General features: G+C 44.8%; 10 protein-coding genes across 10 annotated transcripts; 6 read left to right on the forward strand and 4 right to left on the reverse strand.

Annotated features, from left to right (window-relative positions):
* Window positions 1-7,917: 7,917 nt before the first annotated feature.
* lama4 (laminin, alpha 4) lies at window positions 7,918-25,477 on the forward strand. The gene is made up of 40 exons (XM_068753545.1): window positions 7,918-8,022; window positions 11,933-12,034; window positions 12,112-12,239; window positions 12,333-12,413; window positions 12,899-13,113; window positions 13,247-13,347; window positions 13,612-13,792; window positions 14,219-14,302; window positions 14,376-14,527; window positions 14,674-14,784; window positions 14,956-15,067; window positions 15,153-15,317; window positions 15,499-15,692; window positions 16,261-16,377; window positions 16,798-16,946; window positions 17,458-17,599; window positions 17,698-17,791; window positions 17,874-17,990; window positions 18,180-18,365; window positions 18,517-18,656; window positions 18,772-18,936; window positions 19,219-19,364; window positions 19,477-19,639; window positions 19,727-19,860; window positions 20,147-20,318; window positions 20,479-20,610; window positions 20,704-20,846; window positions 21,203-21,332; window positions 21,497-21,634; window positions 21,739-21,872; window positions 22,388-22,552; window positions 22,707-22,848; window positions 23,041-23,234; window positions 23,310-23,499; window positions 23,596-23,751; window positions 23,900-24,059; window positions 24,410-24,537; window positions 24,624-24,717; window positions 24,800-24,919; window positions 25,012-25,477. Exons 1-40 carry the CDS (start codon window positions 7,918-7,920, stop codon window positions 25,155-25,157), a joined length of 5,628 nt encoding a protein of 1,875 aa, XP_068609646.1. The 3' UTR covers window positions 25,158-25,477.
* Window positions 25,478-25,912: 435 nt separating this feature from the next.
* Window positions 25,913-27,657, reverse strand: dnal1 (dynein, axonemal, light chain 1). Its single transcript, XM_068753791.1, has 6 exons — window positions 27,608-27,657; window positions 27,393-27,448; window positions 27,211-27,266; window positions 26,997-27,123; window positions 26,576-26,716; window positions 25,913-26,459 (listed from the first exon to the last, which is right to left on the reverse strand). The coding sequence occupies exons 1-6, from the start codon at window positions 27,640-27,642 to the stop codon at window positions 26,410-26,412; spliced, it is 465 nt and encodes a 154-aa protein (XP_068609892.1). The 5' UTR covers window positions 27,643-27,657; the 3' UTR covers window positions 25,913-26,409.
* Window positions 27,658-28,697: 1,040 nt separating this feature from the next.
* On the forward strand, window positions 28,698-33,384 carry tube1 (tubulin, epsilon 1). The gene is made up of 13 exons (XM_068753639.1): window positions 28,698-28,722; window positions 28,905-28,978; window positions 29,239-29,291; window positions 29,389-29,446; window positions 29,572-29,687; window positions 30,129-30,250; window positions 30,493-30,680; window positions 30,762-30,934; window positions 31,205-31,345; window positions 31,843-31,983; window positions 32,500-32,674; window positions 32,881-33,041; window positions 33,304-33,384. Exons 1-12 carry the CDS (start codon window positions 28,698-28,700, stop codon window positions 33,037-33,039), a joined length of 1,425 nt encoding a protein of 474 aa, XP_068609740.1. The 3' UTR covers window positions 33,040-33,041; window positions 33,304-33,384.
* ccn6 (cellular communication network factor 6) lies at window positions 33,327-35,998 on the reverse strand. The gene is made up of 5 exons (XM_068753640.1): window positions 35,951-35,998; window positions 34,807-35,083; window positions 34,360-34,587; window positions 33,707-33,900; window positions 33,327-33,608 (listed from the first exon to the last, which is right to left on the reverse strand). Exons 1-5 carry the CDS (start codon window positions 35,996-35,998, stop codon window positions 33,327-33,329), a joined length of 1,029 nt encoding a protein of 342 aa, XP_068609741.1.
* Window positions 35,999-37,520: 1,522 nt separating this feature from the next.
* On the forward strand, window positions 37,521-60,984 carry igf2r (insulin-like growth factor 2 receptor). Its single transcript, XM_068753440.1, has 51 exons — window positions 37,521-37,651; window positions 38,814-38,953; window positions 41,178-41,296; window positions 42,463-42,561; window positions 42,684-42,816; window positions 42,902-43,013; window positions 43,223-43,331; window positions 43,412-43,571; window positions 43,800-43,989; window positions 44,164-44,267; window positions 44,537-44,701; window positions 44,906-45,049; window positions 45,186-45,341; window positions 45,435-45,572; window positions 45,848-45,998; window positions 46,088-46,256; window positions 46,355-46,470; window positions 46,577-46,736; window positions 46,842-47,018; window positions 47,107-47,202; window positions 47,320-47,421; window positions 47,611-47,773; window positions 47,849-48,028; window positions 48,116-48,262; window positions 48,487-48,665; window positions 48,799-48,886; window positions 48,993-49,196; window positions 49,326-49,456; window positions 49,874-49,977; window positions 50,223-50,356; window positions 50,484-50,680; window positions 51,099-51,225; window positions 51,352-51,483; window positions 52,119-52,278; window positions 52,536-52,644; window positions 53,246-53,327; window positions 53,431-53,564; window positions 53,854-53,997; window positions 54,127-54,285; window positions 54,482-54,692; window positions 54,888-55,040; window positions 55,536-55,770; window positions 55,932-56,068; window positions 56,214-56,331; window positions 56,875-57,021; window positions 57,163-57,347; window positions 57,829-58,015; window positions 58,139-58,270; window positions 58,355-58,424; window positions 58,896-59,180; window positions 59,263-60,984. The coding sequence occupies exons 1-51, from the start codon at window positions 37,521-37,523 to the stop codon at window positions 59,419-59,421; spliced, it is 7,464 nt and encodes a 2,487-aa protein (XP_068609541.1). The 3' UTR covers window positions 59,422-60,984.
* A 1,358-nt stretch (window positions 60,985-62,342) lies between these two features.
* Window positions 62,343-65,430, forward strand: LOC137909113 (solute carrier family 22 member 2-like). Its single transcript, XM_068753537.1, has 11 exons — window positions 62,343-62,747; window positions 62,866-62,969; window positions 63,040-63,194; window positions 63,302-63,470; window positions 63,559-63,673; window positions 63,855-63,955; window positions 64,038-64,252; window positions 64,343-64,451; window positions 64,664-64,776; window positions 64,868-64,967; window positions 65,129-65,430. Exons 1-11 carry the CDS (start codon window positions 62,343-62,345, stop codon window positions 65,220-65,222), a joined length of 1,680 nt encoding a protein of 559 aa, XP_068609638.1. The 3' UTR covers window positions 65,223-65,430.
* A 1,730-nt stretch (window positions 65,431-67,160) lies between these two features.
* Window positions 67,161-72,336, forward strand: LOC137909621 (solute carrier family 22 member 2-like). Its single transcript, XM_068754085.1, has 12 exons — window positions 67,161-67,514; window positions 68,954-69,001; window positions 69,711-69,814; window positions 70,056-70,210; window positions 70,302-70,470; window positions 70,544-70,658; window positions 70,761-70,861; window positions 70,944-71,158; window positions 71,317-71,425; window positions 71,512-71,624; window positions 71,813-71,912; window positions 72,243-72,336. Exons 1-12 carry the CDS (start codon window positions 67,161-67,163, stop codon window positions 72,334-72,336), a joined length of 1,677 nt encoding a protein of 558 aa, XP_068610186.1.
* Window positions 72,337-74,668: 2,332 nt separating this feature from the next.
* LOC137909051 (solute carrier family 22 member 2-like) lies at window positions 74,669-78,227 on the forward strand. Its single transcript, XM_068753460.1, has 12 exons — window positions 74,669-75,022; window positions 75,565-75,612; window positions 75,747-75,850; window positions 76,039-76,193; window positions 76,315-76,483; window positions 76,568-76,682; window positions 76,753-76,853; window positions 76,936-77,150; window positions 77,307-77,415; window positions 77,509-77,621; window positions 77,774-77,873; window positions 78,172-78,227. The coding sequence occupies exons 1-12, from the start codon at window positions 74,669-74,671 to the stop codon at window positions 78,209-78,211; spliced, it is 1,623 nt and encodes a 540-aa protein (XP_068609561.1). The 3' UTR covers window positions 78,212-78,227.
* A 611-nt stretch (window positions 78,228-78,838) lies between these two features.
* Window positions 78,839-84,659, reverse strand: plg (plasminogen). The gene is made up of 19 exons (XM_068753459.1): window positions 84,611-84,659; window positions 84,339-84,474; window positions 84,139-84,245; window positions 83,726-83,840; window positions 83,501-83,640; window positions 83,224-83,344; window positions 83,000-83,118; window positions 82,690-82,852; window positions 82,322-82,446; window positions 82,041-82,200; window positions 81,696-81,883; window positions 81,007-81,155; window positions 80,829-80,922; window positions 80,492-80,606; window positions 80,277-80,351; window positions 80,055-80,195; window positions 79,433-79,539; window positions 79,142-79,287; window positions 78,839-79,000 (listed from the first exon to the last, which is right to left on the reverse strand). Exons 1-19 carry the CDS (start codon window positions 84,657-84,659, stop codon window positions 78,839-78,841), a joined length of 2,412 nt encoding a protein of 803 aa, XP_068609560.1.
* Window positions 84,660-86,866: 2,207 nt separating this feature from the next.
* On the reverse strand, window positions 86,867-91,056 carry unc93a (unc-93 homolog A). The gene is made up of 8 exons (XM_068753972.1): window positions 90,967-91,056; window positions 89,673-89,854; window positions 89,311-89,540; window positions 89,087-89,212; window positions 88,673-88,884; window positions 87,951-88,086; window positions 87,668-87,799; window positions 86,867-87,156 (listed from the first exon to the last, which is right to left on the reverse strand). The coding sequence occupies exons 1-8, from the start codon at window positions 91,054-91,056 to the stop codon at window positions 86,867-86,869; spliced, it is 1,398 nt and encodes a 465-aa protein (XP_068610073.1).
* Window positions 91,057-104,471: the final 13,415 nt, after the last annotated feature.

Consider the following 104,471-nt stretch of genomic DNA (forward strand, 5'->3'; position numbering starts at 1 on the left):
AAACAGCTGTGTGGTGCTGATTATGCTCTGGAGGATGGAAAACAGCTGGCTGTACTGTACCGAATTCTTTGGGGGGGGGGGGGGGGGGGGGGATCATTGTTGGGAATATTCCTAAGGAGTTGTATCGTGTAGAATCAGCCGCCGGCAAATCTTGAGCGTGAATTCTGAGCACTGTTCAAGGTCACATGAAGTTGGGCTCTTTGGTTTAAATTAAAAATGTTCTTTGAATATATGATGGCTAAAAAAAGAAACATTTCATCATTCATATGTCAACCCAGAGCTGACTGTATTATGCTTGACCCTGCACTGACAAATGGATTTCAACACGAATAGGAGTTAAAGGGCCGTGGATTTTCCATCTGGACTGGAGTGAATGGAAAACTGTGTCACATCTCTGGTGAAATATAGAGCAGAAGGCCTATAATTTATACGGAGAGGCACCGAGGCAAGTCCACCCAAAACGCAGCAGATTCAGGGCAACTTGACCTCGTTTCAAATTGTGTTCCATAAATTGTTCACGTTCACCTTCCCCGCGGAGAGGCGCATTCAGGTAAAACAAACTTCTCTATGCAAATTTGTGGCAAAACAGACGGGCGTTCAACTTGCCTTTTCATCGCCTCTAAATCACGCCTGCAATCATTTGTTTAGAAGAGTGTGGAAGCCTTTCAGGCAAAGTAAATACATGCCCGTTATAATGATTTAGTGGCCTAACAAGCTGCACAAGGGGCAGCTCAGGTCTGGCTGCAGATTGGTCTGTTCCTCTGGGTTCTCCGGCTTCCATCGCCAAACACAAGCAATGAAAAGGCTGTGGCAAAAAAAAAAAGTCACGAGTGCAGAAGTAGATGGATGAGAGTTCAACAAATCATTTGTCACTCTTGGAAAAATAAGCTGGATGGAGAGAAGAAGCTGGAAATGTTCCAGACCCCTTCAGACAAACACAGGCGATGACGTTCACGCTTTCTGAAGGCCTTTCACTGACTAGATAGATCGATAGATAGATAGATAGAAATCGCAGGGTTTGTGTGTTTATTTGCCCTATTTTAAAATGATTAAACATTTTATTGCAGTCACATTATTGTTCCTGATTCAGTGCCTAATAAAGGAGTTGCACGCCCTCTGCAATGCTCTTTATGCATTTTTGCATGTATTTCACTCCCGGTTCATATTGCGGCGTTCCTGGTTTTTCCTCTCTGGGTGGGGTGGGACACATTCTGTATCTTATTTCAGCAAACACTCAATGACCATTTGGCGTGGGAGGCGGGACTCACTGACCCCAGGTGTGAATTTATGTGTTTGAATGTCTGCCTTCTACAAGTTTGAAGAATGCTTTGCGTGTTGGGGAGTGAGCGCACCACAGCTAATGCTATTCATTGTCCGTGTGTGTGTGTGTGTGTGTGTGTGTGTGTGTGAAGGGCCACAGAGAGCTGGGGAGTACATTTGCAGCAGATGATCGACGAGGCTGATTTGCACCAATGACCCCTGCTGTAACAGGGGAGGGGGGGGTCGCTCCAGGGGAGAGATTAAATCTCCTCTCATATCCCCAAAGCAGGAAGCACATATGTACACACAGCCATCAATTTACTGCGGACGTGACTAGAGAGCGACTCTATACGATTCGCTGACGTCAGTTCTTTTGTTTTTTCATTCCCGGTTTTTCAGCACATTTGGATGAATGCGGTTGATGCTAAACATCTGAATACTTCTTTATTGCAGTCAGTATTTCACAGCAACTCACTCTTATGTCAACGTTGACCTTCTCCCCCTTTTTTCATGTAACGTGTTAGAATACAGATTAGACAGGGGGTGCCGCTGAAGGATGTACCCGTCATGACGTGTCAGAGCTAAGGCGTCAGGCGGAGCTCAGTGCTGCAGAAAATGTTTGTCTGGTTACCGCTGGGAGTTCCTGAGTGGTTTTCATTTACGTTTAATGTTGGCATTTCCTGCGAGTCCTCAAGACCGTAAATTACAGCCCCAATGGGTGATGATAGCCCCGCCCACCCAGACCCCACATCAGCATCTATCTGCATTCAGTGAAAAAACCTGTCCATTTATTTCAATACTGCCAGCTCAGGTAGGAAGGAGTAATAAACTTAACCTGAAGAAGCATTTATAAATCTAGATGATCAGCCCCGACTTCCGGCAGGCGAGATGAGATGTCGAAGCATGCATGGGCCAAAACTGAAACTGGTTTTCCACTTCCTTCGATTTGAGACCGGCTTTTTAGGGTCATTATGGAGAGACAGACTTTTACAAGACCCCGAAGTTTACAATAAAATACATTATCCAGGATCCCAGAAATAAAATAAACTTCAACCCTAAACCTAAATACACTTGATCGCTGGATGTCGAAAATTACTTGGATCCATATTTGAATTATGAGGTCGGTATTACGGGAATGTCATTGCGTGATTTATTGTCAATAATTGTCGGTGTCATCCATGAAGTTTTTCTTCATCAACACTTATTTTTATGTAAAGCAGGGGCATGAGAGTTAGAGCACCTTCAGCCCATACGACGCCCCAAGAGGAAATAAAGCGCTCCTCTATTGACTGACTCGGGCCCGTAATTACTCAATAAGTGATCCGTGCCAGATCTTCAGATTTACGATCTGTCTGCTGTGCCACAGTTTCATTTCAGGGGAGCTGCATGGCAGGGATCCCACCCTGCAGCAACTGGGAGACAAAAGATGAAGAGGCGGCCTCCTTCCTCTTGCCAGGAGGTCCTGGGAGTCGGCCTGGTTCCTCAGCCTTATAGTGAGAGCGACACTGCCCTCTAGAGTGTCTGTTGCTGTCACTGCAGCTTCAAGAGGGCAAAGAGCCTGGAGTCTGCTGCCTGGGAATGGGGGGGGGGGGGAAGGGGCAAGATATGCTGATGATGACAAAATCAGATCGTTTAGCTCCACTAGGACTGTGTTTGTGCATCAGCATCTTTGTGTGTGTGTGTGTGTGTGTGTGTGCGTGCGTGCGTGTGCGCAACAACAAGGTAGTCAGTTTGATTGGGATTTCAAGCATTGCTGAAATGCTCATTAGAAGAGTTTCGTCAGGCTCTGAGGTTAATTGCTATAATTAAGGATGATGGCACAACCATACACTCATAAAGCTGATTTGTTTCTCCGGCCTTGAGGTGGTCGTTTCCTCTGTTCTCTGCCGTTTGGGATCAATGGTCGGATCGACTGACCTTCAAGTCGAGGGCTAATTGCTCACATGTTAATCAATCATTAACTCTGACTGTCTGCAGTGCATCAATGCGTGCAGCAAAGAGGATTTTATTTTGAGGATTCTTGAGTATTCCAGCTCCTTCTGATGGATTCCAGTGTTTTTCCCATGCTGGATGAGATACACAATCCCTCCAGCGAATTCTGAAATTACCCCAGCGTCTCCAACCAGCTGTGAAGGCAGAGCCAGATGTTTAAACCACCTCAACTGACTCCTTTCAACAGGAAGGACCAGCAACTCTTCACCTCGCTGCCTCTGGAGAGGAATCGGTGTTTAATATCTTTAAACACCCTAGAAATCATTCCAGCTTGTGTTTGGTGAATTGTGCGAGTCTGTCAGACAAGGCTCTTATTTCCCATCACCCCAGTGCCCTACCGTTCATCTGTCTGCAGCACCGTCTGGCATTACGGACCACATGTTCAAGGAATTTCATAAATCGTATCGCTGATTTAGAATGAGATTCTCACATTCTGCTCACCTTTTGATTCGCAGCACAAAGAGGGGGAAGGTCAAGGAACGTCTGGGGGCAAGCGGCGACTCTTTCTTCTGTTGCCACAAAGGTGAGAGAGATGCTTCTGAAGGAGGAATGGGGACTATTGAGGGATTTGGATTTCAGCTCAGCCTGTATGTGGTGATTGGTTTGAACGTGAATGAATTCTCTCTCCTGTGGAAGAAACCATCTAATCCTCCAAACAGTGCGACATTGCCGGGTAAGCTGATACGCCTGAACAAATATTTGTCTGTTTCAATTGATGTCTGTGTCCCGCTGTCTCTTTTCTGGACCCAGGCGCAGACCCGAGGCAGAGCACATTGATTTATTGAAGACAAACACACACACTCAACCCCCCCCCCAAAGAATAAATCAAATGTCAGGTTCAAACACAGGACAAAACCAAAATGGCATCAATGTGCTATAGGTCTTGACAACAACAGAAGACAAACGTGGAATATGGATCACAAATGAAGAGTATATTTATGGACACAGAACGATCAGAACTGAGAACACGAACTAAAACAACGACAGGAGGATGAGACAAATACAGGAAGTGGAAAAGAAAACACAGCATGTAGAAGACAATGTTCGAAATTAAGCCGGAAGCGGCGGCAGGAAACAGAAATGTGACCTTGTCGGCCTTTCTCCATCCGCTCCGTCCTTCATTCATCCGTCCTTTGCTCCACTATTAACATAAATAAATGCATAAATCAGTTCATTTAAACTCTACATTCATCATGCTACTTTCATATTACCATCTAACTTTGACTCTCCATCTCCGTCTCGGGACACAACATCAGTGTCTGATGACAGTGTTGCTGAGGAGGGGGATTCCTGTTCCTCCCAGCTTCGCACCACGGTTCTGTTCAGCATCCACGCTGTTATCTATCATGTAACTCTCCACGCTGAAGACGCTCATGCTGATGACAGGTTCTGGTTCTCCACATTTTGGGAAGAGAGCAGATGATGACCTCAACCGGCCTTCGGCTAAATGGACAGGAAGACAAGTGGCGTCAACATATACATGTGTGATTTGTAGCTCTGTAATCTGTCGGCTAGATTACGTTTTATGTGTGGAGCTTTTCCCACCGACTCAGACCTCCGGCTGTACATTTTTAAAATCGCTTTCCCTCACGCCCCCCCAACAACCCCCTCCTCCTTACTCCATCTGTTTCTGATCAACGCCGCCTGCCAAGGCCGAGATACGCTTCTCCACAAAGAGGCAGAAGCTCATACACCAAGAGAAGCTGTGCAGGAGTCTCTTGTAAACACACACAGGCAGTCGAACGTGTTCTTAACATGAGGACACCACAGGTCAGAAAAATAATAGGGACACACTTTTTTTTACCTGATGAAAGAAGAGACTTTAAATATTTCATTTGGTAGGTTCGGTGTGTGCATAGCCATAATAAAGAATATGCTGTGGGGCTTGGAAAATCAGGAAAAGCGTGTGAAAACTGGGACTGGCACCCAATGAGTTAAATTTACTGGACCAGCGGTGTCGTGTAAATGATAGGGACGTTGTTAATAAGTCTCATATTTCTAATAATGTCGGATGTTTATTAACATTTTAAAGGCCCTGCTTTTCTCTGACCCTGGAGCTGGTAACAGTTGTTGGACCGTCGACCCTGTGATGTCATAGAGGTCGCAGTGTTCTCTGGCATGTGTGATGAGTGTAAGGAGACACCGGGCTGGACGCTGACCTCCCCGGGCCTCCCCGGACACGCTTCCATGCTTTGCTCCTTCTGCTGTGGTCCGGAGGTGAAACTGAGATATATAGTCTGATTTAAGCGCAATGTGTGTTCAAATAAGCTTCATTGTGTTTGTATAAATGACTTTATTACCCAATTGTTGAGATCAGAGAAGATATTTTGAAATGAATAAACAAACTCTAGAGGGGTACAGGGGTTGCTGTTTTCGTAGCCCCTTTCAAAACGGGGAAGAGGAAATGTGTTTTTTTCCAGGGGCTAAAAATGATTTGCCCCCCTGGCAAAGGTTTTCACCCTGATAGTACCCCGCTAGGGTTCATTAGCAGCACGAGCCTCTTGAAGTCCAGTTACGAAACAGAAAATGTCTCAATCTGTGATAAAAATCCATTGAATGGTGCCCAACTTTCTATTGGCAGGATTGCGCAATGATGAATGGATGCCCTTTCATTACATGGGTGCCTTTATTGAATTGGCTCGCAAAAAAAGACCACCCAGGAGAGTAGAGCGCTGCTGTGATACCTCCTCCTTCACTGAATAGGACCCTGGCCTGTGAGTCTTCTCTGGTGTTTATACTGAGAATAGCAATGTGCACTCGGCCAAACATGGAGACGGAGGAGTCCTCTCTGTCTCGGTGACGTGGTGAAGTAAACAGATTGTGGTTTCAACAAAGACTAACATCGGTCCTTCCAGGGGTAGAGCTGTCCCTGTGCTATTCCTGTTGTGTAAATGCGTCGTTTTAAAGGCTGAAATAGGACTCCAAAGTGGAGAATACATAGTTGCTACCAAGACAGCAATTACCACAGTCTTTTAATGAGCCAGTTGCATCACATCACACAAGACAATAAGAGAGCGGTGCGTTTACTGGCTAAAAGCAGGGTGAATTAGTTTAAGATTTAAACACCTGTTCCCATCCCAGATAACTGAAATGAGCAATTTGAGTCGCAAACGGTCAAAAATCCACTCCAACATATGCTCAACTCTTCTGACAAAGTTTCCCTAAAGTCCTTCAGCTAATTTACATGTAATAGTTGGAGAGATTGAGGGGAGAAAATGTGCATTATTTCATCCACCCATCCATTTCCTTCCACATACCTGGGGTCGGATCACAGTGGAAAACGTAACCTCTTGCCTGCAACGTTTGCCGGATGACATCAGTGATTTCTTCAGTCGATTCTGGGTCCCCACCCCAGGGCCAGTTTCCGGTTGAAAGAGCTTGGAAAATCTCCAAAGGGAAGCACCTAGGAGGTCATAGGTCAGGGATGGAGCTTAAATCGACTGGTGAACGGCAGCTCAGATCTCTGCTGCTGATGTGGACGTGTTGAAAATGGCCAAAATCTAACAATGTTATTGGTGGTAAAAAAAAAAAAAAAGAAAACGAGGGAAATAGCAAAGTACTGACAATCTATTACACCTTTAACTCTGGATCTGTTTGGAATCATAAATATAGAGCTGTCTTTATTGTTGCTTTTGTGTGGAAGACAACTCCGCCATACATAACTGGAATGTGACGCCGTGTTTATTAGTAACCTCCATACGGCCCAGTTGGCCGCCACACAGCATGGCTTCCTGCTCACAGCAGCGTCTTTGTGGAGGAGTCACAACTGTCTTTGGGCCTGTGTGTGTCACGTCTGCATGGAGGCATTAGTTTCAGGGCCTGTGTGTCATGTCTGCTTGGAGGCATTAGTCTCAGCTTACGTAAAACAACTTTGACACGGCTTTCATAGCTTCTAGGATTTCAGACCTACGAGAGGCAGCCGCTGTTTAAACCTCGACGGTATGTCCTTTCCTCACACAATGCCACTCAATTTAGCAGCTTTTGATGATCTGACCTTGGAAAACAAACAGCGAGCTCATGTCCGCGGCTGTAACGTGGAGTTTTGGGCCGGGATATCGGAGCAGCTGTTTCTTCTCTGCATGCAGAGTGAGCGCTGACGCTTGAGACCCATTGCCCAACCTGGACGAAAAGAGAAGGAATGGGAAGAGGGAGTAGCAAAGGGAGGGGGGTCCTGCCTGTTCGGACCAAGGTGAAAGGGTGTCGCAGTCCTGAAAATGGAGACGAGGCGCTGACTTTGCCAGTCGGAGGGAGATGTGCCATTTGGATTGGTGCGCTGTCTGCTCTGAGCCTGCCTTCGACTCCGGAGACAGAAGCGCTCTGTTGCTCATTTGCCTCTCTGTCTGTCGTTCTTTCTCTCTTTCTCCTGCCTTCCCATCTGTATGTGATTTAGGCACAGGCTCAGGGGAATACGCGAGTCCGCTAGGGCAGAGGGATCAGTTTAGGGAGGGAGAGAGAGAGAGGGAGAGAAAGGGAGGAAGTACAACACGAGTTTGTTTTACAGGACTCAGCCCAGGCCGGGACTAGGCACGGTGCCGCATCTGGAGGTCGGAGCATTGGAAAAGTGACGCCAACGGGCGCAGCAGAACAAGAGGAGCCGCTGAGAGACGTTTCTTCGGCCAGGAGACACTGACGGAAGATTAGTGCTCCACCGGGCAAACACAAAATATGGCTGCTGAAGCTCTACCTTGCCTCTGCCTCTCCATCCTCTCAGGGATTGTCTTTCTGGCCTCTGCCGCTAGGCTCGGGGAACAGCAACAGTCGCTGCTGGAAGTAAGACAGATTTGGTTTTTATCTGACTGGCTGATAATTTGCATGCCGTTAACACTGCAGGATCTGGTTTTTGACATTTTCTGATGCTGGCGATCATGAAAACTGTAAAGGATGAGACAAGTTTGGCTTTGGGAGGGAGTTGTTGTGGTTGCACCTCATAGGACGAGTGTCTGTCTGTCTTCACAGTGGTCCTGCTTTGTGTTAAGAGATGTGTGTGTGTGTGTGTGTGTCTGTGTATGTGTGTGTGTCATCAGAGGAACCCCAAGGCTACAGTTGACGTAGGCTCTGAGATACTGTGTCCCGCACTGTCATGCCCCTCCCTGACAGTTCCCTAATGTAAACCAGCTGCTAAATGTTGAGCAACAACCCAGAGAGAGAGAGAGAGAGAGAGAGAGGTTTATCTTCTGAGGCCTTGTCTAAACTAAATCAGGCATCGCCACAAAATCTTGGTCTAATGTGAGTCATGCTTCTCGTCAGTGACGTTCAGTCCATTCCACTAAGAAAGAAACAATGTGGTACTGCTGGATAATGCTGAAATGGACTACATGCTGACTAATCACATAACCCATTGATCAGAGTCCAGCTCATTGTTGTTTGATGCCTCAAACAACAATGAGCGGCCGTGAAATATAGTCTCCCAACTTTTTGTGGATAAGACGGAGAGCCTGCCTGGAAGACCAGCTGCTCCCACTGGAGGAGCTGCAAACTGGGCGTGAATCCACATAACTCCCACACACACCCTGCACTCCTCAGCGCAGTGCTGAATGAATGGCAACTTAAACAAAGACTGAACATGATTTCAATAACGACGAGTCAAGCGTCTCATGGTTCATAGAATTATAACGTCATGCATTGTAGTGTTTTTTTAAAGGAACGCTGGTATCTGCATTATTAAAGTGTACTTACAGAGGTTTTTTTCTAATCAAACAGAGTCTTTCTTATTTTATTTTTAACCATTGTAGATATCATGACAATCTGATGTAATGCAATGAAAAACAATACAATTAGCATAAAAAAATAAGACGGGTGGAAACCAGGACTTTCACCGCTTACTTTTAGTGGCTAAACTCTAACAAAAGTATGAAAGATGTCTGCATCTGACACAAAAGGCTATCTTGCACAATGGATGAGACGGGGTGTGAGAAAGCATCAACATGTGACCAGCTGGGATAAGAATGTGGTGCAACTCCCTCACACCTCTCACCAAACTTAATCTACCATAACCACATTCTTTCCTTAAATGCTGTAAAGACGTAGCTAAACCACTTTCTGTGTACTACGGATCCTTTTACAGAAATGTTCCATTACTTCATGACTGCATTAAAGCATTGCTTTGGATGCTTTGGGGGGGGGGGGGGGGGGGGGGTTGATTTGCACCATAAAACTGAACCAGAGAGCCGCGATTTTCAGCAATTAAGATAAAGTTTGGTCTGAAGAAACAAACTTTGGGAAAAAGGAACGTAGGTCTAGGAAAACGTGGAAGCAATTTAAACATCGCTCTCTTATGCTTATGTTTATTTATTTTGAACATGGTTATTGCGGAAGAGGCAGCCCGAGCCCTCCAGCCAGACTGGTCTGCACAGTTAGAAGTTACAGAACGGATTCTCATGACCCGGGATCTGCAGCATCCTAAGGATGTTTGGAGGAGGAGAGCGTGACTAAATCCAGTGTCTGAACTGCCCTTCAAGGGCAACACGAGTCCAGCTGCCAGCAAGGCGGAAATTAGATTCACCCTTCAAGCATCTACATTTAATCCACTTCATTCTCCCACTCTGGAAAAATGTTGTCTGACAGATATAGTAGACAAAAAAAAAATGGGAGACCATTCTAAGGAGACCCAACTCGCTGTCAAAGATTCTTCCCAGCGCCAAACACAATGGAGAGAGAGAGAGTGCATGGTCAGAGCTTCGGCGCTGCATGGCCAGGGAGAGTGTTGACTTTGGACGGCACTCATCTGTGAAGCCAAATCCTGTTTTAGAGCTGCTTGTATCGCAGAGATAGAGCTTTATTGTCTATCCTGTAAGGATCTCAGTCAACCAGGCAGGAAATACACTGAGAGGAGCCAGAAAGTCAGAGCAGAGCTGTATTAAGAAAATGTCAATAAACACAATAAATAAAACAGACGCTATGTGGCAAGTTGAATGTCCTCTTTGTTCCTCACTGTAGTGCCCGTAGTGGGAGGCCTTGCAGACATAGTTCACATTTCAACGAGCGCTGACAGTTGACAGAAGTCTCCCAACGTCGATTGTTTTAATTTCCATAACGATTAATCATTGATTTGAGTGACCGAACCACCGCTTGTGAAATTCCCCTTCAAGCCTCTTATTTAGTAAAAAGGGTCAATCCAAACCTTGTGCTGCTCACATTTCTGATCATTTCTGTCAAATTAAACGTGTTGGTCGGCGTTTATTCAACCTTCGAACACAATCGTGACTTCATAGATTACAGATAAAATGGATTCTTAGGATTAAACCAATTGAGCAATCGCATGGAATCCATCCAAGCTTGGCCCAGAAACAGTCTTTGGATACATTCCTCTTATTTCAGCGTCCACAAAACTACATAAGGACTTCCTGTTGCTCCCCTCTGCAACTCTCAACGCCCCTACCCTAAAGTCCCTGCATATACACACTGCAGCTGTTTGACCCATCTGACTGTCGCACAGCTTATAAACTGGAAACATTTCAAAACTGTTCTAAGTGGTTCCACTTAGAACAGAGGGGGGGGGGGGGGGGGGGGGGCTCAGGATTCCAGTGGTCTTCCCATAAACATGTTTACTAGCCCTAAAGGCTCAGACTACCGCTCAGGGCCGTACAGCCTTCATCCTGTGACCACAGAAGAGTCGGGGATGCGATCCACACAACAGAATCACGTCTTTTGTGTCACATCCCATCTGTGAATAAATCAAAGGAGAATGTGAAGCACACTGCACGTATAAGCCCACAGTTGTGCGTCTGTGGAATGTTCCATCTTCTGTGCGCAGCATCAGCGTCCAGTCGACTGGAGCGGAACAAGGAGGTCAAACTCCAGAGTTCTTACAGACTGCTGCACACAAAGTGCTATTGTACGCCTCGCTGAATGGTGCTGCTTCAGATGTTCAAAGACGTTCAAGGGGCGTCGGAGGGGGGGGGCAAGCCTCTGAACGCTGACATCACACCGTCCTGAGAAACCCTGGGGAGCCAGCGTCAGGCAGGGCGCAGGTTCTGAAATGGCATCCTGTTCTAACAAAAGGAACTTTTACTCACATTTTAACCCGTTTATTTATTCCATCATTTGTGTGAATGATCCGTATTATCAGAATATAATCAGTGCAAAAAGGCAGCTGTCGGGATTGGGTGTGGTACGTTTCAGCAAACAGACAACTGGCCAAAACGTAGCCTCCAACACAAAAGCCAGGGGGGGGCAGGCAGAGCCGAAAAAAGTGCAAACAGTGTCCAAAATCTAAAGACATATTTCAAGTTCATAAAAACCAAAAAATCCAGCCTGTCCAAAGACAAACAATCCAGAAATTCCAAAGGGGGAAAGGCAAAAATCCAAATACAGACAAAAGTCAAATGTTGTGCCGACTTACATGAACATAGAGGAAATATGAGACAGCCGGAATGCATGGTGATAATAAAAAAGCCCTGAAAATAATAAACACTGCTAATGGAGTGAGGAAACAGAGAAAAGGAAATTTAAAGCACATAAATGGTGGAAAACTAATTTTATCAAATAAAACAGGAAATCTGTTCTCTCTCTCTCTCTGCATATTGTCATTAGTTTCATATTTCCAGATCTGAGATCGCTAATATCGGCAAGTAAAGAGCAATTTAAAGTGTAGTCTTTAAGCTTCTTCCGTGTTGGTGGAGGTATTCTCTCTTTTGAGTTCGAGTTTAAGTCTGGATTTACGTTTCTGTCCCCTCTGCAGGTGTGTGCGAAGGGATATTTCCTGAGCGAGCAAAGCATATGCTTGCCATGTAACTGCAAAGGCCACGCTGACTACTGTGATGACATCACTGGCATCTGTGAAGTAAGTTGTCCTACGTTGATTGACAGTCCTCGAAGTGTCCCAGTCATGCCAATCGGCTGAATCCCTCTCCCTCTCAGAACTGCAGGGACCACAGCGCGGGGGATTTCTGTGAAATGTGTGACGATGGCTTCATGCCGGCCACCAGCCTGGACGGACGCCACATCTGCCGACCCTGCGCCTGCCCCCTCGCCGTCCCCTCCAATAAGTAAGCCGGTCCCTTCTTGCTTCTACAGCCTGAAGACTGTAGCCCGGCCAGTGGGCGATGTCTGAAATGCATGTCCTGATTGTGTCCGGACAGTTTTGCTGTATACTGTGACAGAGGAGGGGCTGCTCTGCGCTGCAAGTGTCAGAAGGGTTACGCTGGACATCAGTGTGAGAGGTCAGTGCTACAACTGCTTTTAAAGGTGAAGGGAAAACATTCCAGACCACCTGCTGCTCGGAGAGAATTGCTGCCATTTTTACATTTTTGTGTGTAAATTTCATGATTGAAGCTGTCGTATCCGAGAAGTGCCGACTTCCCTGTTTTTGAAAGTAGATGAGTGAATCAGGAGATGCATTGGACATGATGCCATGGTAGCATCACTATGGCAACCAGCTACACTAGACTGGTGCTGTCATTTTGCCTTGCACTGCAAAAGAATCTACGCTCAATTTCTAAGAATTACCATCAGTAAAAGTTTTTTTTTTTTTACTTCCATGATCTTCCTTCATTCCAGAACTGAAACATATTCTTCTCTTTTGAAGCAATTTGGAAAAGGTTTCATGAAGTTATTGGTTTAAACTCTCTGAAACCTGGCCCCCACTGAAACTCTCAGCATTCAAACGATTCCCGATTGCAATGAGCGGTGCTGTTGCCTCCTCCAGGTGTGCTCCAGGTTACTATGGCAACCCAATGGAGATCGGCAATTCCTGCAGGAGATGCGATTGTAACGGCAACTCAGACCCTAACCTGATCTTCAGCGAGTGCCACAACGTGACGGGCCACTGCCAGCACTGCTGGGGAGAAACCGCTGGCACCAACTGTGAGAGGTGTGCCCCGGGTTACTATGGCGATGCCATCTCTGCCAAGAACTGCCAAGGTGAAAAACCTAGACGCGGTCACAAATCAGGAACGAGGGTTAACTGTGTGCCTGTCCAAAATTAACCCCTTTCCGTGCTGCCTGTGACATCGGGCCTCTTCTCACCGTTGCATGTGTCCCATGTCTGTCGCAGCGTGCGAGTGTAATAAATGCGGCACCTCATCGTGCGACGATAGAACGGGAGTGTGTCACTGCAAGCCAGGTGTCACCGGACGAGTCTGTGACCAGTGTGAGGTGAGAAGAACCGCGTGACCGAGCTCTGATTCCGGGGGGGCGATTCTGTTGATCTATATAAATATGAGGGAGGACATGAGAGCGGCTGGTGTTGGGGAGGACGATGAAGTGGAGGAGGTTGATTTGCTGTGGCGTCCCCTCACGGGGCAAGCCAAAAGAGAAAGAAGAAGAAGTAAAAGAGAGCAATATTTAGTTAAAGGATTCCTATAGGATGAACAATCGGGTCCTTGGGCTCTGACGCCGCTCTTCCTCCATGTAATACAGGAAGGCTTCTTCGGTTTCTCCAGCTGCCAGGGCTGTCGGAGGTGCGAATGCGGGCCAGCTTCCATCCGCCCCACCTGCCATCCTCTCACCCACAGCTGTCCATGCCGCCCGGGGGCCGGAGGTCGTTACTGCGAGCGTTGCCTCCCAGGCCACTGGGACTACAGCGCCTCCGGCTGCCAGAGTAAGCCATCTATCCGTAAATGTTGCATGTCCTCCCCCCCTCTTCCGGTCTCAGCCCCCAGACCATCCGTTGAATCGTTCACCACTTTCCCATGCACTGGGCTGCTTATATTCCCACACCCACTACCACAGACGAGCACATGATGTCAGGGCCTCATTTGCAGAGAGCTGTGACCTTGTGGCTGGATGACGTCACCATGCAGCCCAAATCTATCCACACACAGCTGCCAAAACCATAAGTCCCACGCCAGAGAGGCCGCAAGACAGATGTGCCGGCCTGCAGCCAAAAGCACCGTCTGCGGGGCTCAATTTATATTCGGATAACTGCCCTGACCTTTTCCCAAAAAAAACAAACCATTACATTGAAGTGCAGAACTTTGCAGGATCTTAACTGTGACATGGATTCCATCTGTTGCTTTCTTTACAGAGTGCGACTGTGCGAGCGGCCACTGCGACATGCACACAGGAGAATGCCTTCCAGAGGCTGCAGCGGTCAACCTGTGCAACATCAGTGAGTGGCGCAGACGTCCCGGGGGGGGGCTGCAGGGAACACGTTAAACCGTGCTGCTGGCCTGTGCTTTTAGGTTGCGACGAGTGCATCTGGCATCTGATCGGAGACCTGCGGCTGTCCAATAAGAGTCTAGACCAGCTGAAAGTCTGGGTGTTAAACATCTCCACGGGCGCTGCTGCCAACGACAGACTAAAGTACTACAACTACACAGCTCACCGGCTGCAGGTACGCACACGTTAAGCGAGGATTCCCTGACTGTCTATTACAATATATTCAGGCTTAAAGGCCAGAATATGTCACAAATGTGTAGTTTTTAACTCTATCTCATTATAATATGAGGTAATCAATGAGTTGATTTGCTTTTCGTCCAGGCTCAGTTTCTCGGCTGGAGAAACAAGTCTTCTGTGACGAAGGCCCAGACCGGACGGCTGGAGGAGGCCACGGCAGCCGTAGCATTGGACTTGAAACACCTGGGAGAAGCAGTCAGTAACTCATTTAAGTTTAAAACACATGCATCCTTCATTTAATAGCATGATCATCACATTAAATAAATCAAAATGTCCAGGGACCAGCCAAGAATATTCCTTAAAGATTCCAACATAAAAAAATATATATATATATTCTATTTTTTTATTTTTATTTTTTCACACCAGGAGAGTTTGGTGAAGACCGTCGGGAACAGGCTGGATAATGACACGCAGGAGACTTTCAATCTGGCTGAGCAGCTCAGCGCTGACCTGGGCGACCTCAACACTCGCATCGAAGGTAACGAACAGCGCCTGCAGGTCCGGGTGACCCGTGCGTTTTTTGGTGCTTGGCTTTACGTGTGTTATGTTTTTGCGTCCAACAGAGATGATCCACGACTGGGAGCTGTACAGCATTCATCAGGAAGTGGATCCAGAGGTGGTCAAAGAAAACAGAGAGGCGGCCCAAAGAATGCTGACCTGGATGAGGAGTCTGGATCTGTCTCCACGGGAACCCGCGGCCACCGATGAGTACGCCGACGCCCATGACTGTGAGGAGATACACAAACAAAAACAAGTCAGATAGGAAGCTGGGTGATCCAGGAGGCAGTGATCGGTGAACTGTGATGATGATGATGATGATGATTTCTGGACAACGATGTGACCCATTCAAAGGTTACTCTTGTGATGATGTTGCGATGCAATGAATTGTGTGTCCAACTGTGTCTCCAGTGCTGAGGCGCACCCGTCAGCTGGAGAAGAAGCTGATGATCGCAGACAGCCGCCTCCCGCCGGTGAAGGAGGTCCTGTCCCGCTTCTCCGCCAAGCTGTCTGCTGCTCAGGGTTCACTCCAGGAGGCAGCCAGCTCCGTCCAGGAAGCCAACGACAGGAACGGAGCCAACGTTCTCAGATTCCAGCGAAACCAGGTGATTTCCCACGACCCCCCCCACACACACACACACACACACACACACACACACACACACGGCACCTCCAGCCTCCTGCTGAGCATTTCATCTCTCTCATCTCTCCTCCGGCTCTTCTTCCCGTGGCCGTCTGAGTGGAATCATTAGCGATCGGCCTCGTTGAGAAAAAAGCCGACCTCCCTGCGGCGAGGGAGTGTTGCTTTGGTTCATATGCTCCGCTCCTCCTCTTGCTTTCAAACGCTGTTGATTTTTGCTCCATCACACCCAGCCTTGGCCTTCAGAGACCCCAGAGTCTGTCGTGGGGAGAGATCGTTAGAAAGCTGCGGGGCTTGTCTCGAAAAAGGCCAATCTGTGGGAACGTCAATAGGCGCGGAGCAGTGTGACAGTACGAGGTCATTCCCATGATAAAATCCGGATCTAATCCCCAGAAGCGCTGACTAGAAATATGATTATTTTATGGCAATATGTCAAAAAAGAAAATGTCATTCAGAATCCAAACCTGCCTCAAAATTCATCGGCGCTGCACCGTTTGCTGTCCTTTTTCATGCTGGCTCCCTTGTGTCTCCAGGTGAAGCAGCAAAGACTGGCCGAGGACCACGATGCCGTCAATGAGACGCTGGACATCGCCAGAGACTTCATCTCTGAGGCAGAGTGGACTATGGTTGACGTGTATGCTTTGGTGCAGGTGAGGACTGGGGGGGGGGGGGGGGGGGTATATCTAATGATGCTCAAGCTTTCCTTATGGCTGACTGGGTGAGAGGGAATGCATCATAATCTAATAGACTGCGCTATCTCGGTGCCTCCATTGACTTTATTCGTGACGTGGATTCCTGTATCAGGTTTTAAAGCAAACCAATTTGATTTGGAAGCAATTGGTGGATTGCAAAAGATTGAATAGATTGTGTTCTCCTGGTTTTAGTTTTTTTTTTTTGCTCAATAGATTTCTGGTTTAGGGAGCCGCGATATCCGAAAGTGGCAGTGTTAGCTTCGTATTTTCTGTTCGACTTTTGGACTTGTGAGAATGGGATGTAAATGAGAAAGCAGAAGGAGCGTCCTCGTCAAAAACAAATTGAAATGCTTACATAGCTGCGCTTGTTTTCCACAGAACGTGACCGAGTATCACGCATCGGTCGACGGCGCCAGCCAGAGGCTGCTGGAGAAGACGGAGCGTCTGTCGTTGGCTGACACAGCTCTGGTGCAGAAAGCTGCCCGGCATGCTGAAGAGATGGAGAGGGAGGCCGATGAACTGGAGCAGTGAGATAGCCCTCCGTTTTTCGTCCTAGCAGTTACCTCCACCGAGGAAGTCGTTTATGTGTTGGTGGGATTGTGTAACCGAATTATGCAAAAAACCGCTGAAGAGATATCTGACATTTAGTGTGAGGCTGCGTCTTTGACCAGAGGAGAAGCCAAAATACACACACACACACACACACACACACCTACCTCCATTAAGTCTGATGTGATACAATAAATATCAAACTTTGATGGATTAAAGGTCTTTGGAAGCTTGTAAAGTAGTTTTTATGTACCGGTAATCCTTTCAACAAACAAACTGACACAGACGTGGAGGTAAAATGTCTTAAATGATCTCTGAGCGCTACTGTTGATAACTTGGTCATGAGGAAATTCTGGTTTACACATTCCTATCTCACCTTCTCTTCCTGCTGCTTAGCGCCTAGAACATTTTGATGCCTCCAGGTTTAATTCAGCGTGGCATTGATGCCACTTTATGTGTATTATCTCAACATCAGAACATCTCTTCCAGGGACCTGAGAGACAGCGATGCCAATGGCTTCGTGCAGAGAGCCATCAGTGCCGCCAACGTCTACAATAACATAGTGAAATACATCGATGACGCCAACATCACCTCGCTCACCACCCTCAACTCATCCCAGAGGGCCGAAGACGTAAGATGCATGGCTTGAAAATAAAGCCCAGTATGCATGCAGCTGCTGGACCTCCGTCCTCAACGTTCACTCGGTTTGCTATGCGCTCTGTGTCCCAGGCCGTCTATGGGATTAACGTTCAGCTCGAGCACCTGGTGATGAAGAGCGAAGGGGTTTTCAAGGAGTCTGTTTCATTGCATTCAGAGCAAATCGGTATGGACTGTCACGGGATGAGAGGCGGCGGTTTTACATTGTTCGTGCGTACCAGATCTTCCCTTTCCTGTCTCTGTCGCAGAGGTGGAAACGGAGGTGGCCGACAAGCTGAAATACATCGAGGAGACCAGAGAGACGCAGGAGACAAACACCCGGAAGCTCGCGGCCATGGTGGAGAGCCTCGGCAGCATTCATACCGGTCAGACTGTACCCGGTTGCAAACACGCCCAGGCATATTACGTTTTAATCTGTCCATGTTTTGAAGATATTGCAATTCAAATTCCAACACTCCCGTATTAACTGAAGTACCAACTGCGTTGATGCATCCACATTTTCAAATATTATTCCATATCAAATCTTCTAATCTAAATCGCATCTCTGCTTCCAGACAGGACGCCACAGCGACTGGAGTTCACCCTGCAGGTGGCTGAGGGGACCCTGAACCGCTCAGAAGAGGTCCTGCAGACCATCGCCCCCATCAGCAGCAAGGTGGAGGAGTGGGCCAAGAGCATGAGGAGCAACGAGTTCTCTACAGCGGCTTATGAACAGGCCGTCCTGTCTGCCGGCGATGCAGGTATCTGCTGCTGCTGCAAAGATCTGGCCGGCGCATATCTTAAATTTCACCTTTTTTTTTTTTACCACCATATAATTCAGCATTCTCATTCTCCCCAAGCTTCCTTATGCATAACGGTTTTCATTTCCTCTCACTATAATGCGATTCAAAGTGGACAACCTGAACGTGCTCGTTCCTGAGCTGCTGGATAAGCTGAAGGTGGTCGAGGAGAAGAAGCCAGTCAACAATGTCACCACCAACATCATGAGGATCAGAGAGCTCATCGCACAGGCCAGGAGCGTGGCCAAGAAAGTCAGTTCAGCACTCCCACACCTGTCCCCGATTGGTTTTAGTCAAGGGAACGAAAGCAGTTCCACGTGTTGATCGTCACATGTCTCAAGTCAGTTTGGTGTGCGTTCCGCAACAGGTGCAAGTGTCTATGAAATTCAACGGCCAGTCCTCGGTGGAGGTTCATCCCCACACGAACCTGGAAGAGCTGAAGACCGTGACCTCCATCAGCTTGTTCATGAGAGTGGACCCGGACAAGGATCCCATCGAGGACCGATTAATCCTGTATCTGGGAGACAGAAACGTGAGGCAACTAAAAGGCTTGCTTTGCTAATTGGGCAATAATTTTCTTCGAACCAACGGCCTACCGGGAAGAAGTCTAAGTCGGGAACAGCTGGGGAGCCATTTACGTCATTTACATAAATACCATTACGGCTTCCCCGTCGGGGCTCAGAAACTGCCCCAGTTTGAGGGCTCTCTGTGCTCCGTAACGACGCATCGCCTTGGTGACGCGACTGTTACTGTAATCTATGCAGAAGCTTTCATCAGTATACACGGAGGTCTGTCTGTCTGCTGTTCTGCACAGGGTAGGAAAGACTACATGGGTCTGGCCATCAAGAATGACAACCTGGTGTTCGTGTACAATCTCGGCGGGGAGGATGTTGAGATCGCATTAGGGTCCAAGCCCGTCAGCCAATGGCCTGCGGTCTTCAACTTCATCAAGGTGGAGAGGTACCAGCTTTAAATACTTATGATGAGTGCGTGTTTACTCACACGGCCGGTCATATTTAGTTGAATATGTGCAAAGACGTATCAAATGAAAATATATTCTCGCGGCTTTTAGGTTGGGCAGACATGGAAAGGTCTTCCTAACCATTCCCAGTCAGAGCTCCACGGATGAGCAGAAGTTCATCCAAAAGGGCACGGTTCCAGGCACCGACTCGCTGTTCGACGTCGATCCCAAAGACATGGTGTTCTTCGTGGGGGGCGTCCCACCAGATGTCAAAGTAACGCTCTTACAAATATCCTCTCGTTATGAAACGTTTATGTTTTATAGCATTTGATTACGTGTGTGTTTCTGTTTCATCCACCAGCTTCCACCTCCTCTGAGTCTGGCTCCTTTTGTGGGCTGCATCGAGTTGAGTTCGCTGAACAACGATGTCATCAGTCTATACAACTTTAAAAAGACTCACAAAATGGACGTCATTGCATCTATACCGTGTCCCAGGTACATATTTACATGGCTGCATTAAACCATTGCAAAGATTTACTCTTTGGCCCCCTACAACCCCCCCCCCCCCAGGCAGCTCCATTGGCTCAAATCTGACACACATAAGTGAGCTAATGATGCAATACACTGCAAATTGTACTGAGAATTACATCCCAGAACAGATCAAATATTCATATTATATATATATATATATATATATATACGCTTGAATAATCAGAATTATTTGATTTTTATATGAAAATGATTTCAAAGTGTATCAAATGGCATCTTGTTCCACCCTCAGGTACAAGTTGGCCTTCTCCCAGAGCCGCATTGCCAGCTACCTGTTTGATGGAACCGGCTACGCTCTCATCAATAACATAGAGAGGAGAGGGAAATTCGGTGTCGTCACAAGATTCGACATCGCCGTGCGAACTGTCGCAAACAATGGAGTTGTTTTCCTCATGGTTAACGGGGTAAGTTCAAAGACTGTCATCACTGAAATACAACGCGACAAACATGTCGGCGTGGCCGATGGATTGGCTTAATTATCAGCAAATTGCCTGTATACATTGTTCCGTTCAGCTTGCATGCCCAAACTCAATCCCTAATAGAATTTTGCCCCCTTCTTTTCAGGGTAAATACTTCCTTCTCGAGTTGAAGGGTGGCTTCCTGCGCCTAACGTACGACTTTGGCTTTCGCGCTGGGCCTCAAGTGTTAGAAAGCAACATTCCGAAGCTGCAAATAAATGACGCCCGATACCACGAGGTAGAGATCCACTTCTCGTTCAGGTTTTTAAGACAGATTCGACTTTGGAACGTGTATTTCTGTAACTGTGTTTGGCTGCTTTTTTTTGCACAGGTGTCAGTGATCTACCATCAATCAAAGAAAGTCATTCTACTGGTGGACAAGAGCCATATTAAATCTTTGGAGAATCCAAAAACAACTCTACCTTTCTCAGATATTTATATAGGCGGGGCTCCCTCAAGCGTTCTCAAATCCCGGTGAGTGAAATACTCAGACTCGCAAAAACTCTTCTGTTAAAGCAAGTTATAAAACCCTCAAGGCTGAGCTGGACATTCCCGTTTGGAGTGACAGCTGAGAGTTAATTTAGTATGACCACCTCTTCATGTTGGACCAAGGTCCGGCTTGTACGCTCCATAACTTGGCACAGGGAAAGTTTCACACCTGCGTTTTTGGTTCAACATCTCTATTTGCATGTTTTTTTCCAATTCAAAGTTACTTAAATTCAAATCAGGCAGGGGAGCTGCATTCAATACACACACACACACACACACACACACATACACCATTGTAAAGATCAATGTCTTACAGAGAAAGTATCTCTCTGTTCTCCCAGGCCTGAGCTGGCTGCCTCCGTGGGCCTGAAGGGATGCATCAAAGGTTTCCAATTCCAGAAAAAAGACTTCAACCTACTGGAGGAGCCTGGAACCATTGGCATCAGCAGTGGATGCCCTGAGGAGTCCTTTGTAAGAAACCCCACCATCGTATTCTAGACACCAGACGGCCGGTGATAATAGTTATGCACGAATCGTACAACTCAGTTTAACAGTTTAACATTCTAGAGAAAGAAATGTGTTGTGGTTCGACAGCGCTGTCAGACTGATGGAAGGGAGGTGTGTTCTTCTGACAGATGTCCCGTAAGGCCTACTTCACTGGAGCGAGCTACCTGGGATCCACAGCCAAGATCGCCCCCTTCGTCAGCTTTGAAGGAGGGCTTAACTTTCGAACGGTTCAGCCCAGCGGACTCCTGTTCTACCTCGCTGACGGGGTAAGCGCTCATCTGACATCACATTTTATCAAGTGGTGTCAATTGAGATTAAAACAGCCTGGGATAAAATGGCAATAACGATGAACGTATTTCTCTGGCCTCAGTCCGATGAGTTCAGCATCTCTCTGGAGAATGGAGCCGTGGTGTTGAACTGCAGAGGCACACGAGTGAAATCGCACAAGAAGCATTACAGCGATGGGAGGACACACTTCTTAGTGGCCTCGGTCAACAGTCAAAAGTAAGTGCCTGACTCCCCGGGTGTAGCGTCCTGCTAACAGCAGTGGGGGTGCACATGGAGGTTGTCGGCTTTTAGTTTGGTTTCCTCGCACTGGGCTGCACAGATGCATTCTAGATGCATAAAAAGAGCAGAAGTCCTCTTAAAAACGTGAATGAATCAAGATGTATCTAGATGGTTTGATTTCTTAACCAGAATAAGCCTCCATAGAGCTTTTCACAATTCTCTCAGCCAAGGCACAAAGCATTGCAAGGATCCCTGTTAGCCTCCGGCCGTCGGAGCCTCCCCCCAGAGTAGTTTAATTACTGACAGCAAGGTCGACCTGTCAGCCAATCAGCCCCTTGTGGTGCGAAACGGCATGAGTTGTGCCTGTAAGCATCGCATCTGCTGCTGATGTAAATGTGGAATCCCTCATTTGGCAGAACTTCCACCTTTAAAATGACGTTAAAGAGATCAATGACGTGATGTCGACTTTATATCAAGGCTGAATGATTGACTGGTCAAAGTGGTGTCCTCAGCTATTCACTGTTGGTGGACGACAAAGACAAGCAGGAGAAGAAGCGTCCACTCTCGGCGACGAGATCCCCGTCGGGCTCAGGGGTGAAGACCTTCTACTACGGGGGCTCTCCAAGCAGCAGCTTCAAGAACTTAACGGGCTGCATCAGCTACGCCTACATCAACAGGTACATGACGACGGAAGCGCTACTTCCTTCAGTAATCGGACTTTCTCCGATTGCCCTGAAGCAACTGAGTAGTTGAGGTCAGGCAGCTTGTTTCTATGGAGACATCCTGGTGTGCTAAGATCATCTGCGTCTCTCTCTCTCTGTGTTTCTATAGACAGGACCAGGACATTGAACCTGAGGACTTCCAGCGGTACACTGAGAAGGTCCAGACCTCCCTGCAGGACTGCCCAGTCCAGCGTCCCCCTGCTGCTCTACTGTCAAGACAGAGGGAACCCACCTCTAGAGCCAGGCAGAAGGTAAAAAGAAACCAGCGGCCATAATAAAATGGTAAAAAACTTACGTTTGACTTTTTATAAATTGACATAAATTGAGACATAAATTATTATTGCCTAAAACAATATTTAAATGTAAAAAAAAACAGAAACATTTTTTGCTGGTGTTACTTCAGTTGCCCTGATTTGGGCCATCCTGAACAAACGCTCTTATAGGTCAGCAGAAACAAACCCAACACTCCTCTGGACCTGATGGAACTAAGAAGTGATGAACAGGACCCACCAGAGGTGACAATCAGGCCTTGTTACCTCTCATCAAGTCCCAGAGCAGCTCGCCAAGCCTTTCACTACGGCGGCATCGCCAACAGCAGGCAGCACTACACAGACCTCCCAGACTCCCTCTCTGAGAGGTACGTCAAAAGTAACCGGGGCGATCAAAACCATTCCAAGCATGTTCTTTATGTATATCCCCACGCATCTCCCAGGTCCCACTTCTCCCTATCCCTGAAGACCAACTCATCCTTCGGCCTCATCCTTTATGCGTCTGACATCCAAGAGTACAACTTCATGGCTCTCTTCTTAGCCCACGGGAAACTGGTGTACACCTTCAACGTAGCAGACCAAAGGATCAAAATCAGGAGCGAGAAGAAATACAACGATGGGGCATGGCACAATGTAAGTTCTCATCCTCGGTACGCATGCGTGGATCCGTGTTCCGTTTTGCATCAACAGTTTCTGCAGAGCTTGACCTCCTGCTTTCTCCCCCTGAAGGTTATTTTTATCCGTGACGGCAGCATGGGACGTTTAATAATTGATGGGCTCACAGTGTTGGAGGACAGAGTTCAAGGGAGCAACTTTTCGTGGCACGTCGGCAGTCCCATCTACGTGGGAGGAGTTCCTCCAGGGAAGGCCCAGAGCAATGTTCAGGTAAAGGTTAAGGGTCATATGGAAGATATTTAACACTCTAGTACTATATTGATTCTGATTCTAGATCAGCTAAAAATAAAAACAGTTCAACTAAAAATACAAATTCAGATAAACACAATATCCCGTGCTTTCCGTTTCCATTCTTCAGACGAGCTCTGCATCCAGCTTCACCGGCTGCTTGAAGGGCCTCCAGCTGGATGGGCAGTGGCTGGCCTCCGTCGCAGAGACCTTTGGGGTCACGCCATGCTTCGAGGGACTCTCTGAGGCGGGAACGTACTTCTCACAAGAGGGAGGATACGTGGCGTTGGGTACACTTCTGAAAAAGACGCATGCTTGTTTGTCCTCATATTTGCCAGGATCTAAAAGGCTTTACAAACTGAACATCTGTTTCCTGACATGGATAATTAGATTTCCTTCTGGAAAATTCCCAGTCCCCCCCCCATATGCATGAGAGAGTTGGTTGGGTGTTGCAACATGATACCCTCAGTGCAGCTGTGGTGAAACTTTGTCCGTGCTGACGGGTGGGACAAAGATGAGGTCAGGTGATTTGAGAAATGAGCTGCAGCTGTTTGCGAAAATAATTTCGCACATGTGATAAAGAGATGAGGTCCAGAGAGGGTGAGGTAGCCGGATCTCACCTGCTTCTCTCTTTCCTCAGATGAGTCCTTTGACCTGGGCCTGAAGTTTGAGCTGGTGATGGAGGTGCGCCCCCGTGTGGCATCTGGGCTGCTACTGCATGTTCGTGCCACAGAGGGCTTTTTCACTGTGTATATTCAGCAAGAAGAGGCCAGTCTCTACAAAACCATGTCACATTCAGGTCAGGTTACGCTCAGCAGAAACCAGCAATGAAGAGTGTGTGTGTGTGTTTCTAGGTGGTGGTTCTTGTGAACGACGGAGCTCACGAGTTCTTTACGAAGGTGTCGCCGAGTCGGGGTCTGTGTGCCGGCAACTGGCACAGCATCACTGGTGAGACTTTATATTCTATGTGCATGTGAATGGATCTGCATATTTCACTATATAACAACCTGCTCCACCTGCGTGATCTCAGTGATCCGGGACGATAATGTCGTCCAGCTGGATGTGGACTCTGAGGTCAACCATGTGGCGGGACCTTTGAACCCCGGCTCCACGGACTCCAGGAAGCCCGTGTTCGTCGGCGGAGCGCCAGGTGAGGCAGGAATGCCTTTAAGCATTTCTCCGCTAATTCAACGTGACGTTTTCCGCTTCATCGTCTCCCGCTGCATCTCCTCTTCCTCTCAGATCTGCTCCTCCCAGACAGCCTCTCCACCAGGAAGGCCTACGTGGGCTGTATGAGAAACGTGGCCATCAATAAGAGGCAGGTGAGCTTCAGCAAAGCTGCCCTGGTCAGCGGAGCGGTCAGCGTGGGATCCTGTCCAGCAGTGTAACACCTGTGCACCCCCCCATTACAGTGACCAAACCCAGTACAGGCCCGCTTGTCTGTTCAATGTAACCATGAAGAGAAGTATCGCCACTGTTCTTTTGCTGTCACGTCTGTCCTCATGTCTTTTACGGTCATTTGCTTCTTTTTTTTTACGTGTGAACTTCTCACACCAAGAATACGACCAAATCCAGAATTACAGAACCTTCCTGAGGAACCTGCAGTGTGTCCAGTCAGACATCACTATCCGGTCTATCCTCATGTTCCAAACCTTTTTCTACTGATTTGATTCTAATGAATAATAAAAAATATTTTACATCCATGCAAGCTTGGCACTTGCTTTTTTTTCTTTCCTTTTTTTTTTTAAAGTACGTATTGTGATGTTGTCAAATAAACACTGATTCACTTTTATTTTTCATGGTTTGCGTATAAAGATACCAAGAACAATTGATGGTGCTTTTCTAGTTTTAAAAAGTAGCAATGCTATGCAAGGAAAATAGTCCTAAAAAAAGCATGATCAATAATATTTTCCTTAAAATAAAAGTACCGTAGTCATTCTGCAGAAAAAAGTCCAAAAGTTGTATTTACAAACGATAAATGCTTAAATAACACACAGGTTTTATTGAAATATTACCAAGATTTCCATTATATTTCAAGGGACAAGGTTCAGCTGGCATTATGTATTTATTTCAAATATTAAAAATCATTTAAAAGACACAAACGCCTCAAACTTTTACACAGAAATATGCTTATAATAACAAACTCAAAACAATTCAAACATTCTGTGTATCTGTTGTTGTGCTTTTTAGGATGAGCTCCTGAAAATCTCTTCCTTCAAGGACCTTGAGCACCTTGACTAACATTTACACTCCACCCCACCATCCATGAGAAAATTATAAAACAAATGATCAACTCGGCATCGACCATGACTGAGCATCAAATGCATCACTCCATTCCTTTACTGAAGAGTGCATATCTTCATAGATGTGTGCTATGGAGAAGATAACCAACCTTCAGAGTCACATTAAACTGATTTGTAAAAAAATCTAAATATCAAAAGTCAACAGTACTTATCAAGGATCATTTATGTGTTACATTTGGTGAGGGCAGACTGTGCAGACAAAATGACTATCCTTTGGAATCACCTTAGAAATGAAGTTTCCATTCTCATGACTGTGCCCACCTCATCATTTCACAGTCGGGGATAAAAGAAAAAGAAAAAGACTATTTAGGAAGTTATAGGTTTCCAGATGTGCTCCTCAGCTCTCTCCATCTCCTTCATCCTCTTCCTGTTTAATGAGAGGAGTTCCTGCAAACAGGAAAACAGATCTTCAGCACAATGTGGAAAAAATGGAAAAAAAAAAAAGATTTTTACAAATTATTAAGAAGTTGAATGGCACTCCATTGCATTTATTTATGTCTTACCATCTAGTTTCTTTAGATTAGGTAGTCTTTTAGAGGCTTCGTCCATCCAATTTCCCTCAGCTGAGTGCTTCTCCTCCAGAGGATTTCCAACAAATACCATGTCTACAAGGCACGACAGGTCAGCTAGCCTCACAAACTCTCCTTCACAACACAGAAACGACATCATATTACAAGACAATCAATGCTGCATAGTGAACGTCAAACTTTAAAACAATTCAGCAAACCCAGAAATAAAAGGCGAATTCAAAACTCTGCCAATACATTTATATTTCTGATGGCTAATAAATGCAAATCTGTCAAAAGGTTTCCTGAAACAGAACTGTTTGTCTCTCAAATGAAGATTTTGCAGCCTAATTATTTTGCAGCCTAATTAGCTCCATAAGCCTTGTATCTGTTGACTGCATTTGTAAAGGAAGCTTACCCCATTCTTTGACCAGGTTGTTAGACATGTAGAGAACTCTGAGTTTCTTCATGTACTGGATCCCCTTCAGCTTTTCTATCAAGTTATAGGAAATCCACAACTCCTCCAACGTGTCCCCGACTGCCTCCTGTAGACACACACAAGTTTGATCATCACAACCAGCAAATCTATAGTAAAGCATTTGGAAAAACCAGACTAGGTTATTCTAACTTACCAGCCCACTGAGGGCCTTTATGTTGTTTCTTCCTAAGGACAATATCCTCAAGTTCTCTGGAAGGAAAATGTCACTACATTGAAACACCTCATTCATATCCTTGAGCAGAGTGTGTGTGCCTGCGTGTGTGTGTGTGTGTGTGTGTGTGTGTGCATGGCTATAATAATGTCATCATCACTCACTCAGGCCATTCAGATTTGTTATTTTCTCAATGCAGTTTGTGGATAGAGACAGCTTCCTGTGAAGAAGAAAAAGGTGAAGATATTTTACTTATATAGCATTTTTATATATATATAACAGTCATTAACTATATGGACTAATTCTTTCATTCATGCTGCTGGTTTTAGAGTGTGTGCTAATCTGTTCAGAAACGCTTTAGTGTCACTGCAGGACTCACTCGCAGCTGGTGAGCGTGGAGAGAGAAGCATCCATCTTCTCTACAGGAGGAATCTGACCGTAAAGTTTAATGGCTTTAGCCTCACTCACTTTTTCCCCTGATTTCTCCTCCTGTGCACGCACACACACAGGGAAATTAGAATATGCCATTAAAACAAAGCCACAAATACAGAAATACACAATCAACCTCCAGCCATGGTTTCAACATATGAACACATTAGACAATTCCATCACTCACTCACCCATTTCGTCAGTGCTTCTTTCACTGTTGATGCTTTAGCCTGAAGACAAAGCAGCATCATTGATTATGTCATCAAGAACAAAACGGTAGCGTACAGAAGCTAACAACAATGTAATAGTCGCAACACATCGTTTTACTAGGCTTCAAGTTGTGCTCTGGTTTTGGCTAACTCCATCCAAGATAAGGAAACATTTATTTAGCTAGCTTATGTTAGCCAGCTATGAAACGCTGTGTAAAACGATTAGACATTTAAGGATAGCTAACAAGCTAATCATATAGTCAGTGTTAGCTCATACGTCCTCAAGATTGCATGGCAAGTCATCCAGAGCGAAGTCACTGAAGGTTAGCGTGGAATATTACGCTTAAAATGGTATGAATTGGTAAAATACCAAATATCACTCACCATTCTGCATACGGCTCGTGTCTACTCTGGTTGCTATGGCACTGAAAGGCAGCATACAGATTGCGCATGCGCACTATAGTATCTGCGTCTGACCTCATTTGAGCAAAAACCGATTAATGGAGTTTGAATTAAATTACGAGATGTATGTATATTCATTGCTTCCTGCACTGAACAAAGCACACTATCAATTTTCACATCATCTACGCATATGTAGGAGGACAGTAGTTACATCCAGTCCTCTGAACGGAGAATGTAAGGGTTGGCTATTTTTTATCACGTCATCAACACTCGACCAAACACAATGGCGGCGCGAGTTTGATATATTTTCGAAAGTCATTTTGAAAACATATTACTAATTAATTATCCAAAAAAACAATTTTTAATTCATCATTATGGACAAGCGTGAAATCAAATGATGTCTTTAGTCGTTGTATTTTTGATAACGCCATGACACAGTCAGTCGTTGTACAAGGTGAGTGCAGCTATCTGAATGCAACATTAGTGATACCAGCTAACTGCTAGAGCTAACTGTCATTGGTGTCGTGGTGGAAAGGGTGGAGGTTCCTTTCAAGTTGTTTACGGCTAGTTTAACGGGAATTTAATGGCTGTCACATTTACATTGCCTTTGTTTAGATTAATTGTTGTTTTCTTCAGTTGGGCAGTGTGGCAACCAGATCGGCTGCAGATTTTGGGATCTTGCACTCCGAGAACATTCCCATGTTAACAAAGTAAGCGCTTATACACAAATACCGAACTCAAATGCAGTGGATTTACATCCAATGTGGGTTTTCTGCTTTATTCACCAGCTGCACCCTTTAGGCAAATAGTTTTTTTATGTAATTAATTTGAAAAACAATTGCTATGACTTAACTTTCCAAAACAGGATTTACAGCCTCTTCTTGTTGTGCCATTACTACTAAGGGCAGATTTGTGTCAGCTATGCTCGAGAGGGCAACTCTTAATACCCTGTGTTTTCTGGCTTGCTCAGAAAGGACTGTATGACGAGGCTCTCGGTAGCTTTTTCCGAAATGTAGACTCAAGGTAATCGCATGTTCCTTCCTCCACTGTTTGCTGCGTGGTCTGGGACATCTTGCCTCCATGCCGATGGAGTCTGTCTGTGTTTGCTGTGCTTTTTCAGGAAACGTGATGGAGGAGCCTGCAGCGTTGGCGGGAGGATCCAATATCTAAAGGCGAGGGTAAGCTTTGCCCTGGGGGTTACCAGCTTAATTTACAGTCAGGGTCAAGGCCGTGTCTTTTTTTTTTTTTTTTTTTAGATGAATAGGTTGACATCGTCTTCAAAGTGAAATATTTGAATCCACAGGCGGTGCTGGTGGACATGGAGGAGGGTGTGGTCAATGAGATCCTGCAGGGACCATTGAGAGAAGTGTTTGACAGCACTCAGCTCCTCACAGGCGTGTCAGGTTCAGGCAACAACTGGTGAGAGACAGACAGGATCACATGACCCGGAAGCGACTGTGGAAAAACCCACAAAACATATGGAACTTTTTTTTCACAATCATTCAAATGTGCTGTTACATAACGGAGTTTGTAGCACTGCAGAGTTGAGAGTTTGACTAGAACGATTGGGATTGCGAGATTAATTTTCTGAATTGTTTAATATTTTTTTCCTGTCGTATCTCTGTCACACATCAAGCAGCCTTTTATATATTCAGTGCTGTCCACCAGCTTAGTTGTAAGATTTAACGTGCAGCATTAATATTTGCTTTTGTAACAGTAAGAAGACAATTTGCGATTGTCTCGTCTACAAGAACATTAATGGATGGATGGACTAAACCAGATGTGCTGTGCTGTTCATCGTCCTCTATGAGGCCCCTCTAAAAATCACAAAAATGTTTTTCTATGGTTTTTGCCGGGCAGGGCAGCCGGACACATGACGTATGGCTCAGTCTACAGGGAGCAGATAGTGGATAAGCTGAGGAAGGCAGCGGAACACTGTGACTGTCTGCAGTGCTTCTTTCTAATTCACTCTATGGGAGGCGGTAAGACACTGACCCTGACCCACAATAGGTTCCTCCACCTAATCACAGATCCAGCAACTCTGACAAGCCTTTATTTGGTCATCAGCAATATGCCAGTGCTCATGATCAGAGGCGTAATTTATGTAGCTCATCAAATCAAGTTCCTACACGTTTCTATGCTGATTACAGAATTCAGGTTTATGTGAAACTAAAGGAAGACGGGTCGCAGTAAAAGGTTAACGCACACTGATCTTGAATTTGAGGAACGGGTTCCGGTTTGGGGACCAGGGTGCTGAGCCTGCTGGAAGAGGAGTTCCCCGATGTGTGTCGCATCGTCACAGCCATCTATCCTTCTGCAGAGGATGATGTCATCACGTCTCCGTACAACAGCGTCCTGGCCATGCGGGAGCTCACGGAGCATGCCGACTGTGTCCTCCCGGTGGAAAACCAGGTTTGCTTGTTTTTTTTATACGTGTCGTTGCTTCTTTTGCAGTGTGAATCCTTTTCTAACCCTCAGTTCTTCCTCTTCTAGTCGTTGGTCGACATTGTGGACAAAATTAAACGTATGTCTCATGTTGGCAAGCCAGGAGCGGCGATCAAGAGAAACTCCGCAATTATCTCTGGGCAAGGTGGCCTCAGCGGGGCAGAGAGGCCATTCGATGCCATGAATAACATCGTGGCTAACCTGCTGCTCAATATTACCAGGTATAGTATTCCTGCTTCCTGGAAGGTCTCACCATCTTACTTTACGTCTAGATATGATCCTTGTTGGGGTTTTTTTTTTTATATGCAAGACTTATTCCAAGTAGTTTGGGGCATTGAATGATCAGGATCTGATAATGTTATCTCATAAACTTCTTCTGTGTAATAAATTATTTTCACACCAGTTTGGACACGGCCAACATCAGACTGGGGAAATTGGGTAAAGCGATTTAAAAACAGCGCTAAATGTAATCCGAGTTCTCTGTTTTGCAGCTCGTCTCGTTTCGAGGGCTCGCTCAACATGGATCTGAATGAGATTGCCATGAACTTGGTCCCCTTCCCTCGCTTACACTACCTGGTGCCCAGCCTCACTCCTCTCTACACACTGGCAGACGTCGACGTCCCCACCAGAAGGTCTGCAGCCTGGCAGGCACTGCTGCTATTTCTACCTCACAGCTGTTTGTTTCTACTTTTTAAATTACAAATCATGACAAGAGTTTCCTCTTAGATCAGGAAGGGGTTTAGCGTTGTTGTTGTTGTTGTTGTCTTGATGTGAGTATAGAAACAGCTGCTGTTTTTGGTGTGATCAGGGCTAGCGTTCAAACAAGAGGCGCCACAAAGCCAGCTTTCATTTGGTCAGATTTAGGTTTGAGGCTTGTGACAGGAAAAGCACCAATTTGATCCACCTCCTCCCCAACAACTAGCATGAAAGTGGCCTTTTGTGAGCCAAATAGCCCTCATCCCAACAGAGGAGCTGCTGATTGGTCAGAAAGTATGGCGGCTGCACTGTGAATATATATGTTGCTTAAAAAAAAAACATTTCCCAAGATTAGGCAGGGATAAATAAAGAATGAATTTATGGAGAAAACGGAGCCTATTTAAAATGATTTGTGATCATTTTGTCTCTCTAGACTGGATCAGATGTTCAGCGACGCCTTCAGTAAAGACCACCAGCTGATCCGAGCCGACCCAAAGCACAGCCTCTACCTGGCCTGTGCCCTCATGGTCAGGGGGAACGTACACGTGTCTGACCTGCGCAGGAACATCGAGAGGTCTGTCTCATCGTGCCCCAAAGCCAGCCAATCAGTATGCCCGCCCCGATAAAGGCGACATGATGGCCCTCACTCTCCCGAATAGTACAGCCATTCAGCGCCAAAAGCAAGGATTCATGACTGGTTCATTCAGGCATTGCTACAACTCCTCCCCCCCTCCCTGTAGACCTTGTTTTATATGGCAGCTTGTCAAGAAAAATAGAAGCTGCTGTGAGAGCAGGTTTGTGCCCACGGTGTAAAGGAGGAGGAAAACAACGTTTTTGTATTCATTAGAATGATGTCAACATTTCCTTTATCATTCAGCATTTGGAAAAAGTTGCTTTGAGATTCCGGATTATCTAGAACCACACAACAGAATGTTTTTGTTATCCATTTCCAAAGTTTTGGTGAAATCTGTCCATTTGTTTTTGTGGGAAATAAATGTCAACATAAACGCATTGATATGGGGAATTATGGCATTTTCCTCTGGGATTAATAAAGTATTCTGATTCTGACGCACTGTCCTCCCTGCTCTAGACTGAAGCCCTCGCTGCCCTTCGTCTCCTGGAACCAGGAGGGTTGGAAAACCGGAATGTGTTCGGTCCCTCCTGTGGGTCACTCCCACTCTCTGTTGGCGTTGGCCAACAGCACCTGTGTGAAGCCCACGTTCATGGAGCTGAGAGACCGTTTCACCAAGCTCTACCGGAAGAAGGTGCACATGAAGCCATTTCCATCATTCTGGAAGTTTTAGCAAAAAACCCCATCAAAGTTGCTTTTTTTTTTTCTCCCTTTGTTACCTGCAAAGCCTTGTGGGGTTAGAAACATCTTGGTATTTGTGTAGTAGCTGCAGCAATCCCAATCACAAAGTCTAAAGTTTTTTTATTATCATTAATTATTATTAACAATCTTTTTTGGAAGGCTCACTTGCACCACTACCTGCATGTGGACGGGATGGAGCAGAGCGTCTTCTCGGAGGCCATCGGCTCCCTCGGCTCTCTGATTGAAGAGTACCATCGTCTGGACGCCACCAAGTCCCGACTCATGCCTGACGCAGCCAGACTCAGCATAGCCAGATGAAGGTTCATTCATCTTTCTGCTTGCATTGCAGCCGTTAGTCCAAAAAAAAACATCTTTATAAGTTGTACAGCAATAACTTTATTTATTATTCTCCCTGTGTGGAAGAGTGTGATGAGAATGTAACACTTGACCTGATTTGCCATTTGGGGGCTCCCTGATCGTAGTACGAGTCCCTGTTTACGCTTCTTATTGCACATGCATGTCCTGAAGACTGGCTTTGTGAGAACGTATTAATCGAAGCATGCCCCCCTTTTTTTTTTACAGTCTCCTGTCTCTGGATGCATCCGTCAGAGGAGCCGCAGGTCGGAGAACATGTCGCCTGGATCGTTGCACTTCCTCTGGCACACGCAGGACGTTATCCACTGCAGCTTCCACTGTGTTTTGGAGCCTCCTTTACACGTGAAGCTGACTTTGATCATGTGCGACCTGTTGGGGACGCAACAGCGCTTGTCTGTGCAGACGCCGCAGTACGTGGGCTTAAACGTCTTGGTACTGGTGCAGCCCGAGAGCTTCAGCTTCTCCGCCTTCTTCGCTTGGAATTTGGGACGGCAGGTCTTCCCCTTTGGCACCTAGGAGGAGTCGGCAGGTTTTAAGAGCGTCCGTCGTTTAAAATGTTGCAAAATCAAATGAATGTTATTGGGCGAATAAATATTGACGCCTCCGTCACCGTAACGCTCTTCATCACGCTCTTCTCACACGGTCGCAGCAGACACAGGCGCCGGTCCTTCCTCATCTCGCATTTGCTGTTGTCGTTGTTGACCCGCAGGGAGATGCCCAGGCCGCAGGTTTTGGAACAGGGGCTCCAGGGAGTCGTCTGGATCAGGCAGTTCCTCTTCCAGGCTAAAGGAGGATCCCTGTAAGCTTTCAGTATTACAGTTAAAGAGCACTGTGTCAACACCCGAGACGAGACGAGCCAGTCTGTGTGCCTTTATGCTAACGCGCAGAGCAAATTAGACATCTAGAATATGAATTGATGAGAAATATGTCACAATTTATGGATTCTTTCCAAAGAGATTTAGAAATCCTTTTCTTCTACTGAGCTTCGTGGAAATCGGTTCTAACCGACCCAACAAGTGGCCGAAAACTAAACTTGGAGGCGAGTAAATTGCACAGAAAATATTATTTCATGCCAACAAAAACAATCTGCATCTACTTTTACTAAAAAGTGAAGTGATAAATGGTTCCAGTTAACAGGAGGAGTCCGTCTAAGACCTGGAACCATCTGCCTGTCTTGGTTCCCTCCTCCCCACTTCACCCACAGGGATGAAAAGCCACACTTATCATACACTTCCCCCCCCCGTCTTCCCCTCGAAAACACACCTGACATGTAGGTCGTGTCCTGCTGGTGCTTCTTTGCACTGAGAAGTCCAGCTGGCGTGTTGCCCGCCAACGGGGCGGAGCCCAAGAGTCCAGCAGGCTTCTGGACGAAAGCCGGGGTGCAGCCGATGGCTCCGGCAATGCACGTGCATTTATAGAGCGGGCTGGGCTGGAAGGCCTCTCCGTTCTCATAGTGGGCTCCATTCAGGTCGCAGCCCACCGCCATCATGTCTGAAAGGAGGAGGGGGAAACCAGCTCACAGCTCCCCCCCCCACATTTAGCCTTTCTGGCTGCATCTAAAAAAAGTTACACCCTCTTGGAATAAGCTTTTTAAATCTGCAGACTCGCCATGTTCCTGCAGTAGCCCCGAGGAGTCAAAACCAATCGTGGATATTGTACACATTTAGAACAGGGTATGATTACGAGTGGCCCGACCCCGTCGTGACTCACATGCACACAACCCGACCTCGTATCTGGGCTGGTCGGCTGAGAAGTCGCAGTACATGCCCTTGTGCGGGTCGCAGACGTCCCTCTCGTTGCACGCCTGTCCGATCTGCCTGGCGCAGCTCTTGCAGCAGCCGCACCCGTCCAGGACCGAGCTCACCCCCGGGGCGCAGTAAGGCCTCTGCCGACACTTGCAGGGCCACTGGCAGAACGGGCGCCTCTCAGAGGCGGCCCGGCCGCCGCGAGGAGCCAGCTGTCCATTGTTCTGCTCCCGGCTGAAGCACTGCGAGGAAGAGGAGAGAGAGTTCCGTTTGGGGCGTCCTCACCGCTTCGTCTGTGCTGAGCTATATGAAACGTGCTCAAAGTGGATACCCAGAGCAAAAGTGGAAGAAAGATGCGCTTGGATGTTTAAATTAGGCCCAATTTCATTAGTCTGCTGCTACTTTACAGATTCCTGAAAGTTTGTAGACAAAACTAGAACTAAAAGTAAAATGTGGATTATCAATTACATGCGTGTGTGTGTATATATATAATGTAGCAACAGCTGCATGTCTTATGTAATATTTTATGTTCGCATTTTTTTGTCTTAATAAATTCATAAAAAAACATAAATGAAAATGTAATGTTTACAAATCTTTTCATTTTAGCCAACGGTTTTAGATAATTATGTCTGCTGTAAAGCTCAGAATAACATCTGACATCCAGCAGCTTGGAGATAATGTGGTATTTCAATCATTTCATGGTGTGGAAAAAAAGATTAACAAGAGCTTTAAAGGCAAAAGCTTCAGTCTGAGTTCTCCTTTTGCTTGGTTTTATTGCTTAAGGAGAAACTAACCTTCACCCGACAAGATATCACTGCCATAGTCCAAACAGAATGCAGCAATTATATTTCAGGAGCATAATAAGTCAAAGGCAAATCCTGAAAACAATTTCTTAAAAAAAAAAAATCCTAACCTAACAATGAAATTCTGCTTTTTTCCCCACAAATTTATTTTCGATTGGAAGTCAAATTGTAGTATTTTCCTAATGTATCTGTCTGCTAGTGGAACCTCTACAGCTGTTCGATGGGTATGTTCCTCGTCCACGTGTGGGAAGTGTTGATCTTCCCTTTGAGAGAATCCAAATGAACGATGAATATTTCTGCTCTTACCTGATGAGCAAGGACGAGCACGAAGGAGCTGCAGAGAAGCGGCAGCATCTCTTAAGTCGGACAAAATTTTGTGTGAGCTCCAGGAGGGCTCGGGAGGCTGAGGGAGCTGGAAGGTGGGCTTTAGGGAGGAGGACCGGAAGGGTGGAGGGGGGGGGGGGGGGGGCAGGGAGCTAACCTGTCAGACAGAGAAGGGCACAAAGCGGCCCTGTGTGCCCTCTCCAAACATGCCTTTCCCTGCCTTGCAGAGGAGAAATATTTGGCTTCATAACTGCTGTGCCGCTCCAAGACCTTCAAGTATTTACCCGTGTGTTTATTCAGCAGTCAGGTCTGCATAGCTGGCTCGCATTTATCGGGTGAATGTGTACCCACTTGTGACAGGCTGCTAACATGGAAGTCAGGAAGTACACGCTGATATAAATATTCTAGTCCACCCTTTGATGTCAAAAGAGCTGAAGTTGTGAAAATCAATGTGAATGCATTGATTGTGTGCTGCTTGCTAACGATGGGATCTGCGCTTGATGTGGACTTGACGTGTATTTTGAGTTCACATTCCAATTTGATTTACACTGAGAAAAGAGGCCCCGCCAACCTTCATCCACATTAAAGCAACACCCTTCTGAGAAGTCACGTGGGCCAAGCCAGTTTTCTCTTTCTCTACCTTGCTTCATCTTGTCTTTTTTTATGTGTATGAGATTATTTAGTTGATGCATTCATAAAAAGTATCGAGAGATTTTCCAGAACCGAAATTTGGAACTCTTCTTTCTGTTGTGAGAACTGATTGATTTTTATTGGTGTGATAAAGATGTGTTGGGACACTGTATGTTCTGTACAAAAGGTGTATTTTATTATCAAATAAGATTTATGATAAGTTCATTCTGTCTATCCGTAAGGCGAAGAAATGTAGAACATAAGACAAGTTTATTAACTTATTGAACTACAGGAAGAGGCCGTCGGTCTACTTCCTCTTATGGGAGAGGACTACTGGAGAAAACAACCAGTAAAGGGAATAGAGCAGCACTGGAGATAGATAAAAGGTATTAAAGTTCTAATACTGATTTACCTCAGATATATATTTTAGATTCCTCCTTTACTCGGGCTTGTACCTGATTACACCAAGTGGTCGTTAAGCACCCTGACAATAATTTATGAGGACGGACAAAAGAAGGTGTCAAAACTGGGGAAATAACCTCAGTGCGCATAGCGACCACTAGAGGACGCTACAGATCACACTCTGTTCCACAAATTACTTTTTTTTGCCCCCAGCAGTAACTTCACGACTTTGAACAAATTCCAAAAACTATCGATTATTAGATGGTAAAGGTCCAGGACATACGGTGGATAATGAATCAGCCAGGATAACAGAATATCCTTAATGTTTTCACAAGGCGTGCTGCGTTCGCCCGGACCTTGAACGCAGCATCTGTGCTCGTCATCAACGTCACGTGACGTCCTGTCATGTGACGTGGCTCGGTCACTTCCTACTGATGTGGTTCGGCACGGACAGACTGCTGTATCATGTCGTCTTAGTTGACCGCCCCCGTACAATACGTAAATATTTATAGCGGTCAATATGCTTTTTTGTTATCAACCTAATCGCTGTGCGTCTCTTAAGCGGCTTCTTTTGTTAGAGCTGTGTTTGGGATGTTTGTTGCTTCGGTCCGGAGCGGAAGATAGCAGTCTGTGGTACCAGGACCTCTGCAGGTAAACACACACCCGGTGCAACTAAAAACAGAACAATTAACGTTTATGTGTACAGAAATACATGTATACAGACGTGTATTTGTATTTGATTATTTGTTTGCTTAACATGTTAAGACATTCCCCCCCGCTAATGCATGACCCTTGCCCTCTCCACTCGAGTCTGGTCTTTGTTCCAATAAGAATATTAACTTTATCAGCGTTACCATTACAGTCACCCAAATACTAGTAAATATTAGTCACACATATTTGCATATCAGTGAAAATAGTCGTTTTATTTGTAAAACATGCTTTCTCCTAAGTTTTAACCAGCTAGCTAGCTAGCTAGCTAACTTACTTAAGAGATCGAGTTGACGGCTAACGCTAGGTATGATTTTTGGCTAGCTAGCCTAGCTAACTGCTAACCTTACATTAAAACTATCTTGTGATGTCAACCTTAGCGCCAGCGCTAAAATGTCATTGTCCAATGGCTATGTTTCTGAAAAAAAGACAAACCGGGGCGACATTCTTCCCAGGGAGCAGCCCCGCAAGAGGGAACAGTGCGAGCGGCGACCTGTTGTTGTGCTAGCCGCGCTAACTGGAAGCGGCCGTTCAAATATTGACACAAGCACGAAGGAAGACGCGATAACTTAAAGTCAGTCTGCCTGTGAGATCAAACACGCACTGACATTCTTACAAAAAAATAAATTAGTCACAAAGAAGCTTTGCTTTAATTCTTTACGCATTTGATAATGTCATCCCTGTCAAATGGGAGGGGGTCCATTGAGAGACAAGATTTGGGCTATTATCAGAGTTTTTTTGCTTAAATTGAACCCAATAAATTGTAAATGGAAAAACAAAACCATACTTGAACATAGTATGAATTATGAAATTGTTGTCATGGTGTTAAGCAGGACTAATCAAAATCCCATGAAGGGCAAAAAAACCAAACACAGGGTGCCAGTTAGCGCCCTGATTATTTTACTGATTGTGTAATTTAAAAAATAGTCATTAAATCTTTCTAAGGCCAAAGAAGATACACAGGAATCATGCGTCAATAATTAAATTATATTATTTTGTAATATCTATGCAAGCGAACTGCGTCTGTACTGGAAATGCTTTTGCGAACGCTCTGCCTTAGCATTTCTCCTTAATGCTTTTTTTAATGTATTCCTTGCCACTCTAGTTATGATTGGGAGGCCATTGACCAGGATCAGGAAGTGAGCTACACGCTAAGGCTCTGCGTGTCCTCGCCGCCGACCAGCTGTGGCGTCGATACCGCCGTCTGCGCCAGGAACCTCACCAGCAACACAAACCAGTCCGTCGGTGAGTAAAGTGCTTTCTGCTTCTCTTGCCAGGCAGGTGTGGTGTGTTCATGGACCGATTGTGGTGTGTTCAAAGGCAGATTTAAATGACAATAGTATGAAGCCAAATCCGCTTTTAAAAAAAAAAACAGTTGTTTTTTTATCCCCTTGTTATATTGATATACAAGATGCATAAGCATTGTTCTGATTTGGTTTGTGTTTCTGAACAGTGAGATGGATGTAGGGAAGCTAACGTGTGGCTGCTGCTCTTTGGATCATGTGTCTTATCACAGCCACACAGTAGCACATTTCATGGCCCTTTCGCTGCGGTGCTGTAGATTATAGTCTGGAGTTTTGAGTCTTAACAGTAAATTGCATGTTACATGACTCTGACAACCATGTTTCTCTTTGCTGCTTTTTCCCCAGAAAGGATCAAATTTATATTTAATTGATATTTAAGATATTATAATAAAATCTGCCAATACAATAAGCAGGACGTCAGGATTGGCTGTGTTACATTGTCGTCAATAATAATCAGAGTATTTTTTTATGGCTTTAGGGTACATTTTAGAGATGTTGCTTTAACCAATTCACTAAATTAAATCGATAAGTCATAAGACATTTAATGTCTCGTGAATAAGTTTCCTAATATTTATTTAGTGAACCCAGCAGTAAGATAGGCCTCACCCTCATTTGTTGACTTCAGAATTTAACGGATGCTTAGTCAATATTTCCAAATCTCTCCATCACATGCTGTGTGTGGATTAGCCACTCGATATAACAACACAAACCCGGCTGTTCTGATGGCTTTGTGTTGTTATAGTGGGTCTAAAGGTAGCGCTTGTACTGATTAGAGACCCTGAGTGTCTGGATGTGATTGGATCAGTCTTTGTTTCTGCAGAACAGCACAGAGACGCAATGCTGGTACGATTGTCCTCGAAATCATCTGGGGTCACTTCTCATTCATGTTTTTGATTTGAACACATAGCCGTTCTGAAGCTTAACGAACCTCTCACTTGCCCTGCAGTCCAAGGTCAAGAACCTCTCCTTGTAAAAAAAAAAAATAGTTGTCTGATTTCTGAGGAGGATTTTGCAACTGAGAGATCAAATACGGAACAGAGATCAGAGGGTAAACAAGAATAGGTTTGGTCACATGATATGCAGTTTAGATGACAAAGGCTGACTCATCACAGGACCTCACAGCTCATAAATGGCATCAAGCAAAAATAGACACAAATCTCATACTGTGGTCTCTCTCTCTCTCTCTCTCTCTCTCTCTCTCTCTCACACACACTTTGACACTCAGTTTCTTCTGTGCTGTTGAATATTTTTCTCTATCAATTTATGGATTAATCACCTAATCATTTCGGCTGTATAGAAATAAAGCGCTCGAATCGTCCTCTGTGCCTTTTTCTTTTCAACAATTTGAATTATGTTCTGTTGGACACGTGAACCTCAGTGCTAAGATAATTTATTTGACGCAGACTAATGCGTCCGCTTTGCGCTTTATCTGATCAAAATGTCCCAGAAAGTGTTTGTGAATTGACTTGAAGCAGAGCAGCGGGTCGTCGTTCAGACATTGTTCCTATTAGTAGGTCAGGGTGTTGTTCAGTTACATTCCTTTATTGTTGCTTTGTGATTCCAGCGCTGCGATAGGCCCAAACACACACACACACAGACACACACGTGTCACAAACAAGTTCTTTCTCTACACAGAGATCAGAAAATGTATTAAAACCCAAGTGAAGGGCTGAACTCCTGCTGGGGACGTCCAGGAGGAAGGAAACGGTTTAAGCGATTCAGATTTGGGTTTTAATGCGGTTACACATTTACAGACACACACAGTGTGTCATGTGGCTGAACCACTGTGTGCTTATTTAACCGGCCCACTTTTCAATGTTCCTCTCCCACTACTATCCGCTTCCGTTCACATGGCTTAGGGAAGGCTGTGCCGGGTCATCCTGGCACTGAGGTTCATCTTGTTTACAGAGCAGCAGGTCAAGACATTTTTCTGTCGGCCTGTCTGCTGTAGTAACAGAAGTCCAGTCTGAGAACGGCTGTTTGTGCGTGTGATTCTTTTTCCTTTTATAATACTATAAATGCACGCATAGATTCTTTGTTTGACCGTTAATACTTTACTGGGCGAGCCGACATAAAAAAGAAAAGGTGTTTTGTAGTCGGGGTTTTGTGTGGTGAAGCGAAACGCCTTGAACGACACGGTAATGGCCTGTAATTTCCCCTTACAGGTGACCTGTCTCTGCAGAGGCTGTCAGACAAGGTGCTGGATTTTAACAACACACAGAAATGTCCAGGAAGCAGCAACAATATTCAGAGCAGCATCAGCTTCCAGTGTGGGAAAACCATGGTAGGACTGGAACACACACAAATGACTGTGTTAAAGAGCTATTTGTGCTTTTCCGGGGGTTGTGTGTCGTCTCATAAACCAGGAGCGGTGGTGGCCTAAAGGTCAGAGTGCGAGCAGTTCCCTGAGCGCTGTGACTACCCCAACCCGATCATTAGTTTGATTGAAAGTAAATGACATTTGGTATTCAAAGCGTTTGATCGTTGTGTCTGGTTTGTCTGTTCTTGCCACCGGTGTGTCGTTCGTCTGTGACAAACCTGACTTAAAAGGTTAATATTTTAGGTTTTAACACAACAAACAATGACAAAAAGTTGATTTGGTCTGGATTAGTTGCTTCTGTGTCCAGAGAAAGGAAGTGCGACTGAGAAGAAGTGATGTGGGACAGTCAGCGGAGTAATCGGTGTGTCCGCTGTGACGGGTCGGACTTTAATGTGTGCAACTTCCCGTCACACCGGTTTCTTAATTCAACAGGAGGCGATCTGCGATCTGTGTGACAAAAAAAACAAAACGTGGCTACTAAAAGAAGTCTGCTTGAGTTGAACAAGTACAGAAAATGAAAAAGATACTTTTTTCTTTTTTTTTTCATGAATTAATGTTTACATTTGTACATCCCCGCGACCCGATAACGGAATAAGCGGTTAGACAATGTAAAAAATGAAATTTATACATCCCTGTGAGGAGAAAAACAAACAAACAGGTTTTTGATTGAGTGAAAATCTGCGTTTAGTTTTTTTTGCATTCGTGTCTTAACGTCTGTCTGTTGGTGCTTCACTGCATTTGTTGGAACATTCTAGTCGCCAACCATTGAGCAGCTTTTTAAATCGCTTCGATGCGTGCGAGCCTGGAAGATATTTCCGTGAACTTTTTCATTCTGTCACGCAACTCTCCGAATCAATGAACACGGGTAAGGATTGAGCCTTGTGACTGACGGAACGAGATAGCTTCTGGTTTGAGTCAGTGTGTAAAGCAGGAAATGGAAAAAAAAAAAAACACACGCCGCCGTCTCAACACTTCTGGACAGATTCTGGAGCGAGCGCCGAACCGTCGGACCCTCCTGCAGCAGCAGACCGTCCTTGCTTCCGCTCTTAATGCGGGACAGATACATTCAGTATGCTACATTTATTTCCATCGCCTGTATCAACACGAGTTTTCCTGTCTTTGTCCATCAGGGGACGCCAGAGTTCGTTGCTGTGTCTCAGTGTGTGCATTACTTCGAGTGGAGGACCTACGCCGCCTGCGAGAGCGATAAATTCAAGCCACGTAAAGAGGTTTGTGGTGGAACATATGACCCAAAAAGAAGGGGGGGGGGGGGGGTGTTAAGGTTTCACTTTAATCTATGAACGCAGTAAAGAGAACACGGGGGCTGACTGAGCGTGAACTGTGTGTCCAGGTGCCTTGCTACGTCTTCGACTCGGACGGTAAGAAGCACGACCTCAGCCCTCTGATCAAAGTGGGCGACGGTTATCTGGTGGACGACGGCGACGACGCCGTCGACTTCTACATCAACATCTGCCGGACTCTCAGTGAGTGCCAGAGGGGGGGGGGTGGGGGGGGGGGAATCCCTGATCTAGCTTACACTGAACGTCATCATTCCTCATCTTCTCTCAGGCATTCCAGGCAAATCCTGTCCTGAAGACTCCGCTGCCTGTCTCGTCACCAGTCAGGGCTCGTACAGCATGGGCTCGCCCGCCAAAGGCCTGGAGCTGCTGGCCAATGACAGGTATCTGAAATTCTATTTACATCAGATGTACTTATGAAGTTTAAAATGTCCCTACGGGGACGAATAAATATCTATCTACAAACTTGAATAGTTTTCAACTGTTCCAACCTTATGCAGAATATTCTGTTACTCTTGACTGGACAGAATAGTTCGTTTTAATGTCATGTGAGAAATCGAACCAGTAACTCGTGTCCTGGTTTTTTCTCTAGACTCAGCTTGCGGTATGAAGTCAGCCCCGATTCGACGCCTCCAGACCTCTGCAATGGACACAATCCTGCAGTCACCATCACCTTAATTTGTCCGTCAAGCAGACGTTTAGTAAGTTTGACGTATTTTATTGATATAAATATAAAATCGAGAGAAGCTTTTCTGGAGCGGTGCATTTTTTTCTTTCACAGGGAAGCCCCCCCAAGATGACAGCGGGAGCAAACTGTCGTTACGAGCTGAGCTGGGTGACGGAATACGCGTGCCACAGAGACTACCTGGAGAGCCGCACCTGCAAGGTGACCAGCGAACAGCATGACCTGTCCATTGACCTGACGCCCCTCACCTTGAGCTGTAAGTACTTCCTGGTTATATACAACAATCAAAATCCCCCTAAAAGTGTGCTTATAAAGTTAAGGCTCTCTATTGTATTATCCATGGTAAAGTATTAGACGACCGCGGCTCAGAGAGGTCTGTGCTTCTGATGACAATACCAGTCGATAAATCTGTCAGCTTAAACCTTGGGATTTGTGTGTGTGTGTGTGTGTGTGCGTGTGTGTGTGTGTGTGTGTGTGTGTTTAGCTACAGATACTCCGTACTACGCACATTCTGGGCCCAGTGATGGGGATGAGAGCTACAGCTACTACCTGAACGTGTGCGGACAGGTCCCCACCAACGAATGCGGAGAAGACCCCTTTGTATCATCCTGCCAGGTGAAGAAGTCCGGGGACGTGAAGAAAGTGGCCGGGAAATATCACAACCAGACCTTACGGTAAAGGGAGCTTACAAAATGACGAGCTGAATGTGGACGAAATGAAAGCAAACGTTAACCACAAGTCCATCGCTGAAGGTGCCACGGGAGACGCTTGCAGAATTCACTTCCCCAGAATTCACTTCCCCTTCCCCCCCCCACCCCCACCCTTGTGTTTATTTGCCCCCTGTGTAGTTATTCAGATGGAGATCTGATGCTGATCTACCCTGATGGGGACAAATGCTCCAGCGGCTTCCAGAGGATGACCATCATCAAGTTTGCCTGCAACAGCACCGCAAGTAAGACGGGAGACGTTTCAGTTGTCCTTGGCCTTTGTTTACCGTCTGACGCTGGCGCCACCTAGCGGTAGAATGGAAATATTGTTGTTCCTAGGTTGTCTTCACGTAAGCAATGTGTAAAGCAAAAAAAAAAAGGGTTTGCATGACAAATAATATCTCCGCTAAAGCAGAATTAATCACACGGACGTGAGTTACTTCACCGCTCTCTCTTATGTTTGTCATTACAAAGTAATTCATCTTTAATTTATGGCTGGCCTTATTTTCTGCAGCCAACGGTGGGCGGGGTTCTCCCGTTTTTGCCGGGGAGACGGACTGTACTTATTATTTTAACTGGGACACGGCCTTCGCCTGCGTCAAGGAGAAGGAGGATCTTCTGTGTCGAGTCAGAGATGAAAACAAGCACTATGACCTTTCACCCCTCACAAGATACGCTGGTGAGTTTGTCTTTAATGTCATAACTTTTATTTCATAGCTTTGAGGTTTCTTGTAATTACAAGATGGGATGGGATTTAAATACAGGAACAGTGGCAGTAATGTTAAAATAGCCCCTCTGGCCTTGGTAATTCAATAAAGCACCTTTTCCCGCTGATTGATTCAGAATAGTTTTTCCTGAAATGCCTCGCCTGGCTTTGCTTCAGGGTCAGATTTCAGCGGGAACTGGGAGGCGGTGGATGCTCAGTCTCCGAAGTCGGACTCTCGCTTCTATCTGAATGTCTGTCACAAAGTCATCCCATCGGGAGGTGCTGCCGGTTGTCCATCGAATGCCTCCATCTGCGCCGTGGGTAAGAATAAAACTGTTCGTCATCAAGCCGTCATCCTAGTGATTGCGGTGTGTGGGGTCTATAGTCAGCTGTTAGAACACATGAAAGGTGGATGTCTTTTACAATGAGATGTATCTGTTGTGTCTCTGTGCTTCAGATAAGGATAACAAATCCATCAGTCTGGGGAGCTTCCGCTCATCTCCCCAGAAAACAAAAATGGGAAACGACATCAGACTGACTTACACGGATGGAGGTTTTTGCCCCAAAAAAAAGACTGGGTTCCAAACTATCCTGACCCTTAAGTGCAAACCAGGTCAGTAAATCTATTTCTCTTTGGTGTTTTATTGCTTTTGTCTCCCACTCTTTGTTTTAGTTTTAGTTACACTTTTCCTGTTGTTGTCTGCAGGAGATCTGGAAAGCGCTCCTATCCTTCGTAGAATTTCAAAAGACGGATGCGTCTTTGAGTTGGAGTGGTACACCGCTGCCGCCTGCGTCCTCTCAAAGACGCAAGGGGACGACTGCAAGGTGGAGGACGCTCAGGCCGGTACGAGACAGACGCCGTTTGACCGACAGGGTTTCAGACGGATCGCTGTTTTATTTGGGAATGTCGATTACGCAATGAGGAAGAGTGTTGAATAAGAGAACGTTTAACCTGCATGCTTAGCCCTGTTTAATTTTTGACAACCTTAATAGTGCACAACCACATTTTGGTGTTAATCTTTGCGTTGCACTGCAATGCAGTGGTGGCTTGCTGATGTATGTCCCTCTGCATTCAACCAATCAGAGCAAAGATCGACCAGTCCTCTGTCCTCTTCACAGACCTGTTTTTCGACTTGTTGCCGCTATCCAAACCTGACGGTGGCTTCTACAAGCTGACCAGCGGCGTCTATGAGTACTTCATCAACGTCTGTGCTCCCGTCAAAGCTTCCACGTGTCCGGAGATGGCTGGAGCGTGTCAGGTCGAAAAAATGTAGGAACGAGCAGAAGGGCATATAGTTCTAAACTGCAAAGTGAAATGGGGAATTATTGCATTATAACTGTACGACGTGAATATTTAAGGGCTTGGAGTCTCGGAAAAGCAAACTCCCATCTGTCGTACTATGACGGCTTAATCCAACTGACCTACAGCCAAGGCTCCCAGTACAACAATGAGCAGCACACACTCAGATCCACGCTCATCTCTTTCCTCTGTGACCCAGAAGCTGGAGTTGGAACACCTGAGTTCCAGGTAAAGCGCGCCTGTCCTCTCTCTGTCATCGTTACTTTAAACCGTGTCTTTTTTTTGTTTGTTTTGGTTTCAACTTTGTTGTAACTTTTTGAATCCAGGCTGAGGACAACTACACGTACAACTTCCACTGGTATACGTCCTATGCGTGTCCCGAAAGGCCTCATGAGTGCCTGGTGACGGATCCCGTCACTCTCGACCAGTACGACCTGTCCAGGTGAAAGCACAGATTTATTCCATCAAGCAACCCGGGCGGATGCGATACCCTACCTTCCTCTTCATCATCTTTTTTTTTGTTTGTTTTTACCTTCTTCTGCCTCCAGCTTGTCACGCTCCGCCTCCGGTGGCAACTGGCTGTCCATGGATTTGTCCAGCATCTTGGATCTAAAGAAATACTACATCAACGTATGTCGCCCCATCAACCCTGTGCCAGGATGTGACCCGCACGCCTCCGTCTGCCAGATGAAGTACACACTCGACCAGGTGGGTAAACGGCTGGAGAAACAAAATGCAAAAAAAACTTTATCGACTGTTGGTATTGAACCCAACGTGGTTCAGTGCAATCAGTTTCTTTCCCTCTGTCCACAGGGCTCCACGAAGGAGGTTGTGTCAGTCAGTAACATGGGGGTTTCAAAGGGGGGGCCGGTCATTGAGGGGCGGGACCGGCTGCTGCTGGAGTTCACAGAGGGCTCCGAATGCACGTCGGACGGCCAGAAGCTCACCTACACAACACGCATCCACCTGGTCTGCTCCGGAGGGTATCTGGTGAGTGTGCAGCGAAGCACAAGTGTGGGGGGGGGGGGGGGGGCGGTGCTGATGTTTAATTCACGCCGCTTCTGCATCCATTGTACAGTCGGTGAACCCAGAGTTCCTGATATACCAGAACTGCACCGCTACCTTCCGGTGGGAGACGAGGGCGGCCTGCGCCATCACCACTGCCAAGAACAACGTGAGTTCGCCCATATCCCAACGCATTCTCTTCCCATTCCATGTTTAACTCGTGGATGGTAGTAGTATATTTTAATAAGAAATAAAACCTGAAGGTATGTTTGTCTTTGTGCCTCAGACTTGTGCTGTGTTGGACCCCAACACTGGCTTTGAGTTCAATCTTCAGCCTTTGGCGTCTCCGACGGGATACAACACAAGTGGAAACGGAAAGGTCTTCCTGGTAAGATAGACTCCATTTATGGTACTGAATCCATCAAATCGTCCCTCTGGGGGACGCCGTACTTTAAAGCAAGGCAAACATTTAGTCCACCCTTGAAGAATTACTTGGAGTTACTGTTCTAGCTCTGTTCAGTAGGGTTTCTCAGATGCACTTGAAAAGCTTAATTCCATCTGCTCCGCCACCCCGCAGGTGAATATTTGCTCAGACGTGACAGAATGCGGACAAGGCATGGCGGGCTGTGAGCTGGAAGACGGGCATCCTGTCAGCCCAGTAGGGGTGGAGAAGACCCTCCTGTACTCCACCGATGGCCTGCTCAAACTAACCTATAAAGGGGCCCTGGACAATCCCACAGGTACCACCCGAGATGCTAAAATATTTACTGTAGCAAAGTGTCCACTGCTGTGATGCAGCTTCATTTTCTCTACAGCCACCCGGGACACCTTCACCATTAATTTTGTGTGTGATCAAAACGCTCACCCCGGCTCGTTAAAACTGCTGCGGGAGGACATGAGCACTTTATCGTCTCAACACGTGGTCCACGATGTCCTCTTTGAGTTCGCCACTGCATTAGCCTGCATTCCTGCTCCGGTTGACTGCCAGATCATTGGTATACACACACACACACACACACACACACACACAGTGTCTGTACTAGTGAAGCTACTTGACCCTTATTGACTTCTCTTACTGCTAGACAATCACGGTAACGAGTATGACCTGAGGCACCTGATACGGGATGCAGAGGACAGTCCCTGGATCGCCATAGATACCGATGATGTCAAGTCGCGCAGCTTTTATATCAACATCTGCAAACCTCTCCCCCCTCTGAAAGACTGTCCAGGTCAGTGGGACTGAAGTGTATGGAAAAGGTTTTACACGACTTGATTCGTCTCGTCAAATGAATCCAAACCTGCAAACATATTTAATGAATGTAATCAGTACAAGAAAATGTTGACTTTAATTCAGCAACATACAGAATCTCAGAGAAAATGAATACATTTTTTTGTTAAATCTTTCACCCTGACTGTCAGGCTGTGGTTAACTACATTCTCCTCGTCTCTCCAGTGGGTCCTTTGGGTGCTTGTGCTATGATAGACGGGAAGAGTTACAACCTGGGGTACGTCCAGTCCCGCCCACAGATGGCGGAAGACGGCTCCATCAGCATCGTCTACCAGAACGGAGACCGCTGTGACGCCACGTCTCGCTACTCGACGCGCATCCTCTTACAGTGTGACGACAACCCAGTGAGCAGAAGAGGCACCCACTCTGGCCACACACACACGAGAACAATTGCCCACCGGTGTTCTTTGAGAAGCCAGAAACGAACCGGTGGAGTGATGGCTAATGCGGCGCTTTAATTTCTGTCTTTGTTTGTAGGGTTCACCCATGTTTGACCGTAAAGATGGCTGTGAATATGTCTTCATCTGGAGGACATCTGAAGCCTGTCCTATCCGGAAGTCTCAAGGTATAAAGATGAACTGTGTATGCATTTAATTTAAGATTAAAGCTCGGATAGGATTAGCATGGCAGAACAATTCCTATGCACCTCATAGTCCTGACTTCCCTCTCAGGTGATGACTGTCGGGTTCGTGACCCCAGGAGTGGCTATGAGTTCAACCTGAGCTCTCTGAAGGGAAAAGATTACCAAGTCAGGAATGATATCTACATCTACCACCTGTCGGTGTGCGAGGGGCTTCAGAGAGACATCTGCACCCACACGGATACCGGGGCCGTCTCGTCCTGCCAGGTGGACGGCAGCAACCAGAAGATCGGAGGTATGGAATTACAAAAACCAGCTAAATAGTATATATATATATATTTCTTCATTTTTTTTTTTTATCATTCTTTATTTATAGTATTTTTGCCTTTACCTATTTTGTGTGTTTTCACCTGTGTGTGTGCAGGACTCGCAAACCAGATTCTGAATTATGTGGGAGATCAGCTAATTCTGAACTACACCAGTGGAGAAGCCTGCCATGAGATACACCAGAGATCCACAGAGATCTACTTCTCCTGCCACCCTGACAGAAATCCTGTGAGTCACATAAACCTTAAAATAATGGAACCAATCAAAAAGATTACTTGTACTTGGTGATTCCTACCCAGAAATCCTGAAAAAATTTAGACATAACTTCTTTCTGCTTGAACACGTCAGATGGAATGCAAATCTGTTTTAATGGGAGCCAATCAGAACGCAGTATGCGGAAAGCAGGAAGTGTTTTTTTTTTTATTATTGTTTAGCTTGCTTTTAAATATAAACACACATTCTAACAGATCCAAATCTTTATAGCAGTCTATTTCATGGAGCATTTTTGCTGAAGTCCTGACATGTCAACACGGGAAGTTGAGTGACGTAGGCTAGCAGCGTTAGCATCTGCGTCTTCTCGTCTGAGGACAACGTAAAAAAAGTGACTGTGTGGTGATGTAACTGTGTGTTTGTTCACGTCTTCAGGGAGTCCCAGAGTTTATCAAGGAGACTCCAGACTGTACCTACCTCTTCAGCTGGCCCACAGCACTGGCCTGCATTCCAGTCAAGACCACCAGCTGCTCCTACAAGTAACATCCTCCTCCTCCTTCCACATGTCATGTGTCTCTACTTGCTGCTTCTCTTTGCATGCCTCCAATCTTATTTTATTTCCTTAAACTCGTGTGAAATGAGTGTTCATCTGAGTCATTGACATAGCATAAATGCTAACATTAACCATTAACAAATAATTTAATGCTGTGTAAAGAATCGCTGTCCTAAAATCTAAGCAGACCTTGAACTGACCCTGAATTGTCGCCCGTTCCTATGTCTGAAGTGATGGTCATGGCCACTCGTACGACCTTTCCCCTCTGGCTATGCACTCCCGGAACTGGGAGGTGGAATCCTCTCCAGATGATACACAAAGAAAATACTACATCAACGTCTGCAGGTCACTTGTGCAGCAAGGAGGTTTGTAATGCGTCCTTACGCTCTTCATTCTGTCAAACAGCAAGTGATTGACCCCCCCCCCCCCCCCCCCCCTCCCCGCCCATCCTTCTGATTCATCTGTTGCCTCTTTGCTGACTGTTGATGGCAGGTTCATGGAAGTGTCCCTCCAGTGCAGCCTCTTGTCTGAAAATTGGAGACGAGTACGTGGGTCTGGGGCAGGTGGACTCTGGCCCCACGTGGGAAAAAGGTATCCTGAAGCTAAAGTACATCAGCGGTGAGCTTTGTCCCGATAAAAGCAGGAAGAAGAGCAGCATCATCCGCTTCAAGTGCGACAAAGATAAAGTGGTGAGGAAAAAGACGCCTTACATTCGCGGTACAACACCCTTCGGTTTTAACTTGGTGCAGAGTTGCAAGACCGAATGTTGCTGACCATTTAATGTCGACTAAGCTTCGACTTCAGGCAAAGCACTCGATACTAGGATCACAGGACATTTATTGATGCACTTTTAAGTATAAACGTAAAAAAAAAAAGAGTGCAAGCTGAGAAAGGACAGGATTATAGTTTGGAGAGCTCGTCTTCACGGTGCACGAAGACATTTAGTTCCTAAGTGAGTTCAGAAGGTTGACTTCGGGCCAATAGGCCTGGCTAGTGTGGCTTATAAATCAACTTTATAACAACACCCCGTGCATTATAGTCAGGAGCTGCTAACGAGTTCTATTTCATTAAAAATCACTGACCCTGTTGTGTTCCTATCCCATGCAGGACTCCCGGCCTATTCTGGTGTTTGCCATCGAGGACTGCGTGTACAATTTCTTTTGGTCAACAGCTGCTGCCTGCTCTCTTAACAGCACCCAGCATGACGAATGCAGGGTCACCAACCCCGCCACAGGTCAGGCATTCACTGTGCGGCGGTGCTGCGCACACTGAATACACACCTGCAGTGTAATCCTTATAATTGTCAAGCTGGACAAATAGCGTGGCGGTCTGCTGAGATGTACCTGTTTTCCTCCCGCAGGGCATTTGTTTGATCTCAGTAGCCTGACGAAGGAAGGCGGTTACACTGTGCATGACAGCAAGGATCTCAGGAGGATGTTCCGACTAAACGTCTGTGGAAACATGACCAACGCTGGATGCGGCCCCGGAACTGGTGCGTCAAACAGAAAGTGTTCGGGATGATATATCGTCACAAGGACGTTGTTGCTGTGACATCACAGGCTTGGAAAGGCTAAAGTCAAGGTCATGTTCAGAGGTCAAGCGCAACTTTGGCATGCGCTCGCATAACTCAGCGGTTAATTAGATCAGTCTTTAACCCTCAATGTATTTGTTTTGTTTTTTTGTGGCGCTGCAATTCAATCAATCTTTAACTTTTTGTAACTATAAATTAAAGTGTTATTACCATCAAAATCCGGAGCAGGTTAAACTGCCCAAGCGTGCCCAAAACACGTGCGTCTCGTGCTGACGACTCGCGTGTGGTTTCAGACGTATTCCTGAAACGCTTGAGCTGCTTGGTGCAAACAAGCGTCATCCTGAGGTTGTAGATTATAGGCACGGAGGGAGCGCATGTACTAGTCATTTTAATTCAGGGAACATTTAGTCTGACTGCGTCAGAATACACAGCGACTGCCAAAATGAATCTTAATCGATCTTAAAGCGACTACGTGTTGCAGATTCCTCCTTTGGGGCGATAAAGGTTTTGATTCATAAGGCAAGACCTTGAATCCAAGTGAAGGGAATTGAAATTGAGCAATCTAACGTGTGTGTGCGCGCCTTATCGTTTTGTAGCTGTGTGCATTAAGGATGCCGGCACCACAGTGAGCGGCGGGCAGGTTAGTAGGAAACTGTTGTACAAGGATCACATCCTGGAGCTGACGTATGAAGACGGAAGTCCCTGTCCAGCAAACCCCAGCTTCAAGCACACCACCGTCATCCACTTCATCTGCAGGTACCCCCGGCCTCTCTCTGTTCCCCTGCTTGAGTCGTTTTACTTCAAGCCTCGTAACGCAAATATCCTGAAGAGCAGGATAGCAAGTCAGCGATGCATTTTATTCCTGTACTGCAGTATATTCACTGTTTTCTAAAGTAATTAAATGTCTTTCTTCTGTGGCCCGGTTGAAATGTGTCCTATCTATTTTTGTTAAATGCTACAAATTGATTCATAACGCATAAGCGTCGTTTCTGTTTGCGTGCGTTGCTTCGCAGGCCACCCAACATGGGCTCGTCCGCCGCAGAACCAGTTCTCGTTGACTCGAACGCAGAGACGTGCACGCACTTCTTCTCCTTCCACACGCCGTTGGTCTGCGAGCAGCCAGTACGTTTGTATTTTTGTCAGCGTGATAATCACAGTTTGACTCACTCAGTAAATATTTTATTTTTGGAGTCCTTCGGTCTCGAGGTGTCTATCCCCCTCAGCTACAACTAAAACAATTGTTAAAATACTTTGTGTTTCATCTTTGTGGTATTTTTTTATGTAAGTGCATCTTAATTGTCTTTACCTGTACAGTCCTTCCATTGCTATTGTGAAATCTTCATTGGAATTGTCAACTGGATATCTAACGAACAGATTTGTTTTGGATAACTGGGAGCTTGAATGCCAATAAATCCATCCGAGACAGTGAAACAGGGCTGAGGAACATCTAGTTTTATTATCACCGTAAGATTTATTATGCACCAGTGGTCTTTCTTTTAGTCTTTAATTAATACAAATACAAAGAAAATTGAATGAATTACAATTGAGTGTTTTCTGCAGATGGCTTCCTGTGGTCTTTTTCAGAATGTAATCTAAAAGGCTTTTGAGTCACCTGCTCCAAGATTTAAAAAATAATAATAATAATTTTGAAGCATTTAGAAGATTTAAATAAAACGTAAAAAGTCTTTGAAGGATAACTTGATCTTTTTATTGCATTGTCCAGGTGAAGTGTTCGGTCCAGAACGGCTCTGCTCTGGTAGACCTGACCCCTCTGATCCACGTCAGCGGGTACTACACAGCGACAGGTACATTTACCGGGTGCCTTACAGTCTGCATTGACTCTCCGTTGGCTTGGACGACCTCAAACCGGATCACGATGTTTCTGCCTTTCGTTTTTTGTCCTTTCAGATGATGCGGTGGGCCAAAGTGATGGATCACCAGACTTCTATATCAATGTCTGCCAGCCTCTAAACCCCATCCCTGGGATCAGCTGCCCCCCTGGAGCAGCCGTCTGCATGGATCCTGATAATGGACCTCCTGTGGTGAGAGCCTCATAAGCAACACAGATGAAGGACTAGATGTTATACAGACTTTTTATGTTTTTTGTGCAATAGCAAGCACATTTAATTTGTAAGAAATGTTGACACAACGTACAGGGATGAATGAGTCGGTGTTTATTATCCAATCAGCAGTGACTGACTCACGTTTGGGTGCTTTTCTTTTATTATTAAAAGGTTAAATTACAAAGGGACTTCTTTGCCTTCAGCTCTCAGTATTTTACTTTTTTCCCCCATCCTGTCGCTGAGAATTGTATTTTTTCTCTTTTTGAAGGATATCGGTCGGACTACCAGCGGTCCTGAGATCAATACCCCCACGGGGGAGGTGTCCATCACCTACCACAGCTTGACCAAGTGCACTGCTGAGCAGAACTACACCTCCACCATCATCTTCTCGTGTCAGAGAGGCACGGAGCTGGTCAGTCCGCCTTTTATTATGCAAAATCCCCAGACCTGCGCTCTTACCACTCTTCTCTGGAGATTTATTTTCCAATCCTGATTCACTTTAGAATTTGAGTGACCCTTTTTTATATATATCTTTATTTAGGGCTCTCCGCAAATGCTGAAGCTGCAGGGATGCGTCTACATGTTTGAGTGGGCGACTCCTTTAGTCTGCTCGGACACAACGCACACCAGTGGTTGCAAACTGACCGACTCTCAGCTCCAGTTCACCTTTGACCTGTCGACGCTCTCCGGTGAAGTCAAGGTGCGCTCCATTAGCTTTCTAGTCCGTCCTTGTTGAATCTATTTTCCTTGCGTCTCTTTGATACTTCTCTACAGCTGTTACAAATATTTGTCCATTAAAAACAGTTATTCAGTGTGTTTATTTTTTCCTGCTTGCCTCCTGTCCGTTCTGATCTGTAAGCGTAAGATTGTAGTGATGTTGCGTTTCTTCATGGCAGGTTCCTGTGGACTCCAGCTTTTACCACATTAATATCTGTGGCTCAGTGGCAGAGCCCGCCTGTAAGAACAGCGCAGTGTGCCGGGTGTCTGGCTCTGGTTCCGACAAGATCGCCTCGTCATTTGGAATCAACAAGGCCATGACGATGGACTTCAAGCACGACGAGCAGGCTGTGCTGATGCAGTACGGCGGAGGAGATCCCTGCCCACCAGGTGTGTCTGCTAAGTCGTAGCACTCGAATAAGATATTTATTCTGCAATATTTATCTTCATGATAATCAACAGGAAAGTTTCAGCCTGACTGAAACATTATTGCTTTGAATTACAGCAGCTTTTTCTTTAAATGCTATTTTGTTGTACCAAAAAAAAGCGCTAATAATTTCTTCTGATGTTCTTTGTGTGTTTTAGTGACAGCTGAAGGCGATGCGTGTGTCTTCCCCTTCATTTCTGCGAAGACGTCTCACACAGAGTGCGCCGCCGATTCGGCTATGGGCGGACAGAAGTGGTGCGCCACCACCGCCGACTATGACACGGACAGGAAGTGGGGATACTGCACAGAGGGTGACTACTTTTTGAGCGATGCAGTACATGAAGGGATTATGAAGCACCGTCACAGAGATCACAGCCATCCCAGACTGAATCTGTAGGATGGGGAGAGCAGGCAAAAAAATAAATCCCTTTCATGCCCCTTTGTTGATGAGCTGCCCCTGACGCTTCTGTTACAGGCAAAAATGCACCAACTTCGTTTTAGCTTTCTTTGCGCTGCAGCTATTTCTGCTATGTCGTTCAATAGCTCAGAATGAAACGCACGTTTCCATTGCTCAGATTAGTTGAAAGTCTGTCCATTTGTGTCCAGAGGCTCCCCCCCCCCCATTGTTGACAACTCACATAAAGAATAGCAGACCTTACTTGAAAGGTGATTTTATTATTCCCTTAGCAGATGCATTTTTCTTTCTAGATGCTTAAAATGCTTTCTCGTGTTTATTTATTACCTCTGGATTTTCTTAAGACCATCACTGATTGTGTGTCGTCCCCTCCCCCCCCCCTCTCTCTCAGCATCCGGTAAACGCCAGTCGTCTTTTCTGTTCACCTGCGACCAGTCTGCAGGCCATGGCTCGCCACAGCTGCTCTCAGTCACCGCAGATTGTTCAGCCACATTTGAGTGGCGGACCAACGCCGTTTGCCCCCCGAGAAAGATGGAGTGCAAGCTGGTCAGCCAGCATCAGACCTTCGACCTCCGATCCCTGTCCTCCCTCACTGAGCCATGGAAGTTTATCAACGGAGGAGATTCGTAAGTCTGTCCTGTCATATGGGGGCTCGTAAAGCACAGATTAATTTCCAGGAGCCACATGAATCTGAACGCTCATGTTTCAGATGCTTTTCATGAGCCCCCCCTGTTTGAGACAGATGCAGCGAAATCCTGTTAAATGATTTCCTGTTTTATGTCGTTAGATATTACATCAACCTGTGTCAGGGCGTGCATGGCGGGTTGCGAGATTGTCCAGAAGGAGCGACCGTGTGTCGACATTCAGCGGCAGGAAAGACCGAAGTCCTGGGCCGAGTTTATACGCAGAAAATGAGCCACGCAGGCGAGTAAATCGAGTTGCACGCGTCTCGCTGGGGTTGACGGGTCAGAGAAAAGCATTTTTGCACGTTTTGTTGGGAGTTTAACAAACTGTTTTTGAGCCGTACGCAAGGCGAGCTCACGCTTTCTATCCCAAACTCCTCCTTCAGATGGAAACATCTCTGTCAGTTACTCGGCCGGAGACGACGCCTGTGGCAACGGCGTGAAGGCGAAGACGACGATCCAGCTGAGCTGCGGCTCTACCGTCGGACGCCCAACGCTCAAGAGGTAGCGCTCGGTGCAAAAGGCTCATGGCTCTACTTCTCAAGTTGATGCTAGGAGTTGGGGATAAGCTTTGGGTTGGGCCGTTTCAGATGCACGTTGATCTCCGAACTAAATCCATCGACTAGTATGGTGAGAGGCGTCCCTCGTGAACAATGTGAGGTTACCGGAATACATTTGTTTTGTGAGCCTGTAAAAAGTGCAACGTGAAGCCAGCACAAAACCAAATTAAATGTACACAACCGCGGTTCATCCTGACACTCATTTACCGCAGGATGTCTAACGGCTGGTTAATGATGGACTGAGTGTTCGTCTTTCACGTTAAACTGTCTTTGAGCATCATTGGAACTTTACTTTGGAAAGCGTTTCTCATATCTGAGCCGACCTGACGTCGTACTCGGTCACATATTCGTGTTCGTATTCAGCAAACGGCTAAATTGAGCCGTCTTTAATTTAATTAGAAACTCGCTCGGCTCCTACAATTCATCAGTGGAGATTTGCAAACTGTTGAAAGACTTTCCCGTGTCTTGTGTCTGTTTGTGCGAGCAGTATCGACAAGGCGTCGTGTGAGTTTGTGATTGGCTGGGAGACTCGGTCGGCGTGTGCTGTGAAGCAGGAAGAGGTCGTGATGGTGAACGGGACAATCCAGGTTCCTGACACCGGAGCCAGCCTCAGCCTGGGACCGCTGTACTTCAGGTAACACGAACCCACCGGTGGCATCCGGCTCCCCGGGACGCTTTGTGCTGCTTCGAACGTTGCGTCACGAAAGAACGTCTCTGCTGTGTTTGACCTCGCCGTTTTTTTTTTTGTTTTTTTTTTTACACCCCTCCCTTCAAGCCACCATCAGGCATCTGGAGACATCCGCTCCAACGGGGACCGCTACGTCTACCACATCCAGTTGTCTGGCATCACCAACAGTTCCTTGATCAACTGCGTTGGCGCCAACATCTGCCAGGTCAAACTTAACGGGCCCTACAGACGCAAGATCGGCTCCTCCGCCGAGGCCAAGTACTACATTAAAGGTAATTGCTGCGTGAGGTGTCCCATCTCTAACTGTAAAAACAAAAGTCAGAGGCTGGTGTCCTATTTTAGCTGTCAATAAAGTGGACGGAATCACGACCGGAAATGTTAATCCTGACTAGAGACGTGACAGAACACACACACAAGATTAACCATACTTTAATCTGCTGAGAGTCGATACAACCAAGTATTCCTGATTGATTTATGTCAAAATATTGACATTGTGGAATTTGAATTTGAAAAATACAAAATTGAATGGAGACGACTTTATTCAGAAAACAGGTGGCGCACAAATAAACCAAGCGCCGCCTTCAAACCTCAAGTCATCGTGAGACTGAATCAGTTTAACCTCAACGGTTTTCTTTCCAAAGCTTCAATAAATTCTTGTGGAAATCAAAGACTGCTTTTAATGCTACAGATGCTTAGCATAGATCGTAGCATAGTTTCGGAAACTATAAATGTGTGTGTCTGCTTTTCCATCAGGAGGAAACCTGGATGTGTTGATTTCCTCGGAGTCGCCGTGCGGGAGGGAGAAGAGCAAGATGGTGTCGTCCACCATCATGTTCCACTGCAACCCCAAGGCGGGCGTCGGCATTCCCGAGTTCATGCTGGAGACGGATGAATGCCAGTATCTGTTCCTGTGGCACACCGATGCTGTGTGCGGGCTCACGTGAGGAAACGCTTTTTAATTTTTTTTATTATTGCCACAAACCAAAGGGAAACTTTCCCTAAAGTACAAAGGCCGAGTTCCACATATATAAAAATCAGCTTCCCTCCTTCTCTGGGCTTGCAGAACTGTACAAAATGCAAAAGTGGACGACGAGGACGATGATGGCAGCAAGTCTTCTGCTCTGATGCTGACCGCCTTGATGGTGGGTCTGACCGTCTGTTTGTTGGGGCTGCTGCTCCACAAGCGAGAGAGAAGGTGAGAGACCGTGTGCATCGAGAAAGCAGAACATTTCTCATGATTGAACGACCACCGGGAACGTCTTGTTGCACATCCTAACAGGGAGCTGGTGATCCAGAAGGTTGCCGGCTGCTGTAGGAGAGGAAGCCAAGTCTCCTATAAATATTCTAAGGTGCGTCAAAATGATGAAATCATTTGATCTGGATCCTGTTGAAACTGATCTATTGTGTGGAGATAGCATTTTTACTTGAGCAAAGGAATTTCCGAGGCGCCGCACGGCACGGCACGTAAAGTGACTGGCAATGAAGAAAGGGAGCCCGGCATGTTTGACGGAGATCTAGCGCAGCTGTTCACTACAGAAACAGAGGATGAGGACTTTGATGGGTTTGATTAATGACTCTGTTTTGCTCCGGCTCTATTTTTTAAAACGCGCACTAGTATGCTTGTTTGATGATGATTAAAGATGTGAGTACCAAACTCAGTTTTGCGCCTGCTTTATTTTGCGCACCTATCATGCCGGCGCCTTTTGATTCGCGCGCCCTTTGTATGTTTGAAATACCGAAAAATCAGCTGTTAATGAGACTGCGCCGAATCACCAGGTGCGTCATAAGGTCGTGAAAATACGGTAATCTGGATAATTCAGGTCAACACGGATGAAGAAGGCGGCGAAGAAGAGATGGAGTGGCTGATGGAGGAGCAAGAGACCCCTCCTGCGTCTGCTTCCTCGTCCTCTCACCGGGGCGGGAGTAACCTTAGCAACGGTCACATCACAACGAAGCAGGTGAACACGGACGGCCTGCGGCCCTTCTCGCTGGACGACCAGGACGACGACAGCGAGGACGAGGTGCTGAGCATTCCGGGGGTGCGAGTGGTGAAATCGTCCCGGGTTACCAAGAACCCCACGGCTCACGGCAGTGCCTTCCTTCAGGTGACTTTTGTCTGCACGGTTTGAGGAGGTATGGCGCCCAAGCTCTGGTGCTCTGGGCCTGACGGAAGTTTCTTTGTTTCAGGAGAGTGACGAGGACTTGGTCGGCCTCCTGGAAGAGTCGGACAGGAAGAGGAAGAGCCGCAAACCTCGCTCCTCTGGCCTTAACCGCGGTAATAACAGCATGGCAACCAATAGGAAACGGGATGAGGATGATAGTGATGAGGACCTCCTCAGGGTGTGATGTCACTTCACTCTATGGTTCCCACACCCCTCTGGTCCGAACCCTTCTCTCAGTGAATGTCTCCATGAATAGCGACGACGTATCGAAAGCAGAATCGGCTCCTCTCTTTCTGGGATCTTTTTTTGTTGGACTGTACCTTTACTTGGGCTCCTCAGACTCTGTCCAGTCCGCTGTCCACAGACTGTTGGCGTTGGCACATGATTTCTTATTTATTGTTTATTGATTGCTATTTAAAATGTTCCACGGGGCTTTGACCTGCACACTATTTTCATGAATTGTGAAGCAAACAATTTTTTCTCATGGAAGTTTCTTTTGGTTAGACCCCCTTTCTCAATGAACTCTGCAGCGACAGGCATGTGTCACTCAAAAGATGCTGAATCTGTTCAATCGGGACTCACTTCTCTTCTTTTGAAATAAAACTGTACCGTTTGTTTAGCGCTTTATCATAACGTTGAGTGAAAATAATACTGTCTACATGTCTCGTTGCAGAATAGGCCAAATTGAAATGGAAAACTTTGGCTACCTTTGTTTGTTTTTGTGTATATATATATATACCAGTAGGATTATTTGAAAGCTCTGGTGAGATGTACAGAAAAACATAGTAGAAAGTAAATGGCTATCAAAGAGGATTATGGGTAATGTGGCTCAGTTCCTTTTAAAGGGAATAAAGACACTGATTACTTTCTTGCTGTTTACAGTTTCTATTCTCTCTTTCACTCCCCTCGGACAGAAAGTGCGACGCCTTCCTGACAATGAATTTACTTTGCATTTTCATCAATGACAGATTGATTTGTTTATTTTATTTTGTCTTGTTTTGATCAGAAACTTTGTACATAGATTCTATAATATGGACGTTTTTTGCTTGTTCGTCTATCGGTGAATTTCGCGCTCATTCGTTTTAATGATAATTGAATTGGGTCGTTTGTTCTGAGGATTTGTAATGAAACTGTCCTGTGTGAAAATAGAGGTGGCCTTATGTGTGAGTGGACGGTACGAGGACGGGCGCTCGGAGTTAGATGTTTGTGTAGGTGTGGTTGATTTTGAACCTCTCCCCCCCCCCCCCCCCCTCCACAAAAGCCATATTTCTACAGCTGCCGCTGGTATTGGCGTAACGGAAGTTGGGGGGGGGGGGCGGGGGGGTGAAGGTCAAAAGTGTGATTTTTCACTTTTGCCGAAATGAGCACGTAAGACTAAAAGAAGTGAATTGTAAAAGCATCAAGTTTGCAGGCGGTTTTGCATTTAGCATGTCTTTTGCTTGACTGTAACGAGTGTTGCCACAGAGGATTGAGTAGCCAAATTAACTGCAGGGAGGGGGAGGGGGAGGGGGAGGGGGAGGGGGAGGGGGGAGGCCAGACAGCATAAACAGTATTTGGGTTTCATCCCACATTCGGGTTGGTTGCCAAACAAACTTGGTTTGTGTATTGTTCTCCCGGTTCAGAGGTGAAGACTTGAAACAGATCTTGGAACTTTATTTTCCTTACAGATTAAAGGGGGGGGCTGATTATACTTTTTCAATTCGGCACACCTTCAAGCAAAATGGCACAACATCTTAACCCCCCCCCCCCCCCCCCCCCCCCCCCGAGCGCATGGCGATGTCGTAGCATCGACTAAAACCTGGAGATAAGAAAGAGCACTTTGTTTTTTTGGTTGATTAACGGATTTTGTATTGATTTGCAATCATATATGTATACGATTGCATATTGATTAATCATCTGCTGTGGAAATCTGCCGATAATATGTGAAGTTCTTTTTCAAATATTGTATTTGGCACCAAAGTTAGTGCGGCTCATGCATGGTAATGTCCTCGACCTACTGCCGATAGAAAAGGAACTTCTTGTGGTTTTTTTTGGCAGTGTCTGCTGGTGGGGGGGTGGGGGGGGGTTCTCCATTCTGCAATGAGTAGCACCAAAAAAAAGAGCACAAGAAATCTTTGATGACACGGTACTGTGGGGGGGGGGGAACATGAGTATTATTTTTACGTCGGTCTAACTTAATTTGTCTAATGTTTTTCAGCTTTTTGCCCGTTTTCCTATTTAAAAACGGTGTAAAAAAAAGATAAAGCATTATTTGAATAAAAACAATCTGCTATCACTGCCGTGGTCTTGTCATTGCGTTGACCGATGTTTTTCTCTGAACTCTGGGATGTCTGACATGCAACTCCAGTTTTAAAGAACCCGACTTGGAAATGAGCCGCTTGCCCAGCGCCTCACCGTTCAATTATGAAGTTGCCATATTTCTGTCAAACTGATTATGGCTGACAGAATCCCAGAAGCTACACCTGCGTTTGAACTGATTAACAGTGTTCCCGTGTGGCCTTTGGGTACGTTGCCGCCAATGTTCCCTCTAATTTTTCATGTGTTTGAGCAAACGCACAAACTCCCTGAGCAAACCGTCGGAAAAATGTGAGCAACATCATAATAATACATTTTGTGTTGAAGGCACTTTATATTTGAAAGCAAACCTCAAAGAGCAGTGACACACGCCAACTCCAACTGCAACAATTATCTCTGTGAAAAACAAAGCGAATGTATCCTGCTTTCTAAACAGGTTGGAGTCTTCATTAGACCTTTACAGTGATAATTATTAACTATTATGAACATTCACAATGCTGTGAGGGGGCGGCCGGCCAACTGAAGACACTCTGCTGTTGCGATGCCAATTTGCTTTGCTTATGGACTTGCCGCCTGTCCTGCGTATTAAAAAAGAAAAAAAAAATTGTTCTGACGTCTGAATGAGTGACTGAAAAGCTTATTAACGCATCGCACCACTGCACTGCCTGTGAAGCTACGTGCTCCTGTGAACCTTTGGTCCTGTTTGTCCTGATAAAAACCCAACGCACAGGGACGGGCTCTGCATCCAGGCTGGACAGCAGTGAAATTGTTTGATTTTAGTTGTTCGGATTTGTAAACGCTCTTCCAACCATGACCAGCTTCGACGAAATCTTGGAGGAAACCGGAAAGTTCGGCCGCTTTCAGAAGCGCATGTTCGCCTTGATGTGCTTGGCGTCCATGCCCTGGGGAGCGGTGTACGTCGGCATTGTCTTTCAGGGCTTCACCCCAGAGCACTGGTGTCGGGACTCTGCCGTGGTGGCGATGAGGCAAGAGTGTGACTGGACCCTGAAAAACAGTCGCAAGCTGACGGTGCCGCTGCCGCTGGTCAACAATTCTGGAGTGCTGGAGCAGAGCAACTGCAAGAGGTACGAGGTGGACTGGAACAGAACGCTGACCTGTGACACGAAGGAGCTCAACCTCAGCAGGGTTCCCACGGCCGACTGCAAAGAGGGCTGGGAGTACGACTATGAGGGGAGACGGTCCTTTGTCACTGAGGTAAGTAACGATTATTATGGGCCATTTTAACGTTTTTAATTTACATTTATTTTCAAGTTTCAAGGAACGTATAGAAACAGTTGAAAGTTGTGAGGGATATTTTTGCCTGTTGTTCCAGTTTGACCTGGTGTGTTCCGATGCGTGGCTGGTGGACATGTACCAGGCCACTCTAAACGTGGGCTTCCTGGTCGGGACTATCGCCATCGGCTACCTGGCTGACAGGTAAGTGTGTGAATGGTTGACTGACTTCTACCAGTCTTCTATTTTTCTGTTAACTGCCGTTTTCATTCAGGTTCGGTAGGAAAACGAGCTACCTGATATCCTGTCTCATGAATGGGATAGCGGGAATCGTGGTGGCCGTGGCTCCAAACTATTCCGCTTTACTAGTTTTCAGAATGCTCTTTGGGTTCGGAGTGAAAGGAGGATGGGTGACCGGATACGTGCTGAGTAAGAAGAGCCTCTTAACCTTTGAGATTTACGGCAGCGATTCCAACAAAGTCACGTGAAGACTCTTCTTCTTTTGCTGCAGCATTAAACGTTCGCCTCTCTCTCAGTCACAGAGATGGTCGGGGTGGAGTACAGACGCACAGTCGGGGTCATTTATCAGATGTTCTACAGTACCGGCCTCCTCTTCCTCCCCTTGTTTGCCTATTTTATCACTGACTGGCGATGGCTGCAGGTAGTCATCACCGTCCCCTACTTCATGTTCCTGGTCTACTACTGGTGAGGGGGTAAAACTCACACTTTTAAACATGTGAAAGTGCTTCTCCCATTAACGTCTGTGATTGTGGAAATGTTTTGCATTTGCAAGGCTTGTCCCTGAATCTCCGAGATGGCTCATCTCTCAGAATAAAAAGGCCAAAGCTGTGGGCATTATTAAGGCGATGGCCAAAGAAAACAAGTTTCCAATCCCCAAGAGCATTGAGGTAAAGAGACTAACTTTAAGATCAATGCATCAAACCTGCTGTAAAATATATCGCTGTTTGGTGAAGGAGCAAAAATCCTAAATCCAAAGTTAAAAGTTGTGGATTGTGATATAAGAACAAGCTAAAAGAGGAAAAACAGCCGGTCCTCTGCTAAATGCAATGTGTGCGTTTGATCTCTCAGTATCTCACAGATGACGAATCAGAATCCTCCACAGCCTCCTTTATGGACCTGATCAGAACTCCGAAAATGAGAAAGTACACCTTCATTCTCAGCTTTAACTGGTAAATCTATTTTTTTATTGTCTTTATTATATGCTTCATGTCTCAACAACGGACATGAAATGTGACCGTGTCTCTCTTCCAGGTTCACCAGTGCTATCGTCTACCAGGGTTTGATTATGAGAGTTGGAATTCTGGGAGGCAACATCTACATCGACTTCCTCCTGACTATCCTGGTGGAGTTCCCCGCCGCCTTCCTCATCCTCGCGACAATAGAACGCATCGGCCGCCGCCTCCCCTTATCCACAGCCAACATCGTAGCTGGAGTCTTCTGCTTTATCACTGCATGCATTCCTGAGCGTAAGTCCAATTGGGTCCTTCGCACATCACCAGATTATGATTTCTCCAAGACTGTTACGTTTAAAAAAAAAAATCTGTCTGCCCTCGCAGGAATGTTCTGGTTTAAGGCGGTGATGGCCTGCATCGGCAGACTGGGCATCACCATGGCCTTTGAGATGGTGGTGTTTGTTAACACCGAGCTGTACCCAACATTTATCAGGTTGTAATTTGCAATGTTGCATCTTGTTCTCTTTTTCTACTGATAAACAGACATTGTAAGTGTCTTTGGGTTAAGCTGGCAAATGAATATGGGGGGGGGGGGGTCACATTTTGTCCCTCCTGGTGGCCAATAAATGTGTTTGGACTCTTCCAACGGCCACTCCTTTTTTTCTTTATCTATTTTAAATATACATTTATTTTATTTTTTTGCAGGAACCTGGGAGTGTCAGTTTGTTCCACTATGTGTGACGTTGGAGGCATCGTAGCTCCATTCCTGCTCTACAGACTGGCCGTCTTTTGGTTGGAGCTTCCACTCATCATCTTTGGTATGTTTTGTGTTATTATGAGTGATATCTGTTGGTCCCTTTCCACACTGGACCAATCGCAGGCGTTAATGTGTTTGAATGTGTCGTACAGGGGTTCTGGCGTTCATGGCTGGCGGCTTGGTGCTGCTGCTTCCTGAGACCAGGGGCGTCCCACTGCCTGAAACCATCGATGACATCGAGTTTCCGGAAAAGTAAAAACATTTCACATAGTTTTCTGTCATGTCTGACAAATACAAGCAGAAAATCTTCAAAAATGAGGAACAGAAAAGAAAAATAAGATTTCCCTTTTGCTTGAAAGCTCATTATATTAAGGATTAATCTATATGTTGTAATATTTCTGGTGTGTCTTCAGATTAAAGGAGAGAACTGGACGGAAAAATCAACAGCTGACCAACCTGCTGCCCGACAACGATGTGACAATTAACAAAGAGCCAGCACTGGTCTAATTGCCTTCTGAGTCCAAAGTATTCATTAACAGTGTTGCTTGTGGATTTCTTTTCCTTTTTGATTGTGATCTGTGTTGGTCTTTGACTGTTATCGCCAACAAGAATTGTGTTACTACTAAATTGATGTTTCATTGTCGGAAAATACAAATGTGTCAGTTATTCGATTGAGAATTCACTGTAAAATAATTCGCCTGTGAAGCTTCTTGGTCACGTGATGCATTACAAAAAAAAAAATTAATAAACCCATAAACTAGCAAAAATGAGTTTTAAAACATATACGTCTTTGGAGAGTTTCTTTGCCTTTTAGCCAAATGAGGAGTCGGAAGAGGAGCTGACGACCTCCAAGAAAAGAAAGCTTAATGTTTTAACACACAATATGATGATGAATATATTTATTAGGGAGAATGTTAGGGGTCAGATTTAAAATATGGGTTTATTTACAGGTGACTGGGCACTGGACATTCCATGACGTGCGAACGCTCTCGTTTGATGACGCTAAACAAAACAGTGTTGTTCATCAGATATTAAATGACTGAGTGGAACAAACAAGGTCATGTTTACTGAAGCTAATTTAAATGCCAAAATGTCTGCAGACCTGCAGGCCTGCGTGGGCGTTGCCCCTCCTCCCTCCCTGATCAGGTGTATGGCCCCACTTGCATCTTCCTTATTTTGTATATTTTTGTAGATTCTCTGCAATTTCATTCACCCAGATATTCATCACTTTAATTAATACCTTACATTTCTTTCCCAATAAGTCTTTGTATGAACTGCTAATGATTGGATCCTGATTTAGTTAGGTTTCACACAGTAGTTATTGGTTTATTTCCTTGTGTCTCATGAGTTTTTCCTTTCTTTGAGGTGATGGGCCGGGGCACTGACATGGAGGTGCGCCCACGTGAGTGCAGGCCGCCAATGGGTTCAATCCGGCCCACAGAATAAATCTGAAACAAAAAAAAATGCAATGAAACATGAACTGCTTAATTTCAATGCATCACCGTGTGTAATGACAATAAAGTGCTATTCTATTCTAAATAGAATTAGAATAAATAGAACTAAAAGAACTACAGATAGACACAGCTAATGTTCAGTGACACGACTGCGATGGCAGACGTGCGTCCAAGTTTAAGCTGACTTTGTGGGAGACACGAATTTGCCTTGAACGGGTTTTCTCATGATTAAATAAACAACTACGCTCGAAGCTCACGCATTAAACCAGCTGCTCCTCGGCACATGACGGCTCAAGTTTCAGAAGTCATTTGAACTGCACGCATTCTTGTAATATGCTGCATCAGAAATGTTTTGCATTTTAAAAAAATGCAGTTCTGTGAAATGAGTTTGACACCCACTGCCCTAATGGGACTGTTCCAAGTGGCCTCATGGGGGAGGGGAGGTTAAGCTTGGGAGTTTATTTTGGAGTGTTATTACAGTTTTAGGGGTAACTCCATATATTATCTCCTTTTAAGGTTAATTGTTATCGCTAGAATGCATTGTGTAAAAAGAAAATCTTAAAAAAACATTTAAAGATCTATTAAATGTAAATTAATTCACCTCTTCAATTTGGGCTGCACAATTTAAACCCTCTTATTCGAGGTGTACTGGGTGATTTTGGAGGAGTTGTATGTTGCTTGTCTTCTGTGGTGTGGAATAAAAATACTGAGCTCGCAACGCTGCTGGACTCCACTGTGTTTCCACTGCGGCTATCCTGAATTAGTAAGAGGCCTATGACCCATCAGCTGGACAGTTTTTTTCTTATGTAACTGAAAACACGTTTACATGAACAAATTTGCTTTGGCTTGTTGTCAATTTCTCTGCTCATTTAGATTTCAGCGGCAGACAGTCCCATTTCGTGAGTGTCTCTAAAGGGAAAACGCTCGTCACACCTTCAGTGACACAAAAGAACGTTTTCATATCTCAGTCCCCAAGAACTTGGATCAGAAGATGACGACATTTGAAGACCTCCTCAGTGAAGTTGGAACTTTCGGACGTTGCCAGAAGCGTCTGTTTATGCTGTGCTCTCTGATTTCAGTGCCTTTAGCATGGGTGTATGTTGGCATCGTTTTCCAGGGCCTCACCCCGGATCACTGGTGTCGGGACTCTGCGGTGGTGGAGATGAGGCAGGCTTGCGGATGGAGTCTGGCAGACAGCCGTAGGCTGACGGTGCCGCTGGTCAACAGTTCTGGAGAAGTTCTGTACAGCAGCTGCGAGCAGTTTGAGGTGGACTGGAACGCCACAAAGCTCACCTGTGACACGCGGGAACTGAATCTGACTGGGGTTCCAGTTACCACATGTAAGGTGAGATCTCTGAGTTGTCATTCCCCATCAAAGCAGCGAATGCTCTCATCCTGGAAAGACTACAGGTCATCTAAAAAGTTATAATAATAATTTGGAGGTTCCGGCAGTTTTGGGGGTGGCGTGAGTTAATCTAACCTTAAATGAGGCTTTGCTACACACGCCAAGCACAATTTCAACTGTTCAATTTGTTGCACCCAACAATTTATTTCATGCATTTAAATTCGAGCTGAAGGAGGAGTCCTATCTGGCCTTCCGATGAGGGAGCAGGGCCGAGGTAGAAGGTGCATGGGAGTTGGCCCAACCGTTCCACATGTGTTTTGTGGACTTGGAGAAGGCATCGGCCGTGTCCCTCGGGGAGTTTTGTGGGGTGGTTCTCTATATCAGTGGTCCCCAACCACCGGGCCGCGGCCCGGTACCGGTCCGTGAGGCATTTGTTACCGGGCCGCACAGAAAGAATAACTCATTTATAACATTTCCGCTGTATCGATTATTCGCGTCCAAAAGGTGTTTTATTTTGAAAAACGACCGGATTTTCTCCAAAGTAACATTCGCCTGTGAATTTTCTTGGTCACGTGATACGTTACTTAAAAGAGCAGTAAACTAGCAAAAATTTATAAAAACAAACCAAAAAACATCTTTGGAGAGCTTCTTTGCTAATGAGAAGAGTCAAACTGAGGAGGAAGAAGAAAAGAAAACTTATTTTAACAGACAAACCAGGAGTCGGACTTAAAACACGGTTTATCTACGGCTGCCTGGCTTCGTTAACGAAGCAATGAAGGGTTCAAAACTGCTTCGGCGCATAGAGACCAAGAACTCTGGATTAAAATACAAGAATGTGGAATTTATGAAACAAAAAACGTGACCATGAAGGACAGAATCAGTTATTGAGGCCACAACTAATGCCTAGTAGATATTGGTGTACCGATAATACTTGTTTAATAGTTATTGCAAGTGCATAATATAAAGATTATTGGTAAGATTATAGTCCTCTTTTTTATTTGATTACCCCCCGGTCCCGACGCCTCCCTGGTGAGGTGTTCAGGGCACGTCCCACTGGTAGGAGACCACGGGGAAGACCCAGGACACGCTGGAGAGACTATGTCCCTCGGCTGGCCTGGGAACGCCTTCGGATCCCCCCCCCCCCCCCCCCCCCCGGCAGAGCTGAAAGAAGTGGCCGGGGGAGAGGGAAGTCTGGTCTTTCCCTGCTTAGGCTGCTGCCCCCGCGACCCGGCCGCGGATAAGCGGTTGAAGATGGATGGATGACATTTCAGTTTTACCAGAAGCTTGTGCAAACAGTATGTGTGTGGAGAGACCCCTTCTTTTTGGGGTGTGATAGGGCTGGCAGCCTTTTCTCAGTCTCATGCATTTCAATTATAGTGGGATTTTGAGCCCATTTGGCATCTGTATTTAATAGGGTTTGTTTTGTTTTTCTTTGTAAGGATGGCTGGGAGTATCAGTATGAAGGCAGGAGCTCCATTGTCACAGAGGTGAGAAATCATCCTAGGTTGATTTTTGATTGATGTTGATATCGGTTATTATAAAAAACATTTCTCAATGTTCTGTTCTTGTTTTAGTCCACTTAAGTCTAAATATTAGTGAGTTCATAACGACACTTTCTCTAAATGACAACAAAATAAGTGTTACGGGGAGCACATCGGGACAAGTGCCATAAAGAAGGGTTACAATATGTATTTATTTAACAATGACCGATGGAAAATCACTCTTTCACCTTATCACTTATTGCCTACAAGTCCCCCGAACAGCCACTCCCTTTTTAAGGAGAATGAGTGCCCAGGAGAGGGCGACACCCTGTGGTGGCCTCTGTTACATAAGCAAACAATAAATCACAGAACCTGGAGCTGTGACTGTCCAAAGGGCTACCTTCATTGCTAGCATTAGCATTTATAGTTTTATACTGCCCGCCAATCTTGTCCAAATTATATCATTAAATGAAATTTTATTATCATTAAACCTCATTCATTTGACCCTTTCCCTGTAATGCTACATGTAAAAGGCCAAATCCTTTCATGTGATGGCGTTTACATGTCATTTATATTAGCTCACACAAATACTCCATCTATCTGTTCCTCGCCCGGCCCCTCTGCCAAATTTTAGAACCCATTGTGGGCCGCGAGTCAAAACGTTTGCCCACCCCTGCTGTATGGAGACATATTCTTCTTCTTCTTGTGCCTTCAGTTTAACCTGGTGTGTTCAGACGCATGGTTAGTGGACATGCACCAGTCGGTCCTCAATATGGGCTTCTTTATTGGTACCTTTGTCTCGGGTTACGTTTCAGACAGGTGAGAACTGGAATAACTTTGGAACTACTGTCACAACACGGCACAGTTATTCTTGAATCATCATGAAATGTAACTTCACACTGTTTCCACTGTAAGAATTATACCTAAATGAATTATTACCCCTCCTGCACATACATTCTCTGTTCTATTGTATTCATCCATCATGGTTTTCAAGTGAAACATGCAAGAATGTGGAAACTTGATTTGTGATCTTTTGTTTCTTTCTTTCTTTTTCCCGCAGGTTTGGCAGAAGGATCAGCCTCCTAATGACCAACATGATAAATTTAACTGCTGGATTGGTGCTGGCATTGACTCCGAACTACATCAGTAGTCTTGCGGTCAAGTTCATCTTTGGTCTTGGAGCCAAAGGGGGATGGCTGATAGGATACGTATTGAGTAAAAACGACTGCCTTTATATAACAAGAGTGATCCGCTTCTCGGCCGAAGTGGTTTTCTTTCTTTATTCAACACATTCTTTTCCCTGTAGTTACAGAGATGGTTGGCGTGGAGCACAGACGTACAGTAGGAATATTGTACCAGATGTTCTTCAGTATTGGCATTCTTACGCTACCCCTACTTTCCTACTTCATAACTGACTGGCGCTGGCTGCAGGCCGCCATTGCTGCACCCTACCTCCTCTTCATTTCCTACTACTGGTATGGAACATATTCTTTTTTGTTTTTTCATCCTCTTTAAGCAGGTACAGTTAGTTTTATGCGTCTGTCACAGTTTAGTTCCAGAGTCTCCAAGGTGGCTCATTTCTCAGAAAAGATTTTCAAAGGCATTGGAGATCACTGAAGCGATGGCAAAGGAGAACAAGAAGGAATTGTCGGTGAACATTGAGGTAAATATACCGGCATGCTTGGCAGGTTTACATGATCTGAACATGCACAGCGTCTACATAAAGTTTTCAAATCATTGCTATTATGTTTCATGATTGCTTCAGACACTGACTAGTGATGAGGGTGACTCCCCCTCTGCCTCTGTGCTGGACTTGATTAGAACGCCAAATATGAGGAAGCACACTTTCATCCTCATGTTCAACTGGTGAGACTCACCCCCAATGTTTTTGACCAGACAAGGTACTAAACACAGGCGATAATGAAACGGCTTGTTTTTGTCTTGGGAGGTTCGCCAGTGCTGTCGTCTATCAGGGTTTGGTCCTGAGGACTGGTATTCTGGAAAGTAACGTCTACGTTGAATTTGTAATCTCTTGTTTGGTGGAGTTCCCCGCTGTCTGCTACATCCTCTTCACAATTGAACGTTTCGGCAGACGTCTTCCCTTTGCCGTTGCCACCATCACAGCTGGGCTCTCCTGCTTAATCATGATCGTTATCCCTGAAAGTAAGTCAAGCTTCTTCTTCTTCTCAACACATACCAGCTGGGCTTTTACCAACTTTGTTTGTTTAATGTTTTGCTTTAGGCTTTGAATATTGTGGTGGATTAAGTGGGACCTGATGGAATTCTACATCTATGGTAACACTGTTGTCTCTGTGTCTCAGAAGTCTTTTGGCTGAAGACTCTGGTGGGCTGCATCGGTCGGATGGGGATCACTGTGACCTTTTTGATGGTGCTGTTCGTCAACGCTGAGCTCTACCCAACATTTGTCAGGCGAGACCAGGCTAACCGACTCTTCTTTCACATGTATCGCGCAGCAGCGCTAGAATATAAAGTGTCAAATCGTTGATTTGGTGCAGGAACCTGGGTGTTTCCGTTTGTTCGACTATGTGTGACATCGGAGGAATTGCAGTTCCATTCCTGCTCTACAGACTGGCTGTCGTCTGGATTGATTTCCCACTCGTCATCTTTGGTAGGATTCTGTCATGCTATCAGTAATAGCTGTAATCATTAAAATATATTTGCACTGTTAACTTAAAAAAAAACGTGGAACTGGGTATTGTAAGGTTAATGCTAAGTGCGGTACTATCCCTTGAAAGCAATAATAATCTGAATCTGAATCCAGCTATTGTTTCACTGTGTGCGTTGTATTTCGTACAGGAGTTATTGCGCTGATTGCTGGAGGTTTGGTGCTGTTGCTGCCTGAAACCAAAGGAGTCCCGCTCCCTGAGACCATTGATGATGTCGAGTTTCCCAATAGGTGAGAATGTTTGACAATGAGGTGCCATGAGTCGGTAGGGGATGCTGCCGTTGCCATGCACACCACCCCCCAAATGCCCACAGTTACACACATTGTAGAATATTAAAGAATTTCTGAATGATTTGTTCTTGCCTGTAGGTCTGTCTGTAATGGCACCTTCAAACTCTGAGCCTCTTCTCATGGCTCTGTTAACAATAAGTGTGAAAATGATGACATTAGGATTAAAAACTAATGAAGATTCTTTCTTTCTTTAAAAAAAAAAAAAATAGAAATTCTCCTTGAATCAATGAACGAAGTGTTCTGTAATTAAGATGACATTTTGTTTTTCAGAAAAAAGAAGAATGCAGAGGAGAACCAAGAAATGAATGAACTTTTAAACCCAGGCCCGGCACACAAGGGCACAGCAGAGTGTGTGAATGGCTAACTTCGTTTCTGGGAGCTAAAGATGTGTTTAATTTGTTTTGGGGGGTTTTCTCTAAATGAAGCATTGCAAACAGAAATCATAATGCAATGTGATATTAGTTTTAAAAAAATATTTTTACCATCACCGGTATCTTTTCTCTGTGGGATGGGCAGCACCTTGTTTCTTTGGGTAGCTTCCTTTAGTGGTTTACTTATTACCAAGGATTTAGATCCAAATATATACAGTAATACTTTGACATACAAGTATAATTGGTTCCTTGACCGAGCTCGTACATCAAATCACTCGTAAATCATAAACTTTGATAGGATCCTTCTGTTTGAGGATTGTACATATTGTTGATGTTCTCCGCTCTTTTGTAGGAAAACACAAGTTTTGTTCAAAGTTTCAGTCTGATGATTATTTCATTTTTACTCAAGGACATATTTACTCCAGGGTATTTATCTATAGGGAGAGAAGTGTATTTGGATGCACATAGTAGTCTGCTCTTCAACCAAGTGAAAGTCTATCCAACCGTCAAAGATTCATTTGGTCATATAATAAAATGAAACCCAAGGTATTCAAATGTAAGAAAATTGAAGTGCTTCCATCATGTTCAATGAGGCCATGACCCAAAGAGGATGATGTTGAAACATGACCTCCAGAAAATGCCACTGTCCGGGATATAATCAAAATAAACATCTCTCTGTCTCTCCTGAAGCCATCTATTTTTGCGTCATATCTCTCTCTCCACATATAATCGGATTAAAAGCCTGATCGGAATAAAAATGCTTCATGTACACATGCAAATCGGATTAGTTTGACCCCGATCAAGCTCAATCCGATCAAGATTCTATCCCGATCGAGGGGGTTGGTTTATACCGATTGATGATCCGATCAGGGCGCATGAAAACACTTATTCCGATGTTTTGGTACGAGCCGTCCTTACTGCGCATGTCTGACGTCAGCTATACATGTCAATTTTTTTATTCCAATCGAAAGTGTGATGCATGAACAAGCAAGTCCGAATCGGATCAATATTTTTAGGGTCCATGAACATGATTAAAGAAATTTTGTCCATGTAAAATCCTTTTCCGTCAATGCAAAAATAAAATGATGTGTCACTATGTTCATAACAGCACGCTAGAGACTACTAAAGTGTTACCCTCAGTTCTTCTCCTGCCAACGGTGTGCTTACTTTTTCATTATTATTATTATTACATATTGCCTGAAGTGCTGCAAAGCATCAGCGAAGACGCAAGAGAACATATTAAAATAATTAAATGGAAAAGGGTGGAACAGTAGCGCGGGTTCTGGATTGAAACCTGCCTGGAACTTTTCCTCGTGAAAGTTTGCATGTTCTCCCCTTGTCTGCACGAGTTCTCTCCGAGTCCTGTGGCTCATAACCCTGACATTATGGTGAATTTATTACTCTAAATTTGCCACAGGCTTGCATGTGAGTGTGTTTGGTTGTTTGTCTTTAATAAGGCTCTGCAATAAACTTAAAATTGCCCAGGATGTACCCACCATCATAACGTGACATCAAGCATCATCGTGATGCTCAAAAACCTTGAGCATAATTTAACTGGATCAGCCAACTGAAAATGTTATTTTGAGCTCATTAAATGTTTTAAATAAGCCGTAATATTAGACTGAAACAGACTTGTGTTTTGCCTCTGTTGTGTGCAATGTGGGTTTTGCTCTGGTCCTGTTATTAGTATCTGACCTTAGACTGCTACAAGGCATGTATGTATAATTATTAAAATCCAACAGTCACGCCAGAAACCTCTTTGTAGTAGAAGGAGATGTCGTAGTATTTAGTTAATGTCAAACAGCTAATGGAAAATTCCATCTAATAGCCGGTGCTGAATGGAAGATGAATGAGTTATGTGTAAATAATGCTGCTTGTGGTGACCTTGTTGGAAGGTCAATGGTTCAATCCCAAACACTTGCACTCAATAAGTATTGCTCTACTGTATCTATCTGGTTGTATATTATTTTGATGTGCCATTTAATGAGTACCGTACTTTTTAATTATGAAATAGTAATTAATGATAATAATATAATATGTTTGTACTAATTATACTGTACTCGTATTAATGTTTGGACAAGCAATTTCAATTTACAACAGTCAGGAACACTTAAAGGCAATGACTCGGCAACTAGACGGACTTGTTTTGTATAACGGAGGCTTGCTTCAAGCTGAGTTATACAATTGCTTTGAGTTTAATGATTTAAGCAGCGGATGAACCCAGTTAGTGTCTCTCTGTCTAACGAGAATACTAGGTGTGCTAAACAGTGCAGAATCAGTCTGACCAGTTTTGGTTCCTTAGTCACCGAAGACTTGGGGCAGAAGATGACGACATTTGACGACCTCCTCGATGAGGTTGGAACCTTCGGCCGGTGTCAGAAGCGAGTCTTTGCCCTGCTTTGTCTGTTATCGTTGCCTTTTGCCTGGATGGATGTGAGCATAGTTTTCCAGGGCTTCACCCCGGATCACTGGTGTCGGGACTCTGCGCTGGTGGAGATGAGGCAGGCCTGTGGATGGAGTCTGGCAGACAGCCGTAGGCTGACGGTGCTGCTGGTCAACAGTTCTGGAGAAGTTCTGCACAGCAGCTGCGAGCAGCTTGAGGTGGACTGGAACGCCACAAAGCTCACCTGTGACACACCTGAACTGAATCTGACTGGGGTTCCAGTTACCACATGTAAGGTGAGATCTGAGTTTGGGGCACTGTGTAAAATAAAAAGAGAATGACTACAGTATAAAATCAGGACCTTTTTGATGCTAAGCATTTTAGCATTATTCAACTCGGATGGTGTTTCCTCCAACGTGAAACTTGAGGCGATTTCAAATGTCATTTGGTTGGGCAGTCATGATCTTTTATTATTTTCTCGTCTTTCATTGCATGATTTGGACCCATTGTTCAATGTGTTCTCAAATGCCACTTACCAGGCAGCTGTATATTTGTAAGGCTGACTAGAGAGCCAGTTAAAGAATGTATCCAATATTTTTATAAAGGGCGAGAACATTGCCAGCCAGTCTGTTGAGGATTTAATAAACGAGTCACTGTCTGGTTGAAAAGGTGCTGCCCTTATTGGACCTTGAGGTTAAAGGCCGGCTATTATGGTAGAAAAGGACAAGTGACATAAGTGAATAATAGCAGAGTAATATTCAGGCTGTATTGGGTCTGACTGAATGAGGAGGCTTTTTCAGTCAGTATAAAATGCTTTTGGTTTGTCTTTGACGGTAAGGATGGCTGGGAGTATCAGGATGGACGCAGGAAGTCGTTCGTCACAGAGGTGAGAAACTCCAACTTTAGTCCTGCTTATTTAAGTCATTGTAAAAAATAAATGCCTTCCCCCCCCTCCCAATTTGAGGGTCAAATGTAAGTACGTGTACAAACACACTGTGATGTTTTCCCATCGGGTTTCAGTTTGACTTGGTGTGTTCGGACGCGTGGCTGGTGGACGCGTACCAGTCCATTCTCAACGCAGGCAACCTCGCTGGCAGCTTTGCTTTCGGCTACATTTCAGACAGGTGATCACACGGTGTTTTACCACGCGTGCACCGCTGTGCACCGCCTACGAGCGCTGCTTTGTTTCTGTGTTCTGCATTGAAGCGTTCTAACACAGATATATTTTAGCCAAATTATTAGAAGGTAACGACACTGAAATGCTGTAATGCTTAATCTTTCGTGTGCCCCCCCCCCCCCCCCCCCCCAACAGATTTGGCAGGACGATCAGTATCCTCCTGTCCAACATACTGAATCTGATCACAGGGTTGGTGTTGGCGATAACTCCAAACTACGCAGCTATTCTGGTGATCAGGTTCATATCCGGCATCGGCCTCAATGGAGGATGGATGACTGCATATGTGCTGCGTAAGGTTTACACTCTTCAGAGGTCACGACGAATCTGGAGTAAAGCTCGCGACCTGTTGCCATGATGCAGATAGATTTAGTCTTTGCATTGCGGTAAGATGTGTTTGCCTTTTTCTGTTAGTCACAGAGATGGTTGGGGTGGAGTACAGACGCACGGCGGGGATATTGTTCCAGACGGTCTACACTGTTGGTATTGTCATCCTGCCACTGCTTGCCTACCTCATCACTGACTGGCGCTGGCTGCAGGCCGTCATCGCTGCGCCCTACCTGCTTTTCCTGTCCTACTATTGGTATTAGCATTTATTTTACTGTTGTTACTGTTTACACACACACACACACAGAGTTCTGTGCCTGGAGAATGGCTTGTGTCACAGGTTTGTTCCAGAGTCTCCAAGGTGGCTCATCTCTCAGAAGAAATATCCGAAAGCGTTGGAGGTCACTGAAGCGATGGCGAAGGAGAATGAGAAGAAACTCTCCACCAACATTGAAGTAAGTAGATGTGGCAGTTGATGTGATCCATCTGTCGCATGATTGCATTGAAGATGATCACTTGTTTCAGACGCTGACTGTTGATGAGGGTGACTCCCCCTCTGCCTCTGTGCTGGACTTGATTAGGACTCCGAATATTAGGAAACACACGCTCATCCTCATGTTCAACTGGTGAGACTCGCCTAAAGTCATTTGGACCAACCCGTCCCTTAAACGATGCCGCCATTGAATACTGTCGTCTCCATCACGGTAGGTTTGCCGTCACTGTGGTCTACCAGGGTCTGGTGATGAGAATCGGTATTCTCGGAGGGAATGTTTACCTCGACTTCCTTATATCCGGCGTGATGGAACTCCCTGGTGCATTTGTAGTCCTCTTCACAATAGAACGCTTTGGCCGACGGATCCCTTTTGCATCCGGCAACATCATAACTGGAGTCTCCTGCTTGATCACCGCCTTTGTCCCTGAACGTGAGCGGAACGACTTATTCGTGGACACACTCAGAAGTCATGGGCTTCACCTTCCATTGATTCTTGGGAATAAAAAAAAAAAAACCCAGATCTAATACGTGGGAGGAAATCAGAACAGGCAAGCAAATTGATTGATGCTTTTCCTCTGCGCCTCAGAAATGTTCTGGCTGAAGACAGTCATGGCCTGCGCTGGTCGGTTTGGGGTCACCATGTCCTTTTTGATGGTGATGTTTGTTAACGCCGAGCTCTATCCGACATTTGTCAGGTAAAATCAGACTGATCAGCTCTCCTTCCACATTCGCCACGCGGTGCTGAGATTTAAAGGATAACCCTGTGGTTCATGCCTGAGTCGATGCAGGAGCCTGGGAGTGTCCGTTTGCTCCACTATGTGTGACGTTGGAGGCATCGTAGCTCCATTCCTGCTCTACAGACTGGCTGCCATCTGGCTGGAGCTGCCACTTATCATTTTTGGTAGGTTTTTGGATCATTGATATTCATATCAAGGAAAACGCATGTCCACGTTAGTGCAGATGGGCAGTGGGACTTTCTGAGTTATTGTCCACCAGTGACATTTAATGTCTTCTTTGACTCTGACACTGATCCAGCTGCTGTTTCTCATCCAGGAGTTATTGCGCTGATCGCTGGAGGTTTGGTGCTGTTGTTGCCTGAAACCAGAGGAGTTCCTCTCCCTGACACCATTGATGATGTTGAGTTTCCCAAAAGGTGAGATCATGTCAATACTCTCCTGAATAGTTGATTAAACGTATAGCACATTCTCATGAATCATCAGAAGTGGATCATTGGAAGGAATTGATCAGTGGCACTCAGAATTCAGAAGTGGAACTAAATTCTGAAAATGAAAAGTATAGGAATGATGATCTAATTATGACACAATCTTTTTGATTGACGATGTGTTCGATTCAAATCCACGTTGAATCTCACGATGTATTCTGCTGAAATGAACGCAGGAAGTGTTCTGTGATTACTGCTAATGTGATGCCCCCCCCCCCCCCCCCCTCAGGAAAAAGGGAGCACATAGAGGAAAATCAACAATTGTATAAAATGTCAAAATCATACCTGAAAACCAACGAGGAGCCGGATGTGTGACTGTCCTTTACGGGATTCAAAGTTCAGTCTTGGGACGGAATCGAGCTACGAAAACCTTCACCAACATTCATCGAAAATCTTGCCGATGGCTCCATTTGGTAGAATAAATTGTTCACGGGCGGAATCAAACCTGAGTCCAGCGGAAGAGTCAACCATTTCCTGAGAGTCCTGAGAGTATTTATCGCCTCAAGCCGAGTATGTTTTTTTATCATTTAGCTTGTATCTCCAGCGCTTTGTTTAAGCATGTACGATATTGATTAAATATTTCCAATACTGCGTGTGTCTTTCAGGATTTGACCACATACACGATCACATTAGTTTCAGAGGGTATTTTCTTTTTCCTGCAACGCTAGCGTTGGCGCTGCTACTTTACTCTTTGTATTACACTCAAGATAGTATCATCTACTGCTTTGTATGTGTGGAGCAGGGGGGGGTTGACGCTGTTGGAAAAAAAACATTTCTCAAAAGCAGGAATAGCATTTACTTCTAGGACTTCCAGTACAGGGAGCAAAAACACTTGTGGGCATCACGTATCTTTAAAAGGTACTATTGCTTGCAGTAACTGGCAGGTCTGATGGCTTTTAGTTGGCCTTGATCGTTCTGTCGATCCACTCAACAAATTTGGAGACTCGAGCGTAGACGCCGGGTTTCATGGCGTTTGCACATCCCAGACCCCAGGAGGTCACGCCCTGCAGTGTGTACTTATTCTGGGAATAACACACCAGAGGACCGCCGCTGTCACCCTGCAGAAAGAAACCGCACAGATGCTTTCATGTACTATATTTAGCACTAGAGCTAGTTTTAGGATCATATCCTGGCTGGGAAGGGAAGACCATGCAAATCAGAAATGCAAGGGTTTTCCAAAATGATCTCCCGTTTCCTACCTGGCAGCTGTCGCTTCCTCCGTCGATGTTCCCAGCACACATTTCGTGGTTCTGAACCCTGCCGTTCAGGTAGGAAGGACGATTGCAGATCTTGTTCTCAATCACAGGGAAACCGGCTTCCTTCAGGATGCCTTCTCCTCCCGTATCTGCAACACACCTTCACGCAGTTACCCACCAGCTTCCTCTTCCTTCGTGCAGATTTGACGTTTCAGAGTGTCCCTTCAAATGCATTTTGTGATGGTTCGGTTCGCGCTCAGTGTCAGGTGCGAGTCGGTGGGTCACTTGCTGCACCTTGAGTTTCACCCCATCCAGTAACGTAGCACTCGGTTCCACTGGGAACGACGTAGTCCCTTTCTGGAAGACAAGCTTGCAGGACTTTGTCGGTTATCAGCGCAGGACTGAAAACATGGAAACGCATATGAATATTTTTTATTTAATACCGATAAATAAGGCAAAGTCTAAAACCTCAGGAAGCACATCTTACAGACTGATCTTCAGGAAAGACCAAATATGAGAACTAGAAAAGCACCCGGGGAGCGCAGACCTCCGCCGAGCAGCTCATTCTCCCTATATTGTGATTTACACCAAAAATACCGTATTTTTCGGATTATAAGTCGCGGTTTTTTTCATAGTCTAAGGGCTGGGTCGGTCGGGCTGGGGTGCGAAGCGGGCCGGGCTCGAGCCGCGGCTGGGGGAGCAGTCGCCCCGTCGCCCCCCCCTCCCCGCCCGCCGGAGGCCGCGCGGCGCGCGCGCCCGCCTGGCGGGGTTTCCCCGTCCCGTCTCGCGGAGCGACGTATAATCCGGAGCGACGTATAATCCGAAAAATACGGTACTTGCCCTTTGCTGAATTTTTAGCTTCCTTAACCATGAAAATGTGCTTATCGGTATTATTAGTGCTTCGACTTGTGCTTACGACTGCAGTTTGAGCAGAGCGATGTCGGCTCTGTTGGGTCCCAGCACCAGTTTTTCCAGGTTCCTCTCTTGTTTTGATGGCTCATTGGCTCGTTCTGTGTGGATGCCCAGGACTACCTTGTATGCCGAAGGCCGTGTGGACCTGCAGCGCACCACATGCACACTTTATAGTAATTGTGTGATAGAATGTGATCTTTGCATGTATTTTAAATGTCCGTCTGACCTCTCCAGGCAATGTGCAGCAGTGAGGACCCACTGGGGATGAATCAGAGTCCCCCCACAGAAATGAACTCCTCTACTGTGGGAGAGAGTCAGACAGGAATTCATGTAAATCTGTCTGTCAATCAATCAGAGACAGATCATTCAGTGCATGAATGGGTTCAAGACATTCGTATGAATGTCGTAAATCCGTTTGCAGTTCAGTGTTGTTCTACTCACTTGGACCTGAGGCTGATTTGCCAGGGCCAGGAGTAAGGTTTAGAAACGCAGCCTCCCACAATACGGCCAAAGCAACGTTTGGGCTTGACCACTGGGTTGCCACAATTCATTCGAGCTAAAAAAAAATGAAGTTCGCAGTCATTTCAAAGCATCTTTTTCTTGTTGTCTCGCAACAAAAGCACCAAAATACAGCCGATGCAGGCATTAAGTTTTATCAATTATGAAATCCCGATGGCCAATCAGAGTACCATAAGAGCTCACCAGTGTTATCTGGCTGTGAAGGCACAAAGCTGAGTGAATTTTTGTGTAATGTTTTATACAAGTAGCGATCGTATACCACAATCAGGAATCTGGCAGTAGTCCCATTTCTTGTCGGGGTCGGTGGTGTAGCACCACGGTCCGTTCACGTCGCGGTCTGGATTTCTGCAGCTCTGCCAGTGGGAAGGAAGGAGCGAGCGTTAGCGTTAGCGAGTGCGCTGCAAATACTCATCACTGCAGAGGCGAAAAACACTTACATTGCCCTCTAGGCCTTTGGTGGGATGAGTTTCTGGGGTGAAGCTGTTGTGTGTGTGGGGGTGCTGAGCGCTCCAAGCCTGGCAGTTCACACCCAGAATGGTGATGGAGGTCGGACCCCGGTATGTGTCTCCGTTCCCAACCTTGCAGTCTGATGCAGATGGGAAAATAAACATAAACAACATAGAACAAGATTCAAAACTAGAAACGCACCCAGAGAGCACAGAACTCCGCCAAGCAGTTCATTCCCCCCTCGTAACTGGATTAGCACCGTCCACATGGTGATCAGGACCATCATCAAAAGGTTCTGAACTGTTCTTGGTCTCTTTATACACCAACCACGAAACGTAAAAGTGAATCGGGGTTTATGCGTATTTGTATCTGATTTTTGAATGTTTTTAATGTTAAAATTCAGTATTGTTTCCTGACCTCATTCTGGATCAGATCCAGAAGACATTTTGCATGATTTTTTTTAGTCTCCATTTTCAGTAAATTGGAAAATGGAGACTACAAAAGTTTTGTTTTTTGTATCTAGACAGGGATCCAACATTTGATGGTATCTACGTTAGACCAAGACCCATCTTCAGATTTTTTTTCATCAAGATCCATCCAGCATTTTCTTTTTTTCTTCTTCAAAATACTGCGAACAATCAGACAAACGGCATCCTTGGTGGCGGTAAATACTGTGTACCTGTTGGGGCTTGGTTGATGGTGGGGGATGCAGGCTGAGGCTTAGAGGGTTCAGTGGGGGCTGGTCCCTGATTAATTGTGGGGCATTTCTCTAGGTTGCAGTACTCCCAGCGGACTGTGGGGTCCGTAGTGTAACACCAAGGAGCTCGGTCACCATCAGGGTTCCTGCACAGGTTCTTTTTGAGATCCCTGTTGAAAGAAGAATTATGGAACTTCAACACCACAGGAACCAACATCCAGTTTTTTTGTTGTTGTTGGTTTTTTTTACATTTATTTTTTAAAGAATGAAACCAAGGAATGAACTAATAATCTGCATCGTTGTTCTATGAGATTATCTGTCGCTCACGCTTTTGGGAATTTCTGTGGAGTTTTCGAATGTCTGTGGGGAGTCGAAGCGCTCCAGGCTTGACATCTTTTCCCACTGATTGTCTCTGAAGTGATGCCACGGTAACTTGAGCCATTGCCCTGGTAACAGTCATCCTCATCTGGGGGGATCACCGGCTCATCTGAAACAAGGGGACAACAAAAATCAGGCTGATTGATCCATGCGAGTTCCATGCGTGTCTGAAGACGGAGATCAATGTCCCGTTTCCATTGTTCCATTTTTTGGGGGGGTCACTGATGTACCTGGTGGCGCTTCATTCCCACAGCTCGGCACTCTGCAGAATTCCCAGCGAGTTGACGGATCCGAGGTGTAGCACCAGGGCATTCTCTCATTGTCGGGGTTACGACAGTAGTTGCTATCCAGGCCTCTGGAGACAGGAATTATGCAAATTACTTCTCTTTTTGTTTGATCACAAGATATCTTGAAAAGCTTTTAATAATTCTGTACGGTGGATCTTAGGTGAAAGAGAAATCAGAAGTCATTTTTAGGCAGATCTGTGCAGAGCGAATATCCTGTGAGACCATGAATCTTCCAAGGCCTTTAAAAAAACCAAAAAAAAACCAGACTTTGTTACAACCTAATGATCTTCTGTGAGGATTATTCAACTGACTTGCACGGGTAGTTGTCTGGGCTGCGGTTGTGCTTGTGCGGCGTCTGGGCCGACCAGCTCTGACACGTTTTGCCGGTCTCCGTCACAGATACTGTGCCCCTGTATGACCCGCCTTCACCGGTGGCACAGGTCAGCTCCGGGATGATGGTGGGAGGCTCGGACGCTGGGCGCGGAAGGTGAGAGGGATTGGTTAAAGAGCTCATAGTGGAAACAAAGACAAAATTGTACAAATACAAATGCAAAAGCTTTGTAGGATTCCAATCCATTATGGAGGAAGTGCATAGTGTTGTAGAGTTGTAACAGGACTTACTACAGTGGGGTATGGAGCACAAGTCCCACCGTTTGGATGGATTGGTGGTGAAGCACCAGGGTCGGGGGTCTCCATCCGGGTTTCTGCAGTAGTTCTCCTCCAGATACTTCTCTGGAAGTCTGGGCGTAAACAGACCAAAGACATTTTGTCTCTATAAAATAGGTTTCATTTCCAGAACTCGTGAAGATCCTGCTGGTGCCATGATGGATGCGCTGTGGCCCTACGCGCTGGGGTTGTAGCCATGGCTGTGAGGCTTCTGCGAGTCCCAGCGCTGGCAGGTGAAGCCGTTTGCTGTGGCGGAGACTTTCCCTCTGTAGTCCTCGCCGCTGCAGTGTATGCACTCCTCTGTGACGGAGCAAGGACACAATGTGTGCTATGCATACACATTAATGTAAATAATAGTCTATTGGTCAATCGGCAAAAGATAAATTTGCCAATTTTGACAATCAGGGGGGAAAAACGGGTAATTTAGACACAAAAACTTTTTTTTTTTTTTTTTACCAGTGCAACTGGGAACGTTGCAGTGTTCCCATCGGGTGTTGCTGTCAGTGGTGTAACACCAGGGTCCCTCGCTGTCGCCATCAGGGTTTCTGCAGAAGTTAGAGTCCAGGTCTTCAGCGGGTTTGTTCTGCGGTGTGTAACTGCAGCAGACACCAGATTGTAAGACGGCGTGCAAAACGTTACGATGCAAGAGGCAACGTCACCTTTTAATATATGAACACACACTTCGGCCTGTGAGGGTAGCTCGCTGCCCATCGCTGACATGTCTTGTTGGTTTTTGTTTTGGACTTCGTTCCTCTGTAGTCCTTTCCAATTCCATTTACACACTCCAGGAGGAACCCTAGGTGATTTTTTTTTTAACATTGAATAAAAAAAAAAACTCTGTTATTGACATTTTATTTTAAATATCTGAGTCAAAATTGATTCCAATGTGCTTTTTTTCTTGCCAGTATGTTTGCAGACCCAGTCCAAAAATCACTGGTCATGCAACATAAGCTAAAGATTAACCACGATGTAATGGAGGCTAAGAAATACCGTTTAAACTGTAGACTGGAGCAGCCAGGAGACTTTCTAAATCCAGTATGCGTAAAAGAAAGACTTCTTATAGAACACGAAAAGAAAAAAAAAAGGTGTCTTGCCATTTTTTTCATAAAAAGCTGTGCTGCTTCTGCGAAAGACTGGCTCTGTTTTAGAGTTTCCTGCCGTCGTCCAGCAATCCTGGTCCTTTTCAATATATATGAAAGACCTATGGAAAATGGAGAGCAGGCGTCAGGTCGCGCTGGAGAGCCAAAAGTCGTGCTACATAACGAGTGTGTGGTGCTTAAAAACGGGAACTCACTTGCACGTGAAGGAGGATTCAGCATCGCATTTGGAGCCGCAATCGGCTACAGAGTTGGCAGAGTACTGCTTTCTTCTCAGCGAGATGATCCACGCTCCTTCAGTTTTGACGTATCCATCCACGTCAACACCAGCGACTGAAATCAGCCCCCCCCCCCCAAAAAAAAGCACAAGTTGACAAATCACCGCACATGAATGAAGGGAAAAATAGCTTTAAAAACCGCAAATCAGCAACAAGATATGTTTCAGCGAATGCAATATCTTATATCCTACCAGTGCAGAGCAGAGCTCCCAGCAGGAGAGCTATCCTGTTCAGATCCATGGCGAGGCCTTTATTCTAGCAGCTCATCATTGACTCTCATTGAGATTCTCCTGGTATATCATCGGGCTTCTTTCAGCACATCGGGAAGGCAAATAGACAAATAGTCAATCATTGGCCCGACAAGGACGGGATATGAGCTGCAGGTCAAAAAACATGTTGATTGAGATTTTGGAACACTACATTTTACAATGTTATATAACAAAGTCTCCCGTGTTCTGCTGTACTTTGACTAATTCAATTGCTTTTGCATGTACTTGTGTGTAGTTTAAGGCTTACCTTGCTGCACGTATGAAACAGCATCAGCTGGGGAGCAGGGCGGCAGCCTTGGGGAGAGGGGGGGGGGGGTACCTCCTGTCTGCGTTGAGATGCAACCCCCCCCTTCCCAGCACCCTCTTTTATCATGTGAACTTCTGTATTTCTGATCAATCCTGTCTCTTCTTTGTGTGATTGTGTGAGGTTTCAATTTAAATGTGTATAAATGGTTTTAATGGCGTGCGTGTTAACTGTAATACAGACTTGCTTTACCTGCTATAGCTCATTCCGATGACATCCAAATCCGATTGGATCAATATATATAGTTAATCTTTAGCTCTAAGGGACCAATGTCCTCAATGGCAAATATGTGATTTCCAAATAACCTACTTTCAGCAAAGAAAATCACCCACAAAGTAGCTTGACTGTCATCTCAGCTGTCTGCCGTCAATGTTTGGCTCAGTTCATGATGAGAGGACTCAGATCCTCGTGAAGGTTAACGGGTTTGGGGCATAAGGAATCCTCATTTTGACATTTTAAGTGCATTCTGCAATAATACTGTGAATTTTTAATCATCAGAATTTCATATTGTATTTTGTATAGTTTTCATGGGAATGTGATTGAGGGGACTCTGACGCTCATCTTGTGTAACGTGTATCTGTCAAATCAAAAGTTCTTGTTTACTAACCTTCACATATAAATTCACTGGTTTTAATAGTTGTCCATTTTATTTCCCTATAAACTGTATTTTTCTTTTTTTTCCTCCCCCACAAGATTATTTTAAGGTGACTCTTGATAGTTGATCTTCTTCTGCATATCTTATATCCACAACAATTCTCACTACTCCAGTCCAGGTTCACCAATAGCGTGGAAGATACATCATGAATTGGTTTTCAATATTTTTGCAGGAGTGTGTCATCTCAATCAAAACCATTGCAAGCAGATAATAGTAGAGCCAGCGCTGTTTTTCCGCATACAGGCTGAATTCATGCAATCTGTGCTATAATAAAATGTGAAAATAACAAAGGCACTGGGCAGCGCCCGTGGTTCGATCCCATGGCTGGAAGAGCGCAATCGAAATCTGAGAGATTTGAGGGGCGAAGTAACCGCTGAGCTAAGCCAGTGCGGCTGTACGAGCCAATAAAGTGCTTTATAGAGCCGGTAGTCAAAGAGGAAGATGACGTAATACGTCTCGTATTACTGTACTTTAGGCTTGTCCCGTGAGGGAAAACAACTTTCTCCACGTCACCCTGTCTTCGACCCATAGGAATGCAATTTCCAGCAGCGTCCCGAGGGGTTAAAAATGCTTATGGAGGTTGTTTTCAACCCGGGCCTCGAGCGATCCGGTACGGCTGATCAAAAGCACTGGACGGCGCCCGGGGTTCGATCCCGCGGAGGGTAGAGCACATCGTAATCTGAAAGATTTGAGTTGAAGTAACCCCTGAGCTAAACCAGTGCAAAGTCAACCCCGAGAATAATCTTATATAAAGTACTCCTACTCGGGCGGGTGGTTTATTGTTTAATCACTACAATGTATCGGGTATTATTATCTCTTCTGTTCGTTCGATCCCAGATTCCTCTGATTTGCTCACATTCTATCCACGATACTAAAACCTGCTCCCCCTGGTGGACATAAGTGAGGACTGTATATACAGACTGTGAAGCAGGACTTCCGTTCAATCCTCTTCCTGAGCTGATTGTCTTCTCCGAAAACAGCTGCTGTGATTTTTAGCAGAAATGTTCATAGACGAGTGAATGTTAAAATGTTTTATTCATGTTATATTTTATTCATCAACGACCTCCCTGCCTGTCCTAACTCTCCAGTCTAAGGGTAAAACAGCACAATCATTTTTTTTTAAAGTTCATTCAGTAAGCTGTCTTTTAACTCATTTGGACAAAAGTGACATCAACGCCAGACACTTGATTTGTGCTGTCGTAAAAGAAACGTTAAGTCTTCACAGTCGTGTCTGGGACATTATCTTGAACTCATCGGCCCTGACGCTTCCCTTCCGATGGCTGCGAGTTGCCTGCTCGACAGGCAGGGTGGGATTCTTGTACTCGTGATATTCCACAATGGGGTAAGTGACGGAGGTCAGCAGCAAAACGGCCAGCAGGATGTACAGTTTGTACTCCAGACACAAGAAGGTGCTGTAGGCGAAGGCGATAACGAAACCGAGGGACTCCCACATACGGTAGTTGGCAAATGCAGCTTCTTTATCTTTTGGGAAAAGGATGCCGTAAAGGGCTGCGGGACAGAAAGTAGACACAGTAGCAACAAATGAATTCAACAATGTGATTAAATACGACAATCTCGAAACATGTGGCGAAGCTAAAGTATCCTGAGGGTTGCTTGAGAGCAAAGTCAGCCAAATGCCTAAAGACTGGCTTTTAATATTCTTTACTATGACTATGCAAACACCGAACTAACCAAATGAAAGATTAAGCTCTCTTCTTTCATTAGAAAACAAAGTGTGTTCCTACCGGTGTGTGTTCTGCAGTTATTGGCCGTTGAACAGAGGCAATGAATGTTTGGGGTTTAGACTTCAATGTCTTTAGACGTCAATGGCACTCAACGAGTTAAAATAACTACGAATCATTCTCTGAGAACTGAGAATATATATATATTTATAATCAAAACTCATTGCTACCTACCCTATCCTTTGCAATATTTGCAATATTTAACAATAAAGCAGTAGATCATCCCACGAATGATTCCGATGAGGCACGGCGTCCTTTTCTTCTTTGAGGTCTCTTACCGTTGGTCTGCGTTTGCCAGACGGCGTCGGCCATACCCCACAGCGCAGGGAAAACAAAGAAGATGGGCAGCTGGTTGGGATCAGGCCTCCAGAGCAAGAGAGCGATGATGCAGGCGAAGTTCACCAGCGCACCTGAAAACGGGGCAGGTGTCATTCAGACAGAGCACATGCAATTTGACCGTGTTTTTCGGAGTCTCATAGTTGATACTGGGTGCAGATGAGAGATTTAAGTTCATTTGAATTGAATTGTACTAGAGTGTCATCCGGCATGAAGAGATTTTACCCAGAAGGAAGAGTGGGGCTCTCCCTGTGTACCGAGCGAGTCTCCCAAACAGAAAGGAGCAAAGAGAATTAGTGGCTCCAAAACACATCATCACATAGCCGACAAAATGGATCCCCAAAGCACACGTCACGTAGTTCTGCAGACAAGCACAGCATTGAGCATCAAAAGGAAATGAATGTTACAGTTAACATAGATGCAGATATACTTAAATCAATAAATGCATACGTATGATAAGAAAAAATTCAAGGCAATCAAAGCCATTGAACGCAGATTATAGTAGAGCCAGTACTGTTTTTCACATAAAGGCTGCGATCACACATATAATTAAAAAAAATGTAATTAAAAAATAATAAAACACTGGACAGCAGCTGAGTTATGAATGTCAGTTTACCAGAAAAATAAGTTGAAATATATAACTGCTTTTTTTTGTGTGTATTAGACTTTAAATGACATGTTTGTACAGTTTTGTGTGTCTCCTTCTGAAATAGAAAAGCCCACTCAAAATTACACATTTGAAATTCTAATAAACGTACCCCCCCCCCCCCCCCCAAGTCATTTTAGGGCCAAGAAGAGATGATCAAGTCAACATGCCAGTGCTGACGTCCCATTTTCTTGGTTTGTTGCCTGCTTTTTTTCTGCCTGCTCATTTGCACCCTGTCCCGATTGGAGGATGACGGTGGGATCGCGTGTGCGCAGCAGACTCAGAATAACGCTTCTTTCACCTTGGTGTACTCCCCAGCGAGGAAGCTCTGCTCGAAGCCGCTGTACATGGTGAGAGGAATGAGGGTCACCAGCCTCCAGTCCTTCAGCAGTCTGAACGTGGCCAGGAAGGTATGGAAGAAGGGCTCCTTCCTCCCCCGGAACTGGCTGGCCTGCTCGCCATCGATGTTATCCAGAAACACGGCGATGATGAGCATGGCCAGCACGCCGACACCTGTCCACACAACGCAATGTCAGACAGCTGCTGCCGCGGTTTGATTGGTGCCAATCGCATCCGTGGATCTGATCTATGGATGGACTCCATTGGATTTTGAAAATCTCTTGCATGCTGTACTATTGTGGTGATTCTTTGGCCCTCCATCAGGCCTGTTTAGAAGGCTTAGGTTCGAGGTGACGTATTTAAACACCGGAGTTACCGATGTAGCATCCGACCAGCGTCCACACGAGCTTCTGAGCAGGCCTGCTGGAGGTGCTGTTGCTGCTGACGTTCAGGCCGCAATCAGCCGCTCCGCAGGCCCGAAGCTGCTCCTCCGGGATGTCCGCTGCCAGGAGGGAGGTTGGGGGGGGGGGGAGAAAATCCCAAGTGTAAAGTCGTTTGATTTATTTTAATGTGTCATTTGGCGTAGTCGTCTTCCCGTACCTATACTGGTGTCCTGTCCGAAGATGAGGGACGACATGAGGTTCCCCCAGACGGCGGACGACTGGAAGATGAAGAAGAAGATGCCGAAGTATTGGTTGATGACGTCGGAGCCCTTTTTGCCGTCTTTGGCCGCCTGCGTATTCCCAGAGATGGTCAGGTAGGTGCATTTGGCCGACCAGAGCGGAGATCCACCCAAACCCAGGATCACAGAGGTGGGGATGAGGGTGTACCTGCGTGTGCGACAAAGGCATCAACGCGCAGGCTGAGCTCAACTTATTAACTTAAGAGATTGATAATTGATATTTATTGATGCTCTGTGCTCCCGTGGCGTGGGATGATGTCATTGATGGCTGATTGATTACCATCCGGGATGGAGGTTTCCGAAGGAGTAGGAGACGTAGCAGGCCATGCCAGCAACAATGGTCCATTTACAGCCCAGGTTTTTGATCATGATGGGGGGCAGGAACATGGAGGAGACGATGATGGAGGCGTAGATGACGCTCAGGGACGCCACGCCCATCCCTTCGGCTGCATTCAGGCTGCTCTGCTCAGACAGGGGCACGATCGGGGGGCAATGGGTAAGAACACATTCATCATCATCATCATCATCATAATAGTAATGGATTTGATACAAAATAAAGTGGTGAGGTGAGGTCGGAAGCCTTTTACATTCTCATCTAACAGAGATGGACTTCTGACTCGAATGAGTTGGACGCCATTGTAAAATAAAATTTTTAAATAATTTAATCTTTCCACATTAATAACAGTCAGAAAGGCTGAGTCATTTATTTTAGACCTGGAGACCAGGCCTCCCGTTTGTTTTGCTCCTTTGAGCCTGCACTTCCTTGTTTGTTTGTGGTGTGGGCGTGGCCACGCGTTGGCAGAACACCTTGAGACGCACCTGCCATTCATTCCGGCTCATTACTGCTTGCTATTTAGACCCCGCCCTGCTGACCCTCAGGTCGTGCATTCGTATCCTGTTGCCGGGGTGTATTCCGTGGGTTTTGATCTGCTGTCCTGTGACCGCTGGCTAGGTTTTTTTTTTTGTTTTGTTTGGGTGAGTTTAGGCTTCCGGTTTCTCTGAGTAGCGTCGGTCTCTCGTCTTTCTTGTGTTTTTGTTTGGCTGTATTTTTTTGTGTTGCGTATTCTGGGCTCTCAGCCAGTCCAAGCCTCAGTGACAGTGAATTTTAGTTTGATCTTGACGCCTGTCAGTCTCCGATTGCTGAAAATTTTGTTAGTAACTTTAATTTAATTGTATTTATTCTTTATCTGCATCCGTCCCTGCGTTCTGCGATCCACCAGCTTTCTTTTTAAGGGTTGTGATAAAAACAAAAACACAATTTAGTCTAATGCAATTTAAAGCGGTGAATAAAATTGAATGCTGTAAATGGCATGGGAAAATTAATCTTGGAGTTGCTCAACTTTATATGTCAATGACGTTGCCTTGCATTGAATTCTCTTCTTCCTGCTCCTATTTTCTTTTTTGCATGGCGTACACATTGTTGTTTTTTATTTTTGTGTTGTGTTTGGTATCACTGTTGATGCGTTAACATGACAGAAGAGAGAGAATGAAATGAAACTTAAACTTACTCCTGCATTTCATCCATGAACAGTAACTCCTCTCTCTATAATGAGTTTAAAAACTCTCCCACCTACCTGTAGACTCTGCAGGCCTCCAAAAGCCGTGAACAGAGACAGGAAGCCGATGGACACCACCAGCACGTTCTTGAAGTTACGGCTGATCATGGCTTTCTGAAGAAGCGGAGCTTCACGGGCGCTCTGTGGAAGATGGGTGTTATAGCTCCTGGAAATGATTGTGCCTTTGATGAGGTCAGACTGGCAATGCGTAGAACAAAGTCCAGCTGAGTCTCTCTCTCTCTCTCTTTATGTAGAAAATCCCTTATCGATATGCCTCTACTCAGCCTCTTTCCTGTTTGACAAAGTCCAGTTGTGAGGCACCTTGTCTCTCCCGTCTTCCCGTTCTCTGTCTTTGAATCGATGACTAATGTTTCTTTGTAGCGCTTTTTATTACTGTTCTTTAACACTAGAACTACCAAGGCAGTCATTTTGACTGCTTTCAAAATTTGCAACGTTCTAATTTGGTTTAAAAAAAAAAAAAAAATGTACCAATGGGATCCTGACTTTTCCAAAATGTGTGTATCTCATATCCGGCAACATGCAAGTAAGCAAAGCAAATTGGCATCACAATAGCAGAGTGTCTTCAGTTGGCTGGCCGCCCCCTCGCAGCATTTAGGAAAGTTCACAATAGTTAATAATTATCGATGTAAAGGTCTAATGACACAAACTGTAAGGTCTAATGTTAAGAAAGCAGGATACATTTGTTTTGTTTCTCGCAGATAATCGTTCCTGTTGGGATTGGCGTGCGCCACTGGAGATGTTGTGTCACTGAAATAAATAAAACACTCGATCATTATAGTTTTCATTTAGTGGCCTGATTGTTTTTTTTTTGTCTATTCCACCTATTCTTTCTTGGATCGTTGTAACAATAATCCAAATTATAATGTCCGAGCAGTAGAAATGGCTGCGATGGGCATTCTAATAGTTGCATAATTCTGGTAGACAGTGCTAAACTGACTGTTTGCAGACTTTCAGGAGCAGGTGTGTTCAGAGCAACGGTTTACTGCTTGCTATATTCTAATTTTATTTTACAGCGGCCAATTCCTTTACGACTAAATAGCTTTTTGTAATTTGAAAACAATGACAAGAAGATTGAGATCCTCTGATATCTCATCTCAGCTGGGTGTGTGAACTGAAACAAACAAAACAAAAGCATAAAAATAGCTGCGTTAACCGCTGGTCAGAACCGGATATGATGCATTCCAGGGTGAAATTTGAAAGAAATGTAGTAGGGCGTTCTTTACTTAAATATTAGACAGTTTCTTCACAAATATATGTACTGTGTATATAAATGTAAGAGAAAAGTGAATTAGAATGTGTAAATTGTCGTTTCTGTCTGTGCTTTTATTTTTGTAAGCTAATCAAATATCTTTGATAAGAGCCCTTGTAAAAAAGCAAGAGAAGTGATTCCAGGTTGTAAAGAGTAATAAAAGATGTGGTTTAATCATTTCTGGGCAACAAATCAAGATGTTATAAAAATGATAGCTGTTGTTTGTTGTAACATCTTGACTTTTGAACTATTTATATTGGGAGAAGGTGTAAAATAAATTCTCCTCTCAGGACTATTAACAAAATGCACCACAGACATTGTTTTGGTTCTCATCCGATCCACGGAGGTGCCCCGGAGTGGAAACTCCAGAAACTAATGCAGCAATTGACCTAAAACAATAAATACGGTTCCTATGTCTGACATTTGCAATGCGGCTCCACCATGTTAAGGTCTATATATGGCTGTCCTGTTTGTTTATCTTTCTGATATATGGATGTGTTTTCGATGGGTCGTCCTCTGATAAGAGTCCAGATGCCACACGGTTGATCAAAAGTCATCCTCTGTGTGTAACGTCAAGTACAAAGTAATGATGGCTTATTCAGTTTATCCATTAAATACCTATCGATTGACTGTAGAATCCCTCTCCTAATTATGAAAGGCCTGGCCTTTCAATAGCTTCATTTGTTAACCACTAAATTATCAATAGCAAAGCAGATTTCACACTCCGTGATGAATGAATTTCATTTATTAATTACTGTTTTAATCCGATCCTGTTACTTTTTAATCCTCTGATGAATGTGAAAGACAGGTGGAACATTTGGTGCAGTTCTCTAATTTGGTAACAGAATATTTGTCAAGAAATATCCTGCCATATGTTCCAGATCACCAGCCTGCTCACACACAATTAGTTATCTTGAAATTTGCCTGCCTCAAAAAGAGTTCAATTAAAATCACACACACATGCACTATCATCATCACTTTCAACTCACCAGGAGTGTTTCCTCGCATACTGTCTGATTCTCAGCTTCCATTTTAAAACTCCTCTGAAGAACCAGTCAAGAATTTAAGGACTTGCCGTTCTATTTCTTTCATCACAATGCGCTGCAGCAGTCACGCACTTTTTCCCCTCTCTGTCTGCGTGCTAATTGTTCACATTAACATGCGTACGCAGCACCCTCTTGCTATTTGCTGATTGCCTGCAACATCTAAACCACTACTTCCAGTTCTCTGTAAACAGGCCAGGGTGGAAAGCTTGTTTTATTTAGTTTACTTTGAACTGATCTCGGTCTTTCAGCTGATCTACCACAATGTGTCTACCAATACTGCTGTGTGTGTGTGTGTGTGTGTGCGGGTGTAAGTTTGTGTGTGTGTGTGAGAGAGAGAGAGATGGAGCATATTGTTGACCGCCTAAAAGCAGATGTGTCAGCTTTATGTATTGATTCGGTTCCATGAGTTTGTGTAAAATCCTATTTGTCTAAAAATGTCAGACCAAAATCAAATATTGATTTTGCATCTTGCATTTCACAAACTTCACCATGTAAATCTACTGCTCTAGTTGGATTTATCTAGTACTACAGTTTTTTCACATATAGTAATGTTTTCTTGTGTCATTTTAGATTTGATGTAAACTCAGACACATATAAATATTTAGTTCAATCATATAAGTGGATGAAATCTAATGTTTTTCAAATAAAATCCTACTTTGGGTGTAAGATTATTACATTTATTTAAATGTGTAATATTCAAATTGGGTTTTTTCAATAGTCTTATGGTTTTAACATAGCTGCAGAATGCAGATTTATTTTAATTATTTAATTTCACTTCTAAAATTCCATTGAGGAGATCTGTAAATCAGCTTTGTCTTTTTCACCTCATTTAAAGAGGTCAAATTTTCACTGGCAGCTGTTTATTTGACAACACACAAAAACATAATGAATTTATTATTTGATTTGTAGAAGTGTTTGGCATGTGGCAGGGAATAAAAATTATGAAATGATTAAAATAATAACATTTCTTTCTTTTCTTTATTTCCTCAATGCTTTTATTTTCTAAACTACTTGACGGATTATCGTGTTTGTTTGTTTATTTTTGTTTTAAGGTATGGGCTCTGTACTGTATTATACATTAATAAGTATTCTCTGTTGATATGGTGATTCTGATAAGCGCTCAAAACTTGACTCGTATTTTTCAAGACCTGTTCAGTTCAAGTATGATCCTGCAGGTGGCGCCCTTTCCCCTGTTTATCTTGAAGCGTCTCATGGCAAATGACGCGTTTCCTAAACTGGGAGGAACGTTTTCTATATGGAGAGGTTTTAACGGGAAATATACTATCTATTACTAAATCAAATCTCTGCAGGAAGACAAACAACTATCATATATTTTATTTATACACAAACACTGCAGATTATGACTTAAAGCATCACATTAACAGCTTCCCGATCTTTAAATCTGTTTCACTTCTACAATAAATAAGTTTGAGCAACATGACTTCCTCTTCGGGTATCTTTCCTAGGCAGAAAAGCCACTAAAACTAAGGGTGTGGGCATCCACATAACAATAGACTGGATTATAATAATAATAATAAACAGGATTCTACAGACTTTCCTTATAATCCCACAGACAAGGGTATCATGAATCATGTCATGGGTGGAGTACACACTTAAGAACACATCTGATTTTAATAAACTCACAAAAGATCCTTCTAAGTTAGAAATAAAAAAGAAATCCAGCCGACCAGACACACGAAAACACCGTCATTAGTCATGGTTGATTTAACGGTGGAGCCAGTGTGTGCATCATAGTCAGATGTTGTTTATAATATATTTAAAATGTATTTTTAATTTAGATGCTAATGATTTAAACATGCATACATCTGGTGTATTGCAAACATGAAGATTTTGTATGTTGCAAAAACATTAATTGCTGTGGTTATTATTCTGTCACATATAATGATGAATGTCATCATTATATTGTCATAAATTGCTACTTTCTAAAAGTTGTAACACAATACGATGATACAGTATTACAAAAAATATATATACTTGCTGTTGCAAAGAAGTGTTCATTTGATGAGACACTGGCAACAACACGCAGCCGTAAATATGCTACAGCTAATTATTGCCGTTTAGTGGGAGCTGTAGAAATTACAACATCTCCTTCCTTCCTGCAAAGCTTTAACCTTCCTGCTTTTCTGGTCTCGCGACACAAAACTGTCCTGCGAGATTTAAAGTTCATTCAAAGTTTCATCTACACACTTCATTGCACATTACAGTAATGACACAAAAACCGGATGAACTGAGGCAGCCAGGGAGCCAATCAGAAATAGCACTAGCTCATTCGGTTGTTTGCTATTTCACGCTGGAAGGGCTTCACTTCGTTTAACTCCACATCAGCAGGTTCATACTCTCAGATCAGTTCCACGTATAAAATGCAACGTTTTTTTTGGTCACATTATCTTTACGGAAGCTGGAATTTAGGGTTTGACCAGATTTACATAAAGAAGATGAAAGGAAACTCCTTCGTGTTTTAGTTTCAATAACACAAATGCAAAATGCTTATTCCATATGTCCATCATCCAGTTTTATAGCCACAGATGATCCGTTTGAGTTGTCCTGCTTAGATCACAGACGCCACACAAATGTTTACATATGAAGGATTTTACCCATTTCATGAATCCACGGTTTGTAAAAAAAAACCCGTCTATTTCCACCTCTTTATTCCAGAGACTGGGCTGTGGTTCCCTGTCCTTGGTAACATGTTGAGCCCCCCCCCCCCATGCTAAGGTTATCATGGCCGGTTCCATGCATCACAGCTCCGTGCCAGGTCAGTCTGGTCTTCTAGGTTTTAATTTGCCTGGCGAAGCCCATCGCCTTCTTGATTTGCAGCTCGTGGTTCAACAATCATAATCATCTCTGCCTTTCTCACTGACGGCTGTTTAGTTTTTGTTTTTTTCTCTGTATAATTCCAGAGTTATGAGTTAATCCAGAGTATTCCACAGAGCCTTCTCAGGCATCCACTATGGAATCATCTTTGGCTCCCCCCCTGCCGACATTCAGAGCCTGTACATACTTGACATTTTTATTACCAACACAAACCTTTGTTTTAAAGCTGTTGCTTGGATTTGCAGATGTTGCAGATTTAGTTCCCCATCTTCCCCTGATGTTCTCTGTTTTTTTTTTATGTTTCTGCTGCTTCCAGGTTGTTGTTTTTTAGCAATAAGACAAATAGCATAATAAAAGCAGCATAACATAACATGATGTCACAGTTCTCATGCAACCCTCCATAATGACAGCAAAAAGAACGCACCGTCTACGCTAAACCCTTAATGAGGTTGCTTCCATGTGAGCGGTTGCCATGGAGATGAAGGTCTTGAATGTTATTTTTGCCTGTACATTGAAGAGAGGAAGTGAAGATTCGTTCCAATCATTGCCACTGCCAGTGATTTAATGTTGCCTTTTGATCAGATTAATACACACACACACACACACACATGTGAATGCATACCAAATCTAGAAATTTCAAAAGTTAAAACTAACTTAATTAAAAACTGAATCCACACCATAGCTTTTCACCGCCTGCGTCTCAGGCTAGCTTCTGCAGCGAGCTTCACTTTTAGTTGAGGTGTCAGCCTCTGCCAGCCCACAGAGGGTATTTCAGCAGTTAGCCGTCATTAGCGGTTTCGGTGTTTTTGTGCAGGATGACCAGCAATGAGCTCATCCTCCGCGGCTGTGGTTTGGCTCACCGCCCATGCTGTCCTTGCTAACACACAGACGCCTTATTAAAGAGCTTGATTTGTGTTCAGATAAGAGGATGATGTCAAGGATATGGACATGATGCCTCAGCTTGGACAGACACATCTTCTATTCTGTGTGTTTTTGAATGCATTTGATTGTTCTTTTCATTAACTGGCCTAATCTAAGATAAGACCTAGAACCCTGTAATAAAGTAGCCCATTGTGGGATAGTGGCCATCTGCAAAGCTTTTAAAAAATATCTATTTTGTTCACTCAATCAAAAGTGTTCACTAACCAGAATGTTCCTTTGTAATACTATTTGTTGTTCTTCAGGAAAATACATTAAAACAAATTCCTGGAATACCTCCTCTTGCACCAAAAGGCTGTTTTAGATTGATTAAATTTTCATCCCTGGGAGCATTCATGTGTGTGTGTGTGTGTGTGTGTGTGTGTGTGTTTTCTGCACCAGGCTGTATATTGCCAACAGCCAGTGTTTAACACGCAGTCTGTGCCTCAGCATTCAGTGTGATTTCATGTGTGTCCATGTCTGTGTGTGCGTAATCTATTGTTATGTGTTTGCTGACATGGTGCCTCATCCACAAGGTTGCTACTGTTGCTTTTCAAGCAGCACAATGAACAGGCAATGCAGAGATGCTGAACCCACCATGCCTTTATTTAGATAAATCACACACACACACACACACACACAGAAAGGAAGATGGAGAAATGTGTGCTGCATCTGCAGTAAAGTAAATTATGTTCTTGTTCTTCAGCCATGGCAAAAAAACACGAGTCATACTTCTTGATAACAGGTAAACATGATGATAAACATCATTTGCTAACAGGTGATAACATATTTTATTTCCTCTTTAAAATCCTCTTTAGAAATTATTCCATTGCCAAATGCAGCCGATGTGCATATGTGCTAGTCTATGTATTGTGGGATACAAAGCATTAAATTAATTTAGCTTCCAGCAAGGTGAACATTGATTGATATTGTATAATGTACACAATTAGAACAGAAAAATAATAACAGAAAATTCTCATTCAATTGTTCAAATAATGATGTTTTGAAATACATTTGACATTAATAATAAGATATTTGATTGCCAGAGTAAATCTCAACGCAAACGTAAAGTAGCACAAGTCTGGGATTTCCCAGGAATAAACACAATCGTCGCATTTTCTGCTGTTCCCGGTGTGACCTTTGATTATTAATCGTTTGCCACAGGAACATAATGGGAGCTCATTGAACACGCAGTACAAACAGCCTCATATCGCAGTTTCTGTCATAGTATCATGGAATAGAAACTGTGGCTGTTATCGAGGTTTAAGTCAAGAGCATATCCCTTCATGCTTGGTGCTGAATGGGAGGTGGAAATGAGAGAGAGAGAGAGAGAGGGGGGGGCTCCTTCAGGAAAAAGTACCATGAATTATTCAACTCTCCCTTTGTCCGCTCTCCATTTATCTCTCAATCCTCTCTTTTTTTACTCTCTTTCCTGAGATGCTACAGACTCTGACAGCTTTATTGTAGCTGCTGGGAGCTACTCAGTGTGTGTGTGTGTGTGTGTGTGTGTGTGTGTTCCTCTGAAGCTCAAGGTATTTGTGAACGTGTGTTAGTTGTGTTAAGTGCTGCATAATCGTGCAATGCTGCCTTGTGTCCACAGCACTTTAAATTACCTGGTAATGAGACAGACAAATTATGCTTCTTTCTGCCTGTCTGCAGTAGAGGACTGTGGGAAACGTAGGCTGCTCAAGTGTTGCCTTTATTGCAGGGATGGCAAGGGACCAGGAGTATAATTGGATTTCTGAAGGCAGAGGTTAACTGTGATTTTGGTTACGAGAGCAGAGACGTTGGAAATATCTGTTGTTTCTTGTTTATAATGCATCCAGATGAATTGTGGGTGTAAAAGGGGAAAGAATCTCTTGGAAAATAGACTTTTACAAAAAAAAAACAACAACACAAAAGACTGTTTATCTTTCACTGGTTGAACCAGTAGACGTCAAAGTTGTCCAAGCACCTTGTCTCCATTTGTAACTTTTTTTTTTTTTTTAAATCAACACTACAGAGTTTATTTATCAGCCTGTCAGCTGATTGTGCTGCGGCTCTCAGTCACACAGTGACACGGTCTGGCAGAATGCGAGCAGACGGGTGCAGCAGCAGTTTGTATCGGACGGCCTTGTTGGTAGCTTAGCTATTTGGAACCGGTCTGACTGGCGCTGCTGCTCCCGGCCTTCTCTGATATCTCACATCTGATACACAAAACGCAAAATGTTTGAAGCAGCCAGCTGAGGCTGCAGTTGTGCAACCCGCATGTTGTCCAAGCGTTTCCTCCGAAACGTGACACGCATATTATTAATGGCACAAAAATGACAGGCAGCCAGTCAAGGGTTAGTAATCTGGTTCAACTATTTGTACTATGTTGCTAGGGAAGGACAGGAAAAGCACAAAGTGGCCGTCGGGGTTTTTAAAGTTTCAAGATAAACAGAACCGCTTTAATATACCAAACACGGATAATTAAAAACCCCGAAGAAGTGAAGCAGTTAAACGATGAGGAGGATGAGAAAGCCTCATCTCCTCATATGGTATAGCAGCAGGTGCTCTGCGTCTTCACCTCTGACATCACAGCTGCTCATCTGACAGGGTGCCAGCGATGTTCTGGAGAGTTCTGATCACCTGCCGCAGGGTTCTCCTCCTGAATCCTCACACAATGGCCTGTAGAGACAATAGTACCACCGGGTCATTGATGTGACTGACAGCCAGTCCACGTATAGTGTGAATCTCTCGGGGACAATGAAGGCCTCTTCCTCTCTCTCTGTGTGGACTGGTTCTATTGACTCTTTCTGGTTCTGCTAATCTGCGTGTGACAAAAGCTGACACAATAGCAGTTATTTCGCTGGCACAATATTTTAAACTATAAGGGAGCGCTGGTCTTGCAAACATCTTGACTTGTTGTTGTTGTTGTTATTTAGAAATGAATCTGTTCATTCCATAGTCTGCATATTAGTGTTAAATATTTGAGGAGTCATCTCTGAAGGCTCTCTAGAAATGCTCGATAAATGCACGGCTCAGAGACTCTGTTCTTCTCTTCTGAGCAACAAAGTTGTTAAAGTCGTTGCCTGAGCCGGAGGATGTGTCCGCGTGTTTGTGTTGCATTCAAGCTGCAGTCACATGACCCTTAGACGGAGGTCTTTGAGTGATGTGGCCTGTGCAATCGCTGGTCCACCCTTACTCAGCATCCTGTAAAGAGGAACGCGTCCAAGGTTTATGTAGAAACACTATTTTTGACCTCAATCTGACTGGACAAGAGCCCTCCACCTACACAGCACTCGGGCACTGAGCCAGAGATGGGAGGTGGGGTTGCGGTTCAAAAGGGGACATTCCACATTGGTGCCGGGAAGGGGTTGATGCAGTTCTGGAGAAAAAAGCCAGAGAGCCGGCCGTAAAGCCACGTCGTCTGTGCATCTGTCTGCTGGAAGGAGGGAGGCTCGTGTTTGGATTTGGTTTTGCTTGGATGCGTGGGAGTCCGAAACGATGAGATGAGTCCTCCACAGTGAGAATGCGTTTTTTTAATCCCCCCCCCCCCCAGCTCGCTGGGTTGACTCTTTGAATCTGACATCTGTCTATTTGTTGGATGTATACATTTGTATTTTCTGAATGAAGTTTGTAATATTGTGTTTTTCCTTTATTTGTGTTCCTCATATTTTTGAACTTGGTTAAGATTAGAAATACTCATCCGGACACAATGTGAAATTCAAAAAAAAAAATATCACTGAGATATGACACATTTCTCAGAGATTCATTTTAACCTTCTTTTTGGGCACTTTTTGTCCTGACATACAGTTTCCTAGCCTCTGAAAACAAAAGTCCCTTTTTGTTGGAACTAGCAATAAAAACCACGACGTTATGATGATTTGGTCCCTTTAGAACGTTCAGAGATACCTTTGGGCTTCAGATCAATTTATATTCCGGTTCACTTTAGTAAAGAGTTTGGATCGCAGTTTGATCCTCTTTGAATTTTAATCGCTGCAAAATAAAAAGGCTTCATTAAACTACTGAATATTAGCTGAGACTGAAATTTGACTTGAGGCTGTAAAAATATCAAATAATAGACATTTTTAAATTGAATATGCCGAAAACAGTAATTACTTTTTATTGCATGGCAGATATTTTATAAATAAAACACAGAAGCTAAAAGTTGTGTTCGTGCTGAATAACCAGCCATCATGATCACGTTTCTCTTTCAGACTGGATCGCATCAGCCCAATTATGATATTTACATGCATCAATTCCAAACAGCCCTGCAGCAGTTCTAAGGAACCATGTTGAGTGTGACGGCAATGTGTTGCTCCTGCAGATGCTTTTCTACGGCTGCTCTGCCCCTCGAGCTTCCCAAACATCTGGAAGACTCAGCCTCTTTGGGTTTGTCACCTCCTCACTTCCAACCACCCTCCCGCTCTATTTTTATATAATCTCCACTCCTAGAGTCTAGCATGCTTGGCATGCGCGTGTGTGTGTGTGTGTGGTACAGAAATGTATTATATCTTGGTGGATTGTTTTGCTGTAGAACAGAATAGAACTTCAAATAAATTCATTTCATTTGTTATCATTCAATAGATTAAAGTACATTATTAAAGATTTGATTTGACTTTTTTGAGCAGCACATTTATTTGCACTCTTGCTTGCTTGTTGGATGTTCTCAGTTTATTCTAGATTAATTTAAAGTAGCAATTAGAAACAGGAGAATACGGCTAGTCTGGCCTTGCCGAATGGTGCCAAGATCAGGACTTGTAAATGTCGTTTGCACATCCCGGCCACTGTATTATCAATGCTCAAAAATGTCAAAATGTCCTTTAAATTGTGTGTTGCTAAATGAAAGCCAAACTGGTCACTTGTGTCCACGTGGTCATATGCATGTTTCTGGGCCAGACTTGGTAGCATTGCATTAACAGTAACGAGAGGGAAAAGGAAACCGAGAACATGCAGGGACAATAGGCAGCCGGGCTGTGGGTCGAGCCGCCTAGCAACACAGGAAGACAAACTGTTTGTGTAATATGATGGAGGATCAAACTTGTTTGAAACTTTTGTTTAAACTGAGAAGGAACTACAGTGCAAGCAAACCCTGAACCACAGGTAAAATGACATATTCTCTATGTAGGTCCCAGTGTGTGTCTGATAGACAGGAAACCTGTAAGATCTGCCTCCATAGGTAACAGAGGTGGGTGGTAATGGTAATGGCATAAGGCTGGAGTAAAATCACAACTATCAACTTTCTGAATGTGTGCAAAAAAGTGATAGCGCCACAGTTCGATACGTGACATATAAAGAAAAAAAAAAGGTCAGAGCCAATAGGTCTCTGTCTCTAAGGTGATCATTAGATAGCAGGTTGGTGGCTGGAAGCCCGGTTACTTCATAATGACTCACACAGCTAGTTGGTGAGCTACCGGCGCCTTCCTGACATCTGGCAAAAGACGTCATCCATCAGAAAGGCGGGTTGCCTGTCTCGCCATCATACATATGATAAGCAAATCCTCAAATTGGTGCTTAGACTGCACAGCCGGATGTCTTCCTTATCAGATTGGCACAGACGAAACACGCAGCGTCGCTTCTTAAAGAAAAGATCCATTTTAGAGGTATTACAGGGATTAAATCTGGTGCAGATATTCACATTTCTGTTGAAAGAGCACACAGCCATTGGTTCACACCTTTAAATTCACACAGCACTTCTCCACCCATCCTGTACGGCCTCCTTTCACACAGTGCCAGATGTTTCCTGTTGCACTGAGTGGGAGAAAAATACATGTTTCTCTTGGAATATAAGCAACAGATGGCAAGAACAGAACAGGAAAAAAAAGGAAGGTGCGTTTGTAGATAACACGCTGAATCACGGTGCCACGCAGAGAGAGAGCCATTTCCTGCATGGGTGATCACGTGACTTTGTTTCTTTGCATATGAAGGGATTGCACACGGCGGAAAGTCTTTGAGTTTGCATTTGGAGTTTGTTGCAAATTATTGCAGTGATGAGAACATAAATAATAATGTCCGCTGACTCGTTGATTTACTGATAATGCTTTTGTATTTTTTTTTTGCCCTGAGAATTTTGCGTTAAAATAAACATGGAACAAAAACATTCTGAAAAGATTCCTTCCTTTATGTACTCAGAGACAGCAGTTATATCACCTATATTTAATATAAAATATACGTTGTATTGTTAGCATCCTTTACTTGTAAATGAGGAGTATTTCCAGAGGCCTACTCTCCATTCGGGCTGATGTGTTTTTGCGTGACTGACTTTCTCTCTTTATCAGCTCCTAGTGCAGTTTCATTTATCCCTGTGGCTACTTTAGGATTTTACAGGTGTCTCTGGGAGGATAAGATTCTCTTTAAATTCAGAATGTGTTTTCTCCCATGCAAAAAATGTTTCACTGATGATAATCTGAGGTACCTAAATCTCTTTTGTTGAAGATAGTGCTGCTTCGCTTGGAAATCAGTGGCATAAAGATGATATCAAGGTTGCTGTTGTTAAATGGACATTCTGATATCGTGAAGCAATCGCCATAAAAACCTCAAATAAGGTCACATTCTCCTTTTTCCTATGATTTCTACAAGATGAGCTTTTCATAGCCTTTTCTCTTCCTTAAACCGCTCAATCAATTTTTTTTACATCTGAATTCCAACGTTGTTCTTGTTGATTGCTGTTCACCGCCACATCTCGGTTCTCGGTTTCTTCCTCCGTGTTTCGTGATGAACACGGCAGCCGTCCACCGTGACAACGACAGATTCAATATCCTTCAGAGGACACTGCATTACATAATCATGATAAGCGGCCTGAGAACAGGAACACACGATTGAAATTGAAAGCTACCGTGCAAGGTCTGACTCCTCTCGGCTATTTCACAAGAGAAAAACATTTGGAACAAATGCCTAAAATAAGAATCAAGAATCAAGAAATGTTTATTGTCATTCATTATTGTCAAACACTCTCATGAAAGAACGAAAAAGGCCTATCTATAAGCAAACGATGTCGTCGACCCAGCAAACTATTTTGATGACTTTCATCTTCAATCACCTTCCCCTTTTCGAGTTGTAATGCTTTATTCCATGTGTCTCGTACTTAAACTGAGGCTCCGTACCATTTTGTTCAGTGGCTATCTGTGTTTTCAAACACCGAGTGGGCTGAGTCGCCTCTTCTGGCAGTTTATCCAATGTTTTGCGACTGATATCAGCTCTTATTGCACTGCCTTTACATTTGGTTCGCATCAGGTTCTTTCTAAAAATGTGTGCTTTTCCCAGCCAGAGAGATTTAGCGATCGGCTTTAAAGTGTCAGTGTAGCTAAAGATAAAGAGAAAAGCACTCTGCGCTTGTTTCGCGTTATCACCATTTATTTTAAAAACGAGCAGATAAGGGAAGCTTGCTTGAAGTCAAAGCGTGAGACAAACTATTTGGTCGAACACACCAGCATGTGACGCATCCCCCAACTGAGGGAAATTTATTGAAGCAAATGGTGGAAGCATATGAT

This window comes from Brachionichthys hirsutus, chromosome 20 (genome assembly GCF_040956055.1).
Source record: "Brachionichthys hirsutus isolate HB-005 chromosome 20, CSIRO-AGI_Bhir_v1, whole genome shotgun sequence".
Taxonomy (NCBI): Eukaryota; Metazoa; Chordata; class Actinopteri; order Lophiiformes; family Brachionichthyidae; genus Brachionichthys; species Brachionichthys hirsutus.

Coding starts and splice junctions, on each gene's coding strand:
- lama4 (XM_068753545.1), top strand. CDS start 7,918: ATGGCTGCTGAAGCTCTACCTTGCCTCTGCCTCTCCATCCTCTCAGGG. Junction 14,785..14,955: donor TGAAACACCTGGGAGAAGCA/GTCAGTAACTCA, acceptor TTTTCACACCAG/GAGAGTTTGGTGAAGACCGT. Junction 22,553..22,706: donor AGCTACGCCTACATCAACAG/GTACATGACGAC, acceptor GTGTTTCTATAG/ACAGGACCAGGACATTGAAC.
- dnal1 (XM_068753791.1), bottom strand. CDS start 27,642: ATGGATGCTTCTCTCTCCACGCTCACCAGCTGCGA. Junction 27,449..27,607: donor TCCACGCTCACCAGCTGCGA/GTGAGTCCTGCA, acceptor TCTTCTTCACAG/GAAGCTGTCTCTATCCACAA. Junction 27,124..27,210: donor TAAAGGCCCTCAGTGGGCTG/GTAAGTTAGAAT, acceptor GTGTGTCTACAG/GAGGCAGTCGGGGACACGTT.
- tube1 (XM_068753639.1), top strand. CDS start 28,698: ATGACACAGTCAGTCGTTGTACAAG. Junction 28,723..28,904: donor ACAGTCAGTCGTTGTACAAG/GTGAGTGCAGCT, acceptor TGTTTTCTTCAG/TTGGGCAGTGTGGCAACCAG. Junction 30,935..31,204: donor CTGCTGCTCAATATTACCAG/GTATAGTATTCC, acceptor TCTGTTTTGCAG/CTCGTCTCGTTTCGAGGGCT.
- ccn6 (XM_068753640.1), bottom strand. CDS start 35,998: ATGCTGCCGCTTCTCTGCAGCTCCTTCGTGCTCGTCCTTGCTCATCAG. Junction 35,084..35,950: donor TGCTCGTCCTTGCTCATCAG/GTAAGAGCAGAA, acceptor TCTTCCTCGCAG/TGCTTCAGCCGGGAGCAGAA. Junction 34,588..34,806: donor CGAGGTCGGGTTGTGTGCAT/GTGAGTCACGAC, acceptor TCCTCCTTTCAG/ACATGATGGCGGTGGGCTGC.
- igf2r (XM_068753440.1), top strand. CDS start 37,521: ATGCTTTTTTGTTATCAACCTAATCGCTGTGCGTCTCTTAAGCGGCTT. Junction 43,014..43,222: donor GAGCTGCTGGCCAATGACAG/GTATCTGAAATT, acceptor TTTTTTCTCTAG/ACTCAGCTTGCGGTATGAAG. Junction 55,041..55,535: donor GTGGGGATACTGCACAGAGG/GTGACTACTTTT, acceptor CCTCTCTCTCAG/CATCCGGTAAACGCCAGTCG.
- LOC137909113 (XM_068753537.1), top strand. CDS start 62,343: ATGACCAGCTTCGACGAAATCTTGGAGGAAACCGGAAAGTTCGGCCGC. Junction 64,452..64,663: donor CTGTACCCAACATTTATCAG/GTTGTAATTTGC, acceptor ATTTTTTTGCAG/GAACCTGGGAGTGTCAGTTT. Junction 64,777..64,867: donor GCTTCCACTCATCATCTTTG/GTATGTTTTGTG, acceptor TGTGTCGTACAG/GGGTTCTGGCGTTCATGGCT.
- LOC137909621 (XM_068754085.1), top strand. CDS start 67,161: ATGACGACATTTGAAGACCTCCTCAGTGAAGTTGGAACTTTCGGACGT. Junction 71,159..71,316: donor CATGATCGTTATCCCTGAAA/GTAAGTCAAGCT, acceptor TCTGTGTCTCAG/AAGTCTTTTGGCTGAAGACT. Junction 71,625..71,812: donor TTTCCCACTCGTCATCTTTG/GTAGGATTCTGT, acceptor TATTTCGTACAG/GAGTTATTGCGCTGATTGCT.
- LOC137909051 (XM_068753460.1), top strand. CDS start 74,669: ATGACGACATTTGACGACCTCCTCGATGAGGTTGGAACCTTCGGCCGG. Junction 77,151..77,306: donor CACCGCCTTTGTCCCTGAAC/GTGAGCGGAACG, acceptor TCTGCGCCTCAG/AAATGTTCTGGCTGAAGACA. Junction 77,874..78,171: donor GATGTTGAGTTTCCCAAAAG/GTGAGATCATGT, acceptor CCCCCCCCTCAG/GAAAAAGGGAGCACATAGAG.
- plg (XM_068753459.1), bottom strand. CDS start 84,659: ATGGATCTGAACAGGATAGCTCTCCTGCTGGGAGCTCTGCTCTGCACT. Junction 81,156..81,695: donor CATCAACCAAGCCCCAACAG/GTACACAGTATT, acceptor CATCTGCATCAG/ACTGCAAGGTTGGGAACGGA. Junction 79,001..79,141: donor GAGGAAGCGACAGCTGCCAG/GTAGGAAACGGG, acceptor TTCTTTCTGCAG/GGTGACAGCGGCGGTCCTCT.
- unc93a (XM_068753972.1), bottom strand. CDS start 91,056: ATGATCAGCCGTAACTTCAAGAACGTGCTGGTGGTGTCCATCGGCTTC. Junction 89,541..89,672: donor GGAAACCTCCATCCCGGATG/GTAATCAATCAG, acceptor TCGCACACGCAG/GTACACCCTCATCCCCACCT. Junction 88,087..88,672: donor TCGCTGGGGAGTACACCAAG/GTGAAAGAAGCG, acceptor GCTTGTCTGCAG/AACTACGTGACGTGTGCTTT.